We start from the raw sequence: 133,462 nt of genomic DNA, 5'->3' as shown, positions 1-133,462 counted from the left end.
TTCCAGTTCTAAGCCTGCCTCGTGTCCCACTTAAAGTAGATTGCAGCCCATTAAAAAAAACAAAGAGAGTTTTAGCATTCAATACCTATTTGTATTTACTTCCTGATTACACTCTTTAAGTTATACTATTGTGTTGAATTTTTGTTCAAGTTAGCTGCTGTTTACAGTCCAAAGGTCATTCTGGGTTATAGTGAGCCACCCTGACCATTGGAAAAAATGGGTAACTTCTATTGAAGACAAGTACTGGATGGAAAGCAAAAGAATACATGGGCTGGCTGCCGGATGCCTTCTTCCTGTGCATGCTGTTGTTGCAACAATCAGCTGAACTGCCTCTCCATGTGATTGGGGGCCCTTGCTTCTTTCCTTCCACTGCTTTTGTGCTGCAAGCTTTGTACAGGCATTTCTGTTGGAGTGAGAGTAGCATACCCACATGGCAAAGCCAACAAATCAGACAACTATTTCCAGGTTCTCAGCCTAAGGCCAATACTGGGTGCTTTCCCTCATGCTTCCCCCCTCCTTTCAGTCTATGTTTATATCGTGAAACTACTGGAAGACCTTTGTCTCTCATGAAGACTTCCTTCAGTTAAGCAGTTAGGAAATGCCAAATGGTGTGTCACTATTTCAAAATGTCACACATGGTGGTTCTACCATGTGGGGAACTGGTTGTCATCAAGTACTATTACAACCTTCCATTCTTTCACACCATTGTTGACTTAGCCCTCAATTTCCTCTTGGGACAATCCAGGTATAACTCCCCTTTTTTACTACATGTACCCTCCCCGATGCCGTTTGTTGACTTAGCCCTTCATTTCCCCTCAGTTTTCTCTTGGGACAATCCAGCTATAACTCCCCTTTTCACTACATGTACCCCCATTTATCCTTTTGAGGTGCAGTACCAAGGTGGATGTGAAGAATTTTGAGCTTTCCCTAGCTACAGAAATGACTAGCTAAGGCACTTTGAGTACTATTACAAAGGAATTTGTGGGCCTTAATCAACCTGGAGCAAGGCACTTAACAGTTAACCCACCTCCATGCATCATGACTCCATTCCAAATTGTCCCATCCAAGGCTACTATTTAGCAATAAAAATGCACTACAGATCTGGTCACTGGCCTTCAAGTATCTTGTCTACTTTGACCTTGTGTGTCTGAAAACTATAGACCCTTTTCCTCATCAAAGAGCCAGAAAAACCCTGTTATCCTGTAGTTACTTTCTCCCTGACCATTTCCTGAACTGTAATTTTGGCAAACAGTGCTGTTCAGAGGTGAACGACTGCAGTATCTAGAATGCAGACAGTCACCCATGGCAGAGTCTAGTGGACTTGTGGTGTGTCCTTAAACACTGTGTGTGTGAAGTGCCGTCAAGTCGCAGCCGACCCCTTTTGGGGTTTTCATGGCAAGAGACTAACAGAGGTGGTTTGCCAGTGCCTTCCTCTGCACAGCAACCCTGGTATTCCTTGGTGGTCTCCCATCCAAATACTAACCAGGGCTGACCCTGCTTAGCTTCTGAGATCTGACGAGATCAGGCTAGCCTGGGCCATCCAGGTCAGGGCTCTTAAACACTACCCTTATGTAATTCCTGAAATTTGTTGTGGTGGTTAGCCATTTGAAATGAAAATATTACAGTCACTCCCTGAGAGAGACTACTAATGGTGCTTTACTAATGGACAGTTTTTCCTGTCCACCCTTCACATTTTGATCCAAACTACATCATAGAGTAAAGATATGGACATTCTAGTTAGTATTCTTTTGATATTTTGAGTGTGCCATTTTCTTCCCAACAGAAACTTTGTAATTGGGGAGAGGGGGTGGAAATCAACAGGTGTTGCTTCTCCTGGTGCGGAGATACCATAATAAGAAGCAGTATAAATTCAGCTCCTGACTGAAATGCAGCTGTTAAAGGCACAGAATCCCTGTAAAGAAACTGGAGGATGTCCTTTAAAGTCTGACTTTGAAAAATGGTCAAATAAGCATAGTTTAACCCCAAACACTGAACAAACACACAGGAAAATAATTTCCCACTCAGGTTGCTTTTAAGAATTCCTTCATTGTACAAAATGTTTTCTGTCATGGGGAAACAATTTAAGTTTATTCCACCTTTTTAAATGTTCATCCATGTGAGGGAGTGTAATACAGTATGAGCGCAATCGTTATTTTCAGGGAATTCAGTCCATACCCACTGATATCAATAGGAGTTTGGGCAATTGACTTAAGTAAACAGCAGAGTACAGTGCTACCAATTGACAGCAAAACTGTTTTTAAGGAGACAGGTTTCACCCATGCACTTTTTTTTTCTTCGAAAGAGAAACAGGTATCACTTTGCATAACCCATTTCCCCAAACTAATCTACAACCAGTTGGAACAAATTACACAGTCAGGGCCTGATATAAAATCCCTTGGCATTTGATGGAAAGAGTTACAAGTCAGGCTGTTTCTCAGCTATCAAGAGCAGAGGCGAGCCTTTATCAGGTGCTGTTCATTCCCACAATAGTAAGCACTTTGGCATTGTTAATGACATCATTTGGTGCAAAATAGTTTAAGTTGCTGACAACCCTTGTGAGGAGGGAGCCTTACTGCTGTTTTGTAGGAACATAACTTGAATGAGATATATATTTTTGCTTCCCTTTGATAGGTTTTTAACTGACAGGTTTTTTCATTTTATGTCTCTCCCCAGCCTGTTTCCAGACATGAGATACAATAGCCTTTTTTGGATTATTTCTGTTTGTTTTTGGGTTTTTCCCCTTTGTTGTGGGACCGCTTTGATTTGGAGCCTTGGTTTAAAAAAATCCACCAATGCCTGTCTGTACAGTTAAGTCTGCTTCTCTGTGAAAGGGATTGTTGGCCATCTCTACTTTCATTGCTGTTCATCTCTACTTTCATGATGCAAATATCACCCAACCATCTCAATGCCACTATAATCTACATCACTGTTGTACTCAAACCAAGTAAATGAATAAAGTTTTGAACTTTATTCTTACCCTACTGGGTGGATTTTTGCTTCATTTGTTTACTCAGGTAATGTTCACACTTTCAAAATCTTGATTTAATACAGGCTGTGTCGAGGAGCATGTTATTTAGCTTGGACACAGGTATGCTTTTGAAAAAATGTAGTCACCAAAACGGAGGGAATAAATTCATTGGGGTCAGTCCCTGGTTTCATTTACAGAAGTCTCTTTATAGTCACTGCTGTATTCCACTTTGATGCTTCATTTAGGAGGAGCTGAGCTGAACTAAATGACTTTGGCCTACGAGGCCAAGTTCTAGAGCTTGCTGCCTACAATCCAGGTTTCCTTTACTACACTACTCCCCAACTTGGTGATTTACTACACAGGTTTCCTTTACTACACTACTCCCCAACTTGGTACTACACTGCTAAATCGCTGGATTGATCGGTTTCCTCTGTTACAAGATACATAGCTCCTCCTACTGCTGTCTCAGGAGTGGCTCGCTAGGAAGATCTTTCTTGTGCGAACCTCGGAATAATAGGGACTTATTTATTTTAAAAGATTTATATCCTGTTTTTGTCAGCTCAAAGGGTAGGGTTGCCAACCTGCAGGTACTAGCTGGAGATCTCCCACTATTACAACTGGTCTCCAGCCGACAGAGATCAGTTCACCTGGAGATGCAATTGGACTCTATGGCATCGAAGTCCCCCCCCTCCCCAAACCCTGCCCTCCTCAGGCTCCGCCCAAAAAACCTTCTACCAGAGGCGAAGAGGGACCTGGCAACCCTACCAAAGGGCTACTGAGGGGGCTAACAACTAAAAACTGAGCAGTAGAAAAACACATAAAATAAGTTAAAAATCAAAACTAAAGGTCATATATGAAAAAAAACAGAGACTTCAATTAAAAAATATAGGGCAGGGAGGAGAAGTTATTGAGGGAATGCCAGATGAAAAAGTCTTCACCTACTGGTGGAAGACAGAAAGGGACAGACAACTGTCCCCGGGGAGGGAGTGGCCATGGGAATCCATGGTCTAATCGCTGTCACAATCCTGCCCTGGTTCTCACATGTTGTGTTTTGCCTGCATGTAAAAGTGTGTTTCCTCTTTGTTGCCACCCCCCCCCCCAAGATATAGAACCTAGCCTCTCCAGTAACCAGCACCGTGGGGTACCCTACTCAGGCTGCCTCTGAGCAAGAACAAAGGGCAGAGCACCCAACCTGCGCATGTGGAGGTGCATGAATTTTTCCTGCACCCACCGGAGCCTCATTTTCTTTTTAAAGACTTCTCCTTCCCTATCATTTAGCCCCCCTGCCAAATTTATCACACATTCCCGGAGCACATACGTTTGTATTTTACATCAACATTCAGCGTTTTGAAATGTTTTTTAAACAGTATTTCTCATGGGGCTTGCCCAGCCCTACTCCGCCTGGTTACTACAACTCCTCACATGCAGACATAATGTAGCTTGCAAGAATCTGGTATGCCCGAGGAATACCGATGACCCATTCCTGCAAAATGGCCCTTATTGTACCAGCTGAGCTTTCCAGTATTAGGCTTCCATTTCCTGTGCATGGCTTTTTTTTTAGGCATTGTGAAAGTGCACCTCAAACGATCCGAACACTTACAATGAACAGGAAACCCTTCCCCCCTTTAATTACTGAAAAAATGAACCCTACATTTAGTTCTACCAGGAAATCTAAAATTAGAGAGGGCTATGTTATAACGGTTAATACTATATGTCCGCTGTTAGAGGACGTGCACGAATAAGTCAGCACAATGGTCCATAGTAGATGCATGAACGCGTTTAATATGGAAATCCCCCCCTGCAAAATAACTACCTAATCTTTTTTAGAAGAACTGTGCAAGGGCTGTTAGCAAATGAGTGCAGTGGGCTATAGAACAAACAGGAAGTTGTATTATATAACATGAATATAATTTATCGTGCTCTGAATAACTTCCATTCCTGCAAATAATGCCAAGTTATAATGCAAACCAGTTGGTGTGAGCAAGGCTTTCTTATTGTTATCAAACGTTAAGGAAATTAAAGCTATAGAAATGCTTATAATACACTGCCCATTTTCTCAGGACAGTGGGAACGCCCCAGGGACATTTGCACTGAAGCAAAGATCATTCTTCTTCCACTTGTGGGTTTTTTGCACTTGCAGGACTTGCTTGGTCTTTCCATTGCTGTCCCAACTGTGCAGAAATAGGACTGGAGTGGGGTGAATGCTGAGCAGACAAATCTATTGGCCTCTTTCTGCTTTTGATACTGTTTTTGGTTGCTGTTGTAACCTTGGTGTCATCAGCTTGACAGTTGCTACTGCATCATAACCCCTCCTTAGACACAGGGGACAGGTTTCTCAATAGCTCACAGAAAGTATGAATGAGCCAAAGCCCCCGGTCCCCCAGGGACCCAAACCCAATATGGTTTCTGTGGGGATTAATGCTGACCTTAAAGGGTAAATAGCGGACTCCATTCTATGAAAAATGTTGATTCCTTGGGCAGGAGTCATTCAGGAAATGAGAGTGTTGCATTTTCTCTAAAAAGGGATTTAGAATGTTTGTGTTGTAATGGGTTGTTGTGGGTGTAATCTATTAGCAGTGGACAATGTTTATGAAAAGTACTTTTCCATCCCCGGGAAAAGGTGCTGATCATCAAGAAAACACTGTTGCCCCCAAATTTGGACATTTGCATGTTTTGTTAGTACCCACGATCAAACACACAGCTTGTGATGATGGTCTTGGGGTGGGGTAATAGAAGCTCTAAGACATCACACCACCAATAATGCCAGACACAGAAACTGGCTTCTGCAGTAAACTGTTCATGGGCTCTTCGGTCTCTCTTCTCACGTAAAGGTGCCTGCTTCTCATTATACTACATTCAGATGCATTGGTGTCAGTGCTTAAGGTTGTGAGTGTTATCTGTTATACCAGCACAGACGGTATTCAGAGGTCACACGAAAGTCCAGTTCAGTATAGATGTGTGTGTGAAAGTGGCTTGTTGCCCTCTCTTGTGCATTTCTCTTCCTTCCTTAGACCAAAAATGATTAAGATACCTTGAGACTCAAGGGGGATTGCAAAACATAAAATTAAATTTAAACACATAGCAAAATTAAATTCAAACACATAGCATATTAATTTAATAAAATTAAATTCAAACACATAGATTGCAAAACTGGAAAAGAACACAAGCAAACAAAAAAGAAACCTGCCTAAGACATGACATCCCATAAAGAAGACAGTGGTTTGCAGGTAGAAGACAATGCAGTAAAATCAAGGCGATACATACAATAAACACTGCATTAGACTACAATCTTGTACCTTATAAAAGCAACATATTTTGGCTTAATTTGGTCTTGTGATGCTGAATACAGTCCCAGTATCATTAAATAAGAGAAAAGCAGCACAATCACAGATTCCTCAGCTCTTCATGTCAGTCTTCAAAATTTCAAGGAGGTCCAGAAAAAAAAACAATGAAGTGCATCCATAATTAATGTCTCAGTACCAGTCAGGTTTGAAGTTCTAATCCAAAACCCAAATTTGCTTCATATTTGAGAGGCCAAAAATAATGAATTTGATCACTGAGACATTCATTCCAAACAGTGCTTGCCACGTTATAAAAGAGCAGTTTGCTTCAAATGCTTCTCCCTAGGCAGTCTTTAATTTCTTTACTTAGTAACTGGCTTTTCATCCCAAATAGCTTTAAAAATAAAACTCAGAGTCTGGCTTGCTTTCCTGTTTCCCTAAAATAATTCGGAGTTTGTGACCCCTGAGCAATGACTAAGGAATGTACTACATCCCCCAAGATAGCAGGGCAGCTGGTAAAGTGAATCTTCACAGCATCTTAAAAATACAGATAATGGTGCCAAAACTCAAATCTGATTGAAACACACTCAAGTGTCAGCACTAATTAAGTATCTATGGCTCCCCACAACCACTTCCTTTAAGAACTGCAACAAAACTTCAGTGTTTTTCTTGACCATAAAAACGTGGTTTCCTGACGCAAGAACATTAGTTTCCCCCCCCCCCACCTCAATATGTTTGCTTATTCCATTTTGCCTGCACTTCTATTTGAGCGGAGGCGGAAAACAAATGGAACTTCGGTGCTGTCTACAGTTTTCTGTTGTGGAATATCCTTAGGGGCATGGACGTATTGTTATTTCCTGTGGCTTGGATAAAGGGAGAGACTGGGAAATGGTTCTAGGGAGTGCCTATTTCAAAGTATTCTTTTACTGATGTTGGCTTTGACTTTCAAGCGTCTAGGAAGACAAGCAAAATCCAAAGTAAGTGAGTTTCAGGCCACCCCTGTGCCCCTTTGATCGCATCAAGCCAGGGCATGTATCACTGTGAGGAAATAGACCGTGGATCTGAAATTGGCAAGCATGATGATAACGCCAAGAATAGCTGCAGCCTTAATACAAGAATGAACAAGATGGGAATTGTAAAGCATTCTGACCTCTAACTACACTGTGTAAACAATTAACATAAAGTTTGGAGGCAGTAAGCAGAACACTTTATGAACCAAACCATACACAGAGATAGAGATGATGGGTATACATACATTTCTCAAGATCCAGAGTGTCCCTTACATCTTTCCCCAGATTTATAGCTGTCTCTAGACGCCAAAGCAGTTTGCTCAATTGGAAGAACAGATGAAAAACAGAGGCATCTTACTTATGACACGGAAATCATATTTGACTCTCTTATGATATTCATATTGGTAGGTAGAAATTAGAATGGAGGTTTCTTCCCTGGGAAGAAAGGCTGAAGAGTCTGGGACTGTTCCGTTTAGAAAAGAGACGACTAAGGGAGGACATGATAGAAGTTTATAAAATTAGGCATGGGGTGGAGAGAATTGTCAAAGATAACTTTTCCCCCCTCCCCAAATACTGGAACTCAAGAGTATTCAAGGAATCTGATGAGCAGTAGATTCAGGATAGACAAAAGGAAATAATACTTTACACAGCAAGTGATTAAACATGGAATTCACTGCCTGAGGATATAGAGATAGCCACAGAAATAGACAGCTTTAAAAGGGAATTAGACAGATTCATGGAAGATAGGTCCATCAGCACCTACAAGCCATATTGACTAAAGGGAATCTCCATGTTCAGAGGCATTCAGCCTCTGAATCCCAGTGCCAGGAGGAAAAAATCAGGGGAAGGTGTCGGTCTCTGCATTCTAGCTGTATCTGAAGAAGTGAGGCGTGGCTCACGAAAGCACATACCCTGCCAGAAATTTTGTTAGTTTTTAAGGTGCTACTGGACTCTTGCTCTTTTCTACTGCTATTGACAGACTAACACAGCTACCCATTGTGATCTGTCTCTATGCCCTGTTGTTGGACCTCCAGAGGAACTGGTTGGCCATTATGTGAGACAGGATGTTGGATAAGATGGACCACTGGTCTGATCCAGCAGGGCCCACCTTATGTTTTTAAGAGCTGTTTTAAACTGCATGTCTACTTTATTCAAGGTAAGTATTGCATTAAAGTTTCAGGTAAGGAAAATGTGAGTGAAAACAGTTTAAATGTAGCAATTTTCTGTTCAGAGAGAGGGGGGAAATGATGATGAATTAACAGGAGCAAACTATAACTTTGCTTCTGCTTTGCTTTTCTGAAAACACCGCTGCTATTTTTCTAATGTAGTAGTTAAATACTGCAAAGAAACTCTGCCTTGCAGAATTCTTTAGAAGTAACAGTCAATTAATATGAGATAAATGCACAATATGAAATCCAAAGACAGCAGTGTGAAACCACTTTTTTCTCATTTCTTCAATACCAGTGCGGTTGCCGGCATTACCATAATAGCCCAAATATGCCGCATTCAGGGCTCTCCCTGCTCTCAAGAAATGAGGAAAAAGCAAACAGCAACATAAACGACACCAGCAGGATCTTATACAGTTTGGTGACAATGCCTGCACCTTTCCTGCATGGATAGATGGCCGGCTTCATATAATGCAATGTATGGAGACTCATTCCCAAGCATCCAGATCTCTCCTCTAGAGGTTGCTGCAGCACAAACTTTCATATGGGCACAGTGAAAGGAATACAGTTGAGCCTGATGGAAGGAATGCCAGGTATTGACCTGTTTCCCTGACTCTGAAGCTGCAGGATGCTGTTAATCCTAAAGAGCTGTTAAGACAGCCAGTGAATGTATCATGACTAGAAATTACTTCACTGATCATTTTAGTACCCCGGCGAGATGTAGGTGGCTGCCAGGAAAAAATCTCTGTGGAGCTCTAGCAAGTACTTAGTCCCGATAATCACTTTAAGGGAAAGGTGGTTGGAGCCAGTCAAGTAACAGAGAAGCCAGGCATAAAGGTTTTGGGCAGCACAATCATAAGAGCTGCCTGCACTGTGGTGGCCGGGCACTGGTGTACTCATTGAGCCACTAGGGTTCCTAAAGGGTTCCAGCAGAGGCAGGCAAAAGACTGAGTCATGGGGTTGCACAGACTGCAACCATGCCATTGTGTCCTGTACAGGTCAAAAGGGCGTGGCACAGGGCTGTGATGGACAGGGTGTACATAGCCAATCTAATCAGACCCAGCCCTGCACACATCACAGCCAAGGGGCAGGGCCACTGTGGGGCCTTGTCCATGGCATACCCCTCATCCCCATAAAGGAACAGAGCCCTGCCTTGACAGTAAGAGGGCACCTGAATGAGTTGTTAAGGACCCTACCAATCTCTCACTGGTGGTGACCTCAAACAGGTCCACAGTCCTTACAGTCCAAAGGCTACAGTCACCAAGAAAGGAGTACATGGAGATGACAAGGAGGGAGCACTCATCCAAGAGTATCCACTGCTCACCAGTGGGGGCACCTCTTGACAGCCTGGCCACATGCCAAGAACACTCCCACGCCACCCCCACCAGCAGTGAAGCAGCAGGGGAGCCACTAGGCTCTGCTGTGGGGACACACAGTGCCACCAACAAGATCCCCCAGTAGCTTCCTTAGGAGCTTAGGAGGCAGGGCCTGGGTGGTGGAGAGGGAGGTTGTCCACCTCAAGGGAGGGAAGTCATTGGTTGCACCCGTAATTGGCATCCTGTTCTCCTCCGGGCCTTTTGGGCATGGCTGAACTTTTGGGGGGCACTCAATTTTTGGTTTGCATGGGTGCCTGGAGGATACGCCATGTTTCTACCTCGTGTAACTTTCTGCCACTGCTGGGGGACATTCCCAGGCTGAAACAGCTTTGGGAGCCAACTTCCTCCCACCACGGCCTCAGGCCCCTCCTTCCATACTCACACAGAAACCTTCTTCACTGGCCTGCCAACAGGCAGCCACCACGGGGCTACGACAGTGGCTGAGAGTAGCAGGGTGGTACTGGGACGTTGCATCGTTGTAACTCTGACTTATGCTGGCACACCTGTAAGATACACCCGCGTCATGACTAGTTGGCTCCCTGAGCACTTTCACACACCCACACACCCACACCCTTCAGGATTGAGCTGTGAGTTCTTGATGAACTTACACAAAAACACATTCGCCACTTAAGAATCCCCCAACGCTCCCTCAAGATATGGTTTAACATAATGGTTTCTAGCCTAGGTTCTGACTGATATGTTAAGAGTTCAGGGAGCTTTAGATAAAGAAACACCATTCAGACAAGCACTTCCCTCTGTGTGTATTCTAAAGTCCAGGCTTACTAGTTGGAAGCGAACGGTGTCCTGGGAAACAGGATCAGTGCTTCTTCACTGAAAGTGGTAGGGGAGATTTTAGGTTGATGCAGTAGACTTAACCTTCTCCCATGGACATTCCACTCACACACAAACGAATAATTTGATGCAGAAAACACACATCTAGGAACACAAAATAGCTGACATTGAGTAGGAGAATAATAGTAGGCGAGGGGATGGATTGACCATTGCTTACCCATCACTTATCTTTAGGGAACTGCCTTCCACAGATGCATTGCTGCAGACAGATGCTCCCTTTCCCCAAATAACTAATATCAAAGGAACCAGAACACTAGCAGTATTGTATTTTATACCTGACCTGATTTTCTGATCTAACAACTTTATTTCATTCTTAAAAAATGAAAGCTGGGAATCCATAGGGCTTATAACATTATAGGAATCTAGCAATTGCTGATTAACCCCTCCCCCCATGAGATGGTGCCCCTTCCGTGCTCTCCCACCTGCCCTTTTCCACTCTCCACTGTGGCTTCCAGCGAGTCTTCATTGGCCTCAGAATGGGAAGAACAGGAGCAACTGGACTCAGCTCCTTCCCTGGCTGCTAGATTTCACATTTTGGAAAAAACCTGCCAGCCCTTTTTCCTTCCTAGTCTTGACACATCAACAGCTCCCCCCCCTTGCACTCATGCAACTCACCTGTGTTTGCTCCCATAGTTCCGTGGGTAAACCAGCACTGATTCCATCCGCATGCTGACCTCTCCTTCACCTGTGCTCACCCCCTTAGGTGGCCATGATTCCCTCCACCTAGTATTAGCCCCGTTCCTGCGCTCTCTTCCACGGCCTTCTTCGGCTCTGTGTCAGGCGTTTTTTCTTTGCCCAACAATGCCTGCTGCCCTTCAGGGGCTTGCAGGCTGCTGAACCTTGTCTCCAGTTCGCCCCTCTCCAGCATCGCTCAGGTTGGCTGGCTGTTGTGCGAAGGCGTGGGGAATTCCCGGGTGTTCTCCATCTGGACACCTCCTGCCAGCGGCTACTGCCTCTGCTCCCAGGGCTTGTCCGGGAAGGGAGGTGGGCTGGCTGCAGTGTGGGCATGAGGCTCTTTCCCGGTGGGTGAGTGGGGTGAAAGGGGGGGCGAATAAGTCAAGGGTGACATCTTGCTGCCATCTTTGGACCCCCCCCCCAAAAAAAGGTACCAAAAGTATGGACGGGCTGGCCACTGCAAGGGACTGGGCCAGGGGAAATGGTGCTGATGTAGGGGACCAGATCCCCCAGTATGGGGTGAAACCACCTGGAAGTGATGTCACATGTTGGCACAACATTGATACTATTATTCCTACCCCCCCCCAAAAAAAAAACTCTCCTGGTGAGTTGCCAGCTACGCTGATGTGGGTTGAACTGGACAAGATCCAGACTTTCCTGTCTACATGTCAACTACCCCAACTTTGCTGTGGTCTTTCCAAAGCAATCATAGTAAAACAGGTTTTGGAAAATAAGTAGAAAAGCCAGGAATAACCCAGAAGGTTATGCACCATGAAGCTGTGTGGAAACGGGAAAAAAACCTGCTTGCTGTGTTGGAGGAGAGCTGTAGCCTTCAGGGGTAGGCCTCTGGAAAAAGATCTCTGGAAAAAGGTGTCACGGCTTGTGGCGTTAAGGGGTCTACACTCCTAGAATGTACCATTTACTAAGAAATGGAGTTATCTATTCAGCGAGACCTCACAGCCAGAAGTCAATGATAATTCCTACAAGGACTGTAGGCTTTCTATTGAGAAGTGCCAGAAAATTTATGAACAAGGGACTTCCTTTAAATAACATTTATTTCACATAAAATATATATGCATGTGAATACATATTCTCAAAACATGTCATAAAGTACAAACATTATGATTCTTTAACATGTTCAGTTATGTTAACATATGCAAGCAGTTTCATACAATCTTTATAAGCAATTTCTCTATGTAAGGTTTCCTAACCTTAAACCTTTAATACATTTCTCTTTATGAGATTCTAACTAGTATCTCTAGATTCTTTCAGATTACTATAGTTACAGAATCTTGTAAAAACCTGATTAGTTTCACAGAGAGAAGATATGGTTAAATATAATGGGAAAAAGATTTGTTATAGCAAAAAGCTTCTTTATCCAAAGTACCTGAAATATAAACTATAAGTTATAGTAAATTAAGTACAACCTTATATTATTTCTAAAACCTCTCCAGCTCATATGCATAGCTGATATTTAAGATATTGCAAACCTTTTCTGTAAGGACATAGACTTTTCCCATGCTTCTATGTCTTTACCATATCTTTGATTCTCTGGTTCTTAGTTTATTTAAGAATTATAGTCCAAAGCTCATTGAGTATTTCATGCCAGTTCAGGTTCATTGAAATACTGTTCTGAAGTCTATTTATCAGGGAAAGCTGAAATTAGAGCTATTTGAGCTATAGTCAATTATTACAGCTATGTGTAGTATCTTTACCCATTGCAGTGTGCAGAGGATAAGATACTATGATCTTTATATTTAAACCATTCTATGTTTATAGATGTCTGATCACTTTCAAGATCAGGAATGCTTCATACATGCTGATGGTATGTGTATCTCTTAACAGTCAGCAATGCAGAGCTTATATATTATTTATTATGTGCAAGCTTAAGGCTATATTAGTGTTTATATGGAAGACTCAGCTATTCTCTAGCTTGTCAATTTCAGTGAATATGTTTCCTGAACTAAGAGTCTCCATGAATAGGCTTAATAGATTTTGTATATGTTTTATGTAAGCATTTCATATGTGCCTTAAGCTTCATTACAGAGAAAAGAGATTCTCCTTTTTCCCCCAGGAACATCTCTTGCCTCTTATTCTGAGTACAGAAGCCTCCCCTATTATGTTGGGGGAGCCTCTGACTCCTTTCTTCCCTGTTTCTGGTTCTAAGAACTGTATGGACCAGTTCTGTAGTTTGGGTTTCACAACTTCCATGTTGTGAAATGGTATAGTTTCATATCACGCAAGACATGAAATGATAGAATATAATGGAAATGAGTTATGGCCAGACAGACTTGCTGCCCTCTCTGTAACTCACTTCATGTGTCTCACGCAAGAGACAAGTATAGAGAGTGAGGTCGGTCAGCGTCAGCCAACTTCCATCAACTCTCTGCTTTCCTAGTTTAACATCTTAGGAGGATGTCCAGGAGATCTAGCAGCCAGACAGCATTCAGCTGTCCTCTACCAGTCCTCCCGCCTTTTGGCCGTTTGAGGCTTCCTTATATCCTCTCAGATCAGTGGTTATCTGAGCTGAGTCAGGAATCTTCAGGCCTCTGTCATGGATCCAAATCAGGATCCATGGCAGTATCATTTTCACTCATCTATGGGGAAAATATTAAGTCACCAGGTTTACAAGTGCAAAATCCCCAGTACAAGGTTTATTGTACTGCTGCACTGTCTTATCGGACAGCGGCATAATTCCGTCCGACAGTGGCATAATTCCGTCCTTTACACTGTATCTTAGAGCAGAGACGAAAAAACCCCAAAACAGAGATGACCTTCCATTCTATGCCTGGAAAAGCACCTCAGATAAGCAAATGCCGACTTTTCAGACTTAACTATCAAGCAGGCAGCATGAAGTGCCTTTAACCTTGTAGCCGTGTAGTTATTTCAAAACAGCTGTAAGTGGCATAACGTTTACCCCACATTACTGCATTAGGTCCCAAGGAATGCTTTTTATTATTTAGATCCAGAGGAAAACCATATGCTCAAGCCAATTATTGCCACGGGCTGCGACAAAGGTTCTAGTGGACCAATGGCTTGGGTGTGCCCCTCCACAATGGCTACCCCTGTCCAAAGCAAGGGGTGAGAAAGGAGGCAGGCAGCCTGGTCTGGCAAAGGTGTCTGACCATACTGGGCATGGTATGGGGCTGGCTGGACAGGAACTTTCTAGGGTGGGGGTGGCAGAGGGCTGGCTGGGGGCGCAGTCCTTTTCCAGGGCTGTTTTTCCTCCTAGTCCACCCCAGTGGCCTTGCAAAGAGTTCTGTGTTCATATAGCTCACAAAAGCTCACTCTGGCAAGTAAGCTCTTGCACCACTTAACTTGCCCATACCACTGTTTATGAAAGCTCAGTGTTGAAATAAACATTTTGAGATATTGTGAAGAAAAAAATAATCTATATTTCTAAGTAGCATTTAAAAAAAAACAACCAAAAAATCTGCATGTAGCAGATCTGGCTATCTCAAAGGCTAGTGAGAGTAATTTGCATCCAAGGGCTGCAAGCAGCCACAGAGTTCAGTGGAACTTAAGGCCACGGGAACCAACAGGTTGAAGTATGTTTAACTCTGTGTTGAATTGTGACCAATGCTTCCACTCGGCTTCTGCAGAACTAAAATATCCTCAGCAGGATGTTTGGTCAGATACAAATAATTTTTTAAAAAAATCCTACATAAAGTTCTAATTGTGTCAAAGAACAGTCTTTCTTCTCATCCATCTTCCTGTTAAATGAGTGAATTTCATCCCCGTTGGAAGTTTTTCCCCTTCTTCTTTTGAACTTCTATTTATATTCTTTCAGTTGCTTCTGCCAGAAGATCTCATGTGGCTACATTAGGCCCTTTCAAAAAGCAATTTGAATTACAGTGGGTTTTTTTTCCTGTAGGAAAGCAAGGGCCTCAACTTCTCTAAAAGGAAGAAAAAAGTATTAACTTCAATTAGAGATGGGCAGAATGTGACCTATTTCCTTAGAATGCATAATGATGCTAGCCAACAGCAGCGGAAATTGCTAAACTGCCTGGGAAGCTGAGGGTTGAAATCTGGTTGTTTATACCACCAACTTCATCTCTCCTACATTAAAATATTCTAAAGCGGGGGGGGGGGAGGGAAGGGAGGAAACGAGAGAGAACAGACAGTATACAATGGATCTGTTAACCAGAAGTCACTTCCATGCAACATTTTCCTCTACAATGTTAGACTTTGCTACATTTCAGGGTTTTAAAAAAATATGCTGACAAACTTAGTGTCTTGGACATTTTGATATGAAAAGTTCTGAGGTGAGGGGGTTCCTTCTCTTTTTGCTTCATAAGTAGCTGTGGCTTCAAGCACTACAGAAGGTTATTGACTTTGGCTGGACTGGACAGTGTCTAAAGCAAAGCCAAGGCCTAACATTTTTTTCTTTTGGGGATATTCCAGAACCAACACCCTTCTGTGATAATCTCACAGCTGACACCAGTTAGTCCGTAATACAGAGGACAGAGTTCCCAAAGTGGCAGGGACATGGAAGGCTATAGATCCTACATATTTCAGCTTTCCTGTGTGAAAAGTAAAGGGGCCATCCTCTCCAATGTGTATCTTTTATGCGCACAAAGAAAATCATCCTGGAGCCAAACTGATGGTAGAGAGTTGAACCAGCAGCCCCTACTTTGGCGTAGAGTGAGCCTAGACCATGAAACCATGCTTTACTGACTTGTACCTGATGTTGGAACTGACATGGCTAACAGCCGTCTTTCACCTGGTACAATATTATTTGACTCACAAAATATTGAATATGTGGACTAAACAACTGGAATTTCAACATTTTTGCATATGGTACCTTATGCTGTGATCCTGTAGCACTACATGTATCAGCTGCTGGGCTTATAACTTTGTACAAATATTCTACATTAGAAAGATTTAGAATTTACAGAAGGCAGCCTTGTGAAATGGCAGAGCCTTGAAGTTAACATTTTTAAACTTTCTGTTTCTATGGGACACTCCCCTTCTCTTGTTGAAACTAGCCCATAAGAGCACATTACAATTGTGTTACACCTGCTTCATTTCTCACAGGTATCTAAAGGGCTAACTCTTCTTATATGAATGCAGACACCAGCTATGTTCCTCAAACCCCCTGCTGCTTGCAGTTACCTCTCACAAGACCTTATGATCCTCCTTTGCCAGAGCAAAGCATGGTGTAGTGGTTAAGAGCGGTAGTTTGGAGCAGCGGACTTTAATCTGCAGAACCAGGTTTGATTCCCACTTTTCCACATGAGCGGCGGACACTAATCTGATGAACCGGGTTGGTTTCCCCACTCCTACACATGAAGCCTGTTGGGTGAACTTGGGTTAGTCCCAGCTCTCTTAGAGCTCTCTCAGCCCCACCTACCTCACAGGGTGTCTGTTGTGGGCAGGGGAAGGGAAGGTGATTGTAAGTCAGTTTGGTTCTTCCTTAAGTGGTAGAGAAAGTCGGCATATAAAAACCAACTCTTCTTCTTCTTCGCAGTGCCAACTAGGAGCTATCCAGTGGAGTTTTCAATTGTTCCCAATGGAAGATGAGGGCACCCCTTTGGGGACCAATAAAATTGGACTCCTTGACCCAAATGTCACCAAATTTCTAAGGAGAGTCACCTACAGCTATGCTATTTGGTGCCTCTGCCTTGAAAAACAGCCCCCACAGAGCCCCGCAAAAATTTCTCATACACTTTAAAGGGCCAATGTCATACCCAAGCATCTCATGGGGGAAAGTTCCTACCTTTGACTTCAGGGGTGGGGGATGGGAAAATGCTTTGCTCCATTGGCTCTGGAGACTTGTAATAGCCTCGACCTAAGAATAGCTCAAGCTTTAACTCTGGGTAGGGTGGCCTGGCCTGGCCTGGCAAACAGCAGAAGACAGGGAGAGGACATAGGGTAGCAGCTATCAGTGACAGTGTGCTGTCCCTTCTGGGAAAAACTGAAGAATTGCTGAAAATACCATGGTAAAACTCTGTAATTTCACTACAGAGTTTTCAGAAAATCCTAGAGAGGTTTTTTTCCTGGGTTTTTTGCAGGAACTAATGATTCATAGTTACTGAATCGCTATCGAAGCATGCAGAGGGAAACTACTATTACGTTTGTTCTAATAATGAGAACTGCAGCATGACAGCCCACATGTGAAATCTGTATTAGTTCATCTTTTTAGAGCTTCCAGATTACTGATGAATCTTGAACTTCTTTATTTCCGAAAAGTAATTTGGCTATAAAGTCTACAGGTGCAGCCCTGATAGTCTGTTGCAATAAAAACTAACACATTTCCATTCTAGAATACGCTTTCATGGACTAGAGTCTACTTCATCAGATTCATGCGGTGAATCCTCAATTGGCAGGCCTACATACAAGGTACAGAGAAACAAGTTGTGAACAACATGGTTAAAAGAAGAAAAGTGACCATTTGAAATAGCAATAATTGTGATGACAAAATTATCTCTAGAACCCTAATTTTACTATATTGATTAACACCTATAGTTGTTGAGGAATTTGTGGTCTTTGTTCTAGCTATGGAAGATGCATTCAACTTTCTTAATTCTAATCCAGCAGTTTCAAATTCTTTCTTTCTTTCTTTCTTTCTTTCTTTCTTTCTTTCTTTCTTTCTTTCTTTCTTTCTTTCTTTCTTTCTTTTCTTTCTTTCCTTTCTTTCCTTTCTTTCTTTCCTTTCTTTCCTTTCTTTCTTTCCTTTCTTTCTTTCTTTCTTTCTTGAAGAATGTTGAATTTTAGATCAGTAACAGCATGGTGCCTGGGTGACTGAAATGTTCTCCCACTGCTTTCTGAATATTGCCTTTTTAGGCAAGATTTGTGTCCATTTATTTGTGCCCAACAGAATATAGACTGTTGTTCTGTGTAGAGAACAGAAGAGCATTGTGGACACATGTTAAAGGGAGCTGGAGAATGTTCGAGTCCATGGGCCCCTGGTAGTATGGCTAATGTTAGTCAGTCTTATCTTGGCTCTAGTATTCATAATTTCATGAAAACATTAAAGATAGCTTTTCCTGCTAATAACAATGACTGGCAATTTTTGATTATAAAAATAAGAAATTGTCCCCACCTTTATGACCCACGGAAAGAAGTCCCCCCACATACTTGGGGAATGATTCATTGAGTGTGCACACCCTATGTACAGTTACTACAAGAACAGGCTTCTCAGTGTTATATAGCCACTATCTCACCGTTTCCATTTAAGATGAATAATATACAGCAGGAACTTATCTCTCAGCCTCTGGCTTTGAAACGCATGGAGTGTTATCAGATAACCAGCAGGTCTTCAGATAATCACCAGCCGCCAGTTCTTTTAGAACATCACAGAATGCAAATGTCTTCCAAGAGGTTAATCCACATCTAAAACAAGGATTTCCCTTACAGATATATTAAACATGCAATCCAGAACCAAGTTTACCGCAGAGTAAAAACAAAAAGAAATCCTGGGGTACCTAAAGGCCCACTTTTTTTTTCCTGCCACAGATGAATATGGCTATCAGGGAGGAATTTTACATCAGAGCTGTTCTGCTAAACTCCACATGATCACTAAAACAGCATAAGTGCACTGAAACGAATGCCATATATATATATGATAAAATCTGGAGGTGGTAGAATAGGTGGTTCTACTTCAGATTGCATCTAGGAGAGGTCACATTTGTAATGGTCCCCCATGTAAAAGTTCCCTGCCAACCCCCAACTAGCACATCAGTAAGGAAGTTTCTGGCTTAATCATTCATATGCTATATTGTTAATATAGGATAACCTGGAAAAAAATGTAATCCTCAACTGTAGTCCGAAGGGGTACGTTCCATTCCACCACCTCACCTCAGTACTTTGTCACCTCAATCAGCTGCGTGTCTAGACCAGGACTGAGTTAACGTCAATTTATACAAATCCTGAAGTTTTAAGTGGTAAAAGGGAGAGGGGTATATGGTCAACTGCCCTGACCTGGATGGCCCAGGCTAGCCTGATCTCGTCAGATCTCAGAAGCTAAGCAGGGTCAGCCCTGGTTAGTTTTGGATGGGAGACCACCAAGGAAGTCCAGGGTTGCTGTGCAGAGGAAGGCACTGGCAAACCACCTCTGTTAGTCTCTTGCCATGAAAACCCCAAAAGGGGTCGCTATAAGTCAGCTGCGACTTGAAGGCACTTTACACACACACATATGGTCAACTATATAATAGTGGCATAAGCTTTAGTTGTGGTGTGAGAGTACCATGACAAACTATAAACACTAAACATTTTTTTTATTCCCCCCCCCCCAAAAAAAAGTATTGCCAGAACACTGTCATTGAAAACCGGGGTCGTCGTTTTTGTTAAGGGTGGCTGGAAGGAAACCCTCTTCCTCAGTTAAGTGAACGGAGGCTGGCAGCAGGGAAAGATACTCTGTACACGTTCAGAGGTACTTGTTTATACTGCTTGATAACTTATTTTTAAAAAAATGGGAGGGAAGGGTAATTGCTAAAGGGCTTGATTTAAGCAAACTCTACCTACAAGAGACTGCTTATTGCTGCACACTTGGAAAAACTTTAGGGCTAGATGGTTTTCTAATTTACCCCCACGCATCTCCCTGAGGTTAAAACCAAAATGAACATAAAATAGTTCTTTCTTGTCCCCTGTCATGTGCAGAAAGCCTTTTCCTGTTCAATAGTCTCCAGCTGAGGTTGAAACCCTCAGGGATTGTAGTATCCACCTGCTGGGTTGTAAGCTCCTCTACTCCTGCCACTTTTTGTTGGTTTTTGGAAGGACCTGATTCTAGTATGCATTCATAGACAGCATGAGTGGAAAACATCCTGTCTCTTTTTGCATGCATGCTGAGAGGTGCAACAAGACAGTGAGACAAGATCACTGGGAGATAGGGTTGCCAGCCTCCAGGTACTAGCTGGAGATCTCCTGCCATTACAGCTGGTCCAGCCGATAGAGATCAGTTCTCCTGGAGAAAATGGCTGCTTTGGCAACTGGACTCTATGGCATGGAAGTCCCTCCCCTCCCCAAACCCCGCCCTCCTCAGGCTTCGCCCCAAAAACCTCCCACCGGTGGGGAAGAGGGACCTGGCAACCCTCCTGGGAGATGGACTGAGCTCCTCTTTTCAGTGCAGGTGGCTTCAGAGGCTATGAAAGCTCTCACACACCTTCTTGCTCTTCCTTCCTGGCAAAGCCTCTCCGACCACCACCGGTGAGTGATGCAATGCTCCGTGTGTGCTTTCAGCAGGGCACCCTCCACCGAGGTCACAACCTTGGTTTGTCAGGTGAATCTGATGCCACACAACTCCCTGTCATGTGCTTGCAGCTCAGTGGGTCCTGTTCTGTCGCTTGGGTGTCCCACCCAGGCCTGGAAAGACTGAAGACGACTGCCCTAAATCACTGAACACTCTTGATTCAAACTAGTTGGTTTATGTCATTTTGCAAATAAGAACATAAGAAAGAACATAAGAAAAGCCCTGCTGGATCGGACCAAGGCCCATGAAGTCCAGCAGTCTGTTCACACAGTGGCCAACCGGGTCCCCAACCGGGTCCCTCTAGGAAGCCCACAAACAAGATGACTGCAGCATCCTGCCTGTGTTCCAAAGCACCTAATATAATAGGCCTGCTCCTCTGATCCTGGAGAGAATAGGGATGCATCATGACTAGTATCCATTTTAACTAGTAGCCAATGCCATGAATAGCCCTCTCCTCCACGCACATGTCCATTCCCCTCTTAAAGCTTTCCAAGTTGGCAGCCATCCCCACATTTGGGGGCAGGGAGATCCACAATTTAAATCAATGGGGAGGGGTGTGTGGATCCTGTTATCTGTGGCAGAAGCGGATGCCGAGGCGGCCAGGAAAGCCCTTGGCACCAGGCTAATGTCCCGCAGCAGGCACCGACTCGCATCCCGGGCCAGGTTTCCTTGCCGTTCTCTGCCCCTCCCTCTCTTCCCACCGACGCACCTTCAGCCCTAGGAAGAACATCTTCCTTTCCTCTCCCTAGATTGAGCAGCCATTTACCTGCCATTTAGCACTTTTTAAAAAAAATAAAAAATAAAGGGGGGGGGGCAGAGGAATGAAGATCGACACGATCTTGACACTATCTTGAAATCAATCCTCCCTATGATCCCGTAGCAGCTCGTGTTTCCCAGGAGCGTTGCGGTGTGATTCCCTCCTCCTTTCAAAAAAGAAGGGGGGGGGGAGAGAGCGAGCGAGAGAGCGAGCGAGAGCCGGGCTCCCCCGGGGCCGGGAGAGCGGGCGACGCCTTTGCAAAGGGGCGCGCGGCGCAACTTTCCCGCAGGGCCGCCGCGTCCGCCTCGCGCCTCTCGCCTCGCGCCGGCCGCTGGCCCGTGGCCTCGCGCAGGGGCGGGGCGGGGGGTGGGGGAGCGAGGGAGGCGGGGAGCGGAGGGCGGGCTGGCTGGCTGTCTGGCGCGCCCGGGCCGCCCTCCGCGGCAGAGGCAGGAGCCGCGCGCCCCATCCCGAGCTGGCCGCGCGCCTCCAGCCCCCTCCGGCTGCTCCCGGGCCGCGAAGGGCTCCCGGCATGGACAAGTATAAAGGTAAGGGGGGGGGGCCGGCGCGTTTGGCCCGGCCGCGCCGCCGAAACCATTTCTGGGCGCTCCTTTATCAAAGGCCGCCTCTGCAGGGGCGGTTTTGCCTGGGGTGGGCCGCTCTCCGGATGCCCGTTGCCCCCCTCCGGAGTCTCCGATCTCCAAAACCCGTGCAGAGTTTGGAGAACTCGGGTGGGGGGGGGGGGCAAGGGGCGGCTGGAGAGCGGCAAAAGCCCTCCCGGGCGTCACTGGCCCCGAGCGGCGCGGGGGAGCGCTTGTGGCTGGGGACGGCCAGTGGCCTGGGGTGGGCCGCTCTCCGGATGCCCGTTGCCCCGCATCGGAATCCTCCAAACTCTGCAGGGGGGGCTGAGGGTTGAGTTTGGAGACTCCGGAGGGGGGAAACGGGCCGCTCGAGAGCGGCCAAGCCCAGGCCAAACCTCCCGCGCGTCAGTGGCCATCGCAAGTCCCCCAAGACTCGGGTGCGTTGAGCGCTGGATGGATTGGTGGCTTTGGACGGATGGCTGTCCCTCGGAGACGCGCGCCGGCTGGGATGGGGGGCGCGTTTGGGTGGTTGACAGCTGGTGGGAGATTGGAGCGGGGCGCTTTGCCGCTTGCCTGCCACCGAGCCAGTGGGGGGACTGGCTGAGCTGGGGCTCAACTCTGCTTTGAGAATCCAAGCCCTTCTCCCTAAGATGGGGGGGTGCATGTGTGTGCATGTGGACCTTGATGCTATTTTGGGGTGGGTTTTTTTTTTTTTAGTTCTGATCACCAATTAAAGGGGTGGTGGGGATGCGAAAGGGTCCGTCGCCTTCTCACACACATGAACACACACATGAAGCTGCCTTATTCTGAATCAGACCCTTGGTCCATCAAAGTCAGTATTGTCTACTCAGACCGGCAGCGGCTCTCCAAGGTCTCGGGCTGAGGTCCTTCACATCACCTACTTGCCTAGTCCCTTTGAATGGAGATGCCAGGGATTGAACCTGGGACCTTCTGCGTGCCAAGCAGATGCTTGACCGCTGAGCCACGGCCCCTCTCATAGAGGGGGACTGAAGGAGACAGTGACTGTTGGCGGTCCTCCCCTCACCTGGGGGGTGACCTAATCGCCCCTCCCCGAAGCAGGTCTGCTGCCCTAAAAACCTTTCTGTGGCGTTTCAGCAAGGGTCAAAAAGCGAAGTGGCGATGGAAGAGAAAGGTGAGGCTAGAACCAGACTGACAGGAAGCGGCGGGCCCTTACTGGTAGAAGCAATCTGGGCAGAGCCAGGGGCTGCCCCCCACCCTCGTTTCTCCCCTGGGGATCGCCCCACAACAGGATAGCAGGAGGGTTTATTTCGTGCTCGGCCTAAGCAAGCAAAAGTCTTTGCAGACTGCCTGGGTTGAGCCCCGAGTTCCTTCCCCAGTCAGCCACATTGTGCTGAGGAGTCACTGTTAGGAATGGAAAGGAGTGTCTGATGGTATCTGGGAGGCAGGTGGGGTGGGGCTCTGAGTCTGTCCGGTTTATTTTTCTCCTCTTTTTAATGATTTTAATGACCACTTCGGGAAATGATGCTTGGAGCAGGGTTTCACAACAGAGAGGTGCCTGTCTCTGTGTGCTCCGGGAGGGCTGCTTCTTAATGCTGGTGTTTGGGGACACCTGAGGTTATTCTGCACACCTTTTCAGAAGCTGTTATTACTTCTGCCTGTTATTACTTTCCATGTTCAGGAGCTCAGCCCCGCTGTTCAGCTCAGTTCTGAGGTTGAACGCTGCTACATTTTGAGCCCTGGAAGTGTTGCGTTATTATATTGAAGGTAATGAGGTTTCTTCATCACTGACAAGCAAGTCAGTCTTTGTTGTTTTGCCAGGATTGTTAATTTTACCTTTAGGAAGGATTCTACCTGCCTTTGCATTCATATACATGCCAGTGAGGTGACTTTGAATGTTTGCATTCTGCTCATTTATGACATCTGCTGACCAGATTTTGGCAGACTAAAGCAGAAAGTGACTTTTAAATGTGCACCTGTCAGATTTCGTGTCAGAAATTCGACCAGCAACTGCAGTCCTGCACCTTTGCACTTTTACAATCTCCATGTATGATTGCAGCCTTTACCTTGCAGAAGTGTGGAGATGATGGAATGAGATAAGGATTGTATTGTAGTCAGCAGGCAACCCTGAAGCCAGGGTAGGGAAAATGTCTGAATAATACAGAAGTGCTTACCTGCTTTGCTTGTTTAGGGGTTGTTGGACCAGCTGACTATGTGATCCAGTTTGCAGCTGTTCCTGAAAATCTGGATCTACACATTTATAACGTTGTCTTTAAAAATCTTTTAAACGTGTCTCAATTCCCATGTGTCACTGTTTACTTATTTACTTGATTTCTGCCCCGCCTTTCTCCTCAACGAGGACCCAAAGTGGATTCCAACATTCTCCCCTTCTCCATTTTATCCTCACAACAATCTTTTTTAATATAAATTTTGTATAAAAGTTTCAAAAAATACAGAAACACACATTAACAAACTCAGTCATTCCCATGCATGCAATATAATCCAACTTCCAGGGAATTCATTTTAAGTTTACAAGAAAGCTTACAAGAATAAGTCTATTCAAGTTTACAAGAAAGAAAAAACAAAAACAAATGCCTATTCAGCTGTCTGTCAATACGCTAATTAATCTTCAACTTGTACCAATAATATTAGTCAATTCTACCTATTCATTTGATTTTCACTTGGTTTATACTATTACCATTTCGTATTAAGCTATATCATATATCCATTGAATTTGTTATCTATTATTGCTATTCCAATGTTTTTTTATTTAAGTAAGCACAAATATACCACGGCCCCTCTTTACTTAGTTATAATTTCAGTTTTGCATAATCAAAATAAGATGCTCAGTTCTTCTGGAATACTTCCATCATTCTGTCTTTCACCAAATTAGATAATTTTCAGATTAGGTAAAGCTAATCCACCTCTTCTTTTCTCATCCTGCATGACCTTGAAATTAATTCTTGGTTTCTTGATCCTCACAACAACCTTGTGAGGTAGGTTGGGCGGAGAGTATGTGATTGGCCCAAGGTCACCAGCAAGTTTCCATGACGGAGGGAGGATTCAAACCTGGACCTCACAGATCTTAGATCGACACTCCGACCCCTACACAATGCTGGCTGTTTATTACATCCGGCACATAGGCTAGTTTACGCACATTGTCAATTTTACAGCCCTAAGTATGGCTAAATACCCACTTTGATACTGAACATCATTCATATTATTTAGTGATATTATTATTATTAACATCACTGTTCATGTTATGGATTCATATTATTATTACTATTCATATTATTTATTCATGTGCTATTTGAGCTTACATGTCTTCTGAAGAGAGCTGAGATGGGAGTTCCCTTCCTTCCCTGGGCTTCCACTTGCTCAGGCTGTTGGCATTGTACCCAGTAAGTGGGGATGGTGTTAGTGACAATCTTACTTTCCCTTTAAATCTTACATAGAAGGGGGAGGCATCATTAGGGTTGCCAACCTCCAGGTACTAGCTGGCGATCTCTTGCTCATATTGTCTTACAGATGGCCTGGGATAAAGATATACGCCAAAGGTGAGAAACACCCCAGGCAAGCGATGGGATCAAGAGGAGCAGTCTGCCCTACTTCTAGTGGGTGTCAGTTACAGCAAAAAAAGCTTTGTAGCACCTTTTAAAGACAAACAATGTTATGATGGGATTAGCTTTTTTGCTTCATGAAGTGGAGGGCATGAAGTGTGCCCTTCGCTGTAGATTTTATATATGTATGGGGAAAGAGGGAAAGACATAAACAGTGGGATTTAAAGGCAATGAAATGTAAGAGGTACTGTCTAGGTGACAATTCTTTGCAAAGCTCAAATGTACATAAGATAAGCAGTGACCCATTTGCACCAAACAGTAGTTGGAGAGAAATTAGCTCAGCAAGTCTATAAAGACTGTATTATCCATCTGCCATGGGAAACGAAACCATTGTCCTGATGGTGGCCCTAAACAATAGAATCAAATGCCCTGATAACCTCAGTTTCATGCTGAAGTATCCCTTTGAAGTTCTTTTGTTGAATAATGGTGACTTCTAGGTCTGCCTTTAGAGTGTCCCAGGAGGCTGATGTTCACCCACTAGCTTCTGAATGTTGCTGATTTTAAAGTCAGATTTGTGTCCATCTATTATTTCCCATAGAAACTGGCCTGTTTGTCCTATGCAGATAGAAGGAGATACTTGACGTTCATTACTTTGGGCGGATAAGTAACTGAATGATCACCTGATGGTTATGGTTCATCTCATTAGCTCCTATAATAGTGTTGCCTGAGATTGAGGGCTGAGTTCATTGCAGGGTGTTCAGAGTGACTCTGGCGTTCTGCTTTGAAGTAGACTGTTTGCGCTCCTCACCTGGAGAAATTTGTTTCTGCCATGCTTAACTGAGTCAGAAAGCACTGCTTCTCCCCTTTGGTACAGATGCTGTATGAACAGAAAACTGTATTCTTCCCATGCATAACAAACTAGGCTTGAGGAAAGAGCAGCAGCAGAAGCAGCTGGAAATGCAACTAACTAGGGGTCAACAGTGGGAGGAACCTGGTAGGAGGTATGGGTAGTTATGAGATCCTGCATTTACAAGGAACAAGTATACATCTTGCCCTGCATTCTGTAGCCCTTTGACCTTGCTGCTTATATTTTCTTTGTAATCTTTGTGTATGTTTGTGTGTGGATTGTAAAGTGTTTGACTTCTGATCACTGTGGTGAAATATGATAAAAAGAATGGTAATGTCTTGCAAAGACTGTGGATAACCCCTTAATGACTCTAATCAAGAGTTACAGGCACACAGACTCTATGGCTGCCAACTTGGAAGGCTTTAAGAGGGGAGTGGACATGGTCATGGAGGAGAGGGCTATCCATGGCTTACTAGTCAAAATGACTCACCGTGAACTTTCAGGATGGGGCATGCTATGAATTCAAATTCATATATATAAAATTTCCAACTGCTTAAGAATGTTGTATTGTTTAGCTTGCATGTGATGGCTTCAGGGTGGATAAAAATCAATGATTTTAAATAAATAAATGGATTTTAAAAAATTTAAATCAGATTTTTTAAAAAATAAAATGCTTTTTGAGGAAAAGTTTGCTACTTAAGATACATTATAGTCCAAAGGTTATTCATCATGAAATAAGGATTAGTTTTAATTATGTAGCATAGGGCTGTATATTTATGCAATGTTTAAGTTTTTTGGTAAATGAATTCTACTAATCCATTCACAATGTCCAGAGGTTTCTGTAAGATTGTTTTGGGCAATTTTGCAGTTCTCAAAACTGTGAATTGGCATCTGCAGAGATAACATGCATCTTCTTCACAGCACAAATGTTATAAAATAAACATACAGAGTTGAGAAAGACCTTAATCCCATTGTTCCTTTGCAAATCTATGTACACAGAATTAACTCCTTACCTCTTAAGTGCTAAGTTTCAAGTTCAATGAATAGAAGATGGTTTGGAGTGGAATAGATCTGCACAAGGAGTTAAGTGTGAGGAGGGATGGGCAAGCAGTAAAATTAAACCTTTTGAGCAGAATACCCCACAAGTCTTGGGATCTTTGTGTGTATAGCCGTAGGTTTATCATATTATTCTGTCCCTGAAGGAGAAAATCTATAATGACAGCAGGCCATAAAAGAAACCCAGTTTGGGAATATTTTAATTAAGTTTCTGTACCTATGGGTAAGGCAGGCATGCATGCAAAATGCAAACATTGTAACAAAGAAATGCAAGGCCTGGTGGCCTGAATGAAATTGTAATTTCATTCACCTTGCAATAATTTTATAAGTATCTATCTGTGTATTTCTAATAGTATAACCAATATAATTGTAAAACTAATCTGAAAAGTTATTATTCTAAAAATTCTTCTAAAATTCTTCTTAAAATTCTAAAAATTAAAACTTCATCTGGTTGTAAATATTAAGATTATACAAGCAAGAATGAGTCTTTAGGTAGAAAACTATTATTTAAATTGGGTCTTACTGACTAGTGATTTAAATTGATTTGATTTAAATGAACTCTACCTTGGTTGATTCCCGTGGATTGTTATAGTTCTTCATGCAATTTTCTCGCGAGAGTAACCTGTGAATTTTGGCTGAATTTGTGCCTGCTTCACAATTTACAATTCTGGTGAGAAGCTTGCACATTAATGCATGCACCAGAATCTTCTCAAAACTATCTGTCTGCCAAGAATCATCTAGTGGTACCAGCTCATGGGCGTTCTGAGAAGTACTCTTTGCCCTTTGCAAGCTGATGTCATAACCTTCTGTTTCTTACAGTAGAAAACAGGAATTCCTGGTAAGTGTCATTGAGACCTTATGCAATAATAGTGAGCTGCCAGGTTGTTCTTGGGTACATAATGGTCTTGATGATCGTTCTTTCTCTTAACTCTGCCAAGTTTCTGTCAGTCCCAAGGTTTAACAGAAGAAATGCTGGGGGGTTTCTTCTTCTTGCTTGCTTTCTGACAGCTTTTTGGTCTAAGCAGAGAAAGGTATTGATCATTTCTTAGGATGCACTTCCAGAACCAATCCAGTATGGCTCATGTGGGCAGCCCCAGTTGTCATGTTCTAGATTTCTTACGCTAGACATGACTCTTCTATGTTCACTTGCTGTGTCAGGATGCGAGCAAACTTCCAATTAAAGTAAATTAGTGAACATTCTCAGTGTGAGTCTAGACACTCAACAAACATTCCTTCCTAGGAAAATAATGCCTATTATAACCCTTTGGTCTGGATTATAGTTCCAGGTCTATAACAGGTGAGCTAACTTGCAGCCAGCTTCATATTCAGACAGCTACTCACTGACTAGACAAACTCTAAATAATTATCTATACAGGATTTATAGAATGAATGAATGAATGAATGAATGAATAGAATTGTCTGTACAGAATATCTGACCAGATTTGAAGGTATTATGAGCAAAAATTAATTATTTGTGGATGGAATGGAGAACGAAGGACTTCTAATCTGTCAAGTGTTGTTTTTACTGATGTTCCTTAGACTAACCTATTGAAGCCATTAGTAGCTTTGATCCACAGTACCTGAAGAACTATCCATTCACACATTCCTGAGATCAGTAGGGTTGCCAGCCTCCAGGGGGTGGCTGGAGATCTCCCGCTATTACAACTGATCTCCAGGCGACAAAGATCAGTTTCCCTGGAGAAAATAGCCACTTTGGGAATTGGTCTCTATGGCATTGAAGTCCCTCCCCTCTCCAAACTCCGCCCTCCTTAGGCTCCACCCCAAAAATCTCCAGGTATTTCCCAACCCAGAGCTGGCAACCATCAGCAAAGGGGGCTCTTTCTTTATCACAGAAGAGTTTTGAAACCAACCAATCTGGTTTGGGAGGTGATACCGGGTTCAAGCCACTTGTCTCATCCCCTCCCACATGCCACCCTCCTCCAGATTGGCACCCCAAGTGGCAGCTTGAGTGGTGAACTGGTCCTGTGCATATATTGCCATGAATATAACTGTTTTTGTGCCAGATAAACATTACTGTCTTCATGCAGCTGTGCCGATGGAGCTGTTTAGCATGGAGGAATTTCAAGCATCTGAACTGGTCCCAAGTGACTTTGCTATGGATGCGTACCCTAGGCTATGATTCTAAAGGCCATTTATGTGCATGCAAATCCTTTTCGGGTAGGTTCTCCCAGATTAATACAAAGTGACGTTTCAGATAAATGCTCATTATAACTTTCTAAAAGAGCTTTTCCTGTGTTTTGGTGATAGAAACTATGCAATGTAATTTGCAACGCTGGAATCCAAGGGCAGAAGTTTGTGTTGGTTTGATGAGAAGCCACAACCCTGCTCCAGAATGGAGCCGCAATAGATGCTGTCCTCTTCTGGGCCCAGCCAACTATTATCTATTTTTTTTTCCTTTTGTGGTTTTGTCTCATCAGTCATTAAAGGAACCCACAAACTTCAGAATGTTAGAGCTTGTGAATAACTTTGCTACCCTACTGGGAGATTACAGTAGTTGCTTTAAAAGCTCTGGACTGGGGAAGAGCATTAGGGAATGATGTCTACCACCTCTGATCTACTGCAGTCCATTGACCCATCTGCTATCTCACTTAAGGTGAGGCAAAGATGCAATCTTACAAGGCTGAGCAGATAAATTATTAGGTTTATTGTATTTTATATTTGTCCCTATTAGGGGCCTATTGTCATGCCGGAAAATGATATGTATGTACTTGTAGTAGGAAAAGGAAAAGGGGAACTGCTTCAGTACAGAGGCAGAAATCCCATCCTCTGTTGCTGATCTTTTGACCTGTTCACACAGTTCTTCCACTTTACTGATAGGTAAAGATGGAGAAAACTATTGACTTTCCACTACTTATCAATGTCCAGTTTTAGAGAGACCCTCATGCCATCAAAGGCTGTGTGGCTCACCCCCTTCCTTCCCACCTTACTTTGTTAGGGCTTACTCGGCCCCTCTGAGTCCCCTTTGCTTGCCACTTACCGGAAGAGAGAAGGAGAGAGGGGGAAGTTCTTTCAATTAGCCTGCCTGGAGCAGCTCAGCGGTCACCGGCACCGCCATTAATGGCCAGCCTGCACTTTAGCAGAAGAGAGGGAGAATGAGGCTGTTTCCTTCTGTCTGCCTGGCCCAGCTGCTACCTGCCCCACCTTCACCAGCTGCTCTGTAGAAGTGGTGGGGAGAGACTCTGAGGCCTCCTCCGTGGGGCAGCTGTCACACATCTCTATACAGGTTGTTGTTTTTTGTTAGCCACATTAGGCGTTTTTGTTGAAATATGTAATAGGTAATCAATTTATTTATTTACTCCAGTTATATCCCACCTTTCTCCCCAATGGGGGATCCAAAGCAGCTTACACCATTCTCTTTCCTTCATTTTTATTCTCACAATGACCCAGTGAGGAACGTTAGGCTGGCAGCGTGTGTGACTGGCCCAGGGTCACCCAGTGAGTTTCCATGGCAGAGTGGGGATTCAAACCTGGGTGTCCCAGATCCTAGTCCATCACTCTAACCACTATGCCACACTGGCTCATCCCATAGTTGCATAAGTTAGTAGCTGTTTCACAGTCCTTCTGGTTCATTCTGTGGACTATCTAGCACAGCCATTGCTTGGAGTCTCTCATGTCTTCCTATTTTGACCTTTGAGATTCTCCTGCAAACTAGTCATGATGCATACCTATTCTCTCCAGGATCAGATGAGCATGCCTATTATATTAGGTGCTGTGGAACACAGGCAGGATGCTGCTGCAGTCGTCTTGTTTGTGGGCTTTCTGGAGACACCTGGTTGGCCACTGTGTGAACAGACTGCTGGACTTGATGGGCCTTGGTCTGATCCAGCATGACCTTTCTTATGTTGTTATGTTCCTTTTTCCTGTCTTATTTACCCAACATCATGTATAAACTGGACAAGGACTGGAGGGCATCTAGCACTCAGTTACTTTACTCAGTTACGTTATCTAAATGTCCAGTAGTGGGTGCAAATGCAGAATTCTGTCAGTGGATTACATTTTTGTGTGCTTTGACATTCTGAATTTGTTTTATTTTTGTTTTTGGGCTGTATTTTAATCCTTTTTCCACATAATCCTGGCTGCCATAGTGCTGCGATTTACTTACGGGGTGGGGGCGGGGAATAAGGCAAGCAAACTATCAGCAGGCTTCCAATTTTAGTGCCCTACCGCAGGGTAAGTGCCTGTTTGTTTTACCCTGTTTCTTTCCTTGTCACGTGCCTAGACTTGGCAATGGGAATGTGGCTGTGACACCATTCCTGTCTTGCCCCTTCCTTTTTCCCCTTGACCCACTCACAACTAGATTTGTTCATTGACTGTATGGAATTCCTGCTAGAGGAGGGAGATAGTGCGTGAATGGCTTGATTGTCTTGGAGTTTTCACTGATTCCTTTCATGGAAGGCCACAAGCCCTGGAATATATTAAGTCAATGGGCACAGGCATCTTGTTGGAATGATGCTTTCTGTATCATCACTGGAATTCCAGGGCACAAGACAGAATGATGCCTTTATTGTAAATATGAAAGAAGAAGAAAAAAGAGTTGCATTGATTTCAAGAGTTTATAGGCTGGAAATGCAGGAGTATATATGCACGTGTGTGTTTTTGCCTATCAGTTTTGTAGACAGGCTAGAATCCAAGCCTAGACCCACTTGATTATTTCCTCCCTTGAAACCACTTCTGAATTTCCTGAATATACTGGATTCTATTAAAACAACAGCAACAATGCTCTGTGACTGGGTGTAACTTTGAGTATGGTGTTTCACGTTAACTTCTTAAAACTAGGGCTGGATTGGAATTTACAAGATGAATTTGAGCTCAGAATTGCAAACGCCTCAATATAAATCTGGAATAAGGTCTGCAAGAATTAAATTTGCAAATTATATGCCTGTGAAATTTTAAAATGTACCTTGAAATAGCAGGGTGGGGTCAGTGGGGCTGGATGGGTTCCATGCCTTAACATCCAAATTTTGTAACTCTGAAAATAGAGAAATTATTGGCAAGGTTGGGAAAACCGAAGGTTTCTAAGGCATTTTCCATTGGACAGAATGAAGTGTCTGGAAATGCAGCACCGATTTCTGGGAATTTGCTACTCTTTCCCTTGCCTCATGAGCCAGCAGGGTGTAGTGGTTAAGAGCGGTGGTTTGGAGCGGTGGACTCTAATATGGAGAACCGGGTTTGATTCCACCACTCCTCCACAGCGGCGGACGCTAATCTGGTGAACCGGGTTGGTTTCTCCACTCCTACACATGAAGCCAGCTTGGTGACCTTGGGCTTATCACAGCTCTTTAGAGCTCTCTCAGCCCCACCTACCTCACAGAGTGTCTGCTGTGGGCAGGGGAAGTGAAAGGTGATTGTAAGCTGGTTTGATCCTTCCTTAAGTGGTAGAGAAAGTTGGCATATAAAAACCAACTCCTCCTCCTCCTCCTCGTGAATCCCCACTGTAACCCACTGTAACCCCCTCCCCAAATACTTCATTTTATTTGCCAAATAGGAGCAAAAGCTCTGCGTGGAAGCAACCCAGGTTTCATTGCTTAGGATGCCACTTGAGACAAATTGACTTGTCCAAGGCTAAGAGTTGAATATCATGGCTGAGCAGAGACAGGAACCTGAGGGCCAAGCTAGGAAGAAACCAGAAGATCCAAGTTTCTCCCCATTGATGAGTAAGGTGCAAGCTCTGTTGTTTTATTTAAAGTAGAGAAGGGGGGATAGACTCCTTCTCCTGATAGTGCTGTGCTCCATTGCTTTAAACCTTTCTTTTTTAGCTTGGCTGGCTTCCAGTATGCAAACCAGGTGGGAGGAAAGTGCATCCAACAGAGTGCAGTGAGTTGGCTATGTTTTCTGTAACAACATCAACAACCCCCAAACAAACATTTCCCAGCTCCGGGTTTACCTATGAATGGGAGCACACGTGGGTAAATATACATATCTGGCAATTACATCTGTCTTTTAAAGGAGAAAATTGACTTCAAGAAAACCAAAATTCAAAACAGATGATTGAGGACCAACGCACTTCTAGTAATAATAAACACTTCTGATTTTATTTTTCTTGTTCTGGAATTAGAATGCAGATAGAGCTGCACGTCCCATCTAAAAATCAGCACACAGAAGGAGGAAAATGGATGAATCACTCACTGCAATTCAGAAGTGGAGACACTACCCAGTCAGTCAGTCATTTATTGGTACGGCTCATAGCCAGAAATATATATATAAAAAAAATAGTCAGCAATTGTCTAAAATCCCATCAACATTAAAAACCCGAAATTCCAAGTATAACGTACACTGGAGGCTATATGAAATCTGAAGAGGACACTACTATGTACATAAATAATAAGACAGGTCATCCCAACAATTTGCTTATAATTTTGGGCACGGCAGCACAAAATTTAGCAGTGTCAACAGAAACCCTTGGATTTTCTTCTGAGAGCAGCTTCCTTGCCCACTCCGACACCGAGTTATACGAGAGCCTGTTAGTCCAAGGCTGAATAAACTTGCCACGAATCTCTTTATAGTAAGGGCAACAGTTGAGAATATGCTCCATGGTTTCTACATCCCCTATACCACACTGGCATAATCTCTCTGAGATTGGCATTTTTTATATATATATCTATCCTCTAGGAGTGCTGAGGGGGAGGCAGAGCATCTGACTTGCGAGAAGGCCCTTCTATGACTATTTAGGGGACAGTGCCTATTTTTCTGTGTGTGTGTGGTGATTGGCAATTTATAGTTTGGTTTACTTCTCTCACAACCGAAACCAAACTCTTCTCCTCTGCACTGTAAAAGTAATGTTACGCTTTCTGCTGAGCCTCTTTCAGTTTGTGGCAGTTTGTAAACTGAAAGAAGCCGGTGGACTGAAACATGCGTGACAGAGAAAGGGATGAGTTGGGAAATCAGAGAAACACCTCAGATCCTGAAAGTGTGCTGGAAAAGAAAACAAAGCAAGGGTGTGGTCCTACCTAAGGAGAGAGCAAGGCGATTAATTCCAGCGGAGGCTCATGCGAGTGGCATTTAGCCTACCCCGATTCCTGGTGCCCAGACAAGATGGGCCAGTTAAGAAAAGCCGCTGGCTGAGGAATGGCATTGGAACAGTGTGACATGCAAACAAATTGTCTCTGTTGAGTAATTACTTGATGGGTTGCTCATGATCGCTCAAAACATTATTGGGGATACATGGGACACGGGCAGCCCAGCTGGATCAAGGATGATGGAAGGCAAATGGGTAGGATTCAGAGAGAACCTAGGCACCGCAAGGCAAATGAAATGGGAATCTAAGCAGGAGGGGTGAAGGCACAGTCCAGAAACCCAACAGGAGCTGTTGCTTGGTCTGCTGGCATCCTTTCTCTGCTTTGTGCTGGAAAGCTGGAGCCCAAGAAAGTGGGGGGGGGGGGCTCGAGTGCCCGCATGTGGGCTTGTGTGATGTGGCTGATGAGGAAATGCTCCTGACCAAAGCTCTGAGGCCAAAAGAAATCACTCATGCAAATGCAGATTGAACTTTCCCTCTCCCTACATGGACCCGTGACGGGGAACTGTGGAGAACCTTTGAGGCAGGCCTGCAACCTGGTTTCAGGCCAGTGCATGTGTAAGATCCTGAAAACAGACTTCTGGTTAAGTGCCATAGATATGTTGATGTTATAGCAAAACATTTTATAAACAATGTTAATATTATTTATATGCTATGATGAGCTGTGCTTCTTGGGATGCTTTGGAACTGTCCGTTTTGATTTCTGTGCGTGCATTGGCGGTAGTGAAGCCTCTTCAGTATATGAATGCTCATCCCAGTTGCGTGTGAGTGCCTTGCATCATGGGGATGTTCTTCCGCATAGCACAACTGTTATACTCACTGCTTTGAAATGGAGTGATCAGAACAGAACGCAAGAGGGATCTCTTGTTTTGGAGCTCGATTACCTGGCAGTAATCTAACCAATGAACTCACTAATGCTCGTGTCATGAGTCACTGTGGATAAGGCGAAAGTGAATGGCCCAGAAGCGCCTGATGCTGCAATATTGTTAAAGCAGTTTCCCCGGGTGATCCCAGCAATCTTCAGTTCTGTGCCCATTTTGTGTTGATACCACAATTCTGTCACATGCCAGGAAGTGTGTGTTATTGAACACAGTGGAATAAAATCTTTCAGGTGGATACCTGTAATTCTCACGGGGGGGGGGGGTCCCTTCCCGCTCTTAGCTTTAATCCTTCCTACTATCCCTGCCAGCAAGCCATTGTGGCTCCAGCTTTAAAGTAAATTAAAGCTAAGAGGGGGAAGGGTTCCCCCCTGCAAGTATCATTCCTCCCCTCTCAATTGCAGCTGCCATTGGTAAACCCTCTGTGGCTCCCAGCCTTCGCCTTGCAGTGCCTCCCTCCCGCCCACCCCCTACCTACATTGATGCTGATAAGTCCAGTGTTCCTGCCCATCATCTCACCGAATCTCCGCCATCACTGCCTCCACCACCAGGCCCCCTGCGCTCCCGCCCCAACCCCCCCCCACCAATACTGAAGCTGGCAAGGCCAACATGTCTCCCCAAAAACCCCAACCCTTGCAGCTGGCTCCAGCAAGGCCAGCCTGGCTCCCACCTCCCAACCCCCTCGACATGGTGGTGAACCCAGCGCGGCTCCTGGTCTCTGCCACTTGTCCCGCTGTGGCTCCCAAAGCCCCTCTACCATTGCAGCTGCAACCAGCGAGGCACCCAGCCTCCCTTGCCCAGCCCACCGTGGTTCCCGCCCCCAAGTCACCACTGAGTCAGTGTAGGTGCATTGTCTGCCATTTGCAGACAGCTCTTTTGGGGGGAATTTAAACCCCCCAATGTAAATTTTTAACAATTTCAGATTTTTCTGCAAACCTTGGGGTCCCCCAAGTTTGGAGAAAAACCTCATTTCTCAATGTGGGCCTGATCCATGGATTTATATATCCTCAGATAAGACTACACTTGAGAAATAGATATAAAGATTTTGAAGTTTGTGTGTGAATAGGCTGCACATCTTCTAAAGGAAAAGTAGGATATAAGTTGTTATTATTAGAAAGTATCCAAAGTTGTGTATTGTTTCAGAGAGGTATGTACATAAGCCATTGATTATATTTGTGTTTGGAGGTTTAGGTTTGGAAAAGAATGCAGTGAGTGTACCATACCTGCTGCTGACTTGGTTTTCACAATGAATACACATAGGCACATTGAAATTGCCAGTGTATTTAAGAATTGCAGGCCATAGGAACATTGGTTTGTGTACCACAGCCATTTTTACAGCTCAGTATTCTCAGATGCTTACCCCCCTTTGTTTTTGTTTCAAAAGTTTCATTCACTTTTGTTACTGTGTTTTCACTTCCATGAGTTTCAATGGGAAACATTTTGGGCTCTAACATCTTTGTTTTTTTTTCCATCCAGTGCAGAAAAAACTGAAGGGAGCCACTCTGTCAGATTTCGTACACATAGAAGACAGATTCCATTCTCGAGGCAAAACATGCACTTATTAAAAGCAAAACGAGGGAAATGGATGCAACAAACAGGATTTGTTCATTTGTTGTTTTTCCCATTTGCTTTTGTAACCTATTTGTTTTTCGCTAATTTGGAAATTAATGCGAGTCCTCACTAGACACCAGTCATGTGAGCAGCAGGCAGCAGAGGATTTAAAAGCTTCCGACCTGCCTAAAATACCTTTTCCAAACTTTGGATCCAAGAGCTGAGACAATCTAATTTGGGCTGCCCCTTGTCTGTATTATATTGGGATGTCCGGCCCTTGTAATCAAAATGGCACGACTGATTGACCTCTCTTTAGTTCTGTGCTAAAGAAAAGCTGAGCCCAGGCTATCCATGGTGGTTTCTGAGAGCCTGGCTTCCTCTCTAGGATTAAACCTTTGTGATAGTTTATAGTGGAATATCAGCTGTGGAAGGCCCTGGAGAGTATCTGCATTTGTGGCTGTGCTTGAAGTCCCTGAAGGAAAGCATGGGAAAACTCTTGAGTGTTTGGTCTAATGTTCCAAACATGGTCAGTATCTACTAAAATAGCTCTTTTCCCTTTTGACCTTTTGCCATCATGGGCAGGATTCCACTGGAAAGCACATCTGATGATGGTTTGATATATGACCACAAATATAACACTATCCATTACAAACAACTCAGCCTAAAGACAAATATTCCCCTATTATGGGATCAGACTGAGATTCCCATGAAGGAAACATACGAGGCCACTAGCACTTAATCAAGTTATTTTACTGAAGAGAGAGGTCACGTTAAAACATTTGCTGCTTTCTCAAAGTGCTTTTGTCCATTATGTATGTTTTCTCCCGCAGACAGTTTAGCTGTCATCATGCAAAGGTTCGTAAGCTGCTTGACCCTAGGCAGTACTAGAGCAATTAACTTTACCTGTCATGGGGAGAAGTAAAACCTTTTTTTCCTTTTGGTAAGGGAAGGTAATACAAATCCAATATAAGGATGCTTGTGCAAGTCGCAAGGAGGACTGAAACAGGAAGTGTGCGTGAGTCATGTTTCCTCTTCTGCTACCGCCTCCAGTTTTCAAAGAGGGAGCTCGGACATCATTCCTGCAGGAAATGGTGTGAGCTTCTTATGTGGGGACAGCACACACTTTTCTAAATAGGAGGGGATGCGCAAAAGTTCCCTGTTTGAACATTACAGACAAAGCACACAGATATTGTGCTTCCTGTTTCAGCATGTGTTGCAGCGAGTGAAAAGCCTCAGATGTCCGTGTGTGACTCAGGGAAGAATATGTACTTTGAACTGCAATTATTTGAACTTGTAGCCAGAGATGGATTTAATATATGAGAAACTGGACTTCTTGGAGTTCAAACTTAGCATCTGGCCAGAATCCCTTCCTGGCCCTAAGGCCTATTGGAGGATGAGGGGAAATGCTTTCAGTGGAGGAAGCTTAGCCATTCTGTCAGAATATGTGTGGAAAACCTTTGCTCAGTCCTGAAATATAAGAATTTAAGGTGCTCTGAACCTATGCAGCGTGCACTAAGCCACCAAAAGCAACCCTCAGATCTCTGGGGCTGAGGTTTTCTTATAGGGAGACTTCAGCCCAGATCCTCTCCTTACTGGTAAAATTGTTGGTCTTGAGGACATAAAATCTTGAACTCTTGCAGATAACTTGACTGGAATATAGCCCTGGTCCACACATGCAGCAGAATAAGGTGGTACAGGTGGACGAGGGTCTTATTTTGAATGTTCTTTCTTATATTAAAAAAAAACTTCCTATGGATTAACTCATCAGAGTGCTTTCAAGAACCCCAGTTGGCCTAAGGAGGGCGCTAGTGAGAGTGGGAACGTTCTGTGAGAAGGAACGCCTGACTATTAATTATGACAAAAGTAATGGCTTTTGGCAATCGCCCTAATTATAGGAGGTGGAGCATAAATGGCCATAGGTTGGAACAGGTAACCCAATTCAAATATCTTGGAACGACAATCCAGGCATCTGGCTTCAAGCTGGCCCATAATACCTATGTTGCCAATTTAGGAGAAAGATCAACCCGTTCAATAATAAATTTTCTCCGGACCAAAGGGCACACTGTATTCCAGCCGCCCTTAAACTTTTTCAGGCGAAAACCCTAGCACAAATGTTATATGGAACACAACTTGACTCTCCACCCTCATGTCTTATTCCCATGGAACGAGTGCAATCCAAGTTTCTTAGAGCTGCCCTGCGATTGCCAAGATGTGTATCAAATGCTATGATCCGTTTAGAAACTGGCATGATGAAGGTGGAGGCAAGGGTTGTCCTGTCCTCGCTTTATCTATGGCTGAAAATTAATTTCAACCCCAAGGGTCTTCTTCCACTGATTCTTTGTGATACCTTTAGGTCTAAGTGGATAATAGCCATTGAAGACAAACTAAATAACCTGGGTTTTACCCCCCTAGCACTACTTCAGTTAGGGTGGGATCAAGCTAAGTCAACTATAAACCAAAGAGTTAAAGATATTGAGCGACAAGTAGATCTAGCAAGAGTGCCCCTATTTATGGCTCCCCCCACTCCAAATTTATCCTTGCACCGGCAGCCTATCTCTGTTACTTAGAGATAAACAAATATAGGAGGGCTTTTACCTTGGCTAGATGCGCAGCCTTACCCTCTGCTATGTTAGAGGGGAAATTAAAGAAGATACCCAGGGCAGAGAGACTATGCCCCTGCAAGTCCGGGAAAGAGAAAAGATAGAAATCTCCTACAAGGAGATAATCCCTCAATCACCTCTCAGGTAGCAAAATTTTGTACGGCTGCAATGACTATTCATTGCCACAGAGTAGTCTCTTAGTCCAAATGGCAGATGTAACTCGGATGTTATTTATTTTATTATTTTTATTTTTTAAGTGACTTAAGACTTGGACTGTAAACCTTTGTGGTAAGACCATTTTAGTCCATGTATCTTGTTTTATCTGGCCAAGGGCCACAAACAAACTATCTGATCTGAACTCATCAGAGTGAAATATTCTAGCCTAGTTGTCTGAAAGCTGTGCCAGTTTTCTGAATGCCGGGCTACTTTTCCACTTAATGTAAGGGGGGAAATGTAATCCTTTGCCTGCAGTTTGAATTTGTACAATCTGTTCTACCACCTAGGAACTTTTCCTCCTTGTTCTGCGGCATGTTAAAAGCAGGGCATAGATTTATTATATGCATTAGACACAATGGAGGAGTGAACAATTTTCTCAACATGATTTATTGTTTGCTTCAAGATCATGTGCTCTCTGAAACATGTTCAAGCAAATGTTTACGAGGAGCACATAAAGGAGCTTGCTGATTTGTTCTTCTGTTGCTGACAGAGCACATGTAATTGCCTCCTATGTTAATGCATACATTTTTAGAGCATATATTAAAATGGTGATTGCATTGGAACAAATAGTGGTTACCATGTGGCAACCACTATATGTGTCACATACAGGTTGGCTGTATGATGTAGCTACCACAACACCAATGGGACCTTCCTTTTCCATTGCCACAGACACAGATGGACTTCCCTCCACCAATCTGATGGCTCTAAATAAACAAATTAAAAACTCCAAGCAGATTTTGACATCATTATGCAAGTGTGTTAATACTGAGGCCAAAAGCCTTACATGCTCAGAATAAAACAGCTGGCTTTCTGGCTGATAGGGCACAAGACTTTACTATTCATTTGAAACCGCCTGTTTCTCTACAAGCATGCTTACGACTTGGAACTTTTGTTTCCTGGAAGATTTCATGGAGCCATCTGTAGTCTTCCAACTAAATTCCATGTGGGGCATGACTGAGCCATCTTATTAGTATTCATCAGATGTTTGCAAAGCTATAAGAGGCTTTTAGTGCAATGGAATGGTTTGCATTTCTTTGCTTATTGTGGAAATATTTTTACTTAGTGCATGTAATTGATGTATAATAGCTACTTCTTTCTCTGTTATGTGCTTAAAAGCTCAGGATTCTTTTACACAGCCTGCGGATCATAACGACAGGCATGTTGTTAGATTTGTAACAGCCTGTTCATCAGTTCTTTTAGTCAAACTGGAGAACTACTCACCTGCAGCATGAAAGAGAAAAAGAAGTTAAGGGACTTTCTTTCCCAAGAGAATAGTTGTGTGTCCTTTCCCCCTTTCTCTCACAAAGTTACTCATCGGATTGGCAGGGGAGGGTTCTGTTCACTGAGGGTCAAGCAAAACCAGGAGAGAAGATTGTACCCATCAATAGCTGCTCATCATCCTGGTGTGGTGTGACCTTCTACTGTCATACCAAGACCTACGTGGCCTCAGTGTGGAAAGGGTCTCCTCAGAAGGAAAGAATCCTCAAAAGAAGAAGTCCCCCTCATGGTTCCCACTATGCCTCAAGCTCCATGTACCTTAAGAGCTCCATGGGGAGATCTCACAGGCTTCCATTCAAGATCCTATGAAACAGGCCAATCAACCCCCCCCCCCTTGAGTGGACCTATCCATCTCAGGCACTGTCACAGTCTCCTCCAGTAGAAGCAGAAGCCTGGACCAGGAAGGAAGAGTGCACACCTGGTAGGTTGAAATCTCATACATTCCAGTTTTTCTCAGGATAAGAGCACAACACTCTTGGCCTCTACTCTGACTACAGAAAGAGTGGGGCTATCATTCCCTATATAATTCTGCAGTTGGACTCTAACCTTTGCTGATTCAAGATTTGTAGAACATCAGGCTGTTCTTCAGCCTGGACAGCTCCCTACTGAGAGGGAGACCCTTGCTCTCCAGGACCTTGGTGTCTCATGTGAAGATCCCAACTCTCCACCTCCAGATCCTGAATTGGTTCCAAATGGCCTCATTCCATGCTATGTTGCACCTCCTGGTGCTCTGGTTGTGTTTCCTGTCCCCCTTAGGTTACTGCCCATGGACCAGGCCATGACAGTAATGAGGTGATCTGCCCTTTTACTGTCATGTGATTTCCTGTCACATGTTTGCAGCTCAGTGGGTCCCATACTGTTGTAAGGGGGTTAGAAATGGGTCCTAGGTCTGGTAAGGTGGATGACCACTGATCTGGTACATATATTTGTATGTAAGATGGGTCTTTGCTTTTGCATCTTTGTTGGGCTGAGCTTCAGTGTGGCGGAGATGAAAAACAGAGGGGGAGGTGTTAGGTGGCTGTGTAAGTAGAGTGCAGGCTCTACTACTACTATAAGGCCAGTGCCTGGGTGATGTGGGTGAAGAAGAAGAAGAAGAGTTGCTTTTTATATGCCAACATTCTCTACCACTTAAGGCAGAATCAAACCGGCTTACAATCTCCTTCCCTTCCACTCCCCACAACAGACACCCTGTGAGGTAGGTGGAGCTGAGAGTGTTGTGACTAGCCCAAGGTCACCCAGCTGGCTTCATGTATAGCAGTTGGGAAACCAACCCAGTTCACCAGATTAGCGTCTGCCGCTCTTATGGAGGAGTGGGGAATCAAGCCTGGTTCTCCAGATTAGAGTCCCCCACTCCAAACCACCACTCTTAACCACTACACCATGCTGGCTGAAGTTGGCTGCCCTGCAGACAGCTCCCTCCCCATGGCAATGATCCTCAGAGTGTCCTGAGCCTATGGAAGGTAAGAGTGAAAGGATAAGGAGGCAGGGCAACACAAGAGGAATGGAGAAGGGAAGGAATCCTACTGAGCTTCCTCCACCAGTCAGACTGATGGCACATTACTTATTGTAACAACAAGAACGGCTATTCTGCCTCTGCATATTGATTGTACGGAATTGGGCCACTTGTAATTGTTCAAATGCCAAATAAGTTTGAATTCCTGCCATTCTCTGTAAACTGGAAAAAACATAAGTTACTTAGACATAAATTGCGCTGAGTTTAGGATTGCAGTCTAAAGTCACTTCCCAGTCACTTCATCCAGTGAACCGGTGTCAGACTATTTTCAGACTATTTGGTTGTTAGTCCAAATGTAGAATCAGCAGATGTTTGGACTGGTGTGGTGGCTCCGGGATGTGAGGGCGATCTGGCTGCGACATCTGTCACCCCATTGATCGCCAGGGTTGATTCGGCTGATCTGGCTGGCTAGGCGGGTGTCCCCTACCTCCCTCACTGCTCCATGTGCGTCCCTCCCGAAGCCGTGCGCTCGGTGGAAGAGGATGACCATCCCAGATAGACGGAGTGTACCGTGCTTCGGTCAAGGGTATACGATAGCTGCGCTCCCCTGCTAGAACCTCCAAACAAGAACAAGAACAAGGTGTGGTGGCTCCAGCAATCATCTCACAAAACCGGTGTTAATAACCACAGATTCTGGAAAGGGTACCTCTTCCAAATGATATCTCCTACTTCACTTGCGAGTATGCAACTGCTATTGCTGAGGAAGGTGATATATAGAAATGCCCTGAGAATCATTTCACACTTAACAGGGCAAACCTTTTTTTTAAAAAAGCCCCCTAATTTGAATTCTGAGTGGCAAAAACAGTTTTAATAAACAATTGGTTAATTATATTAACACTGCACAAAGTAAGTTAGCTATTGTTAAGTAGCAAACTTGCTAACAGATTGCTGGTTGACATAAGAAAGTTATTAAATCAAAGCTTCCAATAAAATAGAAATATAATGTCTGTTTATTTTTATGAAGTGCTATATATCTTTTTCACTTTGTTTTAAATTTAACTGTTTCCCCAGATGTTTTTACTTTGTTCTCTTCTAGCGCTTCCAGCTGATCTCTGGACTACTGTACAAATCAAAGCACAAATATACTTCTTCTATCTTGTAGCCCAAATCATGGTGTGGCAGATAGTGGAAATTGATGAGTTCAAATTGGTGCATCCTTCATTCATTTTTTTGCGAAGACACTACTGATGATGATAAATATTTTATGTGGTTTACATACAGTTTAAGCACACAACAAAATAGACATGAAAAATCCTGTTATCCTTTTTATTTCTGATCCTAATAGTTTGACTGCCGAAGAGTTCTTTGAAACCTGAAAGATTGTATACCCTCTTTATATATTTTTAAATTTTATTAACAGAAATAAATACAATCACAGTTCACAAACACAGGAACACATAAAACCATAAAGCAAACAAAACAACAACAAAAAGAAAAAAAAACAGCAAAACTATAATTACAGCACTAATGGCCGAGGGTGTAAGCTCTAGTCCTGCGGCCCCATTAAACAGACTTCAGCAGACAACCAATCCACAAAAGCAGTTTTATTGGGTAGAATCGACAGGTTTCAGAAGCCATATTCAAAAGGACACTAGTAAGGGTCAAAGGCAAGGTACACAGCATATATGGAAGAGCAAAAGGAGATAACTGGTTACCCAGGCAACCCCCCCCCTCCAGGAGGCAGGAAGGAGTACTTGGTGATTCCCACAGTATGGGAATCTATGAAGACTAAATACGGGGCATAGACTGGCCTTGGACAGAATAGCACAACAGCACCTGGAAGTAGCACAATCGCACTACCGCATACCATCCTCTAGGCCTGCTACTGACGGCTAAATATTGTCGAAGGCTTTCACGGTCAGAGTTCATTGGTTCTTGTGGGTTATCCGGGCTGTGTGACCATGGTCTTGGTATTTTCTTTCCTGACGTTTCGCCAGCAGCTGTGGCAGGCATCTTCAGAGGAGTAACACGCAGCTGTGGCAGGCATCTTCAGAGGAGTAACACTGAAGGACAGTGTCCTTCAGTGTTACTCCTCTGAAGATGCCTGCCACAGCTGCTGGCGAAACGTCAGGAAAGAAAATACCAAGACCACGGATACACAGCCCGGAATAACCCACAAGAACCAGAGGGCTAAATATTTGTTATAAATTCTTATAGATAAATAAATACACACACACACACACACACACACACACACACACACACACACACATATATATATATATTCGCATGCATGCATACATAAACTTTTTCTTTTCCTTTTGATTACAGGTATAATATTAATTGGTATAATTAGTAATATTTATATCACTATATTGGTAGCCTGAACATATTGGTCTCTAGAACACAGTGTATATCACAATTACTAGATTACCCCGACAAAGCAACCAAGAGTGCTCTGCTCCAATTATAAATAAGATTTTAAGTCAGATTTGCCTACTGAATGATAATGTGTTGCGGGAGACCTAAAATGGCAATTCCACATTGAAGTGATATATCAGGCCTTTAGCCAACCACACATATTTTGCCATCTAATTTCATCCCCATGCTAGCTTTTGTTTTTGTTGGTAGGGTTGCTAACCTCCATGTGGTGGCTGGAGATCTCCTGGGATTACTGCTGATCTCCGGGTGACAGAGATCAGGTCACCTGGAGAAAACGGTTGCTTTTGAAAGTGGGATTTATGACATTAGACCCCACTGAAGTCTCTCCCCTCCCCAAACTCCACCCCCAAATCTCTAGATATTTCCCAACCTGGAGCTGGCAACCCTATTTGGTGGAGAGTTACTCTTTGAGACATATGTTTTTATTTCAGTCTGGGTTCAGGCAGGCACCTCGGGCAACAGGCAGTAAGCATAGTCCAATAAACATAAATGTCTTCTTGGCTAGAATCTATGAGAAACACCAGTAAGAAGAAAACTTGCCCCTTCAGCAAAACCCAGAGGGAAATTTCAGGGATCACTGTGGTCCAAATAAATTGTTACTTTTATTTTTTTGAGGTCTGTCACTTAAATCTCCATTTCATACTCCTGGCTAAATTAAGAAATAGAAGTGGAATGAGGAAAAAAAGTTTTGTTCTAGAGTTAAGGCTGCAGACTGATTACATATCAAAACTAAACTGACCTCAAACTGAATTGTAACGCAGAAACTGAAGACGTCTTTGGAAAAAAAGGGAAAAATGGAAAAAAACCTGTTCCCCCCCAATTTTTCCGGTTTTTTCCCCCCAGACCTTCTCATCTCTAGTCAGAGCCTGAGTGGGCTCTAGGGATGCCAGCTTCCAGGTGAGACCTGGGGATATCCCAAAGTTACAGTTCATCTCCAGACTGCAGAGGTCAGTTTCCCCTGGAGAAAATGGATGCTTTGGAGGGTGGACTCTATGGCATCAGAGGTCCCCCACTGAGGTCCCTGTCCTCCCCAGACTCCATCCCCAAATCTCCAGGAGTTTCCCAACCTGGATATGGCAACTCCCCCCAACCCCAGCTGATGCCCGGGGGGGACCTAGCAACCCTAGTGGGCTCCAAAGTCATGGGCTCAATCAAACAAGCTTTGCTGCAAAACAGGATGGTAGTGAAAGAGTTGCAGTGCACAAAGGAATGGGAAGGAAGGGAGAGAAGGGGAAGGGAGCATGTAAATGTAAGACTTGTTTCATGTAACACCAAACTGTAGTCTGGCACTGTATCTGAACCCAGCCATTGAGTCATTGTAGACTTTGATTATGATACAGCTGGCATACTTAATTCTAGGCAAAAATCCAGCTAACCTTCTGGCACACACCTGAAGTGACATCATCATGTTGCTGGCAACGCAGGATGCTCTGGTATTTGGACAAAAACTGTATGGCAAAAATGCCTAGACTTTCTCCCAAACAGCAGTGCCCCCACAGTGTCGGTGATGCGATGACATCACTTCTGGTATGCATTGGAAGTGACGATGCCGTACCACTGGTGATATCGCTGCAACGCTAGCCTAGGCTTTCCTCTGCTGTCACTAAATGCCCCTGCTGGTTGCCAGGAGGGACTCCAGCTGGCTCTGGGCTCACTTGTGCCCTTATGCTGTGGGAAAAAGTGGGCAGGAATTATGGCGAAACCCAGAAGGGATGCCGCTTCTAGGCAATGCTCTAGTAACCCTCAAAATCTCTATGGCTTGTAGTATAGAAATTATAGGGATTCCAAAAGCTTCTCTCAGAATTAACTTTGGGGTTTCATTGCAATTCCTCCCCATTTTCTCCCACAGACAAATCTCAACCCGCCTGGATGGCCAGTGGCTCAGGCTGAGCCCCGGTGAGCAGGCCTGCCAGTGGGTCAAGGGAGGGTACTCAGCCTGGCTCATCTAGGGAACAGAAATTCCTTGGGCCAGCCCTGTAGGTCAAGAGATGGTGACTTACAAGGTTATCCAGTAAGCTTCATGGTGGACTGATGATGTCAACCCAGGTCTCTCCAGTCATAGTCTGATTGATACTCTAACCACTATGCAATCCAGGCCAGCAATTTTAAGCTTTTTTTTGCATTATCATTTGTAGTGATTGGCTGGGGGTAATAAAGCATGAGGTCATGGCTGCAGGATACTTCAAAGGCCAAAGTGATTAAATAACAATCTCTTCTATGTAGATTACATTTAATAATTTGGTGTAAAATAATGATTTCGCAGAGACAGGGATGACTCAGTTTTAAAAAGTGTTTCTTGATGTATCTGATTTATACATATATACTAATGAGTTATACAGAATGAGAGAGATTTGATCAATTAACAATGTAAAAGTCATACCTCATCTCTAACTATAATTGAATATGCTACTTAGACATAGGGATATTTTTTTGGAACGGAAGTGAACAAAGCCATTACCAACTGAAGTCACAAAGGGGATTTTGACTAGTCAGGATGCACCGTATTTACCTTAGACAGTCATGATGGCATTATAAATAATATCATTGAAATAAGTGTTTTTCATTCACTAAAGGTTATAGACGAATACTGCTGAACTCTTTGATGGCTGATATTTTGGGGAGATTCCAAACCTTGTTCAAACCCAGTGAATCTGCTGCCTTCAATGACTCATGTATATGTTAGTCAGTACTTTCATAGTTAGTCACTTTCATAAAATGTGTGTAACCCTTAGAATTTTGGAGCAAGTATATTCCTAGTCTTTCATTCATAAAGCTGGAACAAGCTGGTATGGAGGGTAAATGATATTTCTGTGGTTGTGGTGGTGGAAAGTGCCGTCAAGTCACAGCTGATTTATGGCGACCCTGTAGGGTTTTCAAGGCAAGAGACGTTCAGAGGTGGTTTGCCATTGCCTGCCTCCGCATGGGCTGAGAGAACTCTTGAGAGAACTGGCCTAAGGTCACCCAGCAGGCTTCATGTGGAGGAGTGAGGAATCGAACCCAGTTCTCCAGATTGGAATAAGCAACCCTTAACCGCTACACCGGTACACCGCTGTCTATTTTTGTGGTCAGGTGTCTCTATTTTGAAAATCTCATGGAAGCAGAAATATTATAATCTAAGACCGGGGTCTAGTGTTCTAGGAACTACCAGCCCAGCTGAAGCTGAAAAGAGGGTTCACGTGCATGGGAAGGCAATACGTTTCTGGTCCCCGCTACCACTTTATGAAGTCTTCAGGGTGACCATGTTTTCAAGACCAGTAAGACATAACAGGACAATGACTCAGCTCAAACCCAACCCCTTTCTGACTATATATTACTCTTCCTACACACTTGACACTGAGAGACACTGTCCTTCAGTGTTACTCCTCTGAAGATGCTTGCCACAGCTGCTGGCGAAACGTCAGGAAAGAAAATACCAAGACCACGGTCACACAGCCCAGATAACCTACAAGAACCAATGAACTCTGACCGTGAAAGCCTTCGACAATATTTTAATAAGACATAATTTAATTTGAGATTTTTCACCATAGCTCAGTAGAAGAGCACAAGCCTTGTGTGCAGAAGGCCCCAGGTCCAATACCTGGCCTACCCTTTAAACTCCCAGGTTCACTGAAAGAACCTCAAGTATTTGGTTCTGGGAAAGACCTGTCTCACTAAGAGTAAGAGTAGGTGATACCAAGCTATATGGACCAATTGTCTGACTTGGTATCAATCAGATCACTTGTACCTCTGTCTGTTGCAACCACATACATTTTAAGTCAGCTGCTGTTTTTGGTTTGGGGATTCCCATCAGAGCCCTATTTTCAGTTACTTATGATGATTAGAACTGATGCATAGCATGTATGATCTTTGAACCATTCTATAACTGTATGGTTAGCCTGATAACTAGTCAGAAATATTTTATATATTTGATATTCTCACTTGTGATGCTTAAGTAGTTAGTGACTTCTGCTTCTGGTGCATTTTGTAAAGATTCTGGTATTACCATTTAACATAAAGTGGCTCAAATAAATAAAAAAATTAAAGTTGAAGCATTGAGGGTCAGGGGAATTGGAAATGGAGACAGCATAAGACCTTTCGCAAATTGTTACCATGGCCATGAAGGCCAGTAATAGATAGGCACTCCCACCATTCAAATTACACAAATGTCCATACTCCAGGAGCACCTTCAGATAGGATTCTTAGAAATACTTAGGGCAACTATTAATCTTTTGTGAAGAATGTGAGAGACAACTGGGTGTTACCCAGAAAAGGAGACTGCATGTACATATGCAGACATAATTCTGAATAATCAGTTTTAATGACATGCCCCTGCTTTTGAGAGTAATTCATAACTTCAGTGGATTTGAAGTAGAATTTGCACCCAAATCAAGGCCCAGTGCTTTGGAGTAAACGTGGCTAGAAGACATTGATTTGTAGTTTCATTGCTAAACTAGCTCATTTCAATCCTAAATGCCCCAAGTAATGTGACTTCTACCTTTTACTTTAAGAGATTACTGTGCTGTCTAATCTCATTAGTCTGCCACATATAGTAGCAGGCACTCATATGTTCAAACAATTATTGGGAACCTATATTGTGAAGTAGCACTTTGTGGTTCCTAAATGCTATTTGTTCCCTTTGAAAATTCTCCTTTTAAAGCATTGGTTAATGACATCCATATATCTGTGCAGTGCAAAAGATTAAAATAATCTCCTTTCTTAGCAGGGTTGAAAAATCCCATTTTCAGATCAAAACCACCATCATATTCTCCAGGGCCCATGAATAGCAAGCACCCTAGTGGGAGAGAATCCAGCAACATAAATCTGTTTGGAAAATATAGTTATCTTCTGTAGCATAGAGTTAGCTAATTAGACCCATGCTGATTGTACCAAGCGGTTTAGCAACCCTAGAAACAGGGGGAGAGAAAATGATGTTTGACTTAAAAAATAGACATTGAATTCATGGTCTTGAAACATCATAGCTGCAGAAGAACGTTTTTTAAAATCCTGGAGGCAATCCACCATGAATTTCTGTACAGGCTTTAGTGAAGTAAATGAGATTTGTGCAAGAATAAAGCCATTCATCAGATTGTGGGGTCAGCACACCAACCCCCAGAGGTTTCCCTCCATATTTGGAAGTTAGATTCCAGAAAGTGGTAGCAGCTCTGGTCCATTTAATTTCCATGAACCTGTTGGCTGAAGCTGTAAGGGGATTAGTAGTGATGTGTTATTAGTGTGCTGATGTGATCCTGCTCTATCCTTTCCATCAGAGTTTGATGGCATCTGAAGGTGTCATGAGGTCAAGTGAAGGTTCAGTTAAATTGAAATGCAGTCAAGACAAGGTTAAGGTAATGCTGGTGGGGAGTGGACCAGACTGGTGGTTTATCACCTGAACTGTTCTGGAAAGAATAGCACTCCCTTGTAAAGGTTAGGCGCAGGATGCCCAGGTGGTTTCTGCGGCTGGAAAAACCTTTTACCTTCTTTGGGAGTCATGCCAGTTGTCTTCCTTTTAGGAAAAGGCTGACTTTGAAATTCTCTTAGGATCTTTGAAATACTGCAGCATGGTTCTGACAAAGACATGCTGCAATCCTTCTTGCCCCACCCCACACCTGCGGCTGTAAGATTTGCATTGGCTTCCAGTTTATTTCTGGGTGCAATTCAAAATACTGGGTTTGACCTAAAAAGCACTAAATGATGTGTGCCCAGGGGGGGACCAAGGACAATGGTTCCATATATAAACTTGTTGATGTGCTGCGATTAGGTTTGCCAATACCAGCAGGGATATTCCTGGAGATTTGGGTGTTGAGTCTGGAGCTGGTGGGGTTTGGGGGAGGGAAGGAACCTCAGACCTCTGGAGTCTGGAGATTAGTTGTAATTCTGCAAGATCATTCTCCTGCTTTGTGATGCTTTCAGAAACTCACATTGTACTTCTAAATAGTAGTAGGAGAATCGTCAATGTATCAGATTCTTAACATTATCCCATCTGCAGACACTTAAGTTGGTGAATTAGAACCATGTAGAGAGAAAAGAGATCTTTATACAAACTTGGGGCGGGGGTTCAATCCACCCCCAAACAAAAGAGTTTTGTCTGTGCTTGTGCAGGCAACACACCTCTGTCAGCCCATCTTCATTAATGGAGGACCACTCCTAACAGACACCACTGCTAGTTGGCAGGGGAGAGAGGAGGAGGAGCACCAGAAACAGCCAACCCCTGCCATGAGCCAGTGGTGCAAGCGGGGGGGGGGAGCAGGAGGTACCACCACCATCACCTCACCATCAACTGAGCTGCAAAGAAGCAGCGGTGCAGGTGAGCAGAGGAGAAGTGGGAGGCACTACCACTATCATCCACTCACTATTGTGTGAATGGCAGGGGCTGACAATGGGTGGATAGAGGACGAGCGGGAGGTGCCACTGCCCCCCGGCTGTGTGAGCCGAGGAGGTTGAGCATGGGGGCAGGCAGGGGAAGGAGAAGCAGAAGGTGCCACTACCACCCCAGCTACAATATGAGCTGCACAGAGGCAGCAATAAAGGCGGGATGAACAGGAGCTAATGAGTGGGGGCCCCAGTGAGCCAATGAGGGGAAAGAGGGGATTTTACTCCCCATGAGTCTCCCAGGTAGTTGCTCGTACTGTATATATTGAAAGAGAAAATGGGTTCTCCTGTGGAACCAGCAAATGACTGCAGACTTTAAGAAAATTTAATTTTGTGGATAATTAAGTCCTACTTGCATAATTGGGGACAACAGAAACATGGTCTTAGACACAGATGGCAAATTGCACAAGAGCATTCAGAACAAGTGGTGAATTTAATTTAAGTCTATTTTCTGTAAACATTGTTTTGTAATGGTGAAGATACGTTTGGTGGGCTAAGTGGGGATTTTCTGTTGATGGAAATTATCCATAGTTCAAGTGCTTGCAGACAAGCAAAAGCCAAATGAATTATTTATTTAGGAGATTGTTTCTCCGTCTTTGGGACTCAGATCAATTAATCTTTTGTTTAAGATGAAATTTGCCTGTTCAAAGAGTCAAGGTGTGTTGACTGTGGCCTGAGGATTTCACCTCACTTGCACATCAGCAGTTAGCCTTTAGAATGCTAGACATGTTTGACGTAAATTAGAACGGAGGAAAAAAATGAATGAATAATGAACTTAGGGCGAAATCCTCACCCTTGAACAGAGTGAGAACAACTGCTCTGCTGTATGGGCATCCGCAGGCACTTTGTTCAAAAGTTCCGTAGTTGCTGCCTGTATCTGTTCTATAGACACTATGTAAGGAGTTCCTCCTGAGAGAAAACAATGGTCCTTCTGAGAAGCCTTCATAATATGAAATTGGTGGCTGTCTTAGAGCTCAGTTGGTAGGCAAGAAAGGATGCTATTGATTCTGGAAATGGGGCATGAATAAATACCCGTCCTTAAACATAATTGGAGGGAACCAACCGTCACATTCTGAAAGGGAATGTTTGAGTGGTTTAGAGGGAGTCGAATGCAGAAGACAGATGGCCCGAAGTATTGTTGGGGTAAATAAGATTACTGGCAAAGTTAACTTTTGCTGTCTCTTCTTATTCTCTGTTTCTAAAAATCCAGCTCTTTATGGTTTGATTTTTCTACATTAATGGAAATCTTTCATAAAAGTGGCCTGAGATATAGCATGAGAATCGGTAAAATAGTATTCTTCATGAGATCAAGGTTTTTTCTAGTGTATGTGCATGCATTCAAATTCTCCCTGACAAACTGTTATTCAAATACATAGAATCTGCTGCACCAATATTGTATCACCTCGTCTGTTGATAACTGTTCATGCAGTGGCATCCCATTCTCAGCATGTTTAAAAATCAGGCATTATAGTAAACAACTCTTTTCATAAATGGTGGTTATTTTCCTGAAGGAAAATTGTAATTTGTGAAGCATCTCTGAGAGTCCTTTTCTTTCAAACACAGAATGGTATGTGCACTGGCTGAGTTAGCATATGTCTTCCTTTAGAAACAGCTGCTGAGAAATCTGGAAGGGAAACTTTTATTTTCTTCCATGCTACAAAGTCTCACTCCAACCCAGCTGTTTGCAAATATTTGCCAGTTTCTAATCTGATGGTCAAAATCTACAGTAACAGCAGGTCACAACCGTTCAGAACTCCAGAGCCAGGGAGCTCGTAATGCCTCTCCAGTTTCAGCTGGAGTTGCTCTGAATACTGGAAAATGGGTGCGTGCTTTCTCAGAGCAAATCAGTCTTGCTTTACTAGATGACAAACTTGCAGATAGAACCATGTCTCCTTCAATTTTTATGTGGGACCTAGTACAGCAATAAATCAGTGGGTTATAGATCAAATCAAGCCTGAACTGACCCTAGAAGCTAAAATGACTAAACTGAGGCTATCATATTTTGGTCACATTATGAGAAGGCAAGAGTCACTAGAAAAGACAGTCATGCTAGGAAAAGCTGAGGGCAGCAAGAAAAGAGGAAGACCCAACAAGAGATGGATTGACTCTATAAAGGAAGCCACAGCCCTCAATTTGCAAGACCTGAGCAAGGCTGTCAAAAGATAGAACATTTTGGAGGACATTGATTCATACGGTCACCATGAGTCGGAAGCGACTTGACGGCACTTAACACACACACAGTACAGCAAGAGTATGATATAAATAACTGTTCCTGTGATTAGCCAGTGATTGTGAGTAGCAACAACTGTGCCAGTAGATAACCATATACCACCGAATCTCTCATACTGGGAGCTCTAGAAGGCAGCCAACTATGGATATTGGTAAAGAGATGAACAAAGCAAACTTATCTTTGTAGGGAAGACAGGAAGCCAAAACTTTGTCCAGCCGCCTTTGACTTCTCTAACTCAGTGAAACAGGTAAAAGTGCATAGTGGAAGACCAAACAGGTTTTGAACCCATAACTTCCAGAAATAGCCCTGACTGTCCCTATGCTACTCAGCTGCTATTCCTCTAAAAATGGTCTTGTGGTAAAGCAGGCCAAATAAATGCACCTGGCTGTTGCCAAGGAACTTTATCTACTCAATTATTATATTTTCGCAACAGCTCTGTGAGGTTGGTTAGGCTGATGGTACTGGGGCCACCAGTGAACTTTAAACCTGAGTGGAAATTTGAATCCAGGACTCCCTGACCCTAGTCTGCCATTATATCCCACTGACACTCAGCATAAGTATCGAAATCCGTGCCGTATGAATACTGATAGTGAGAAACTTGATCAGCACCAAGAGCCATAATACAACCACATCATAAACGGGATGCCCCACAGTGAATCTGCATAGGCTGGTTCTAGATGTCACAATCTATGTAATGTTTGCCTCAATATAATAGGCATAACAATTGGTGTACATATAGAATCATAGAATCATAAAGTTGGAAGGGGCCATATAGTCTATCTAGTCCAACCCCCTGCTCAATGCAGGATCAGCGTAAAACATCCCTGATGAGTGTTCATCCAGCTACTGTTTGAAGACTGCCAGTGAGGAGGGGCTCACCACCTCCCTAGGCAGCCGATTCCACGGCTGATCCACTCTTACTGTGAAAAACTTTCCCCCTAATATCCAGCTGTTACCTTTCCACCCATAATTTAAACCCATTATTGCGAGTCCTATCCTCTGCTGCCAACAGGAACAGCTCCCTGCCCTCCTCTAAGTAACAGCCTTTCAAATACTTAAAGAGAGCAAACAAGTCCCCCCTCAACCTCCTCCTTTCCAGCCTGAACATTCTCAAGTCCCTCAGCCTTTCCTCGTAGGGCTTGGTCTCCAGGCCCCTGATCATTCTCATTACTGTCCTCTGCACCCACTCCTTTTTGAAGTGAGGCCTCCAGAACTGCACACAGTACTCCAGGTGCAGCCTGACCAATGCGGCGAACAACACTCTGTATATATGCTACTGTATATATGTCCTACATGCCATTCTGCTCCAATCAAGATATATGAAAATTTAGGTTGGGTGAGCAGTTGATGTAGGAATGTACTGTTTTACAATGCAGTTCCTTACATCTCCACTTGGAAAGCTACCAGACATGTTGAAAATCCATAGGTCTGTTGCCTTTTCCCTCTAGTTCCTTGTGTGTGAACCACAATGAGTTGATGGTAGGTTAATACTTTGAGCATTTAGTCTTTCTGAATATGTGGTTGTTCACTGGCTGTGCTTTATTTTGGAAGCCTTAGTGTGATCTTTCAGGCCAAAAGATCTGGCAGCAGGAGGTTTCATACAGGCAACATGAAAGTCAGCTGGGCAAATGTGATTCTTAGTATAAGCAAACATCTGTTACTCTTTAAGTGTGTCCACTGTCATGATTTCCATCCCTCCAGCATAGTAATATTGTGCCAAAGGCCCCAACACCTCAGATGTTTGAGCTGGAATGGAGGAAGATTTCTCCTAGAATTAGTTTTTTGTTTAAAAAAAGCTTTAGATGAAGTTGATATAAACTGTTGTAATAGGCTGCAGTTCAAAGTCTGCAACATCAGCAGCTGCATTTGAAGGACCAAGGGGTGGAGGATTGTTTTGGGGAAGAGTCTTGTTTATCTCCAAGGCAGTCGTTTCCGGAAACAAGCACTGTGGAAGAAAATAATATATTGTGCATAAAATTGATTGGTGCGGATCCAGTCTTTCCTTTTCCATCTTTCAGTTTTCCCTTCACAATTGTCTTTGGGAGGTGATGGGATACTGCTCAGCAAAGTAACGTTCGCTGAACAAATACAACACTATAGCATTGAGACTTCACTCTCCCACATCCCCTACAGCTGGTTATTGCAGATTTCAATGGGAAATAATAGGCTGAGTCACTCCAGGGAGAAAACTTTCTGGCTCACCAAGAGGAAAGCTGGGGAAGAAAACCTTCAAAAGGGCATATGGGGGAAAGGGAAACTTCTGTGCAAAAAAACTGTAGGAAGCTAGAAGAATAGCAGCAGTAGTGTTCTTTGCTGTCTCCTGATAGAACAGAGGCATGTACAAAACACTAAGTAATTGAGGGGGGAAAACCCATCCACCCCGATTCAAAAGCCTACGCTAATGTTCTTGCTTTCCCATCATGCAACGAACAGCATGAGAGAAAGAGAACACGAACAAGATCAAATAATAAAGTACCTTTTAGATCCTGTTTGTTCAAAAATCTTCACAAGATTTAAGGAGTATTTTTTTTCCTTCTCTGCTGGATCAGTCGTGCTTGGTACTTGCAGGGAGGGGAGACTGCTAATTATGTTTTGTGTAATTTAAAGATTAGAATGCCCTTTGTTTCATTTTACCTTGTGTGATAAAGGAGTGGGGAATTTAATCTCTAAATTTAAGAAGAAAACCCTGGTACTAACCTCACACTCTTTGTTTCTGACCTTGCATTTTATGTGAATGTTAGGGAAATTAACTTGGGCTTTTGAATGGTGCTACTTTCATGTTTCATGCATGGTCTTGTAGTAGAAACAGTCAACAATGGGATTGAGGGTATTTGCTTTCTAGTTTACTTGTTTATTTGAGGAAAGATCTAGTCCATTAGTTCTAAAATAGGGGATTTGTGGAAACTTTGTGGATGATGCACAGATTTCTATTAGTAGGTCCTGGAATAAATGGAGTATGTCTAAACTGGAAAAGAGTGGCAGTGGACTCTTAAGACTTGTTTATCAAGTGCCTATATATTTATTTTCATATTAATTATATTCACCCTATTATTTTTATATATTGTACCACAGATCATATTGCTGCATGGAGGCTTAGGTGCAAAAAGTAGTGGAAAAAAAATGAGAATTGGTTTTTAGATCATAACAGTCTAACAAGTAAGTCCTTGGCAAGAAATGCTATATATTGAAAAGAAATCACTAATCACAGGGTCGGGAAAATGGTACCCTCAATGATAAGTCCTTGCATTCCACAAATCATTTTACAAAGTCTAAGAGTAAAGACAAGAGCAGGTGATTCTCAGAAAGATGCCTTCAGATCAACCAATTCCAGATGTCTCACATACGCAAGCCACAGCTGAGAGACAGACAACTCCCAGAGTCATGAGAAAGTATTCCTTTCTGATGTTCAATATGATGGTTAGTGAGACCGTGTGTAAGGAAAATCATGTTGTCTATCATGATATTAGGGGGAATTTCACTGCTCTCAACTCCTTGTCTGTCATTGTTGAAGTTCAAATGGAGGATAATGAAAGCAGAAGATCAGGCATAACAGAAGGTAACTTTCTTTCTCTAAACCTAGAGAGGTAGTTTTGCTAGACTGTTGCAGCAGAAATAAACAGGGTGGATTCTAGCTCATGAAAGTTTCTACTGGAATAAAGTTGTGTTAGTCTTTAAGGTACCATTAACAGCCCCGTGGCACAGAGTGGTAAGCTGCAGTACTGCAGTCCAAGCTCTGCTCACGACCTGAGTTCGATCCCAGCGGAAGTTGGTTTCAGGTAGCCGGCTCAAGGTTCAAGCCTTCCATCCTTCCGAGGTCGGTAAAATGAGGACCCAGCTTGCTGGGGGTAAAGGGAAGATGACTGGGGAAGGCACTGGCAAACCACCCCTTAAACAAAGTCTGCCTAGAAAACGTCGGGATGTGACGTCACCCCATGGGTCAGTAATGACCTGGTGCTTGAACAGGGGACTACCCTTACCCTTAAGGTACTATTAGACTCAGCTTCTCAGAGAGCGATGCTTACCTGTATTCCTTTCCTTTTATCCCTTAGAAGTTCCTTGATCAATTGATCTTGAGCAGCATATATCTAGTGTTGGAGGGATATAAGGACTGAAACAAATCTTGCCACTGACAATGTAGCCTTGGGGTCCCTATTGCTTAGTAAAAAAGGCATTATGTCAGTCACAGGGGCATTGGATTTGTATGTTAAAGGGGGGGAAATATAGTGCAATCGAAGTTCCTCATAAAAGTGGCATTCCAAAAGGGCATGAGCTAATGAGTCAATAGAGCCAGAAGAGCAAGGGCAGATCCTGTCTGAGTATGGTACATTCAGAATTCTGCCCTGCATTACCTGTATTCCAAGATTCTGCTTTCTTTTTTAAAAATGGGTTCTTATTGGCCACAAATATAAGACTGAAAGAATGTGTGGGCAATGCCTCTTCAGAAGTTAAACCTTTCTTTGTATTTATCAAGACATTTCTGTCATATATTCAAACTCACCTACCGTATATACTCGTGTATAAGCCGAGTTTTTCAGCCCAAAAAAAGGGCTGAAAAAGCCGGCCTCGGCTTATACACGGGTCAATACAGTAGAAGGGGGAAGGAGGGAGGAGGGAGGAGGGAACTTACCGCCGCCGCCGAGCCACCGCCATTTTCTCCCGCCAGGAGGGGTCTTGGGCAGCCTCTCTGCAGCCGCAGAGAGACTGCCCTGCCCCCCCGGCCCCCGCCGCATTTTCCCCCGCCGGGAGGGGCCCTGGGCAGCCTCTCTGCAGCCACAGGGAAGCTGCCCTGGGCCCCCCCGGCCCCCGCCGCATTTTCCCCCGCCAGGAGGGGCCCTGGGCAGCCTCTCTGCAGTCGCAGGGAAGCTGCCCTGGCCCCCCCGCCCCCCGCCGCATTTTCCCCCCCGGGAGGGGCCATGGGAGGCCCCTGCCCATCGCGCCGCTGCCGCTTCGCCGCCTCTCCAGGTAAGTAGTGGGTTCAGGGGCTTTTCCCCCTCCCCCCCTTGGATGGCACTGGGGTCGGGGTGGGTCGGGAGGGCCCGGGAGGCGGCGGGAGGGCGACCTGGGGCAGGGGCCCTGCGCTCTAAAATGGCGGCCGCCATTTTAGAGCGCAGCATTGCGGGTAAAGGAAATTTCTTATTGCCCCTCGGCTTATACGCGGGTCAATAAGAAATTCCCTTTTCTGGCCTCTAATTTGGGGGGTCGGCTTATACTCGGGTCGGCTTATACCCGAGTATATAAGGTAAGTAAGAAGGGACCACTGGTCTAAGAGCCACTTTGCTTTTTCAAAACTCTTGGCAAGCTACAGTAAACTACACAACTTGAACAGATATATTCAGTTTCCATAATGCAATCAAGTCAAAGAATTAAGCTTTCTTGACAAGAATTTGCTTTTACATTGGTGAGGGTATTTTAAAGCACAGCTTATGCCTTGCATCAGAGCAGAAAAAAACAAGCCGCTACCATCCCATCATAGCCCTCTTTCCCACATCTAATAATTGAAATTACTGGAAGGCTGTTCAATGAGAGAATCCTGGGGGAGGGGAGGTTCTAACCCAGGTCCTATTTAATAGCAGGCTCGTTTTCCAACCATGGAAGTAGATTTCAGATGGTTTTCAAAGAGGGACTTCTGCATCAAAATATATCTTTTCCTCTCTGTTACTTCAAGTGTTGCCCTGAGAAAATGTGTGGTGAGTAGAATGTGCTCTGTCTGCTTTCAGAATTTTTCTCATAGTAGTTTTAGTGGAGGAATGGCCTTCCTGACCCCGTTCTTAGCAGCACTGCCTGTGGGAGCTCCACATTGTTAGGTCACAATATGAAAGGGGAGTAGGATCCCATGCATGTTCCAGCTGTGATTATCTGATCTGTTGCTATTCTGGGAAGGACTGGGTGTTTCCATGTCCCTTGAGCTCTGTGTTTTGCCTTCTTGCCTTTTGTCTAATGTGCTTAGATTATGGAAAGTACTTGGAAGTATGTCAAACTGGTATTATTGTTGCCTTGGTTTATGGGATAAAATTTACAATGAATAGGTTCCTGCCTTCTCTCCTGTAAATATGCTTGTGGGATATTTGTGTACACACATGGCTTCATTTTTGCCTCTCCCAGTTAGTTCCATCACACACACACACCCAACTCTCAAATTAAGGTCTGTTTACTTCAGGACAACTCCTTGGTGGTATTCTCATTTCCACATTATTTAAGAGTCTGAGTTTTAAATCTGCAGAGCAAAGTTTTAAATTGAACCAAAGATTACAAAGAAGAGCATGGAGCAAAGTAGGATTTCAGCACTAGGCTTCAGTCCCCCAGATCTTATAAAGTAGGAAATTAAATGCGTAGGCACTGGTATCTTTTGCTGAAGGAGTGTGCACGACTCAGGCTGTTACATGGGCCAGAATGGACTTTGTCTGGAACTAAGTGAACTGCCCCGTGATGTTGCAAGCCCCACTCCCAAAGTCATGTAAAAAAAATTACAAAACTGGCATTCCCCCCCACATTTCTTCCTTTTTCCTCTGCATGTCTGACTGTGTTGGTCTTTGAAAATAATTTCTCAAATCGGGTATCAGTGGGGTTGCCAGCCTCCAGTGGTGGCTGGAGATCTCCAGGCGACAGAGATCAGTTCTCCTGGAGAAAACGGCCGCTTTTGGAAAATGGATTCTATGGCATTATACCCCTTCAAAGTCCCTCCCCTCCCCGAACCCCACCTTCCTCAGGCTCCACCCCCAAAATCTCCAGATATTTCCCAGCCAGGAGCTGGCAACTCTAAGTATGAGCTAGGAGATGTACCTGGTCATTTTCGTTCCACAAAACATCTGGCTGGAGAGGACAGTGCCATTGAAAATGTATACTGTCACTGCTATGGCTATATTTATACAACATCCACTGACATCTGCCTGACCATAAAAACCCAAATAAGGCTCATGTTTTAATCCTACATTTTCAGCTGTTTGCCATTATGTAACTCTAGTTTTCATCTTTCTCCTGTTTTCCTCATGCATGTTATGTAAAACTCTGCTGAATGCAACTTGGACAATGGGGGCTTTCTGGAAACTAAATGTGTCAAACCAGTAATCTCTGGTCTCAGTATTTTCAAAGAATTATGTAAAAGTGAAGGCAGTTCTGTGTGGTGTTGATCACTTATGCTTCTCTGTTATCCTTACAGAGACACAAATAAAAAGATTTCAGAGAAGTCAAGATTTAAATCCTGGTTCCTTTGACACGTATCATTTATTTATTTGTAAAGACCTGAATATCTGACTACATAAAAAGTACCAAGCTTGCAGACTGACTCTTTAGCTCTAAATTGAACTTACAATAATGGAAGGAAATTAAGCTATTGTATTTTTGTGACCTCTTCTAAATTAATGTCCTCAGTCAGCTTGGAAAGTGCAGCTTTTTAAATGGAAGGGTTCCAAATCTGTAATTATACCTGTGAATATATGACATGTCTTCATGTGCTCAAGGCAGGCTGTGGCAAAGAAGTTAGGGAACTCAAAGATCACTTCCTTCAGTGCACAGAATTAAGCAGCTTAAACTTTTCTCCTCCTGAAATGTGTGTGCTTTTTAATTTTTGCTGAAAGCCCTACATCTCATAAAGTTAATTCCCATTGTTTTTTGTATTTGCTTGTATCATGTACGGTATCTATTCTTTGTCATCGTCCCCAAGCTCTTGAGGGCAGGATTTGCTCTTTTACTTCCCTTGTTTACAGCTTGACCAATATTTTTTTTCAAATTCCTTATCCTTCTCCAACTAAAATTTCAAAATCAATGTTCAGAATCTCAAATAACCAAAAAGGCTAGGCTGGATTACTGTAACTCGCTCGACGTAGGGCTCCCCTTGAGACTGACCTGGTGGCTCCAGCTGGTACAGAATGCAGTGGTGAGGCTCCTTACAGGTGCCTCGCCCCAAGAGCATATACGGCCAGTTCTCCACCAACTGCACTGGCTCCAGCTGGAGTATCGGATCAGGTTCAAGGTGCTGGTTTTGACCTTAAAAGCCTTACACGGTCTGGGACCCTCGCATCTTTGGGACCGCCTCTCCTAGTATACCCCCTGCTAGTCTGGGAGGACACATTTCATTTTGTTAGTGTAGAGACTTATGGGCCAGGGGAAGGTGCTTATTTAGCTGAACCTGATGGAGCTGCAGAGTATTTGGTCTTATTAGGGCTGTTACCCTAATTAAACTGTCTCCACCTTAATTGGGGAAAATAGCTGAAGAGACTGAGCGAGAGGTCGGTAACCAAGATTTTTTAACCAATGCATACCAGGATTGATCCTGGGGGAAACTCTCAATAAAGAATAAAGAGACTGTTGTTAAACCAAAATGTTTTTTTGTTATAAAAGGGATAATTTCAGACTCATGCATTAATCTTATGAAGGGTTATTTCACAAATCAAGTTCTTGAGTCTGCGAGTATTGGTTATATTTTATTTATTCACATTATTTATAGATTGCCTTTCTCACAGGAACTGAAGGCAGATTACACATACAATTGAAAAGTACACATACAATTGAAAAGTGAGTCAGTACAATTGAAAAATGGGACATTCAATAACCAATGCATTTGGATTTTAGAGTACGGAACTACCAGAAAAAACTGAAGCGTCGCATAAGTATTCACATGACAGAAATTTACGTGACAGGTGGTACAGAAATTACATAATAGGGTCCTACTTACAATAAGCTATACACAGCAGTATATACTATATATAAAAACTATAAATGGAGGGGGACAAATGTATATGCTAAAAATGTTCTGAGATAAAACTCATTTGTTAGTCGGCGGAGGATCCATCAAACAGGACTGTTTAAGAAACACTGGCCACTGCAAAATTTCGAATTCAGCCTCTTTATATCTTTAACAAATGCAAGATGTATTCTGCTAGCACATTTCTGGCATATATACAGGCTACAGTAATTTTGGAGCAGATACTAACAAAGAAAATAAAACACAGAAAGATTTCAAACCTAACTTCAAAATGACAGCTCCTTTTCAATTCTGTCCCCCTATGTGAGTAGTAAGGTCCTAACCAAGTTGGGTTCTGCCAGAACTCATCAGCCATCAGAACAATTTCCTATCTACCTCACAGGATGTAAAAACATCTAGCTCCGTGAGAAATGAGAGATTCCCAGCCTCCCTGTTGATACAGACATTGGTCCATCGCCATATAAATGTCAGACCTTCCTTAAATGAAAGGTCTTGTCCTGCTCTCAATCCATGACAGTTCCAATCCTTGCTGGTGAAAGAGGTATTCCACTAAACTCTGGTATTCAGAAGGTGCCAAGGTAGGTTATAGGTGCACTGAAGTTTCCCTGCAGGGACAACAGTAATGTTTTTATTGCTTCCAGACTATTTAAGCTTACTTTGATAGCTAGGAAATAGCAACTTTCCCAAAGATATTTGGTGAACAAATATTTGAATCTGGATATCCCTGTCAGGTTATTGCCACTACTTCCAGGTTTCTGTTCCATTATCACAAAAGTACTCTCAAGTATACCTTCAGAGATATTAGCATAACATTGTAATTATAGTCCAGTGCTAGATACAGAGGTTGATTAAAGAAATTAATTTATTAACATTTATATAATTGCAACTTAAAATTCACTAAGCCAAGAAAAATAATACGAAGAGAAAAATGGAACACTAACTCTGCCTATTATCCCTGTATATATCCTGTTCAGACCTTTCTGTTTCCATTGCATTGTATCTATCTCATAGACTTTCCTTGGCTGCTGTTAACCACGCCTTTCTGGACTTTACAACTTGATCTATGGCCTCCATCTTACCTTTAATTTGGTTTGTGATTTCTGATGAGCCATTACAAAAAACTTCACTGCAGCCCCTTTCCTAAATAGGATAATAATGTTCCCCTTCTTCCAGGTTTTAATTTAGTCACTGGTGTTTCTCAAGCACTTTTAAGATAGGGGTAGGGAGATCTATTGGAGTTCCCTAATATATAATGATTAAGCGTATTTCTTGTTTTATGAAATAATAAGCATATTGTGGGATGAATTAACTTTCAGGCTGAAAGGAAGTAGTACAGATTATGACTAGGAAAGTAAGTGGAATTGGTCTCAGATTGTTACACTTCTTTTCTGCAGTCGAGATTGTAAATCAGAAGTGTGTGAACTTTTGAAAGTGTGCAGTTCTGCTGAAGTAGATTATATTATAACTATAGCTAGATACCTTCGAACTTTCAAGAAATTAATATTTTTACTATGCCAATAAAGGTGTCCGAATCTGAATCTGAATATTTTTTTGCTGAGAGACATTCATATATAATTCAACAAATTTGTTGAGAATGGAGGTATTTTGCATGTAAAATAGTGTACTGTTACCTGCCATCACTTCCTTCCACTTCTGGAAGACTTGTGAGATTAAACATTCAACTCTGTTGAGCTACCATTGTGGTTGGATAACTTCTCTATGATGGATGTCAATATGGAGACTAGGGTTGCCAGGTCCCTCTTCACCACTGGCAGGAGGTTTTTGGGGCAGAGCCTGGGGAGGGCAGGGTTTGGGAAGGGCAGGACATCAATGCCATAGAATCCAATTGCCAAAACGGCCATTTCCTCCAGGTGAACTGATCTCTATCGGCTGGAGATCAGTTGTAATAGCAGGAGGTCTCCAGCTACTACCTGGAGGTTGGCAACCCTAATGGAGACCCTATAAACCATTCCATTAGTGTAATGTGGAGAGTAACTGTGCAATACTGAAGTGGGGGGGTGGAGCTGTTTAGAAGCCAGCATGACCCCTGCACCACCATCCATGCCACTTGCACCATCCAAAGTGGCATGGATGCCGGCGCAGGGCCACCTACGCCAGCTCCAGGGAGCGACGCGGCAACAGAAGGGTCGGGTGCCAGCGCTGCTTTCCCAGCAGCATTTTTTTTAGTGCCTGTGCCAGCATCCAGGTGGGAGCGCCCTGTTTTGCAAGCATTGAGTTAACCCTTCAAAACACCTGGCATAGCCCTGTGAAACCCAATGGAGGAGTTTCACGGGATTTTGTAAACAGAACATTACTTTTATTTTTGGGAAGCCTTTCAGGAGGCTGCACCGTCCTTGGCCATCACCTAAGTATCCCCCCCACTTTCAGGAATGCTATGCCCATTTACATGTCAAGTGATTCTATCTTTTAAGAGCTGCCTTGGTGCACAGGGAATTCACTGGTTTGAGGCACAATGCAGTGTCAAGCTCTGTTATGACAGGGTTGAGGAGGTGGCACTCCATATGAAGAAGACAAAAAGTGACCCAGCCAATTCAGTTAAATCACTGGAAGAATCTGGATATGAGGTCTAGAATTTTCGGCAGCTGCTAGCCTAGGAGATTGCTGTGTAGCCAAGTGGGCTGTGCAGGAATTTCAGTTTTGTAGGATGAGATCAGTCAGCAGCTAGCAATGAGTAATTTGACTGACTTGTTGGTGCCAAATTGGGGGTTTGTAGTTGTGGTTCATTGGCCATAGAGTTTGTTTGGCAGTGCAGAGCAGTGGACAGGGAAGTATTCTAGAGGCTCTGCTGACTGGGGGTTGAACCTGACTGTTCTGACAAGAACCTCAACCCCCATATCCATTGGCCTGTATATGTATTTTTTCTGGATTTCCAGTCCAGTAGGGGGGGGGGGAATCCTAGATGCGCCACTTTCTACGACTTACTTTTTTTTTCAATAAAAGGTTTGACCCTGCTCAATTTAGTTGGATATGCTTAATCCAAACAAGAGTCCAAGCCGATTCAGTGGTCTAGCGGAAGCCAACTAATGAGAACCCATTACCTTCTGAATCTTATAAAGTTGTTCAGCTTGCTTGGTCACAGGTCCAATAGGCTTCAAATATATTAACAAAGGTACAGCCCTTCTAGACCCCAATATTTAACATGCCTAACTGATCCCATTCAAAGAAGAGCCTATATGCTGGCTAGACGAAATGTTCTCCCTTCTGCCGTGCTGCAAGGGAGATATAATAAAGTCCCTTTTGCAGAAAGGGTATGTCCTTGTGGGGACGGTAAAATTGAAACAGTCTCCCACGTTTTAATCAACTGTCCTCTGTATGCTAGAAATCATTTTCAATTAATAGACCCAATCTTCGCGGACAAAGAATGGCTACCTGTAAGCATTAAGGCCGCCATCCTTATGAACACGCAGGATCCATTAATAATTGATGTGGTGGCAAGATTTTTACTGAGGGCAATTAAAGTGCAAGAAAGCTTGTGCAACTTATGAGGTAATTTTAGGGCTGTGAAGTGAGTAACTTCTAATATATTTAAACCTGTTTTAGTGTCAATTTTATGGAGATGATTCTAAATTGTTTTTATCACGTTTATATAAATGTTGTATAACTAATGCCAATAAAGGTTTCGTATTCATATTAACAAAGAAACTGAAGTGGAATTTCAAAGGATACAATGACTTCTGAAATTGTGTCAGACTATGAAAAAACTACAGATTTTTTTTTTAATCACCCCTATACTCATAAGTTCACACCCCCGTCTGTTTGGAAGATGAAGTAATAATTGAATGTTTAAATAAATAATTATTCAAATGTTGAGTAAGACTCACTGTTTGTGTATTCTCCATTTACTAGTCCTATGATATAAACTCCTTGGTGAACATGGGCCAGATATTCCACCTTAGTGGAGAATAATTTTTTTACACTGATTCACCCATCTGAACGGGAAGACTGAAGTTAAGTGAGATGGCTCTTTCAGCCATATATTTCCAGATCTCTGTAGCAATGACCTTTTGGTCACATTCCAGACAATTTGGAACCAAATTCTGCAGACCATGCCAATTTTAAACTATTATTTGGAGGTGAGAAGTGTTTTAGATTCTGTCTGTAGAGGCAACCCTTTAATTACAGTCTATGGTATAAGTAATAATCAAGCAGTGGTGATGGAGAAAAGAGAAATCACTAAATTATAGCTGAGCCTCAATAATCTCTTGAAAGTTTGTTAGTGCAAGAGAGAAATTAAAGAACGAACAGTGAGCTTAAAAAAAATTCTAGGAAGGGCTAAAGTGCTAGAAGAGCACAAATTCATTCATCAGCAGGTTGCTTTGTTAGTGATTTTCTGCTGAAACATTAAATAATAATGACCTAATTTTTAAATCTATGATAGGATTAGTGATACCTTCAGTGTGCTTTATCTAATGGGCTTTAGAGGTTTGTTGCCATTTATCATTCTCCCGTCTGGATAATAGGCTCATGTTTACATAAAACAGAGTCTGGGATGGGCTATGTAACAAAATCTCTTTTATCCGGTAAATGGCTGTTTTGCTAAGTCTGGCACTCCTAAGCAGTTAAAGGCCACCTTTGGTGTTCCCTTTTAAAGGCACACATAAGTATGTGTGTTTCTCATAGAATACACTCTCTTGGTGAACCCTTGAACCTTTCATCCAAATATGTTTTCCTTGAGAAACCAGTATATAGTGTTTTTCTTATGTTTGCACACAACTTGAGTATGTTCCTTCCTGACTCTTTGGTAATGTCAGAAACCAATAAAGCACAAGGCAATTTTTGCTGATTCAGCTTCCATTATTTACAATTTAATAGTGTTCCCATGGTTATCCACCAGTCTTTTTTAGTTGAACTATGGTACATCAACAGCGGAACTAGAAAATATTCTTGAATAGGTAAATTTAGGGACTGCGCTTCCAGAAAAAAAGAGGTGGACAAGTCATTCTGTATCTAAAAGTCTCTTAGGTTTTCCCATCATGAGTAGTTAGGGTTGCCAGGTCCCCCCTCTCCTCCGGCAGGAGGTTTTTGGGGCGGAGGTGAGGCAAAGATCCTGCGCGCGTGGCCGTGCCAACGTGATCGCATCACTTCCGGTTTACACCTGGAAGTGCTGCCTCGCAAGGGGCCTTTTACCACTCAAACTGGGAGTTTGAGTGGTAAAAGGCCCATTGTGATGCAATACTTCTGGATGTAAACGCATTGCAAGGGATCACTTCCGGTTTACACCTGGAAGTGCCGCATTGCAAGGGGCCTTTTACTACTCAAACTGGCAGTGGGCAGGTGCGCGTGCATGCGTTGCCTGCTGACTTTCAGCTGGTCAGTGGGCAGCCAGGTGGATTGGCATGGGTTTCCCCACCACCACCTGGCACTTGGCAACCCTTTGAGTGGACCAAGGGAGAGCACTAGCACTCCACAGGTGGTACCCTCCAGTGATGAAGCTGAAGCTCCAAGAAATGCATTTTTATTGCAGGCTAAATGTTCCCACTTCCATTGTCATTGCTGTTTTGGGTCCCAAGAACAAAGCGGGGAGGGGGAGGGGGAAAGAATTGGTACACTTTACTCAATCCTGAGGGGTTCAGTACCAGGCTCCAAACACAGTTATTAAGACATGGTGTCTTTATGACATTTCAGAAGGAAAATCTTTTGATTTATGGGATTGTATGAATGATGTATGTGGGGGGTTACAAGGTTATACTGGCACAAATTATGCTTGGCTTGATTATTCTTTGTTATAATTGGCAGGTATATGCAAAGTAGCCTTGCTGTCTTAGTGTGATGATAAAGTCGTTCCGCAAGGAGTAGCTATTCAAAGATTGTTGTTTCCATGGTTATCTATACAATTCTGTCAGATGTCATGATGGTAAAATGATTTTTCCAGATTATACTGGATTTTAAAATAGGTGATAGCTTTGTTTATCAATAGATTCCTTGCTAAAATATAGTGCACTCTCAAATTCATTTACTCAGAAGTAAGCCTCGCTCCTTGGTAAGAGTACTTAGGATTTCTGTCTCCTTGACTCAAATAGACTTCAGGTTTTTTATTTGTTTTTTGTTTTTTGAAAGCTGACAAGGGGAAAAACAGCCCAGAATCTGCAGTGGTGGAAGGCAAGACTTAATTTGAATTAATTAATTAATTATTAAAAGGCCGTATCACAGTGTGAAGTATACTGCAAAATGAGTATGTAGTAGCAACTAACTTCCCTTGTGAAATGTTTCTTTCCCCAGCAAAATAATCTTTTTTTATTTAAAAATGTGTTCTGCGATCGGCATTTTAATTGCAAAAAATTGATAATAAGTTCAGTTTTCTGTATTTCTTCTGGCTAGAATTATATCAGATGTTTTGGATGGAATTGCTAATTGTGCGATTATACTGTGGTGCAAAGGAATGAACATGAGATCTCCAAAATTATTTCTTTAAATTTTTTATTCAGAAAATTTCTCTGCTGCCTCTCTAGCAAACCTTCTCAATGTGGCTTACATTCCAATTTTCATAGATCTTTATAATAATTCCTCACCTGCTAGCTCAATCCTCTGGCATTAGGGTTGCCAACTCCCATGTAGTCACTGGAGATCTTCTGCTATTACAACTGATCTCCAGGCGATAGAGATCAGTTCACCTGGAGAAAATGGCTGCTTTGGAAGGTGGACTCTATGGCAGTATACCCCACAGAAGTCCCTCCCCTCCCCAAACTCCACCCTCCTTAGCCTCCACCCCCCAAATCCCCAGGTATTTCCCAACCTGGAGCTGGCAACTCTATCTGGCATCCTACTGATAAATCCTCCTCATATTCCATACCTGATGGAAGCTTCTTTTTCTGTTTCCTCCGGCCTGTCATATTACATATCTGGAAGAGGTAATAGATATCTTAGAATAACACCTATCCTTAGGCATTATAAAAACTTTTTAAAAATCAAAAGCACATTTACTTTGTCAGGAGGTGAGAAGCCTAACGATCTTCACCATATGAATGTTTAACTGCAAATGTCAGGGATTATTTTAGCATTTATAAAAATCTGCCACAAGTACTTTAGGGTTGGATTTGCTGGATCAGAAGTCCAGAGGTCCAGTGGAGACTGTGAGGTCTGTAGGATGTTTTAAAGCTTTGAAAGATCTTTGGGATGGTAGGCCACTTGGCAGACTATGAGCTCAGAAGATGCAGTATTAAATTAAAACTGCAGGCAAAGAGCTTTCTTACAAGTGACCATCCTGTGATTGGAGTAATACCTTAAGTCAAGATTACTAATAGCAATAATAAAATTCATGTACAAAGGTCCTTACTGTATTTGTTTTGAAAGTTCTAAAAAGGCACCAGGAACCGTGTGTTTGTTCAGAGTGGAGGAAAATCTTTACTTCACTGAATCCTCTGAATGCATTTCATACTTTCCAACCTTTCTATGCCTGAATCCTCCCACCACCCTCTTCCAGTGAAGGGGGAAGAGTAACTCCGTCATTTTTTCCGCAAACTGGAGGGCCTTTTATGGTGTTTCTGTTGTCATTGAATTAAAGTTCAGAGTTCCCAGTTTAGGGATGACAGCCCATCAATAGGGCTACTGTCTAGATTTCCAGAATGGCCCATATTGTGCTGGTTGGTTTCAGAAGTTGGGCTGTCCGCACACAAGCAACAAGGCCCATTCTCTGCAGCGTATTCTGCATATTCCATATCTTACAGAAAGAGAAGGCCAAACTGTTCAAACGGTGTTTACAAATCCACACATTTATCCAAGGTGTGATTTGAGTTACTGAAACTACTTTTTATCTTCATTTGTACAATGAAAACATATTCATTTCTCATTTATTCCTGACAGTTTGTATTTCTTCCCCGGTGTTGCACCAACAGTTGTAAAGTTCTCATTTCCAAGTTCCAAAACAACAGTATCATGTACTCTGGTAAATGCTGAGCTTCCTACATGCTCATTGCTGTTGTGATTACTAAGTAGAGTTATTTGGTATTTCTTTGACTGGAAATTCCCTTACCAGAATAGGATTTTTGTATGATAGGGATGCCAGCAACGGGTTGGGAAATACCTGGAGATTTTGGGGGTTAGGGTTGCCAATTGCCCAGTGGTGGTGGGTAAACTGCGGGCAAGCGTGCGGGCACTGTGGGCACGCGCACGCAGACACAGCGCTCGCGCCACTTTTGTTTTAACCCGAAAGTGACGTGGACGCTCTAGCACCCTTGGCTAAAACTCTGTGGAAACCATAGAGTTTTGGCCGGGATCGCTAGAGCGCACAGGTGTGTGAGTGCTCCGTGCCAGGCGCTCGTGTGCATCGTGCGCTAACACCATGGCCCTGCGAAGCGCCTGCCGGTGGAGCTGCGGGGCCTGGCAAGCCTATTGGGGGTGGTGCCTGAGGAGGGCGGGGTTTGGGGAGGGACTTAAATGTCATAGAGTCCAATTGCCAAAGCGGCCGTTTTCTCCAGATGAACTGATTTCTATTGCGTGGAGATCAGTTGTAATATTGGGAGATCTCCAGCCACCACCTGGAGGTTCACAACCCTACCTCAAGGATATGGCCTGCAAATGACTGGTGTTTTCTCCCTAATTTGGCCTGTCTTTTTCTCTTGTTCAGACCTCCATAACTTGTGACTCACAAAGCCAAAAGCAGCCCACCAGCCATGCTTTTTTGTAGCCTGAAAGTGCCTGTTATTTTCTTCCATGTAGGTATCAAAATCAGGTATATCAAACCGTAGTGAGTTGTCATAATATTTAGTAGGCTGCATTTAGCTTAGTGGATCAAAAGATGTGCATTCCTGGCCCAGGCTAGGGCCATTTTAAAATCCTGTAGTTATAAATTCAATGGATTACATATAATTCTGCTTCTAAATGGGGTGCAAAGAGGCCAAGAGATTATCTAAAAGAAAATTTATGCAGCAACACTGTAGAAAATATGCCTGGCTGGATCTAGATAATGCTGGGGTGGGAGGATGTCTGGGAACCCGATGAATGCTGTTGAACACACTCTGGAGGAAAGGTGCTTGTAAGTTTAGTAGATAAACAATGAAAACGAACTAGATTCAGGAGTACACACATAACTGTAGTTCTTATTCCAATTATACGTTGGGGAATGAGCCCAAATTTCAGAACTGCGTTCTGAAAAACCCAAGCTATTTCTAATATTTTGAAAAATAGTTTTATTTGCTGATCCAATTTCGAGTTGAGCTGAGTGAAGTTTGCTCATGACTAATTCTACCACTGTTAGAAATATCTGGTTTATTTAGGGTTGCCAACCTCCAGATTGTAATCCAAAGGAAAAAAATACTCAGTACACAGCCACTGATAATTACAATATACTACTGTAATTGTGACATGTACATCAATGTGTATACAAGTTACCAACTTTTCACATTCAATTAACCTATCTCTGGTTATAAATTCAGTTCATGGTGATCCTGGAATCAGAAAACACTGTTGGTAATAAGTGGGGCGTTCCGGAGAGATGGTTTAATTATGTTTTCAAGCAAATTTAGTCTTGTTGTAATAAGAGGATGCACACAGAGTTGCGATCAGCTGGTTGGTGCTGGCCAATCACGTAGCTGGAATCCCGCTTGCTGGATCAGCTAGTTAGCCTGGATCTCTCATCTGCTGTATCAGCTAGCGTGGACTACCGCCATAAAAGCCTATTGGTAGACCTGGCCTCTGGCTGAGTCCCATTGGGAGGCCAGGTCTACCCATTGGCTTTCTTGGCAGTAGACCTGGCCTCCAGAGGTCCATAGAAGCCAATGGGTAGACCTGGCCTCTGAAGGGGGACTTTTTCCCCTCCTCGGAGTCCAGGTCTACCGCCAAGAAAGCCAGTGGGTAGACATGGCCTCCCAATGGGACTCAGCCGGAGGCCAGGTCTACCAAAGGAAGCCTGCCCAATAGCTGATAGGCGGGCGGGGGGGGCAGGAACCACCGAGCCGCCCGCCCAGCAATCGCACGGCTAGAGGGGAGGAGAGGCTTTAGCCTCCCAACCATTGAGGGCAAGGGAAAGGGGGACCTGGCCATTCTCCACGGCGGGGGGGGGGGAGAGACAGCGCGCCCACTCACCTGCTCTCTCTCTCTCTCTCTCTCTCTCTCTCTCTCTCTCTCTCTGGTGCGCCGGCTCCGCAGCCCGGCTGCCGTCGCGAGCGGGCACAAGAGCAGGGGCTTCGAACCAAGTTCGGAGAGCCGCACTCAACGGGCCAAAGAGCCACATGCGGCTCGGGAGCCGCAGTTTGCAGCCCCCCTTTTGTAGTGGTTAAGAGTGGTGGTTTGGAGTGGTGGGCTCTGATCTGGAGAACCGGGTTTGATTCCCCACTCCTCCACATGAGCGGCGGAGGCTAATCTGGTGAACCGGGTTGGTTTCCCAACTCCTACACATGAAGCCAGCTGGGTGACCTTGGGCTAGTCACAGCTCTCTTAGAGCTCTCTCAGCCTCACCTACCTCACAGGGTGACAGTCGTGGGGAGGGGAAGGGAAGGTGATTGTAAGCTAGTTTGATTCTTCCTTAAGTGGTAGAGAAAGTCAGCCTATAAAAACTAACTCCTCCTCCTCCTTGTGAAATGAACCTCCATGGCAACTGGAAGAGACCAAGAAGGAACCTGCTGTTCTATTGTACATACCCAGCCATGGTTTTAGGTCATTGCTATCGTGAGTGGGCAGCATGGAAGGTCTGCTTGTTCGAATAAGTACATGTTTTGTTCCTTGGGAAGATCAGCCTTCTGTGAAAGCCATCCAGCTGTTTCAGCTGCCACTGTCAACACATCTGTTTCTTTTCACAGTTAGAGAGAATAGCATTCTCCTTCTGTCATCACCATCTACTTTCCCTTTTCCCTACAGCAGCCGACCCTTGTAAGCCCAGGAATGTGCCTGGCAGGATGGGGTGGGAAATCAACCACTGGCCAACAGCACCCACCATTCAGTAACCTGAATGCTTACTCTGAATCAGCACCCAATGATAAAGCTGATCTATGGATTTTTCCATACAAGACACAGAATCAAGTCCCAGCTTGAGTTCCTTCTGCCAAGGCACTCTATCAGGGGGGAAAACATTGCAAGTTTAGAAAGTTTTGGACAGATGTTTGAAAAGAGGGAAAGGGTATAGAAATGTGAAGGCTGAGGAAGGGGAGTCGGGGTGGGGGGGACTCCACTTTCTCCTAAGGAGTTTTGTTTTTCCAACAGAAAAATTGGCAATTTTGGAGAGCAATTGGGGGTGGAAAATACTCCAAAGGTTTTTTTAAATGAGTGGAATGCCTTTTAAGACTTGAGTTTTATGAACTTAAAATATGTAGTATAAAGACTTTTATGGTACAGAGCATTAGAAAATGATAATTCCTTTACCCGGTGTAGATATTTGCACCATATCAAGCATATATTTATTGTTTAAATATGACTAAACAACAATTAATACACTGTGTAATGCATAGGGTTGCCAACCTCCAGGTGCTAGCTGGAAATCTGCTATTATGACTGATCTCCAGCTGAAAGAGATCTGTTCACCTGGAGAAAATGGCCGCTTTGGCAATATGCGCTCAAGGTCTTTGGATGGATGAGCTTGAAATAAAAGGAAAGGAATTGGACTCTATGTCATTTAGGTCCCTCCCCTCCCCAAAACCTGCCCTCCTCAGGCTCTGCCCAAAAAGCCTCCCGCCGGTGGCAAAGAGGGACCTGGCAACCCTAGTGATACACTATTGAAGAGCTCAAAGTTTTCAGTGTTATAAAGTTCAAATCTGTCTGAGTTAAACTGAGTGAGACTGTCTTTGTCTAAATAATATACTTCGGTTTATTACAAAATTTGTGTTTTCTGTTTTATTTTTCCCTCCCACTCTGATAACAAAAACTAAGATACCTGTGCTAAGGGAGCATAGTGTGCTGAAGTTTGCAACTGCCTCTCTGGTGTTGGGTATGTTCACACTTTTCCTTGTAGAAAAATAAGGCATTTATACTTTTAAATGGAATAAGTGTGCCAAACACTGACATTGTATGCTGAGTAATAAATGATGTACTTTATGTTGTAGAAACAGTAAAATAAGGTTAGATACAATAACGGGTTGAAATTAAATCAAAAGAGTTTCCGTCTAGATATTAGGAAGAATTTCTTAACGCTTAGAATGGTTCCTCAGTGGAACAGGCTTCCTCAGAAGGTGGTAAGCTCTCCTTCCCTGGAGGTTTTTAAGAAGAGGTTAGATGGCTATCTGTCAGCAATGCTGATTCTATAACCTTAAGCAAATGATGAGAGGGGAGATATCTTGGTCATCTTCTGGGCATGTAGTGGGGGTCACTGGGGTGTGTGGGGGAAGAGTAGTTGTAAATTTCCTGCATTGTGGAGGGGGTTGGACTAGATGACCCTGGTGGTCCCTTCCAACTCTATGATTCTATGATTCTAAGTATTTCATACATTTCAATCATCCCCCTTCAATTTTGGGGGTGGGGACAACAACCCGGGGGGGCAGGCTTCAACATTTCCAAAAATTTTACATCTTTTGGGGAGTGCAAGGAAGACTGGGGTCTCGTCACCCCTTCAGTAGTTATTCTTCTTCAGAGCTAGCACTCTGAGGCCTGGTTCACGTGTGCAAGAAAATCAGGTGTCAGAGTGCAGAGTGGACTGCTCTACTTCTGAAGGCAGGTGGTTGATCATATTTCTCAGACAAACGTCTAGGTGGTGGCTGGAGAGCTTCCGCTATTACAACTGATCTCCAGGCAACAGAGATCAGTTCACCTGGAGAAAATGGCTGCTTTGGAAGGTGGACTCTATGGCATTACACCCATTGAAGCCCCTCCCCAAACCCCGCTTTCCAGCTCAACAACTATCTTGCCTCAGGCCTGATTTTTTTTTTTAACTGGGTCCATCTTATCCTGGTCCTAGCATTTTGTGACCGTTATCATTCTTAGGGTTGCCAGGTCCCTCTTCGCCACCGGCAGGAGGTTTTTGGGGCGGAGCCTGAGGAGGGTGTTGTTTGGGGAGGGGAGGGGCTTCAATGCCATAGAGTCCAATTGCCAAAGCGGCCATTTTCTCCAGGGGAACTGATCTCTTATAGGCTGGAGATCAGTTGTAATAGCAGGAGATCTCCAGCTAGTACCTGGAGGTTGGCAACCCTATTCATTGCCCACCAGTGCCTGAAATACCGGTGGGAGGAAAGGGGGAGAAATAGAGGCACACAGCAACATTGCGCCAACATCACTTCCAATGAAAAGCGGAAGTGAAATCACAGGATGCTTTAGGATTTGCAGCAACTCTATGGTATCATTTCCGGCTCACTGTATCACTTCCGGTGCACCAATGTAAAGCCTTTGTATCAGTCCCCACCCCCTAAATGTTTCTGGGGGTTACTGGCTGCTGCCTGGCATTCCTACCATATGTGTATCTTCATCCGCAGTGAGCCTAGGGTTTCCAGCTCTGAGTTGGGAAACCCTGGAGGTTGGCAACCCTAATCATTCTGTATTCTGCACGTTGCATCCGCTCTTCTCTGTGCACTGTTACCGGCTATTGGTTCCCCCTATTGGTTGCTCCACTCATATTTATCTATATTCCTTCTTCCATCACTTCACCTATATTGAAGTTTAGATTGTTAGCTCCTAGTGCCAGGGACCAGCCCCTTTGTTGTTGCTGTTATGTAAATCATCATGCAAACTGATGGTATTGTTATAATAATGGCAATGCCTGGCTTCCTGCTGTTGGCTTCTCTTGCTAAATGTGTTGAGGCAGGAGGAGCCTAATATATGCTTTTTGTTGGCAGATGTTTGTGCTCCTAGTGAATCAATGCTGCTTCCTTTTGCAGTGCATAGCATTTAGTGCTTTTCTGAGCGAGTCTACTAAAGGAAAACACAGATTCAAGTGTACCCCTTGGTGTCCAATACTGCCTTCCACCCAGTGATACTCAAAGTCTTTGCTTCTGTTTCTTCACAAAATGTTTTGTTATTCCCTTTCTTTCCTGGGTTATTTGTGTGTGTTTGCCCTCTATTCTGGCTCAGTACAGCAACAGTAGGTTGGGGATAAGGAAGAAGGCAATAATAAGGAAAAGATGACCCCTCCAAAGCACTTTTAGTTAAAACATCCAGGGAAATTCCTCCTACCTTTTAGATGTGGACATAATATGCCCTGGGCCAGTTCTTTGTATGTGTGTCTTCTTCAAATGTTGCTTTGATGCTGTTTGTGAAAAGAGATGTGCAGAAGATTAAATGGTGCCTTTTGGGGGGATTAAATTTTGCTTCAAAGAGGTCTTTTCCAGATGGAGTTGTCCAAAGTGTTCTAGCAAAAAAACCCAGTATTGCTTCCTTTTCCTAGTATCCGTGTTTCATCATAAGGATGATGAAAACTGAAATGAGAAACAAAATCAGATAAATCAGTAGGGGACTTAAGTGCGTCATTTTGAACCAAAGGTTTAAAAGTTACATTGAGCCAAATCGCTATGAGACATTATAAACTAGAACTCGAGGCAAAGCAAAACTTGTACCAAACGTAAGAGAAATATCTTAACTCACATTTCCAATTACTTTGTCACAAATATGCAACTTTTATTGTGTTTCTTAATTTGAAAAGCCCTGTAAATGTTGGCTGAGATTTTAGCATTCCACAGGAAAGTCTGAATTATCTCTTATGACATTCCCACTGTCTAGACACTTGAATCAAAATTGTTCTAGCATGAAATCTTATTTGAGCTGAAATCAGGAAGCTGGATGATGCTAAAAGCATAGATGTTATAAGTTCTGTAAATCCAAAAGGATTAAACAATACAGCAGTGAATGTGAACCTCTTAATTATGTCCAACAAAGTGGGCACAGTATATAAACAATCAAAAACATTTGTTTTGTGTCTGCTTCAGCTCTAGAGCAACTGCTTACAGAACTTGAAGATTTTCTGAAGATATTGGACAAGGAAAACCTCAGCAGCACTGCAATAGTGAAGAAGAGCTTTCTGTCTGATCTCCTTCGGCTCTGCACAAAATCAAGTGGTAAGCATGTTCTTAGAGAGGAGCACTGGTTTCAGCTCAGCTGATTTCAGAAACTAGTTATGTTTCTGATACCCATATTAAGCTGTGTCTCCCATCACTTTGGAAATCTATAGTGTCCTAAACTTTATATAGTAACAGCCAAGGGTAAGATCCCAAGTTGCCCATGCAGAAGCAAAAAGCATTTGCCTGAAATTACTGTGTATTTCCCCCTCGAACTGTATCTGCTCCCTCTCGCAAGCTGTTCTTGACGATCTCCTGACCCTCAGGAGCAGCTCTTTGGGTAGGGTTGCCAACCTCCAGGTACTGGCAAAGAACAAGTTAGCCTGCTGCCAAGTTAGGTAGTGTACAAATAACAACAGAGAAGAAAAAATACCACATATATATGGAAATTAGTGAGAGATATTCTCTCATACCAACATGTGAACTAGCTACATAGCAGACCATGTTGTGTCCTGAGGAAGATTTGTAAATCGAAACAGGAAGAATACCAGATCCCTGTATTGCACTCTTGATACAGGCAAAGGGAACCTTGTACTCTTGATACAGATCAAGAGGAACCATAGTATCCAAGCACGAAAGCCATACAGCACGTCATTACTAACGCCAACAGCTTTCCAGGAAGACCAGCTTTGCCAGCTGATTTGGTCTCCATGTACTTCTCTACACATGGACTTTACACTTTGGGATTCTCTATGTAGTGTTTATTGTACACGCATAGTGTTCTGTATATTTCGTATATTGTGCTTTTGTATATTCCACTGTTCTTAACAACTCTCACTATTTTGCAAATTTACGTAGTATTTGTTCTTCTCTGCTGTTATTTGTACACAACCTCCAGGTGCTAGCTGGAGATCTCCTGCTATTACAACTGATCTCCAGCCAATAGAGATCAGTTCACCTGGAGAAAATGGCCATTTTGGCAATTGGACTCTAGGGCATTGAAGTCCCTCCCCTCCCCAAACCCCGCCCTCCTCAGGCTCCGCCCCAAAAACCTCCTGCCGGTGGCAAAGAGGGGCCTGGCAACCCTATCTTTGGGTGATGCAAGGAGCTGCAGAAAACAAGAGAAGGCAGGAAACTTCAGACTTGACATGGAGATCAGTTTTTTAGATCTAACCAGAAAGTCCTGTGACACCTGAACACTAACACATTCATGAGGATGGAAGCTTTTTGGGGACTGCTTTATAAGGTGCATAAAATAGTGCCCTTAAATGTCAGGTATGTATACGCTATACGTGAGTATAGAGAAGAGAGTTTGTAACCATTGCCCGAAGGCTGTGACATTGAAAGGGTAGCAATGGTTCTGTCACATTTAATCTCGAGCACTGTGTTTATTCATTGAGGTTTCCTGCATCTTGTAATTGGCAATTGTGGCGATAATATTAACTTTGTAACGAGGGGTGTTGATTTAAAAAATAAAAATAACAACGTGCTTAGTTTAGCATACAAAGATTGTTTACAGCTGTGCTGGTCCAAAATCAGAATCCAAAACCAAACTGCAGGCCACACAATTCTTTTTGTTAGGACCAACCAAAATGACACAAAACAGTGAATCAAGCTTACAAGTTCTCCAGAGCACAGGGATGCTGGCAAGCAAAAGGCCTTCAAAATCATGGCATGAAACACCTCTTTTTTCTCCCCCCAACCTTTTTTAAAATTCGGTGATATGAGGAAGAGGTCTGGAGAACTCAAAAGCCGGCATACTATTTTGTGGCATTCTGGTTGGTCCTAATAAACTGTGTTGTGTGGATTCTGTTTTCCCCCTAAGCATATTCTACCATTCCATGGACACGTTCAGCTCCTCTGACAGATAGATTTTGCAAGAGGAGGGTCAGTTAAGATGCTGCTGAGGTGCAAATCAGTCAAGATGAGCTCAGCCCCTTCTCTGATGTTACAGAAGGAAAGAACAACAACAAAAGTATAGATCAAATAACTGATCTAAAAATTCCTCCTACCAGTGCTTTGCTCTACATGTTTGCTGTTTGCCAGAATAAGGAGTTTATTCTTTGCTTTGTAGGCGGCGATGAGGAATACATTTACATGAACAAAGTCACCATCAATAAACAGCAATGTGAACCAGAGAAAGCTGAGAACGGTAGGGATTTAATGCTTTTAGTTTTTGTGATCCCATATCTCAGACAGGCAAAGACAAAGGGACATAAATTTTATCTTTTTATTTGGGTATTTGATAGTAATTTCAGTCAGTGGAGAGCTGAATCAAAAAATGCATCATAGTTGTTGCATGTGCAACACGAGCTAGTTTGACTCTCTCTGTTTATATTTTCAGTGCAGTGCAAAAAGGCTGTGCCTCAGAGCAATTCGGCTTCCTTCCTAGGTGAATACCCAAAGGGGGAATTATGAACATAACACGAAATCTTACAGTAACACATCCTAAATGATACGATGTACTCTCTTGCAATGTAGGGTATTCCAGCAAAGTGTAAGGTAAAAAAAAAAAAAAGTAGTGCTTCTAACACTAAAGCATGGGGAATTGTTACATATTTTAAGTTAATCCAGTGTCACCCGGATGGCACTCCAGTAAATATTAGTGAAATGATGCTTGCTTCCATGCACAGAGCACCATACCGAAAAGTGTATCATGTGCCAAAAAGGGTTAAACACACACGCGCACACACACACAGTCAGCACACTCTGTATACCACGATTTTTCATTGATTAATTCTGCACATTTATCCATTGATGGACAGTTAGCATGGTAAACTCTGACATGTTCACTTACTCATTTCATCTTTCGCAGCAGCCCTTCCTGGCTTTGGCACTTGCATTTTTTTTGTTTGTTTATAGACTGTGGTTCAGGACATGATGCTGTTACCTCATGCCCCTCAATCAGGATGTGAAGTAGCGAAGATCAGGAAATCAGAGAAGCAGCAGATGTCCAGTTTGTTAGACTAATAACATCACTGCATATTCTGGATTCGGCTCTGCTGCTTCTCTTGTTGCACCAGTAGGCCATTACAGGATGTAAGTGCAGGGCTGTTATTGTGGCTTTGCAGACACAGGCTGAAAAGGACCGGTGTGATTCTAACTTTTATTTTTAAACCATAGAAGCATACAGCAAAGGGAACTGTAGATTTCGCCCCCCCAAAGGCACGGTAGCCTATTCAAGCTTCGAATGCCGCGATTTTGAACAGCCGTTTTGCTAGGTATAGAATCCTAGAGCTGGAAGGGGCCACACCGGCCATCTAGTCCAACCCCCTGCTTAATGCAGGATCAGCCTAGAGCAGGGATGTCAAACATAAGGCCCGGGGTCTGGATTCGGCCCCTTGAGCGCTCATATCCGGCCCGCGAGCCAGCCAAGGCAGCCATCCTCCTAGTCCCGATCTGGGCTGGCAAGGCATGGCCTGGCCCGACCAAGTGATATTTATGTCATATCCGGCCCTCGTAACAAATGAGTTCGACATCCCTGGCCTAGAACATCCCTGACAAGTGCTTGTCCAGCCTCTGCTGAAAGGCAATCACAGTACCACTTCAGACATGACATTTTCCCCCCTGTATGAAGATTATTGTTATACGCCACCATGCGCACAGATGGCACAAGTATTTATTTGGCCTATGATTACTTATGTTTAAATGCCCCATCATAGCCATTCAGAAATGTGAATACTGGGCTTACCTCGCGGATGGAAACTGTTGACAAGTGCCTTGATGCATGATTACAGACTCCTATTTGGTAAAACTTTAAACAGCTACCATGTGGTTTTAAGTGGCTGCCGTGTGGTTTGCTGTGTTTCCAGCCTGAGAGAAGGGGCCTTCCATTTGCTGTCAGAATAACTAGAGCCCTGGAGCCCTCTACACCCTCCCTCCCTTAGATTTCTTGTCTAATGTGGTTTCCAGCACTATGATGAAAAAGCCACATTTTGTTTGCAAACTAGATGATGATCGGAATAGAAGGCTTTTCCCACCTGCTGAGCCTCTAGTCTGTTCTATGTGCAGTTTGTGCTTAGTTAAACTGGAAAAGTTTGAATTGCCTGCAAGTTCCAACTGCCATCCCCAGAGGTAATGACAGGGTAAATGCTTAGGGTTGCTCAATATAGACAGCCTGGCCTTGCAAGCAGTTGGATTATTTTTAACATATCTTGGCCTTCTGTAAGTTTTCAGTGTCAAGTGAAAACGGGCCAATAAACACACGAGAACGTGTCCTTAACTGTACTTAAATAAAAAAAATATTGAAGGTGATATCAAATGCCGTTTTTGTGGTCTGTAACACTCTCTCTAATTACCTCCTTGCTTCCTGCAAAACAAAATGTTAGCATCTAAGAATGTTTCAGAGCACACTCTATGCAATGGACAGTTCGCAAGGAAGAACCACATGTTGTTATTGTTTCTGTTTGTGCTGCAGTTCTGGGTCAGAGAGACTCCTTGACCAATGGAGAAGTGGAACAGCATTTGTCTCCTCCTCAGAAGAGCTTGCCTGACCTCCCGCCACCAAAAATAGTACGCCCCTGTTTATTCCTTTGCTGTATAACAAATGTAATGTGCATTCTGCGATGGGGTTGAATGCCCTTCAAAGCAAGCGGCACAGTGTGATGGTTAGATTAGGACCAGGGAGACCTGGGTTCAGATCCCCTTTCTCTCAAGAACCTCATGGGAATGACCTTGGCTTTGTTGCTATGTATTAGAGCTGCCTCACAGGTTTGCTGTGAGGATAAAATGAAAGGGAACCACATACTGTCCCCTGTGCTCCTTGGAAGAAAGATGAACTCTAATAATATTGAGTGAAGGAAAAAATCTCAATGCTTTTTCAATGCATTTAATACTAATAGTATTATTATTATTAATAATAAGTGCATAACTATACCGTAGACACTGGCAACAGTTTTTTTACAAACACCAACTTTTCTACGATTCATTTTGTTCACTCTCTGTTGTGTAATTTGTCCAGATGCCAATATTAAACAATCAGGAATTTGTTTTTTTTGTTTTGGTTCAGCTACATCAAATGGATGTAAAACTTTAATTCAGTTCTGGATATAACCCACCAAGTTCTGGCTGTAGGATGTCGGTGAGTAGTTAACGTAGCATGTATTTTAGAAAACAAAGGTGAAATAACTAGGACAGACATGGAGGTGACCATCACTCATGAATGCAATAGTGTAACACAATAGCTCTGGGAAATGGGGACACCATTTTGTGACTCATGGGATGCTCTAGTCACAACTAACTCTCATCCACTAGTACTCCCCCCCCCCGCCCCACCATGTGTGTCTCTTTTCTTCCTCATTGTTCTGCTTCTTTTCTTTGGTTCAATTGAAATCTTGCTTTCTTCCATTTTCTTTCCAAAAGGCAGTTTCTATTGGATAGGCAATATGCATGGCTATGAACAACCATTTGTGAGAACCCAACACTATGACGTATTCACAGCATGTTTATTCACTTTTAAACCATTGTTTCCACCCATTCCAGATTTTAAAAAAGAATCTAGAAATACCGACAGCCCAAAATTTTTAACGAGGCTGAATTCTTAATAGAATTAATAATCATTCTTAATAAGTGAAGTTTAAAACAGTGGGACTTAATCCTTAGTAAATTTTAGAACAACAATTTTTAGAGAGCAACTTTGTAGGCAGAGGTTGGCTCAGACCTAGCATAAGTGTGACAAAATATTGTACTGTGGGAGACTGTGATTGTGGAAGAAAGAGATCTTGGAGTAGGAGTTCTGTAACTACTGACTTCTTTCCTCCCCACTTCTGGGTTGGGTCCCTTTTAAAAGATCCTCATGCACAAGATGGGTGATTTCACTGGTTCTGGCCACAGCAGCCCTCCAACTCTCCCTTCATGCTGCTCCTGAGGGTCCCCTACCCCCCACCCCACCCCAGGAGCCGCATTAAGAGGCATTTTGGGCTGCAGTGGGAGGGGGAAGGGGAAGTCTGTGTAAGGAAGTTTTAAATGAGATCTAATTTTCTTGTCTTAGATCTTCCTGACAGTGTTCCACCTTTAACGCAGAATGTTAGGAGACTGCCCCAGGACACCCAACTTTGTATAGCAGAGATTTCCTTTCCTTTCTCCCTTAGAAGCTTCTTGATTCATAAATCTTGAGCAGCAAAATTCTAAACATATTGTTTAAGGGATATAGCAGTGATTTCTGCTAATCAAAAGGTTTATTGTGCTTTTAATGCTTTCTTGTGATTTTGAGTAGTCACAAGTCACACTCAGTGGAATTATTACAGATAATGTTTTTAAAAATAAAACCTAGTTATTAGCATTTTGCATTTAATTTAGCTTCCAATTTTTATGAACAGAATCTTTTGTTCTCAAACCACCTTTTTTCCTTTCAAATACGGTAAGATTAGACCTAATCGTTTAGATATTAGACATAGGCATAGGAATCACAACTGTGAGGAACATTGTGCTACATAATTTAAAAGGCTTGAGAGAAGATGTATATGTGTGGGGGCAGCGGAATGCCTGTGGGTGGCCTGCTAAGGAAATGGTTCTGTGAATTACAGTCAAAGGGTGAACGGAGGGATTATTACTGTGAAAAACTTCCTCCCAGACAGTCCTGCAGGGGATTTTAATGGCTGAGTGTCACTACACGGTCATGGGGCAAAGGAAGTCTGAGAGGGACAGAGCCTTTCAGATGTACTGCTCTTGTTCTAATGAATACAGCCCATCATTTGAGGTTTTCTAACTAATCTCTCAGGCTGAGTATAGCAGGCTGTATATTTTGTAGAAGCCTTGTGTTGAGAGAGAGGCCTATTTTCTTTCTATTTAATTTATGTGTTCTTTTGAGAGGTGGGCTATAATGCAGAATATGCTCCAGGATCAGAGGAGCATATTAGGTGCTGTGAAACACAGGCTGGATGGTGCTGCTGCAGTTGTCTTGTTTGGGGGCTTCCTAGAGGCTCCTGGTTGGCCACTGTGTGAACAGACTGATGGGCCTTGGTCTGATCTAGCATGGCTTTTCTTATGTTCTTATGTCCTGTTACCAAAAGGACATCCATGTCAGGGTGTGCACTTTTGAGTGTCTCCACACATGTAGGGTCTAGACACTGATTCCCAGGAGACTTTTTAATTAGAACATAAGAATATAACATTCATTTTAATTCAGCTCCTTGCAAGGTTCGATATGTCTCCAAAGAAGAATGAAAGGAGACAGATGCTTAAACAGAGGGTAACTTTATCATCCTAACCCAGATACAGAGCAGCAAATAAAAGTAATATGATCACTTCCCTATGTAGCAAAAAAAGACAGCAAGTCTATGCCATTCAATGATAAAATACAATAGCCTTTTACTTGTGGCAGTCCAAGTCATTCACTTTGCAAGGACCAAGAGTCCAGTTGTTATTTTATCCCCCAATACTGTATTCATCCCTCATGGCTAGTCCAAGGAAACTAGTCAAGTATAGGGCTGTTCTGACAGGGGTGCCGAAATGTGGAAGGTAGATGCAGGAAGAAATTTGGTTGGCTAGAGGGAGTCCTTAGCTGAGGGCAGAAGAATGAGGAAAAGGCTATGAGGAACCGGTGGGGAGCAACTCCAGCTGGTTGGAGTTCGGGATGGGAACAGGGTAAGACTGCAGCCAAGGAGCATGAGTGGGAGGAAGAACGTGGAATGAAGGTTTAGAGGAAGCAAGTAGAAGAGGGGAAATTAGGTCATACTCTGCCTGTCCTGAAGAAGGGATCCTGTCATCTTGTGTCAGGGGCAAAAGAAACTTTAGGAATGGAAGCCAACACAAAGTGGATGGGGCTTTGGAAGCTCTTGTGATACCGTTTTTCCTTACTCACCTGAAATAAGTGGTTTGGGGAGATGCTAAAATCTTCATGGGATACATGCTGGTAGAATGCCATTGGTTGAGACCTATCATGGGAGACCCTGGGTGGCTGACAATGCAAAGTGCTGAGGTTCTGCTTAGGTAATCAGGTTAGCTCATGTCTGGTGTTATCCTGACGGATTAAGCATTTGATTAGGTTTCCGGAGGTGTAGTCATTGTCAGGGATACTGTTGAATGGTCTGCAGTTTCTAGTTATTTTTCTGCAAATACTGGTCATGGTGTTTGGAACCTTGGAGGTTCACAGAAAATAGTCTTGATTATGATGTGCCACAGTTCCTATGGGAACTGGGATGCTTTCTTGTGCATTGGATGTCTTGGGTGCACATAGCAGGATAGGGATTGGCTGGTTTGGTATCAATATGGATTCTCTCTGTACCTCAGGCTGTGCAAGGCCTGTGAGGGCATAAAAACCCAGCTTCTAGAGGGGGTTGTTTTTTTCTCATGGAGGAAGTGGTTGTGGTACCAATGGAAGCAAGGATCAGTAGGCTGCAAGCTTTGCTAGATACGCATGCCTTTATTTTGTCTATTAAGGAATTTTCCATAGTCTATTGCTAGAAGAGCTACATCTGGATTCACTGAAATATCCACCTAGCATTGGCTTTCGAGTGGGAAAATTTCACAGTTGTCGTCTCTGGGCTTTGCAGTGGAACAAATACCATAATGCATAAATATAGGCATAAATCAGGCATAAATCACAATTCTTCAGCCACTTACAGTTTCTTTTTGTTCTTCTTCCTTACCAAGCACATCTTTGGCTTCTATTTCTTTGGAAACGCAATAATGAGTAATGAACAGTGTGAGTGGCCAACCATTTTGGCACTGGTTACTGTCCCCTTTTTCTGAAATGGAAGATCAGAACTGGAGTTGTTCAGTAGTGAAGTTTCAAGCGCTTGTTAATGGTTTTGAAAGAAGTAGCTCTGTCCATTTCGGTTATCTTTTCTTTGTGCCACAAGGAGGCAAATCCAAGAGCAGAGATATTATGTTTTCTGCCCAACAAATCCATGATGCATGCATGCCTGCCCACCAAGGTCATTATCAAAGGATTGCTGTGTATGCCCCCACGTATTGAATGAAGCTGGGTGGGTGCGCCAGAGGCAGGGGTGTCTCAGTAGTAGCCTCAGTATAGAACTCACTCTTCACTAAGGTGTGCCTGGCCCCAAGCATACTGTCTATGCCTGAGGTTCATGCCTGAGGTCACGGTGAAGGTAGCAGAGTTTTTGGTGGAAGTGGTTAAGGTTAAGATTCAATCCTGAATATTAATTGATTGTAATTTTTATGAAACACCTGTTATCTCTGATCTCATGACCATATCTATCTATCTACCTACCTACCTACCTACCTACCTACCTACCTATTCATACTGTCTATGGTCTTTGGAACTGTCATGCAAAGACCCTTTTGCTCTCCTGTGTACTTCAGACCCTATGGCTGGTTTTAAAAATCATGTCCGCTTGAATGATGCCCTCTGTTGTGGTTTTTTGTGCTGAATTTTAGAACCTTCTGATTTCGTTTTCTTAATCTGATGCTTTTACGCTTAGTTGTTTAGTCTTTTAGTCTGGTGTTAGCGCTGTGATATATTGCTGGCTGTATGATGTGGTAATTCATGAATCTTTTATGAAAGAGAGAATGAATTGACATACAGGGCTGTGTGTATGTATGCAGAAGATTCTTTCATGAGTGGAAATATATTATGTTCAGGGTTCCACAAATATTGCCTTCCTCACTGACTCAGTCTTCCCCTTTCCTGAATTTTGCAATATGTGTAGAGAACATTGGGAAGGGCATTTGCTCTGCCTTCATACTGGATTTTGTATCAGCAAAGGAGTTTTTCTGCCTTCTGCCAAATCCCAGTGAAAGAAGGCAAACAGATCTTCCATCTCCTGAGTTCTTAAGAACTTTTGGAACTGGAGAGATGTTTTCTCTGGCTTTTGCTTAGGCCTTTGCAAAGAGCAGAACACCGCCTTGCTGTCTCCTGCAAAAGCCCAGCAGAAAGACAAAGAAATACTCATTTCTCCAAATCTTGTGTAGCTCATGGGAACCTAAAAGGGAGGGATATCTCGGTGTTAGACATGTGGGACAGGCTCACTGGAGCTACAAGTAACCCTGTGAACGGATTTGTGAAAATCCTGATGATATGAGGAAATATGCAGTATACGTGGAATACATGGATGAAATTGATTGGAAGTAGACGTGTACCTTCCATGGAATCAAAGTGGGGAGGCCTCTTCCTCTCCATGTGGTGCCTTAATCGCCACACTCTGACATTGCCTACCCCAACCAGCATCAGCCAATGATGTGAAGCAGGTGATTTTCCATTAGTGTGGTAGGTGAGAACTCACCATGGGCGTACCATTTTCAGAATTATGCCTGTGCTTCCATGCAAAATGTAAGTGTGTATGGGGAGATGGAAAAAGGGTTAATTCACATGTACATATTCATTAGCTGATGACTGAACATGGGAAGATGACTTGTGTATGGTCTGAAGGATGGTGACACAGCAAGTTTCCTGAATCCAAGAAGGATTATATCTGGTTGGTGCTTGGATAAGAGACTTCCTAAAAAGTCGGTGTATGTTGCCTTCAGTTTCATGTTGGAAGAAAGGCAAGATATAAATAAATTCAGGTGGGTAGCCATGGTGGTCTGCAGTAGAAGAACAAGGCAGTCCCTCAGGGGAGGGGCTGTGGCTTAGTGGTAGAGCATCTGCTTGGCATGCAAAAAGTCCCAGGTTCAATCCCTGGCATCTCCAATTAAAGGGACTAGGCAAGTAGGTGATGTGAAAGATCTCTGCCTGAGACCCTGGAGAGCCGCTGGTGGTTTGAGCAGACATTACTGACTTTGATGGACCAAAGGTCTGATTCAGTATAAGGCAGCTTCATGTGTATTCAAGATTCAAGTTCAGTAGCACCTTAAAGACCAACAGAATTTCTAGGGTATGAGCTTTCAAGAGTAAAAGGATGTAAATAAGCAGCCATCATAGATTAAACACCATGGACAGAGTCATTATATCATTTCACATTGTCTCTAACATAGTACTTTTCAGTGAGGGCAGATTACACATGAATTGCCAGGGCTCGTCACAATGAATTGAAAATATAGTATGTGAATAAGCAAGTATTATAAAATATATATCAAACAACAATATGTATTTTCAAAAAGAACCCCAACCAACTAAAAGATAAAAGGAAAGGCAGTAAGTCCAAAGACAATAAAAGAACAGTGCTAATAAAAAAACAAATATAATTACAATTAGCCAGCAACAGCATACACAGCATGGCATAGTGGTTAAGTGCGGCAGACTCTTATCTGGAGAACCGGGTTCAATTCCCCACTCCTCCACATGAAACCTGCTGGGTGACCTTGGGCCAGTCACAGTTCTCTCAGAGGTCTCTCAGCCCATGCGGAGGCAGGCAATGGCAAACCACCTCTGAACATCTCTTGCCTTGAAAACCCTATGGGGTTGCCATAAGTCACCTGTGACTCTATGGCACTTTACACACACAGCATAAGCAATTTGCAATTTAAAGGTCCTATCAAGGAGGATTGCTTCAAGCTTGTAACTAAAGACCGAAAGAATTGGGGGTCAGGCAGGCTGTTCTTGAAAGGGCATTCCAGAACTGTTGAATGATAAGCCCCTGAAAAATAAGATGTTGTGTACCCTAAGCCACTACACAAGAAAACAGAATACTCCATGCTTACAATTCTTCCTATCACACCAAGGGGGAAAGCTAGGCTACGACTGCCCTCCTTGACACCTATCTCTTTGTATAGTGTAGTGTTCAGTCCTATCTGTAGTTTAAAATGGTAAGGTCAAGATATAGGCTACCACCACCTCTGCAGTTTGTAAGAACTACAACATTTCCTTGCCCATGTATGCAGGAGTCATTGTCTCATGGTAACAAACAAGTAAGAGATAAGAGTTACTGATTCCTGAAATTTTGGCTCAAGCTTGCTTCCTAAATGTAGAAGCAGAATTTCCTAAGGCAGACACCAAAAGAGCAGGAAGTCCAGACTCATACAGAGCAGAACTGTTCAGGAGGGATCCATTTTGTTTAAACTTCCTTCAAAACATATATCGTGGTCACTAAAGCGTTCCATAATTTCTTGTTTTTTCAGCTTCTTTCAGACTTCAAAATGCTTCAGAATGATTTGCTATCTTTGAGGGTCAATGAATGAAATTCTGTATGAAGCTCGAAACACGGCAGTAAAACTGAAGAGATTTTGGCTTTCTGGGAACACTGAAGTCGTAATAAGAGGCTATAATTATATCATAATACTGAGGGAACATTGTTTAAACGGAGAAGGCTTAAAGGGCCGGAAGCGAGAGAATTAAAATTAGAAATAAGGACCCACTAGTTAACCGTATTTATTTACAGTGGTGGGAATCTGTTTTTAAGTAACCAGTTCGATATACACTTTCCCCTCAAAATAGTAACATAAGAATACCATATATATATATATATATATATATATATATACACACACACACACACACACACACACACACACACACTTTCCCATATATATATATATATATTGGGGGGAAAACTGAATAGAACTTCAAAGAAATTAGAGCATGATGCTATTGCACCACCTAGTATCATCTGGTTTCTGTTGTTAGTATGAAACAATGCAAAGAAGCCACCTTCTCTTCTAGTATCTTTGCGCTTGTTTTACAGTGTAGGAGGACAGTACAATATGCTACTACAATATGTTTTATTTCTGTAGACAGACATAGCTACCAAGTTTTTGTTTTTTGTTTTAATCTTTCTAGGAAGTCTTATTGCTTTGATCCAATGCCAGCCATCAATAAATGTACATCAGAGACACTCTCTCTTTCTGAGAAGGTGGCTCCCACTGGAAAGCGTTTTAATGCTTCAGTTTGGTATTTAGACACTTTAAATATTTAACCAGTTTCCTCTTTGCTGTGCATAACAGCTATAGATGCTGACCTATTATTTCTGTGCATTGCTTTCCACCCAACCGTTTTTGCAAAGGTGAGTTAATATTTTGCCAAGGGACCAATTGAGACTAGTTCCTTGAGAGATCTGTGGTTATATCAAATCGAACATCTGCTGCTCTGTACTCAGATTAGCCAGCATCAGTAATATCCCTACCTCATGGCAGTTCTAATGGGGTTTTGACCAGAGGCTTTCATGATATAATGCAATATCGTAATGAGCTGAAATGATTGTGTAATATAAGGTTTATTTTTCATTGGCTAAATGTCATTTAGCCCTGACCTGGATGGCCCAGGCTAGCCTGATCTCATCAGATCTCAGAAGCTAAGCAGGGTCAGCCCTGTTTAGTATTTGGATGGGAGACCACCAAGGAATACCAGGGTTGCTGTGCAGAGGAAGGCACTGGCAAACCACCTCTGTTAGTCTCTTGCCATGAAAACCCCAAAAAGGGGTTGCCATAAGTCGGCTGCGACTTGACGGCACTTTACACCCACACATCATTTAACCTTTGTTAGCTTAAAAATATATTAATGTTGGTAGTATCAAGAGTAGTACACTCAATTTCAAAACCATCAGATGTTTTAGGAGCGTGGCTTCCGATGCTAGTCCATGTTGTTCTATGAAGCCATCATGGATTAGAAAAAGGAGGATGCACAGGCATACCTCGAGGATATTGTGGGTTGCCACAAACTTTCAATTTGTAAAAAGAAGCAATAAAGCGAAGCCAAATAAAATGAGGTATGTTTGTATTTGAATCTGGGGTAGACTCAGATGTGTATTTACTACAACTGCAGTCATAGTTCTTCCACTGGATCTGAGGGCAAATTCCACCCTGACTGAATATACCAGCTCATGTTTTATTTGTGCTCTGTACTAGCATGCCACTGAAAAGATTCCAGCACACCACTACGTGTGGAAGTGATTGAGGTCATCCTTACAGAGAACCCACGGTTATAGACATGGGAATTTTGGGGATCCTTGGATGATTGCTTCAGAGCTTCCTAGTCAGTCAGGAAGTGTGGATATAGTCCTGTTGTCCATTGCGAGAACAGGAAGATTTTTGAATTTCTGTGGAGGAATGGAAAACAGATGTATTTGGATTCCTAGAGAAGAGAGCTTAGAAGTAGTCTTGGCAGTTCCTTGGTTCTTGTATGTGGATCTTTTCAAAGGATTCATGGTGTCTGGTTTTCTCTGCCAACACTTTGACTGTATACTAGGATAATTTGGCAGCCATCCAGGGATTTTCCAGTGCTTGGAATCTTCTGAAAGTTTTGCTGTGATTCAATGCTATCTGCTTCCTTCATTTTTGCTCATATTGACTTTGAAGACGTACAGTGTATTTCCCATATTGTTTTTTTCCTTTTAATGACAATTACTTTTTTAACATAGGAAACTCAAATTGTAATAAAGTCATTGTAGGAAATAAGATATGGCTCTGTTCTGACTATACACAATCCATTAATGTTATTATTAAAATGCTTATTATAAACACTGATTTCTACTGAACAGTCCATTTGTAGGATAGTTCCTAAAGGCTTTCAGGAAAATTTATGCAATTATTTGCTTTAAGGTGCTGCAACGTATGAATTACCTGCCTTTGGAATTAAAACCACTACTAGTATAATCTGTTATGGTTAAACCAAATGAAAAGTGGTTAGCATGAGCATGTATTCCAACTGTCTGTATTTGTAAGATATGTGTAAAAACTTCAACGACTGTTTTCTTTGTACATTGTCTAGATTATGGGTTCTCAATAAGGGGGGAATTCCCCCGGGGGGGATTTTAGGGTTCCGGGGGGGGGGAATTGGGACCACTATTCAGCTAAGTGTGATGTCCTGTAGATTGTGTACAATCTGTAAAATTGTAGTTTGTTTTTAATTTAATCTGTGACATTCAATAAAGTTTATGACTGTCTTGGGAAGGGGGGAATTCTATTCTGAACAATGGTGAAAGGGGAGAATGGAGTAAAAATGTTTGCGAACCACTGGTCTAAATTTACCTTGGGCACTCCTAAGTTCCTTCAGATCCTTGCAGCAAACTAGTTGAAACTGAGGATTCAACTAGATAATATGTATGACATGAGTTGGGTTTGGAGTGGGGGCTGACCCGACTCATGTCACAGTTAACATTGGGGGTCTGTCATTCCCAAGCTCTGAGGAGCTGGATTCGGGTCATGAGTGTGGAGCAGGGGGAGGAGGGGCTTTAGCCTTCCCTCCTGCATAGTTTTCCTGAGCCATGGGGTGGCCGTTTGTCTGTGGAGTGGTTGTTTGCCTTGCTGGGGGCTCCATGTAAACTTACTGCAGCATGTGGGGCAAACAGCCCCCCAGTAGCCATTTTGGTTCAGAAAAATGGCCCAGGAGGAAAGGCCCCTCCCCCATACTGCGTTTACGAGGCAAATATGGCCCTGCAGCACTTGGGAATGTTAGTTTCCTGATGTTATGTCTGACATCAGTTGGGGATCCACAACCCAATTCATGTCACACTTATCTCATGGAGCCCTGAGAATCTGCTCAGTCACATCACAGGAGGTTTTGGCAGTCTCTGCACAGCTGCAATAAAGTAACTGCTGCAGCGCAGCAAGACACAACACACAGTGCCTTAAGCATGTCTGTCCCCACCTGCCATCCCCACATCACTATTAAGGTAAAGGTCCCCTGTGCAAGCACTGGGTCATTTCTGACCCATGGAGTGACATCACTTCCCAACGTTTACTAGGCAAACTTTGTTTACGGGGTGGTTTGCCAGTGCCTTCCCCAGTCATCTTCCCTTTACCCCCAGCAAGCTCCTTATTCATTTGACCGACCTCGGAAGGATGGAAGGCTGAGTCAACCTTGAGCCGGCTACCTGAAACCGACTTCCATCGGGATCGAACTCAGGTTGTGAGCAAAGCTTGGACTGCAGTACTTCAGCTTACCACTCTGTGCCATGGGGCTCTTCGCATCACTATATCTGTCTCATTTTTATCCCATGTTTCCTCTAAAGGCAGCATATGTAGGGGTTCCCTCCCCCCTCCTTGTAATCTTCACCCCCCACTCTGTGCAGCAGGTTAGAATGAGAGCTGGTGACTGGCCCAAGATCACACAGGGATTTGAACCTGGGTCCCTCTACTCTTAAGGGCAGCGCACTAACCATTGTAGCACATTGGTTGGATCTAGAAAGGAAATGTATGGGGGGATGTGTTTAAGTTGTCACTATAGTAAGCACAACCTTATTGTCTGTGAGGTTAAACATCCTGTAACTTTAACTGTAAGAAACCATGGTGGTCAGTTTACTGACACCTCTTTGAAGAATTAATTTCAAGACCGGCTAGTGCAGAGAAAATCAATACCACACACCGATCAGAGCTGCTTTCAGAGCTGCTTTCAGTGTCAAGGATGGTGTGTGTCACACAGTGATCTTCAGAGCGATAATATAGGAAGCAGACGGTATCTATTTTCAGTCTAAAATAGTGGAGGGCAAGTAAATGTCACCTATTATTAGTATCTTGTTTTCTGTCAAAGGTGCTGTGCCTTTAATATGCAGAAATCTACCAATTTCCCATCACCACATCTGCATATCAGAAAAATGGATCTGCACTAAGCCATCCACGGGGCGAGACGGGGGGTGGGGAGTTGCCACAGCTAATTTTCTGTAAGTAGACCTATGATCTGCTCAAAGGGGCTGCATTATTGTTAAATGGAGACACAACCATACGTAGAGTAGCCAGGCGTCAAGTCTGTGAGGATTAGCTTTCAGGAATCTCCATGGACATGGATTCAGAAGTCACATACAATTATGGGTATTCTGTTGCATTGCATCTGGGCTATGCTTTACCTGCCCTTTACATTCAGTCATGATAAAAGATTACAATAATTATGTATACCTTGCCTGTAAAAGGGAATCTTCATTTAACGCAGGAGGAGAAATCTGTAATACAGGCCAATTTCAAAATTTCTCCATGACTTTATCTACAGATATCCTTGTTTTTGTTTATTTGTTTCACAGATTCCAGAAACAAGGCAGCATTCATGCACCAAAACCGAGTCTCCAGAGGGGTACTACGAAGAAGCGGAGCCCTATGGCATCTCTACGAATGGTACAGAATAAATTATTACCTGCTGTTGCTTGCCTGCATGTTACGCACAAACACTGATGTCTGTGAAAAGATGGTTTCAAATACTGAAACAAACCCTCTCAAACGCACAGTTAAAAATGCAGGTATCTGGATTGTATCAGATAATTATCATTGATAAATTGGTAGATGCAAAGTTTCCTTCCTTCAAAGCTGAATGTAACATAACGCAAACATTATCCTATATGTGCAGTCCGATCTTTGTGTGTGTGTGTGTGTGTGTGTGTGTGTGTATGAACACCATAACTGTAGAATGTTTACTATAGAAAGGGAAGAGTATGGTGACTATGTTGCCAAACTAGTATATCTTTGCTGCCATCTCTGCCGTGTTGTCTTCCAAAAGATCACTTTGACATGGCTGTAGGGAGGAGCCTTTGGCCTTGCTCTGCAATTCATGATCCTGTGCAGAGGGGAAAGTGCCTTCGATTCCTTCTCTCTGTTCCTTCCCGTATAGACCCAGGCAATGCTCACTTCCTTCCTGTTCTTTACCTTTCCTTACATAGTAACATGCAGCGCATTTGAATGGAACTCTACAGGGTCATTTGTTGTTGAGGTGATACACCCTGTTCATGGGGACTTGGCCAGCTCATTATAAAGTGGGAGGTCCTGATCTGAAGAACTCCAAAGATTTTAGAGGAAATGCTTGAAAGGTTGTGTTTTCTCCTTAACTTTGTAACTTCCAGGACAGCTGGTCAGCCGCTGTGTGAAACAGGATGCTGGACTAGATGGACCACTGGTCTTATCCAGCAGGGTCTCGTTATGTTCTTACGCTCTGAGTGTTTTGTGTACATTTCTCCTCCCCATGTGATGACATGTGTGAATCGGGCCCAGCTGTGATGACATCACCTGCAGGAGAGTTTGGAGCACATGTGTGACCATCAGCTCCATGTTTCCCCTTTGAAAAGCCTGATCAGATGCAACAGCTGGATCAAAGGAGTGTCTGTTGTTCCACTAGTACATCTAAATTGTTTTCTGACATGTGCTTGCTTGCTTGCTGAGCAAGGCAAGTCTGTGGCATGTTATGGAACAGGCCAGGCAGCTCCTTACAGTGCAGTCCTCATCGGAGTTACACCCTTCTATGTTTATTGAAAGCACTGGGCTTAAAAGGGTGTAACTCTGTTTAGGATTACACTGTTAGATGTATGGGTGTTCACCAGGGCAGTGATGTTACATTATTTTTGGTTTTGCCACACACTTGGAAAGAAATATAACTGCTCAGTTCAGGGGTGCGGCATGTAGAAACATGTGGAAAACTCACTGAGGATTGCTGTTTAACCAAACCATCACTGAGCGCAAAAGATTCGTTTGCCACATTACTCCTGCTATCCTAATTACTAGCTCATTTCCTCCAATGACAGCCTCACTGCTTGGCCAGCTGAATACAGACATTGTTGCAAATGTGTAGCAGGGCATGTCTAGGACATTCCCCCTCCCCAATTAGGATCTAGTTTACTCTCTGTATTAAGATATATTTGGATGTTTGCTGATGTTACTAAATCAGCTTTTTCAAAAAATCTATATGTTACTTGATAACATGCTGCAATGGGCATATGTCTTTGTCCATCATTACATGGTTCTGGTGCACATCCAATATCCTTGAAAACAAAGAAACGGGATAAGATTTTCAGGCTGCACTCCTATGTGTATGTACTTGGGAGTAATTGCCATTGAAATCAGTGGGTCTTACTTGCAAGAAAACATGTTGAGAGTGAGGCTACATGCTTAGCAAAGTCTGCACCATAAACCTATTGCCATAATTATGCCTCCATGGTATGGGGTTCTCCTTGCCCAGATCTCATCTGCTTCAGAGTCATGTGATGGTAGCGGCAGGCAGTGGGCCAGCCAAGAGAAGGAAAGGTTTTTCTTGCCTTCTTGCCTTTTTTCTTTTTTAATCTCCCCCTTCTTCCCCTGGTGCCTCAGACACACTTCATGTGAGATGCTTGGTGTACTCTGGAAAATATAATTCCCATGACTCCTAACACTTAAATTTATCTGCGTATACCAGGCACCTCCGAAGCTTTCTCTCTGAGGCAGGGAAGGGAAAGAAAAGAAGAGAGAAACAGGGAGACTCTTTACTTCTCTTGGCTGGGCCTGTGACCTGTACTTTGTTCCACTACTTTGATTCTGCAGTGGTTGAAGAATTTTGGGAGGAACTGGGTGTGCTTATAGAGTGCTTTGAAGATGAGAATGACAAAGCTCATACAAAAGACTATGAACTTCCATGGCATCTGTAATCACCCTGTGTGCCTTTTGGTGCTTCACTCTGGTATAAATGAATATTCAGTCACAGACCATTCAATCCTACCCTCTAAGAGCAGAACCAAATGGTATAAGAAATGTGACGGAACTGAGTGGTGCTGCAGGGGCTGAATACTAAACAATAGTTCTTCAAACTGAATGTATAGCTTCTGACGATGTTTATCATAACTTGTTCACAGAGGTTGCTAGAATATTTTAGCTGACTGAATTTTCTTCTCATCCTTGTATGTTTTGCTGTAAGTTATCATTCCTCTGCTAGGAGAGTATAATGCATGGTTTAATAATTAGTGAAGATGCATTGTGGTTCATGTGTAGGTCTGTTTCTTTCTCTTTTTTGTTCTTCATGTGTGATTATGCAGGTCTTTACGGTAGGCTTGCACCTACTGGATCCAGGCCAGGTTTGCAGGTTACTGAGGGAGTCATATATGCCACAATAACCTTGGGTATGGCATGCTTTCATAACCTATGACTCTTGCATTGCTTTTTAGTCTTTTGTCTTATGAGTAAAGATGGGAACTCTGTTGAGACAATCCGCTTCATCTCCAGCAAGATATATAGCGATGGTTAAGCCCTCCATCTTCAATAATCATTCTTTCACCCTAAATTCATATACAATATATTGTGCAGAAGTGATAGATAATTAGCATTTTGCTGCATAGTCTCTTTGCAGTTTCGTAGTAAAGTATGAATAAAAGATATGGGTGACACTAGCAGGTCTTACCTGTGGAATACACCTGAGGAAGGCTTAATCCAAAATCCTTCCATGGGAGTCTTTTCAATTAGTACTGGAGGAGAATATTAGTGGCCAATCATTCATGTTTAGCAGGAAGCTGTGTGCTATAAAATTAGGAGAGTAATGAGGACTGTTGTCCTGACCTGGGTAGCCCAGGCTAGGCTGATCTTGTCCAAACTCAGAAGCTAAGCTGGGTCACCCCTGGTTAGTTCTTGGATGGGAGACCAGACCACCAAGGAATACCAGGGTCACTATGCAGAGGAAGACAATAGCAGACCACCTCTGTCAGTCTCTTGCCTTGGAAACCCTACTGGTTTGCCATAAGTCAACTTCGACCTGGCATTTTACACACACACAATGAGGAACATTAATTTTGGCTGCAACTGAGGCTTTGCAAAACCAATACAAGATGCTGGGACAGTTTTAGAAAACCCAAACAAGTGAGGCTGGGACTATGAATCTCATCAGATATTCCCAAGAACCATGCCTTTCACCTGGTACGAAAGATCCCAAAACCTCACAGATCATCAATCTGGAGGGTGAATCATGTTGCCACTGTCTTTACTAAAACCTTTTTTTAATGATCAGGATTTTGTTGAAGCTTTATGCACTTCATTTTACTAGCATCCTAGTACTCTTTTTCTTACAGGGATTCCTTTTCCTCTGCCTATTTTTATAAAGTACTCAGGTTGGCACAGTAGCAAAGCAGTTAGGCAGTCTACCTTAAAACAGAGATCAGTGAACCCAACAACACCACACGTCCAAATTCTGTATCTAAGAGGGAATATAAAATGGATCCAGTTCAGCTAAAGTCAGGAATAGCTAACATAAATCATTTCATGAGCAGCGGACGCTAATCTGGTGAACCGGGTTGGTTTGCCCACTCCTACACATGAAGCCAGCTGGGTGACCTTGTGCTAATCACAGCTCTTTTAGAGCTCTCTCAGCCTCACCTACCTCACAGGGTGTCTGTTGTGGGGAGGGGAAGGGAAGGTGATTGTAAGACGGTTTGATTCTTCCTTAAGTGGTAGAGAAAGTTGGCATATAAAAACCAACTCTTCTTCCTCTTCTTCTTCTACCCATGATTAAAGTGAGCCTTCTGAGTATAAGTATGCATAAGATTGTACTATTAGTCAAAACTGATTTTAGCAGGAACAAATCCAGGAACACATTAGAAAATAAATGCATTCGGCCATAGCTTTGTATACCACTAAATAATCTCTGAGTACCTGTCATGGGAATAAATAATCCAGGATATTTTAGAAGAGTCCCATTGGATTTAATTCATTAGCTACAGTGTAGCTCTGTAAAAGGCTCTCTATGTTGGTGGAATCTTTGCAAAGAGAGATAGAGACAAGGGAGATGTAAGTAGCTTCTAAAGAGACTATCCTAGGAAACCTGAGAATGCCCACAGTTCTAATGATTAGCTGCACCAATACAAGCAACAAATCTAGACACCACAGTTGACAATGGCTTAGAGTATCTTGAACATCTTTCTTGTTGGCAAAAAAAATATATGCAGACCCTCCCGTAGGGTTACTAGCCTGAAGGTGGGGCCTGATGTTCTCCTGGAATTACAACTGATTTCCACACTACAAAGATCAATTTCCCTAGAGTAGATGGCAGCTTCGGAAGAAATCTATGGCATTGCATATCCATGGAGCTCCTTTTCCTCCTCAGACTCTGCCCTCCCCCAAATCTCCAGGAATTTCCCAAGCAAATTGGCAAAATTACCCCTCTGTCATCTCTGTAAGCTTCTTGTGGATCCATAATATTACTGCTGTGTATTACTGGTGACGTTTTTAAATGCTTCGTCTGCTAACATTCTCCTTCTGATTCATGTTTTTAAAAGACTGTTCCCGTGCTTTGTAAACAGATTAGAATGAGATCTTAATACTCTGAGAGAGAGAAGGGAAGCAAACCCTTTGTTAGTAAACCAGGAGTCTCCCACTGTGCTTGCTTGGGCTTGAAAAGCTCTGCACAATTTAGGTAATTGTTGCATATCACTGATTTGTGCAATCCCCAGACTCCTTCATTCTGCCAGTTCAACCAACCCCCTCCTCTTTCTTTAGTTCTCCTCTCTCTTTAGTTATCTACCCCCACGCCAATACCTGGATGCTGCAATGGGGGAAGACCTAGCAGTTTATCCAGAAGGAGAAGAACAGCAAAAGGGTTGCTTAAGACTGATGTTTCCTTGGTTGATTCATGGTTTTAGCAGTTATCATCCTTGCCATTTGACACTCTGGGAACAGAGACTGATTCATGAGTGGCTTTTGGCAGATAACAGCTTGTACTCCCTCTGCAGGTTTTTGCTTTTCTACCCGGCTATCTAAAACCTATAGAAAACATTTGGTATCATCTCAGGAATGTGTTCAAAGCAAGAGACTAATCAGGGTGTGTCTAGAGACTGAAAGTCTTTGATGGTCCTATTCAAAACAACAGTTTGGATAAGAAGTTGAATGACCTCAGGTCTCTTACTGGAGATGAAACAAGCAGATAGTCCCCCAAATTAACAAACATGAATTGTACAATGACCGCACCATGTAGGTTGGCAGTTTTTCCTTTCAAGAATGGCTGATCTTTTAAGGCCATTCCCAGTTTACAAACTTGGATCTTTTAAGAGACTTTGTTGTATGAGAGTGTTATGAGAATGTTATGAACTTGGGGCACAGTAGTTGCCAAGAAGCACATGCATAAGTTTACTCCACAGAGAGAGCTGAACTATCCACCCATCATCCAATTTTTAAAATGTATCTATTTATTTTGCTGTCAGAGTGGTAAGTTGCAGTACTGCAGTCCAAGCTCTGCTCACGACCTGAGTTCGATCCTGACGAAAGTTGGTTTCAGGGAGCCAGCTCAAGGTTGACTCAGCCTTCCATCCTTCCGAGGTCGGTAAAACGAGTACCCAGATTGCTGGGGGTAAATGGAAGATGACTGGGGAAGGCACTGGCAAACCATCCCGTAAACAAAGTCTGCCTAGGAAATGTCGGGATGTGACATCACCCCATGGGTCAGGAATGCTTGCACAGGGGACCTTTACCTTTACCTTTTGCAGATTGCAGCTGACTTATGATGACCCCCATAGGGTTTTCTGATTTCAGTCTGCATTCATGTTCAAAACTTTCCCATGGAGCCTTTTGTGTTGTGCCAATACAGCATCCTTGTTGTGTGAAAGAACCCTTAAAGTGGTTTGGTGGCCATATCCTGTAAGATGCAGTGCCAAGGACAGGAGCTGACTTCACAGGGTATACAGGACCGAGCCAGCACTGAGGCAAAGAGAGGACAACATCTCTTCCTTTGACACAGGCTCTTTATCGCCCCCTGGTGTGATCCACTGTTGCTACACGCTCATGCGTATTGCAACGCTAGTGCTCTCCCACGTCTTCTGTGCAGGGCTTCTTCAGAAAAGTGTAGGTAGGGATGTAAAAAGCTAGGTCTTTTTTGTTTTAGTATACTAGGAATTAGATGAAGGCCTTTCCATGATACAAGCCACATTGTTTATACAGTAATTGCTCGAGCTGATTGCCGGGACCAGGCTGTTTGGCTGCAGTGGGCAGAGAACTTGGAGGCATGTGAAGCAGATGCTGCATGAATGAGTCTTGCTGTCATTTGGGATATGTCTGCACCAGCCCTCCCTGTCACATTTCTTTCTCCTCAGTTGGCCTTGCTATTAATTTCTGTGTTTTGTGTGCTCATGCACGTTTTATGGACTTTTTCCTCTTGGGAGTGTGGGTTCGTATGTTCTGCACAAATCAGACTCCACTCCTTGTAACAGCAAACTTGGTGGCGGGGTGCCTGTCAGTAGGGCACTGAAATGGAGCCATCCACAGACAAGGTAGGGGTTTCTGAATCCTTGGAAAATACCACAAATACAAAGATCTTAATTCATAAATTTAAAAGATGACCGCCCACACACACACACCATGAGATGCACGTATCCTAACCCTGATTCCTTTCTCCCACCATTCAAGGATGCTGCAAGCTTTTAAGAGCTCTGATCACTTTGAACCTAAAATAATTGGGGGAGTGTTCATTAATCCTAATTAATTTTTCCATTAATCGTAAATACTTCCAGGAATTATGCTGCTGCAGGGTAGAGACCCTAACGGTTTAAAATATGCTGGGATAGGGATGATGTTAAGGTTGCGGATGCATGCTGTGAGAGATGAATTCCCCATTCCCAGTATTTCTTCCTCCAAGTCTTTCATTCAGCATGGGGAGTAGAGATGCCAGTCTCCAGGTAGGACCTGGGTATCCCTGGAACTACCACTTATCTCCAGACTACAGAGATCAGTTCCCCTGGAGAAAATTGATGCTTTAGAGAGTGGACTCTATGGCATTGCATCCTGATGAGGTCCCTCCCCTCCCCAGGCTGCATCCCCAAATATCCAGGAGTTTCCCAGCCTGGATCTGTCAACCCTACCCCCCCCCATCCCCTGTTGTTGGCCAGAGGGGACCTGGCAACCCTAATGGGGAGGGAGACATAAAAATAGTCCCACCAAATCCTGAATTGTCCTGGTCAGCTGTGGAATTAGAAATTCAGCTTTGTGCTCACTGCTGTCACCCATCAATGGGGCTTCGCCCCTTGGTTGCAGATGATGGAGAAAGGGAGGAAACAACAGTGCTGTGCCCCCAATCAGGGTTGAGCCCTCGTGGCATTTTTAAACCACTTTAAGAGGGCGGCAGCAGCATCCTTGTGGCAGCCACAAGAATGCCGTCACGACTATTGTGGCCCTTAGTGACAGAGCATCTAAACTACATGAGTTGTTTTCCATGGTATATTGTCCTAAAATAAATGGGTACAAACCCTGCATTTTCATTTGTTATTTTGTTAGCTTTCATTTTTTGTTTGCTTGTTAGGTTTTTATCGTTCCAAATGTGAAAACAAAACCATTAGCTTAACAGAACCTGTTCATTTCACTTTCAGCCATGTTTTACCTGCACCCCCAAATTAAATCAATACATGAATACTATTAACCCTTTGCATTACTGTAAGAGTTTCATTATAGCAGCTAGGATTGGTTTTTATTAATTAGCTGTGCAACACCATTGCAAACAAAGTGTGCAGAACGTAAAGTTGCTTATGTACATTTGCACAGTTTTATCAGGCACTAAAAGCCAAACTCAAAGCTGTCCCCCTTTCAAGAGAAATGATCCTTGACATCAGTTTCACATGTTTGAATAAGCACGTAAAAACATAGCACTTGATATGATAGTTTGTGATCTATGTCTGTCTTGGTGCATGCTGATGAAAGTCATGTGAGCAGTATAAGATAAGTAAAGACAGGCAACCTTTATTGGACCCGCGCTATGTAAAATCTGCAAACTTCCAAGCCATCCTTGTCCTCTGTGCTTCACCAGTCATGCTTGCTGTTGTAATGTCCCCCAGTTTGCCTGGGGGAGTGTGGAAGTCTGCTTTGTCACCCAGCAGTGGGTTTTCCCCCCTTAACTGCAGATGACGGAGAAGTGGTCAGCAGCTCCTATGAATCCTATGACGAGGAAGAGAGCAGTAAGGGCAAGTCAGCTCCGCACCAGTGGCCCTCCACTGAAGCTTCCATTGAACTCATGAAAGATGCCCGGATCTGTGCTTTCCTATGGCGGAAGAAATGGCTGGGGCAGTGGGCCAAGCAGCTGTGCGTCATTAAGGACAACAGGTTGTTGGTATGTAAGTGCTTGATGGGGTGGGGAAGTCTGAAATAAGGTACTTTCTCAAAGCCAAACTCTCTGCTGGAATATCCAAACTCCTGAAAACTCTAGATGTTAACTTGACCAAGTAGAATTTAGCAGCACTATAGAAAAGCTGCTGTGGCTAGAAAGGCTTGCAGTGTCCAAGCACTTGAGCAGAGGAATTCGCACAGTGATAATTGGGTCTTGTGCGGCTATCTGGAGACCTTCAGAATCAATAAGAGGAAGGTGGCATGGGAAGTGGTCGCTCACCCTGTTGCTATTGGATGCATCCTCTGATTGTGCGTGTCTGTGTAAATGAATGAAGATGTGGATGGGTGTTGTGCCTCTATAGGAAAGGCGTGTGTTTGGGGACCACAGATTTGCAAAGTCTGGACACATCTGCCCATTCTCCCATAACTGCTACACAGAGAGTTACTGTCTGTTGGCACACAAAATATCTACATTGTGAAACCTGGTTCTCTTCCCTTGCTGCTGTATGTATTTGGTCATGTGAAAGGAGTCACAGTTCTGGAAATGGCCTACTCCAGGGGTGTCAAACATAAGGCCCGAGGGCCGGATCAAGCCCCTTGAGCGCTTTTATGCAGCCCGCAAGCCAACCCAGGCAGCCACCTCCCCCACTCTCAATCTGGGCTGGCATGGCCCAGCCCAACAAAGTGACATTTATATCATATCAGGCCCTTGAAACATGAGTTCGACACTCCTGGCCTACTCTGTTCAAAGAATTTCACCCAGCAGTTCTTTCAGCAAGCTATAAACTACAGAATCTTTTCTTTTTCTGCACCAGTGCTAATAAATAATGTTTGGTCATCCATATAAACCATCTGGGCACTGAATGTGAAACTGGCTAGTGGTCTCTTCCTTAGCCATGGGTGACTGGTTTTAATTTCCTCTTGCTAGTTCCCAACCACTCTAAATTCTGAACACATTATTTAAAGCATATAAATAATAACTACTGTTCCTTTGGCCATTGCAATAAATATATATATATATATATTTAAAAAGAGGTTTTATTTTCTTTGAATAAAAATATAATACTTGGTTTAAATAGTGAGTTTGCCTCCTTCACGCTCAACCTCCTTTTCAGATTTATGTATATAGTTCTTTTAGAGACATTTAGTCCATGAGCATTGCCAATACTTGGTTCTCAAAGCAGGCTACTGTAAAAACCTTTTAAAACATACCATATACGGCATTTAGAAACCACAATACCAAAATAGCCAGCAAAAAGAATGGAAAAGAACCACCAGCAGTATCAAATAAAATAAGAACTGAAAACTTTATTGGCAGGTTATCTGTTTTGCTATCCAGTGAATGCTTGGTCTCCGTAAAATTACCTCATTCCTTCTTCTCCCAGTGCTACAAGACGTCCAAGGACCACAACCCCCAGCTCGATGTTAGTTTGGTGGGCTGCAGCGTCATCCACAAGGAGAAGAATGTGAGGAAGCAGGAGCACAAGCTGAAGATCATCCCAATGAATGCAGATGTCATTGTGTTGGGCTTGCAGAGTAAGGACCAGGCGGAACAGTGGCTCAGGGTGAGTGGGGAGGTCTAATGGACAGCTTCTGTCATTGTCTTCAGGGCTGTCTGAATGTCATGTGTGCACAATCACTCCGTGTGTGTGTGTGTGTGTGAAGTGCCATCAAGTCGCTTCCGACTCATGGCTACCCTATGAATGAAAGTCCTCCAGAATGTCCTATCTTTGACAGCTTTGCTCAGATCTTGCAAACTGAGCGGTGTGGCTTCCTTTATTGAGTCAATCCATCTCTTGTTGGGTCTTCCTCTTTTTCTGCTGCCCTCAACTTTTTCTAGCATGACCGTCTTTTCCAGTGACTCTTGCCTTCTCATAACATGACTATAAAATACGATAGCCTCAGTTTAGTCATTTTAGCTTCTAGAGTCAGTCCAGGCTTGATTTGATCTATAACCCACAGATTTGTTTTTTGGGCAGTCCACAGTATCCGTAACACTCTCCTCCAACACCACATTTCAAAGGAATCTATTTTCTTCCTATCACCTTTCTTCACTGTCCAGCGTTCACACCCATACATAGTAATAGGAAATACAATGGCATGAATTAATCTAGTCTTGGTGGCCAGTGACACATCCTTACACCTCAAAATCTTTTCTAGCTCCTTCATGGCTGACACTCCATACCAGCACTGAATTTGGTATCTGGCTCTCTATTCAGTCTCCCATTGTTCTGAAATGTTTAATATAAGCATGATTTTTTTAGTCCTTATGGTTGTAAAAAGATATATGGGCTGTTCATGGTAAAACCCGAGAAGCCCAGGGAAAAGTGAACGAGAAGGACTGGGAATGAGCAAGGAATAGAGCCACTGTGCTCTGTTTGGTCCACAGCTCCCCTTTCACAGGAGCAAGCCCTGTAGGAAATGTATACTCTGAATACATACTTTACTTTTCCTACTTGGAAAGTAATGCAAGACGGTGTGCTGGGAGATGTCTCTCAGCCATAGTTTCTCACTCTCTGGCGCTTTCCCTGAGCAGCACCATGAAAGCCTCTTCTTGACCTCCTTCTGGTGGAGCTTTGTGTCACCTTCACAGGTCTTCTACAGCAAATGCTTTCGTGCTCACTTGAATTTTGTGACTAGTACAAAAGCACAACGGCAGTGCTTCTAATTTTAAATTTGCATATTTTGTAGTAAGTTTAAAAGTAAGTCGTTAACGTTATTGGAAGGATGTTCCTAGACAACAGTTGAAGGCCTGTGCTTGGAAACTCTGAAGCAAAGGAGTTCTCTGGGCAAAAACAGGATTGGAGTGGCTAAATCTCCCAGACCACCAACTAGGGTTGCAAACAGCCTGGGGGTGGGGGGAAGTCCTCTCCCTTCAGTAGAGGCTTAATGTGTGGATATGGGCAGTTGAAGCTTTTCATGACTTGGACATCACATAGGATAGCCCAGGATTGCCTGATCTCATCAGATCTCAGAAGCTAAGCTGAGTGGGCCCTGGTTAATACTTGGATGGGAGACCACCAAGGAAGTCTGGGGTTGCTACACAGAGGCAGGCAATGGCAAACCACCTCTGAAAGTCTCTTGCTTTGAAAACCCTACAGGGCCTCCATAAGTCAAGCTGCAACTTGATGGCAAAAAAGCGAGTAAATAACATCCTGTTTTCACAGGAAATTCCAGTCTGAATTTAGAGATGTGAAAAACTTCAGCCTCCACTTTCCTCTTTGTTGGGGTTACAACAAGCAAATCCTTTCTGTCTGCAAACTGATGCCTTTGTTCAGGGTGGGTTGTTTACATGGTCATTCTGAGTCCTTGATCAGGTCTTTTGGCAAACACTCAGCTTCTTTGCATGTCAATTTAAAAGAGGCTTTACAGGCATTGATCTGCATGTCAGTTATCTGCAGTCTTTACAGTGCAGAACAACCTCCCCCCACCCACCCACCCAGTCTCTGCTTACAAGTTAACTCTTTGTTTTCCACGCAGGTTATCCAAGAGACAAGCGGTCTCTATCTTGATGGGCTGTGCGATGGGAACCAATATATTCCAGACTCCCAGCGGCTTAGTTATCCCAAAGTAGGTTTAATCTGTTAAGAGGTGATTTTGAAAGAGTAAGGTTTCTTCTGCAATCTTTTGTTGCCTCACATTATTTTAATTTTTGAAAGCCCATCTGATTATACAAGGAAAGTAACTCCCAGGAAAACAGTAAAATGGTTGGAACTTGCATGTAAAGAGAACCCAACCCTTGCTTGTTGAAAGAAGTACAACTGGAACAGTGACAAGCTGCCTCTGCATTCTTTGTTATCAACACTTCTTTTGGAAGTGCTTATTTTTCCAGACAGTTTGTTTGAAATTAAAATTTGAGTTGTTAGACAAAGCTGGCAGATTTAACCATTAAAACACAAATGGAAGATTTGTATGAAAAAGATTTCTGAAAGGGAAGAGTTTCGGATATCCTTGATGTAAGATCAAAACACATTAACAGGTGAAACAGGTGAAATGAAAGCCTCTTTGTTGACAGATTTTCCCTTGGCTGATTCCTGAGGGAAGAACTAGAATCTGGGTCAGGAGAGGGGATCCACACTTAGGCATGTTCTAAGTAAAGGTAAAGGTCCCCTGTGCAAGCACTGGGTCATTCCTGACCCATGGGGTGACGTCACATCCTGACGTTTCCAAGGCAGACTTTGTTTGCGGGGTGGTCTGCCAGTGCCTTCCCCAATGTTCTAAATACTCAGTTCTTAATAGCTCAATTTTCTAAACCCCAATGTTCTAAATACTCAGTTCTTAATAACTCAAAACATAAATAGTGATAAGGAATATATAATTCTTTCTCTATACACATTGAATCGTTTTTGATCCAGATTAAAACTAGAATGTTGTACGATAAATTTATCTAGACCTCACGTAGAAGTCTGGTATGTCAGAGATTAGGGCCCAATTTGTACATTCCCATTTAGGGTAAACCCTATTCACGTGTTATACATGTACAACCAGTAGGGTTGCCAGGTCTCTCTTCACCACTGGGGGGAGGTTTTTGTGGCGGAGCCTGAGGAGGGCAGGGTTTGGGGAGGGGAGGAACTTCATTGCCATAGAGTCCAATTGCCAAAGCGGCCACTTTCTCCAGGTGAACTGATCTCTATCGGGCGGAGATCAGCTGTAATAGCAGGAGATCTCCAGTTAGTACCTGGAGATTGGCAACCTTAACAACTAACATGTTATTACAAATACACCTATTAGTATGAAAGTGCCAATACATGTTCATTTTACAGATGAAACCAGGGATCAGTAGTTGGATAAATGTGAGGTTTAAATCACTTGTTAAAGAGACGTGAAAATTACTCAACTTGTGTATAAGAAAAAATCAAGTGTACACTGTACATGAATTGTACATATATTCAATGTAACTTGTGAACAGGGCTTATATTAGCAAAGTCACAATGTGAAGACTTTTCCCTGTCAATTTCCTAAGATGAATAAGCTTACTTCAGGAAATCAGGTATCTTTCTGTGCCCACAGAAAAGTAAAAATGCCCTAAACAGAGTAAACGTCACTCATCGCATCAATGAGAAGAAAATTTCACTGGAGAAAAGTGATACAAACCATAATCTTGTTCAGCATCTCTCAGTGTACAACAGTGTGAGATGACATTTTACAAATGTATAGTTGCATTGAGAAAATGCTAGGAACTAATGTTTTAAAAGAAGCAACCACATGTCACATGTCCTCAATGTTTCCTGTAGCCAGAGGCGATGCCAAAGCCTACATTAACAGGTCAAGCACAATTTTCTGTGGAGGAGCCAGAGTTTGCAAATGACTTGGTTCCTCATATCAAGGATATGTGTTCGTTTCCCCCACTTCATTCTTTTCTGCCATCATTCATACAGGCCCCCTTCCAACCTCTCCTGCCCTAATCTTGGCAAATGTAAACGGGGCTTTCCTGTAGCTTACATTATGGAGACCTGTATTTCTGCCAATGCTTTGTTGCTAGTGCATCTTTGGTGCTGTGGATCTTATTCCTGCTTCCTGCCTGCAGGTGGAGTCATCGGAGAGATATTCAGTAACATCAGAAAGTGGAGGCAGCATGGATGGCCATCCAGAACTGCAAGAAACTAAAGATGGTAACAACACACTCACACGGAAGTTGAGTTAGGAGAAGAGAGGGGGGGATTAGAAAAAGTCTTTCTGCAAGCCTTATTTAACTCTGCAGTCTACTTAGATGGTCCTGAGTCAGTTAGTGCTTCTGCACTATGTTCATTGTCTTTTGCAATTATTTGAAATAATGTACAGTGAAACTACATAGCCGCAATATATTATATGGATGTATAACAAGGCTAATGAAATCAGTGGTATGGGAGGGGTGTGTGTAGTCTCATACTGGGGGTGGTAAGCTAGTAAATGACAGGCTTTGAGCTCTGCCTCTGAGTTTAGCTCCTCTAAAGCTATAGGTTAATGTCTTCCTGGTTTGGTCTGTGGAAATTTAGCATCTTAGATCAGTAGCAGCAGGGATTTTCTTTTTTACTGTCCCATTAAACATGTAGGGCAGTAAGTCTGTGGGACTTGTGAGTAACGATGTTCAGGGACAGATCACTGGTCTGACTGAAAATATCACCCTGGATCTCCCTCCCCTGCCCACCACACATTTGATTGCATTCAGATGTGTCACTCACCACTTGGCAGGATTGCAGATGGCTACAGGGTTGCATTTGCACTGTGGTAAATAGTCACATGACAAACTGTTCTATGTATGTATGTATGTATGTATGTATGTATGTATGTAAAATATTTCTGTGCCGCCTTTCCCCCAAACAGGGTACCCAAGGCGGTGAACATCAAACATTACAACATTTCAACACTGTTTTAAACGTTTTTAATGTTGAAAGGTTTTAATGTTTGATGTTTGCCGCCTTGGGTACATGATACAATAATTTAATAAAGACATAAAAACACACATAATGCCAAAAAAAAGAAAAAAAAACCCCAGGAGGAGGAGAAGGAGACCAATAGCAGGTATGGAAAGTATGCCAAAGAGAACAAGGGAAAGCGCAGCAGTCCCCCAGCACCTGGCTCTGAAACCTGCCTTTGAGGTAGGACCAAAATCACCACAAAATGATGCCTCTTAGTCCCAACCCTGAGAGTCAGTCCAGAAGGATGCCATGATCGACGGTACTGAAAGTTGCTGAGAGGTCTGGGAGAATTAACAGGGTCACACTCCCCATGTCCATCTCCCAGGGTATGTCATCTGTGGCTTGGACAACTCACCATGCAAAGTGGGCTCTGACAGATATATCTGGCACAAATAGTGTGTTCTATACTTTATGAAGGTTGTATTGGATGTTCATCAGTATGATTTGGTATATGATTCAGAGTTCTTCTTTATTTTGTTTAGTTAAGAAAAAAGGCACATCTGGATTAAAGCTGAGCAACTTAATGAACCTTGGGAGAAAGAAATCATCCTCATTGGATGGTCCAGAAAGGTCTTTGGATACTTGTAGTAAGTAATCTGGGGAAAATCCTTAAGCAACTATTTGTATTAATCCCTGCAACAAGCAGAAGCAGCTGGCTGAGAGGATGATCTAGGAGGCAGCCAACCATGAAAGTCCAGAGTGGAGGGAAGAAGATAGTTCTGCTTCTGTTTCCTCAGCTTGAAATATTAGAGCCCCTAGCTTTCAGTGGGAAGGGCTCTGATAGGGACAATGAAAAGCTTTAACAAGATCCCAGCATTTTGATATTATAAACTGCTTTATTTCTTTCTCAGAATCTGTTTAGGAGTCAAATTTTATCCAGATAGCTACAATTTATTTTTATGTCTTAAATGGCTATGTAGAATGCTGCTTATGTTACAGAATGGTTTGCTTATGCATTATTAAGCAGTTTGTCAGCTATTACAGCACTCACAATGTACAAAGTACTTTCCATACATTCCCCTGTAATCCTTATAAGAGATTTGTAGGGTAGGCCGGTATTATCTATATACTATTTCCCAGCTGTGCCCCCTGTCTGTGGATATTTAAATCCATAGATCAGGGCCACACTTACCCAAAAGAGATTTTTCTACAAACCTGAGGGAAAGCTTAGTTTGCAGAAAAATCTCAAATGTTACAAAAATGCACTGGGGGTTTAAATTCCTCCCAAATTATTATCTGCATGGGAGGATCCTGGCAGCGGCTATGGCTGCTGCGGTGGCACCCAGAAGCCTGGCAGCTGCTTCCCAATGGGGTAGAAGCCTCAGTGGGGCCAGAGCTGCTCCATGTGAGACTCCAAGAGTGGCAGTGTGTGTGTGGGGGGGGGGGAGCCTTGGCGGGCCTGTCCAGAGCTTCTCTTGGCAAGCCACCGAGAGCGGCAATGTGGGGGGAAGCCTGTGGGGGGGAGGACAGACAAAGAGAGAGTGCTGGGGTAGGGGGGCAGAAAAAGAAAAGGTTGAGTAGACAGAGAGTGATAGATAGGGGCAGAAAGAGAAAGCGTGATAGGGTGGGGGGGAGAAAGGGAGTAATGGGATAGGGGGAAGAAAAAGAAAGAAAGGGTTAGGTAGGCAGAAAGAGAAAGAGTGATAGGGTAGGGGGGCAGAAAGAGAGAGAAAGAGAGTGATGGGGTAGGGGGCAGAGAGAGTGACAGGCAAGGGGAGAGAGTAAGAGAAGAGGGTGGCAGCATGGAGAAAGTGGGAGAGGCAGAGAAGTAAGCATGGAACCATCTTAGCATTAATAATAGCTAGTATAAGTCATTTGCCCCTATGGCTCAAAGAGAAGCGCCATTGTATCAGTGCTCAGGTTCCACCAGGAAGAAAAATGTTATCTAAGCGGACACATACTTCTTTGCAGCATACCTGAATGTACTTGTGAACAGCCAGTGGCGATCTCGGTGGTGTCACATTAAAGACGGGCAGCTGCATTTCTACCAGGACAAGAACAGAAGCAAATCTGCTCAACAGCCTCTGAGCCTGATAGGCTGCGACATTATTCCAGAGCCAAGCCTTGACCATCTCTACTCTTTCCGTATCCTGCATAATGGGGAAGAACTGGCCATGTTAGAGGTTTGGCTTATTTCTCCTTTAAAAAGCAGCATTATGTTTGGTTGTTGCAACAGCATTCCTCAGTGTGCCATACCAGAGCAGAAGAAAACTAGAAGGGTCAATCCTGATATGTAGTGTCTGTAAGCTGTTTGGGTGGCTTTAGACTCCCTTGGGTGCATGATCCCTTCCAAGTCAGTTATCCTACCACGCTCCTCTATGTTACGGTGCGCGAGAAAATAACTACCATCTTAGTGGTTAGGTTAGGTGCTCAGCATAGCCAGAAACAGTTAGTTCTGTTATAATCAGGGTTATGTAAACTGAGGCTTTACTCTCTGATCAGGATCTTGGAAACGGAAGTATTTCCTGAAATAAGCAGGCATCTGGATTAAGGCAGTGCAAGCACAATGCCCCATAATCTGAAAGCTGGCGCACAAATCAGTGTAACTTTGGTTTACAGCAGCTGACCCTGTCAGACTGAGTCATTCATGTCCGTTACTTTCCCTTGCCTTGCCTAGGAGTTGTTTTCTTTCTCTATTTATCTCTAATCTTGGGTCCTCTGCGTAGGAAGAGGAAAATGTGGCAAACTTCCTGAATTTTGTAGTAGGAGGAATTTTTGCAGCCAACAATGGGTTTGCAGTGACGGCCTGGCATTCTGAAGGCTGTTTTGTTTGCTGAGATTGCTGAGGTTTGAAGGAATCAGAGGAGCTGCTTCAAAAAGCACAATTTCCATTCACAAAACAGTATCACTCTGCCATTTTAGGTCAGGCCAACTAGATATCATTAATTATTTTTCTTGCATCTTTCAGGGCACTTATTGGGCGCTTCCTCACCTTTCACTATAACTGTTTTAATAAAAATTACTTGCATGCATAATATAAGAATAGGATGTTAAATTGGCGCCATCTACTGGTGAAAAAAATGAAACCTCACGCCTTTGATTGAAATGTGGAATAACTGAAAGTCAAGGCAGTATACAGCTACTAGGGTTTCTTTTTATGCAACCCAATAGCACCTATTGCTGCAGGATAAATTCAACCTTTAATACAGACATTTTGGCAGAGAGTGGGGTTTTTTAAAGCCTTTTTAAAAGAATGAATTGTTTTTAGATGATTTGTCACATGGGATCTTAAACACTTCTTTGATTACCTTTCCGTGTGGTGTTCTTATCCTGGTAAGCTCTAACAAATCCTAGAACTCGTTTTCTAGATTTGAGGACTTATGGAAGTTTGACCTGTGGCTATAACAATGGGTTTCCACTTTGGTTGCTTCATAGGCCAAGTCTTGCGAAGAAATGGGCCACTGGCTAGGCCTCCTTTTATCAGAATCTGGCTCGAAGACAGATCCTGAAGAACTGACCTATGACTATGTGGATGCTGACAGGGTGTCCTGCATTGTGAGCGCTGCAAAGAATTCATTCCTGTAAGTTGTGGTGGTGGCAAGTTGGACTTTGATTGATCTTGAGTAGATCTGTTGATCCCGCAAATGAGAGGCTTTTATCGGAAACAAGGTGAATGGCAGGATTATAATTGCTAGCAGAAAGAAACAGTGGGATGGCTCTTATATATCAATAGCAGCTCTCCCCACATGATGGGCATGCAAATGAAATGCACCACAAGAAATTGTAGCGATTAAAGTTAACATGATGCTGACCCTCTTGCATTACATTTTGATGTAGGAATTGGGTCCAGCCAATGTATATGTATGTTCTTTTGACCGTTGTAGCCTGGAGAAGAAATATGAAGGCTTGTTTTGTGTTTTGCAGTTTCTTCACTAGTACAATATTTTTTATGGTGAAGCATCTGTTTCAACACCACCTGCCCCAAATTCTCCCCAACATACAAGTGATGTGATTATTACACATTATGCAACGGTATATCCATTTTTGTACATTTTTAAAAAAACCTGTCGGATTTAGGCTGCCTCAAAGTTGATCATAATTTTAGAAACCAATGCACATAATCAACTTAAAGGAATAAACCAATGCACATAATCAACTTAAAGGAATAAAACAATGCCAAATTCCAAGAAATTAGAATGAAAGCTGCCATCAAAATTCAGTTCATTCAGGAATATATGCAATTTCTAGTTTTGATAATCTTCAAGGAGGCAGTCCTACACCATAGGGGACTTTGCTGGTTATGTACCAAATAAAGAGCTCTTCTTCACCATAGGGGAGCCATTCCAAGCATTTCTCTATAAGTGGTTTCACTTTGTTTTAAGCCGAGGGGGAGATCAATAAATACTAAAATAAGCTTGCTGTAAGATCTTATGTGGTTTGGATTGTGGTTTCACGGAATTTTGAATATTTTGGCAAGGATTGTAGGCAGAGCTGGGAGACTCAAGGGGCAGTGATAGGAAGATGCACTGTATCACCTGACCACTATGGACATTTCTCACGCAGCTTCCCTTGGATGGCTAAGCTTTCAACAGATAATATTCTCACAAAAGCTTTCCTGCTAAATCATATCTTTCTTTAAGAATTAAAGGAGGGTATAAGTTGTTTTCAACAGAGTTTGGATTCCTTGCTGTAAGTTCAAAACATAATCAAAGCTTGAGTAACCCTATTCATGGCTGACAAGAGCTAAAGTCCATTTAGCAGTTAATGCCTTGTCTTCTACAGGGGGTGGTTATATGGCAAAGGTAGTATGAATGAATTTATTTGTGGTCAAAGACCAGTAAATATATACTGTATGTGATAACCAACACAATATAATATCGTATAGAATAGAATATAAAACCTGTCAAATTAAAACAAATTACATCATGGTAATTTAACTATAATCTCTTTCTTATAAACAAAACAGCTATCTGGTTCATCCACTTGTAAACTTCAGTAATTCAAGTTTTACCTGCATCTTTGATTTTTATCCTACTTCATGCTTTAATAGCCGTGACACAAAATTTAGCAACTTGTCTTGTGATTAAGGGGTTTTCGTCTGCCAATACTTTTTCCAGGTAATGCTTTCTTCTGTTTGAAGGAGCAGGGTTCACCAGTGTCCCTGTTCCATCACACGGCATAACCTATGGGCGTTTGGTGGATGCGTAACAGGTGCTTCTGTTTTAGGCCAGGGGAGGACAGACTTAATGTTTCTGGGAGTGACTTAATTTTTTCTCAAGAGCCTTCAGCTACCAGTCACAAAATGGTTGCTGGGACAAAAATGACAGTGTTGAGCAGGACCGCAGTGCTCAAGTGGGGAAACCTTTCCACTGCTCTTTTCCTGAAGCAGACAACCACCCCAGATTGTCCTGCCACAGTTACCTGGATGTATTCCCTGGAAGAGGCAAACAGTAGCTTTGATGTGGGGGAAAGACCCAACAGCGCCATTCCTTTGTCATCCAGAGCAAGGTTCACAGGGAGGACGAGAGGCAGACAGGAAAGGGTGCTGGTGTTGTTGTTTTCCAGTCTAGAGCAAAAGTGCGTGGCACCTGCTCCTTCACACGAAAGAGGAAGAAGAGTTGGTTTTTATATGCCGACTTTCTCTACCACTTAAGGGAGACTCAAACTGGCTTACAATCACCTTCCCTTCCCCTCCCCACAACAGTCACCCTGTGAGATAGGTGGAGCTGAGAGATTGTGACTAGCCCAAGTTAATGTGGAGGAGTGGGGAAACAAATCCTGTTAACCGGATTAGCTTCCACTGCTCACGTTGGAGGAGTGGGGAATAAAACCCGGTTCTCCAGATCAGACTCCACCGCTCCAAACCTCTCCGCTCTTAACTGCTACGACACGCTGGCTCTCAGAGAGCCAGCAGTGGTCACTTGAAAGGAAAGGATACGAAAGTGATTACAGCAGCCATGGAAGAGGGGGAGGAGCTACTTTTAATTGTTTGGAGAATGACTGGTCACTACCAGGTGACCATCTGTCCACTCTGCCTTATACCGTCCAATGGTAGAGAGTGTATGTATGCTCTTACAAGGTGTGTGGCTTCAACCTATGCTATCATATTCAGCATCTGGCACCCGCTAAAAGCACATCTGCTGTCATTCTTTCCAGTTTAATGCAGAGGAAGTACTCCGAGCCCAACACCTATATTGATAACCTGCCAAAGGGAAAAGGGGAACAAGAGGAACTCTATGATGATGTGGACGTTCCAGAGGCATCAGTGGTAAGTAGTTGCAATGAAAGGTATTCTGTTATCCAGGGACTGCAAGATATAGTGAGTGTTTCAAAGAAGCGGTACAATGGCCAGGGAAATCCACACTACCCCTTAGACTTTGGATCCAGTGTTAGATGGTCTCCTTCCTTGTGCTGAGGTAAGAAAAGGTGTCTGATCAAACTGCTTTGGGGTAAATTATGGTAAAAAGCATTTTTTACTATAAATACTGAAGGGTGTTGCTATAGTCTGGGCTATGTTTGACTTTAAAAATAGCTGCAAACACACCTCACTTATTTGGGTTATTCCTATTTTGATTGGGTTATTCTATTTTGATAGAATCTGTGATCTTTTGCACACTTACTAAGAAGCGAGTCTCCTTGACTTGGGCAGCTGCCTTCCGGCAGTGGCAGTATCTCCTGCCCACCTCACACTGTGTGAAAACCACCCTAGCTTGGCCCCAATTGGGGGGGGCAGCAGGGGTGGCAGTGATTCTGGGGCTCTATCCTGGACTGTTGCCAGGGCCTCAGAATCACTAAGACTGCCCCTATTTTCAGGAGGACATACTTACGGGTAAATGTGTAAAAATTCGGATGAGAAGCATCATACGTTAGAGTGCCCTGAACAGTGACCCTTTGTAAGGATTTGGTGCTTGTGCTGCCAAGAACCAAGGTACATTGCCACTATCTGAAACATTATCATCCCTGTGGACAAAATGACAAATTACCATAGATGGCATTGCAACAAGGAAGGAGGTGCAAAATAATAGGGGGAGAGGGATCCTTGTGCAAAAGGCTTGTTTGGGCCTGCTGGGAGGAGTTCACGAAGACCCTTAAGATTAACATGGAGTTAGTGTTGGGGAGAGCTAGCTTTCCAGAAGAGCGTTTAAGTGTCAGAAATGTGTTTTATTTCTTTAGAACAGGCAACAATGAAAGAATTTCAATCTATAGTAGGAGCCATCAATTCATCACTAAGCACCTTTGTATAATATTAATACTAATTCCTAATACAGTAGTGCTTTATTTTCACCTGTATGACTGTCAGACGAGGGCCTCTGTCTCCTTCCTGGGTGGAGCAGTTGCTTATAAGAGGATGCCTTTAAACTTACACAGGAGGAAACACCCCCAAATGAAAGCAGAGGTGAAGGGGAACAAGACAGAGTCTACCTAGACCTCACTCCTGTTAAATCCTTCCTTCATTGTGCTGGCAAGAAGCAGGCTCAGATGTCCCCTTCAGATTCTCCTTCTTTACAAAGAGCTTCAACTAAGAATGCAACAGACTCCACCAAAGACTCATCCGCGATGCATAAAGAAGCAGATTTTAGCAGGAGGTCAATGGAAATCCCAGACCAGGTACTGCACAGAAGGATATAAACTACCCTCGAGCCATTTACCCATGTTGCTGAACTGCTAAGCGTTCTTTTCTCTTTCTGTCTCGCCCAACAGAAACATCAAGGCATCGATGAGCTGCTGCCTTCACGGACAACGACGGTAAAAATCCAGACACAACAGCAGCAAACAATTGCCTTTCCTCAGAGTGGCCCTGAGATCAAGGACACCACGACAATTGTGACTGTTGCCAAAGAGAAACTGGACCGGTCCAAGGTCATTAATACAGGTGGGTCTGCTCACTGCAAGAAGATGTATTTATCTAAGGGTTGTATGAGGGTGGCATTTATGGTACAGACTTAGGGTTCCAGGTAGTGGCTGCAGATCTCCTGGTATTACAACTGATCTCCAGGCGACAAAGAACAGTTCACCTGGATAAAATGGCCACTTTTGAAGGTGAACTCTAGGGCATTGTACTCCATTGAAATCTCTTTCCTCCCCAAACTCTGCCCTCCTCAGGCTCCACCCCCAAAATCTCCAGGTATTTCCCAACTCAGAGCTGGCAACCCAGTACAGTCTATGTCTCTTGTCACTACATTTATAACCCACCCTAAAACACAATGGCAGTGTATTTTGGCTGCCAAGTCATGGAAAGAAGCCCCATGCTTGAGGACCATGTTTCAGTCGTGGCGCATACTCAGAAGCCCCTGGTTTAATTCCTTGCATCTCCAGTTAAAGGATCTCAGATTGCAGGTGTTGGGAAATACATTTCTTTGCCTGAGGTTCTCTGGCCATTAGCTGCCAGGCACAGTAGATTAGACTGAGCCAGACAGGCGAATAGACTGGCTCAGTATAAAGCAGCTTGCTGTGTTGAAGGTTCCTGAAATTCTGGTGCATACCTGAGCGAGCTACCACCTTCTGCTTTTGTGACTATTTGTAGCACCTGTAGAAATCAAACTAGGCAAGAACAGGACAGAGGTGGAGGTGAAGCGGTACTCAGAAGAGAAAGAGCGCCTGGAGAAGGAGAAAGAAGATATCCGCTCTCAGCTGGCCCAGCTTCGGAAAGAGAGAAGGGAGCTGAAAGAGATGCTGATAAGCTGTGCAGGTAAATTCATGGCCCCTCATTTCTGCTCAGCATGTTGCTTCAAGGGCCAATGGAGGAAGGATGTTGCTGAGCCTGATGTGCCAATACTGGGTGAGGCCTGAGGTGGCACAGTTGCCTGGGGCAGGCACTAGTGCAGTGCTTTCGCAGTATTACTTAGATGGGAAAAGAGTGACTCTGGGCGCATGCAAACATGACAAATAATGCACTTTGAATCCACGTTCAATGCACTTTGCTGCCGCACTTTACTGTGTGAAATGGCAAAATCCACTTTCAAATGATTGTTAAAGTACATTGAAAATGGATTGAAAGTACATTATTCAGCTTGTGTGAAAGCACCCTCTGTGTCCTACTACTGGCCTGTGAAATGAGGCAGTTTGCTTTGGTTTTGCCTGCTCGTTTCATAGACTAGCTCAGAAACCCTCCCTTGTTTAGTTACCTTCTTTTCAGGAAAAGGAAAGGCTAAGAAATCCACAGTACAGTGGGGGAAGGTACATGACAATAGAAATCTTGCCTTGCTAAAAGAGGAAAATCTCTTATCTAGTCAGCATTCTGTTTTCAAAAGAGAACAGCCTGATGTCCCCTGGGAACTGACAAGCAAGCCATGAAGATGAGGGCCTGACTGTACTCAGAACCTGGTATTTAGAGTTCTATAACCTTGGGAAATCCATCTTGCAACTGAGCTGTCCTCCATGAATTTGTCTTAATTCTTTCAAAACCCACCAAAGCAAATGGTGATCACTAGAGAAACACTGCTTGCGGTAATCAGTTTCTTAAATCACACATTGTACAAAGGGCTTCCTTCCTCGGTTCTGAACCAACTGGCAATCCGTTTTTGAAAGAGAGATTTAAAAACTCCCTCTCTGTGTGTGCAGATGATGCAATCATGACAAATACATGCACCCCAAAAGGGATGGGGGCATTAAAGAGGATCGAACCTGAGGTGGTGTAAGTAGAACTGTACTGGGAACAGCTGTTTAGAAAGATGCAATCTAATGGAGGAAAAGAGAATTAAGTTATTGAATCTCTCTCTCTTTTTCTCATCCCAAGGGATGGCAGGTCTACTCCCTCCCTTACCTGAGAGACAAGAAAGAAGAGGGAAGGGGGAGCTGATCTCTGGCTGTGCCAGGCCCTTACTAGGAAATTGAAAGGGGTGGAACTATAGTTGCTTAATGTATAATACAACCAAAAATAAAGCAACTCAGCCTAATCTATTTAACCTATTAAATCTTATTTGAAGGATCCATATACATCCCGATTAGGAAGCGTGGCTGTCCATGGCATTGCCATGAAGGAGCAGAGCTCGATACTATAACCTTGTTTTGGTACATCGTCCATGAAAATCTTCTGATGAAGATGGAGTGTTGAAACAGGATAACATCTACCGGAAGCCTGTAAAGAAAAATGAAAATAATATCTTACATGGACATATGATATGTTACAAAGCTGGTTGTGTGTGTGTGTAAAGTGCTGTCAAGTCGCAGCCGACTTATGGCGACCCCTTTTGGGGGGTTTTCAAGGCAAGAGACTAACAGAGGTGGTTACTGACCTGTTATTATATGGAATAGGAATCATTCCATTTTGGACATGCTCTAATCCGATGCGTTTGGTGAAGTTTGTATTATTTTGTCACATGTGACCTTGGTTTGTTTGTGTATGAACAACAGTTATTGTAGAGGCTTGTTTGTTATGATTGAAAAATAAGATTTAATAGGTTAAATAGATTAGCCTGAGTTGCTTTATTTTTGGTTGAGGTCCTTACTAGGAGCACAGCTCAATTGCTATCCCTATCTTGTCATCCCCCCACCACACACACACATGCAAATACAGGAGACGACTTGAGAACCGAGGACACCTATGGCCTGTCACTCAACGTCCATTTGTGCTTCTCTTGGCAGATAAGAGCCTTTTGTCTACAAAGGAGCAAAAACTGAAGGAAATAGAGGAGGAGTGCAAAAAGAAGGAAGATCAGCGTGTGGACTTGGAGCTGAGCCTTGTCGAAGTCAAGGAGAACCTCAGGAAAGCAGAATCTGGTCCTGTTACACTAGGCACAGCTGTGGATACTACACATCTGGAAAATGCAAGTCCCAAAGTAGGTGGTAGGCCATATCAAGTAGCACCACAGGGCCCTTTGTAGCAGAGGGAACTGGTACTGATGGTTGTAATTTTCTCTGCAGCTGCTTACACAAAGTTATCTCAAAATTCAACTTTTCGGCTATAGTTTGGATCATGGCCATTCTTAACAAAAATAAGAAGCCAGAGTCTACAGCGTATTCTTAGATTTCATCAAATACCAGAAGTGCAGATTTCTGAACATTTCCAGCTGTATTTAGACTTAATGTTTTAGTCATCTCTGTTACTCAGAAGTGAAACTACCCAACACAACATATGCCAGTATAGGTGGTTTATTGTATCAAGAGAGATTTTTTGTTCCAATGGTGGCCAATCAGATGGTTCAAGAATCATGGCAACAGGGCAGAAAGTCAATAGTCCTTCTTACTGTTTGTCCTGAAGTTCTGGTACTCAGAGTTATACTTCTTCTAAACGTGGAAGTTCCATTCCATTTAGTTGTCATGGCTAATAGCTAATTCACTGGTCCTCCTGGAATTTATTTAATTCCTTTTTATAGCAATATAAGCCAAGTGGTCATCATAACATGCAGTGGCTTTCATAAATCAAATAGGACCACAAAAAGAGAGAGAGAGAGAGACCAAGTACTGTCATCATTTGGATTGGGACTAGCTATTTATCAACAATGAGAGGTCCAGAACTCTGGCCAAGGAATGCTTTTTAATCTCCCAACAGGTGGCTGAGGCAATTTATGGCTGTTGTATAACCACCACTATTACTTTGCCCTGAAAATGCAGGTGAAAGTTGCCAACCCTGTGAATGGCACAGAGAACTCACCAGTGAATTCAGCAATGGCATTGAAAAACCGGCCATTATCTGTTATGGTCACAGGCAAAGGAACAGTTCTACAGAAAGCAAAGGTAAGGCCCACAGTGAGATGACCCACCGTGTTTTACAATGACATGAAATATTATCTGGGTGTGTAATGGTGTTTTGCATTAGCTTTCCAAGAGAGCAGGTCCCAGGAGCATTGGTTAATTATACTGCTCTGAAATGGTCTCCACGGCTGTACATGTGTCACTGTGGCAATACTAATACATAGCATAGTAGTTGGGAAAGGGACAAACCATATGTGCACCATCCACCTTATCCACCTGGGGAATATTTGAATTCAAAGAAACCTACCTGCTTGGGAGAGGCCATAAATCCATTATCATCACCTATATATCTATTTCTCAAGTGTGGCCCCCATCTGCAGATATCTAAATCTGTGGATTGGGGCCACACTTACCCAACACAGATTTTTATGCAAACTTGGGAGAACCCTATGCAGAAAAATCTGAAACGTTAAAAAATACATTGGGGTGTTTAAATTTCCCCAAATTAAATAAAGCGCTGTTTACACATGCACAGAAAATGCGCTTACCATTGGGAAACTGGAAAAGGGCCTGGCAGTAGCGGCGACAGAACTCTGGAGCCTGGCTGCTGCAGCAGTAGCTGAGCCTGGGACTTAATGCTGCAGCACAGCCTAAGAGCCACCGGTAGGCCTGGCCATGATGGAGCCCAGGAGCTACTCCAGGCCTGGCTACAACAGTGGCAGACATCAAGAGCTACTCTGGTTGTGGCTCGAGGCTCAGAGCAACTCTCAGACACCGTCGCCACCGCGGCCAGCCTCCAACATAAATGGTGGGGCTTGGAGTTGTGCTGGATGGAGGGGGGGGAGAGATGGGATTTCCCGCAAGTTTTACAGGGGCCCTGCTTGCATATTCTAATAGTGACATTGGCCAAATTTGAGGATACTTAAATTCAGTGATTGGAGTTATGAATGGAGAAGAAAGATTTTTCTACAAACCTAAAAAATGCCCCAAGCTTGCAGAAAAATCTGAAATCTAAAAAGATTAATTACATTGGGGTGTTTAAAAACCCAAAATGATAAAAGGAACACCTGTAGCTTTAAGAAACGGATGCCCTCAGTGGCAGTTACTAGGCATTCACAACATTCTAGGCTTTATTTTTGTCAATAAAAGGCAGGGCAGGCAGCAGGGCCATTTCAAGAGCTGTTCTGGCCTTTGGGGCCAGGTCTGGCTACAACCACTGAATGACTTGATACCACCTGACTGCATGACTCATCTAGGCCTGGCTCCTCACTACTGTTCAACAGCACCCATCCTATTAAAGCCAGTGTGATGTAGCAGTTAGAGCTTCAGAGTAGGGTCTGGGAGACCTGGGTCTAGTCTGCCATGGAAGCTCACTAGGTGATGTTGGGGCCCATCATATGCTTTTAACCTAACCTACCTCACAAGGTTGTTGTGAGGATAAAAAGGATGAGAGGAGAATGATGTAAGTTGCTGTGGTCCCCACTGTGGTATAAATGAAGTAAATAAATAATCAATATAGCTGAAGATGGGAACCAGATAAAAGACAGGTTGGTGAAAGGCTGAGAAGAAGAGAATGAGGCAGGGAAAGGGAAAAGGATATAGAGTTGCCAGAAGGAGAGAAAGGAGGAACGTGGGGAGGAAGATATGGAAATTGATGTGCCCCCCACAAGTCCTTGAGTCTTCTCTACCATTCAAGAGGGTCTCAAGGGCCTCAGTTTTCCTAGATAGAGGCTGATGGGAGGAGGGAGGGAAAGATAACAGTAGATAACAGTATTGCCAAACTCCGGATGGGAGCTGCAGACCATCCAGAATTACAACCAATCTCCAAATGACAGAGATTAGTTCCCCTGGAGAAAATGCTGCATTAAATCAGGTACACAACAGTTGCATCTACCTTTACCAACAATTGCACTTCATCAGCTTACTAAACCATTTCTCAAACTTTATCCAGCACTCAAATCTTATTCTTCTGACCTATCTCCCATCCAGGATCATACTGTCTCGTTTTTGAGGCAGGCCTAAAATGCAAATATGAATAAAACAAGGAATTTGTTCTCAGTTGTGGCTGGGCATCACTTCCAGGAAAAGGTGGCTGCAGGAACACAAAAGATCCAAGAGCAGTATCTTAAATACATGACAACAGGGTGGTGCTCACTGTTGTTTTTGGTCCGTTATGTGTTGCTGTCTGCCGTCCAGGCCCGAGGGGGTATCTTTCTGATACAGAACATTGATGGGCAACATTATTCTTATCTAAAGAAAAGCTCTTTTGTTTGTCTGAATCTCAAATGCTTTGAAGTCCAAATGTTTGCTGCAGCAAAAACAAATAGGAGATCTGAGGCTCCTTTTGAAGACCAACAGAATCCTATTGTGGCGTTAACTTTCTTGGGCTAGAGCCCATTTCATGAGATGCGAGAGGATATGTAAAGTATTTGGAGCAATAGGATTAAAAAAAAATAGATTTGGAAATGTTGGAATATAAAAGTAGTACCTAATGTACTTGAACCATTATCACATCAAATAACGATTAATGCTATGAGCAGCCTTTCTTTTTTTCTTTTAAAGGAAGGCTTTTTGCCTTTTTCGATTAGTGGCCATTATTTGTTTGAGTGGCAAACCAGAAATCTTTCTCTCGACAGCCTCTTTTTTCCTTGATTGAGTTTGTTTTTATTGTGTGGGGTTTTTAAACAATTTATATGCAAGCTCCTTTGAGTCAGCGTATGGAAAGGCAGCCGATACCCGTTTTACATAAATACTGGATTCCTTTTGAAATCCCAAGTCAAGCTTTTGTGTGTTCTTTTGCAGGAATGGGAGAAAAAAGGTGCTAGTTAGGAAATCACAGCATCCAGAATGGACTTAAGACTAGAACTGGCCCTGCATAGACTAAAGGACTTTATTGCCAGTAGGTAAAAAGGTCCAGATCAGACAAAGCACGGCTGGCAGCATTCTGTGTCATCTGTCTAGAAGAAATGATGGACCTGGGACTTATATCAACACGGTCTTCTTCAGAATAAGGATTTTTCTCCTTTTAGCAGAGTTGTGCTGTGTAGCTAAGAGAGTTAACACAAATGAAAACATTGCTTCTAACCCTATTGATGTCTTTAAAATGTTGCTGTACATAAGGATGCTTTTGTGTATTTCTACGTTGGTGTTTTATCATTGTACAATCCAAGATTTGTCATTAATAACAGAGCATGGAGTTATGACTTCAAACCGGATCTGTTTAATGCTCTTTTGTTTTATTTTGTTACACCTGGGCCATAGGATAGGTGAGGAAGGTAAATACAGCTGAGAAGCTAGCTACCAATTCATATGTCCATATGTTCCTTTGCGTGAGGCTTTCTAAGCAATGAAGAAAATTTGAGAGAAGCTCATGGGAAAATGCAGTAACACAGCTGAGAATTAGGAGCTGTGGACAGCATTTCCCATTTTAAAAATCTGGAATTCGAAGCATGTAGGTTTCGAAATATAGTGTTGTTACACAGAAAACTTCTCTGCTGGGCCTTTGGAGTTTGCAGTGATGCATCCTGATTTGGTGAGCTCCAAGGAACTCCATGCACACAGAGAACTCATGCATGTTAGGGCCAGGACCGGTGCTGTGCAGCATCCCACGATGCGAGGAACTTTCCTTAACACTGAAGTGTATGGTATGAATGGGAGTTCAGCTGGATGACGGGGAAACAAAAGTTCATTGAAAATTAAATGACAAAGGGGATGAGGATTTCATTCCCACCTTTCAAAACATGTTTAAGGCACTGATGAAAAATTCTAATGCACTTTAGCAGCTCAGGAATGCTTCATATACATGCAGTGCTAGATTATAAACTCTTGTGAGCAGATACCCCATCACTTCTGTATTGTGTACATTAGGCAATAGAGAGATTAGATGGTGTAAATGATAAGTGGATGTAAAAGCAATTTTAAATATTACAGTTGAATCTGGAGCAAAATCACATCCAAATGATTGTGAAAAATGGAACCCTGGGTATTATTTTTCTTTGGAAGATAAAGAAGACATCCTGATGTAGGTAGGGTTACCAGCCTCAAGGTGGGGCCTGAAGTTCTCCTGGAATTACAACTGATCTCCAACCTACTGAGATCAGTTTCCTTGGTAGAAATGGCAGCTTTGGAGGCATCCTCTCTGAGCTCTACACCCAGGCACCAGCCCCAGGAATTCCCCCAGCCATAGCTGGCAAGCCTAGACACTGAAGGTCCATCCTATCAGACCACGAAGGCAGAGTGAAGGTTTTGTGCAGTTCTTGTCTACTCCACAAGGAGAAACTGCAACAAACTAGAGAGTGAGTGTCACTGTTTTTATCTGTCCCTTTGCCACAATGCCTGCGTGGCATGAATGACAGGATTGCCAATTGAATGACCCACAGATTTAGCCAACTGTTGTCATGTTGTAATTTCATCTTGGACCAGAGCCCCTGCAAAGACTTCCCAGGCAAATGCTAAAGAAAATATGACTCTCAGAAGAAAGACTAGGCTGCCTCCTCGCTGCAGTGAGTAGGGCCCAACCTACCCCCGTGACTAATTCTGAGCTATTGTGTCTTTAACAGAAGAAAAGAAAAAGAAGGAAACAAAGCAGAAATAGATCCACAATTGCACAACCTCAAAGACACCCAGCACTATTTCTAGCCAGAATAGGCTCCCTTGGCCCTTCCTCCACAGTAGGCAAGACTACAAGAAGTTTAGAACTCTCTCAATGGTCTGATGGGCAAAACCATCCCACAGCAGGATGTTTTTCTCCTTTGAAGGAGAACTGGAAATTTCCTCCTTTGAATGGACCCTTCTGCACCTGTGTCCCTGTAATCAGAAGTGTAATTAGAGCAAGGTGGGATTAGACCAATCTTTCTTCAGGGGAAGAGGGTAAAATCAGCATATGGGACTGAGTTAGGTGTAGGCTCAACATCAAAAATTCCAAATTTTAAATGTTTGTTTAGAACCAACAAAATGCTCACTGCTTTGAAGACTGCAGCTGAGAACTTAGCAAGTTCGCTATCCAATGACCTTTCCAAACTATCATTCTACTGAGCAATAAGTGTACATTTGTGTTCATCAGTTGTTCCAGAAAATTCAAACCTCTCATGATTAGCAATTCAGTTGTGTGGGAATTAGATTTTCTCATTGTTTTGTCAGTGAGGAAATGCAATTTCTCCAGGTAATGCCTATTTTGTAATTTACAGTGACTTGTGTACTGTAACTGCACGAATATCACAAGCACCTATTGACTAGTGCCTGTGACAACGGTAGTTATCATACGTGTACCATTTTAGAACATTTTAAAGTACATGAGCCATTCCCCTGCTACATTGTAACCCAGCAAACCCATAAGAGTACAAAGCACTCATGCAATAGTTGCATGTGCCTAATGATATACCTAGGGGATTCATGGTGATCTCCTAGATGTTTTAGACAATGAATGCCTCTGCTCCACTAATAATGCCCTGTAGCCTTTAAGTTTAAAGGGGGGAAATCCTGACTAAATTGCAAAGCTGTTGGGTTGGAACCAGCATAAAATTCCAGTTGTGCAGAAATGCAAGGAAACGGCCATGATAGCCACTTGGATGAAGGTCTTTTATGCATGGCTTTTACTCTCATGGTCACCTCTTTCCCCCCCCCCCCGACTACTTCAGGGTTTTGTTTTGATTATGTCTTGCTCTCCCTGTGTGTTTTGCCCACATTTTCTGGATACTGGCTAAACAGCATCCAGAAAATACGCGGGGAGAGCAAGGCGACCTCTGAAAATGCATGCATAATCAAAACAAAGCCCCAAAGTTGTCCAGGGGGAGTGTCCGCGAGGGAAACAGCCAAGTATAAAAGGCCCAAGTCAAAGTGACTGTATTCCCACTTGTATTGCCCCTTGCTCAATTTCTGGCCACTATAATATCTAGGGAGAAAAGAGTTCAGTGTTGTACAAGATCTTGCACAATTGGAACTGCACTAAGGCTGTTTGTTTCCACTTGGGCATCACTGAATCCAAGCCATTGCATCCCACTACTATGTAGCATTTTTTGAAACCGGTTTTTTCCCCTTTTATAAGGAAAACAAGGTCAAAGGTAGTAGCTTCTAAGTGTTACTGATTTCCTGGGGGATAGTAAAGTATATGCTTAAAACACTTTGCTGAAAATTGGACACCTGACCTGAAGCTGGTTTATTCCCTTGATCTAAAGTACTGTTGAGCAGTGTTTAACTCTGACTGGATCATGCCCCAAAATGGCAGAGTTTTAGAACTCTAGAAAGACCATAGGTATGAACACGTCCAGAGCATTCCTTGATATTTTTAAGGGGTGATGATATCACCTCTAAAGTTTTGCTCGTACAGTGTTGAAAATTCTCTTATGTTTCAGGGCAGGAGGTTCTCTAAATTATGTTAATTATTAGCTTGTTGAACAGACTTTTGTAAACCAAAAAAGCATTCATCCGCATACACACCAAGTCCACAGGTTCTAGGCTCATGTGAAAGAGGTACGTTGTACTACTGTTTGGAGAGCGGCTGGCAGTTTGCCTTCTCTGTTTAAAGTTTGACAATGTAGCATTGCCCTCAGTTGTGTTTGAAGTATGAGGTTTACAGGCCCATCCTCAGATCCTAAACGTTTTGTACCAGTGTATATGTCTTCAATGCCATTGTAAGATGTTTTATGGTGTCTATATTCCGTTATCATTATTTGCTATTAATTGCTAGCAGTGCAAGTCGTAAGCTGGGGGCATTAGAGCAGGTTATGATACTCAGGTTATGATACAGGTTATGATACTCAGCTGCCTGTCAACTGGAAGCATGGTGAAGGGTACCTTTGGTGTAGCAGTGACCTCTTTTACACCATGTTCTCTGCCAAATGTGTTTTCCTGCCACACAATTCTGTATCTCTACCTACTGAAAATAACCATCAGAACCCATAAACTCAATATATGAGATGATTGCAAATCCAAAGTGTTAATTTTTAGCAACAGCATGCTTCTATGACCATTGCATTCCCACTATAAAATTATTTTCTTTTGTAGAAGTGTCCTTCATCAATCCATTGTCATTTTAGAGGGTTTTTTTTTTTTAATTAAAATTAAAATGTTGGCTGTATTTTAAATGCCTTATTCAAAATCATTTACACAGTCAAAATAGGGAAGTGTTTCTTTGTCTTTAACTTGCAGGACAAGACTTTTTACTTTGTGCAATGAAAAATTATTACCATAATCAAAAACTCCTTCTGTAATGAATTCTCTTTCTATTTACAGTGGATTAAGGAATAATGCTCCTTTTGTGTTCACTAGAGGGCACTCTTGTAACATATCACATGCACTAGCCATAATGTATGCATGTCCAGAATAGCCATTTTTAAAATCCCCTCTTTTCTCCAAGAAAGCCAGAGTGGCATACATAGTTATCCCCTCCTGATTTTGTTCTCAGAACAACCCTATGAAGAGTGTGAGTAGTTCTGAAACTGGTTTAATTGATTACTGATCCTATTTTCAACACGACCAGACCTTGACTTGCACATGCATCACTCGAACTATCATTGCTGGATGATTCTTGGTTGACTGTAACTGCATCTTTAGATAAGTATCATAGCTTAGGTGATACTGGGGCCCATCAGAGACTGAGCTGGGCTGGGTTTTGGATTTTTTTTTCTTTGAGTCATCAAGCAATGACCGTGCCTGAAATCAGCTTTATTTTAAGGAATCCACTAGGTAGGTAGGTAAAAATATGTATTGTGTGAGGCCAAAGGCCATAACAATATAACAAAAATAACTGCCCAGGCAATAATAAATATTTTAAGGGCTCCAGTACCTTTTATTTAATAAAATGTTTATATCCTGCCTTTCCTTGTTGCTCAAAGCTCAACTTCTTCTGAAACCTTAATAACCTTTCAAGGAAACTGAGGATACATCAGAGCCTGGGTTAAAAACCACCTATTTAATGGTTTTAACAAAACGAGACAGGGAATCACATACACCCGGACAAAGATTTGTGGGGAGGGAAAATCCTGTCCACACAACTTCCTTTTCCACACTTCCTTTCTCCTCTCACAATCTGTCATCATCTTCTCTCCTCATTCTCACCTCTTCCTCTTTCCTTCCCGGTAGCCCTTCCACTATCTTCCCATTTTAAAAAGTTTGGGATTTTTCTGGAAACGTGGGGTTTCACACAGATCTGTAGAAGCCCCCCTCATTCTGTACCTGGCCCCATGCACATATTCTTTGATCCATGCTCTGGGTGGCAGGATCATAACTGCATATACAAGATACACAATTCAGGTCCATGTTTACCATATGTTCCAAGGAAAAGATTAATTGTTGCTGTCAATCATTCCTTGGACCATCGTTAGAACCTGCCTGGTAGATAAGTCTGCAATATGTATTATTCATGGAAATTAAGTAGAAGCTGTGGGCCTGATGTGTCACCTTCCTAAGTGATTTTTATCTGTCGTAGGAATTCCCACATAATAAAACAATTCTCATCCATTTTACATTAAATGGTTGATTAAATCAGGGCTGGGAGACAGTTTGGTCTTGAGCAACAGAAAATTATGCACACATGATTCCTTCTGGCTATAAATGCAAATTTTAATGTCCACTAGTGGAGATAGAAAGATATCCTGTTTATACCGAGGGTGAATGGAACATATGTTGAACAATGAAATATTCTAAATAAAGACATAGAAGGACTGTTGAAACTTGGACCATATCCAAATGGGCCAAGCCGCCTCAGATGTATGTATTTAATTTAATGGTCCAGAAGCATGCCATGGTTGATGACACTGAATGTCACTGAGGGCCAGCAGAACAAGGGATGCACCTTCTGTCCCATTTTCTAGCATAAGTCATCTATTAGGGCAGCTAAGGTGGTTAGCTTATAAAATACTCAAAACCATCTTGAAATGGATCTCGCCTATAACTATTAATCCTCAGCATCTAGCATGAACTTATTCAAAGAGGCTGAATCATTGCTTGATTAGGTACTATAGACAGCACGCCCCCTATGCAGAAGGCATTGGTCACTTCAGTGATCCATCAAGCCATACCTCCCCTGCCCCAGCACAAACCAAGAATGGCAACGATTGAGCAACATTGTGAAATGCACTAACTGAAAATCATCCCACAAAATTGATCACACTGTGTTCCAGAAGCATAGAAAGTGAGCTGTCACAACTTCATTGTCTAGGGCAACACACACTCACACACACGAAGCTGCCTTATACTAAAGCCTCTGGTTCATCACGGTCAATAACTAACAGCAGTTCTCCAGGGTGTCAGATAGAGATCTTTCACATCACCTGATATCTATTTCTATATGCCAAATAGATGCTCTACTACTGAGCCAATTCCCTAGATGCAAGTGATCTGCAAAATCCTTTGCACATTTGTCAGCGAGCTGCTAAACATCCCAGGAAATGTCATGAGGGGCCACATCCCAAAAAAACCAAACAAAAACCCTCACTACCTGGAACAGCTTAGCTGAATGGCTACCTGTACACCCAGTGGTAGCAGAGAAACAACGCTCATTGCTATTATGGCCACTGATTAAAGTACTGATTAAAGTACTCTAGCCTGGGTTGGGTTGGATTCATCTTGCGTTTGCCTCCACTGTGTTCCAGATGTCGCCTGACCTGCTTCTCATCCCCAACTCCTCAATATACCAAGGAGCCAAATGGGTTCTATGGAAGAGTATGCCTGGGAGCAATTGTGTCAACAGTCACATTTCTTCATTCTGTAGGTTGACTTGGGCTCTAATGGGAACACGAACCATAACTGCCAGAAACTCCCTGTGAGGTGCTCTGAATCTATCAGCCTACATAGATGGGCCACACAGGTCCCCAACCCTGCTGAGGTTACAACTTTCTATTACCTCCAAACCCCACAAGTCATGATCTGACCATGATGACGGGATAGGTCAAAGTTCCCCTTCTCCCGGCTCATCTCAAATTGGATGAGAATGTACCACCACATTGAGGCGATGTCCTGCTTAATATGTGTGCATCTCCAAGATATGCTGAGTCAGAACTGTTTCAGTCTCAAACTTTTGGGTATCTGATTTTCAATCATTTGAAAGAAAGTCAGTAGTCAAGAAAGCACTCGCATAAATTGCACCGATTTCTGAACAAAAATAATACATCGTGCTATTGTCTGATCTTGTGCTTTTACTTTAGATACTGTGATCCAAACAGCTGTCCTTACTCTTTAAGATGCCACTGAATTCCTGTTGGATTTTTACAGGCTAACAGAGGCTAATAACATGTAACAAGAACATAAGGGATACTGGATTACTGTTTAATTTTGCATTAGCAGGCTAACATGACTCTGGGATTAGCCCATCAAAACTCCCAACTTCCTCAACTTTCATCATACACCTTTCCTTCTTGCCCATGAGTGCAATAAAACTCCAACCCAGCCAGTAATTTCTAGTCTGCTATAAGTCATAATTACTCGAGAGCCACAAATATTTTTAACAGCCATTTTTTCCTTGTAGGGTGATGGGCCACGGGCCCTGGGCCAAAGTCACCTGCTTTTACCCCATTCTTGTCTTTTGTATTGTGGATCTAATCTTTCAAGTCAATTCAGTGTCTTGTGTATATGTGTGACAAGGGTTGCTGAACCTCCCCCACCCCATGCTGTGGAGCAGCTAGGGCTGAGTTCAATGCTGCCCAGCACCAAGGGAGCCCCCTCCCCCTGCCCCGCTCCCCATCCCCACAGCTGGCTTAGGGGAACCCCCTTCACCAATAGATGCCTCATGGTACCCGCCTAGTTTTCTTCCATATCTCATATTTCAAAAAAAGTATTTCTTTTAAAACTTTTAAGAAGTAACCAGAGACCCAAGTTTGTATTTGTTTATTTTCAAACAACCAACCCTAATTCTGGTGTGAGCTGCCACCATAAAATATGCAAGGTTGAGCCACCAAAGCAAAATCCAATTTGAGAGCATTAGTTGTGTTTACTATCCATATCTCACAACAACTTTTGAGGAAGCATCACAGGTGGGCTGAACCATATAGCAGAGCTGCCAATTACGCCTGGCAACCCAACCCTGAATTCTTATCATCAGGGTTTGATTTGTACCAGGACACACATTACAGCTCAATCCTAGCTTCTATTTTAAATTCTAGAGTCCAGCCTTGGACACTCAAAGTGCTATGGGGTTGTGTGAATAGCCAAAAAAACACATTTATATTTAACTAAAGAGCTATCTAGGAATGCCACCAGGCCAGTCCAGAGGCCAAGCTCCTCCTTTATATAATAAGCAGCAGGTGGCTACCTTTGGTAACATGGCCTCTCTTGTTGACTACAACGTGCAGCAACACTGTTGTAAGAAGGCTATGCAACACGCTTCTGGAAAAGGTTGTGAGACAACAGATGCAGAACACACGTTGCTCACTATTAATTAACTACAGAAATTAACCACACCAGGGGTTATTGGACCAAGGCTGGGGCTCCCACATCAGAGATCGCTGTTTCCAAAGAAGCCAACTCATAGAATCCAAAGAAATTGACTTAGCTTCTCCACTTATCCAACCATACGCCTTTACGGGTTATTCACTCTTCAGACTTTCTGAAATGAACTAAACAAGTCTGCAGAAGGGTTTTCAATAAAGCTTTAACATTCCTAAATTACCAATTTCTCTGTATCCGACATACAGGCACGTAAAAATGGATTTATGCTTGCCAATAAAAAACATACTGCTTTCCCCAAAATGTATGCGAGTGAGTTCTTTTGAGCTTGGTATTTCAGTGAAGACTGCAGGTGTAAATGACACATTTTGCAGATGTTAGATAAATTACACAGGAGAGTCCAGAAGAGCTGTAAATAGCAGCGGGTCTTTGTTATAACAAGGATGACATGCAGGCCACAAGGAAGAAGAGAAGAATGACTACAGGCAGGTTTGGCTGGGAGCTGAATTCATGCCACAAACATTTCATACACAAACTGGGCTATGGGAATAACATAGCCCATTCTGCCCTAAACAGCAGGCCTTAAACATGAGAAAAATGAACACCCAGCATAGCTCCAACTGATATACCTATACTTTTAGTATTAAAATCTGGCCAGGGAATATCTTTGTTTTGCAAGCTTTTCTGACTTCATACACTTCCACATAATTGGTTTATTACACACACTTGATCTTAGCCAAAAGGCTGAGAAGCAATATAATTGGTTTATTGTGTACTTCTGATGGAAGAATATCACATCTCAAAGCAATTGAAACACACTCATACACCTGGAAAACAGGATACTTCCCCATGTAGCCCTCCCCCCAAGTTTTGGTGCTAGTTACATGGAATGTAGTTTCACAGCTGTCAAAAACATCTTCTGGATAATCTGTTGATGTTATTAGTATAGAATATTACTAGCATCCACTTCCACGTTATTTCCTTTACTGTACTTTCTTCTTCAGTTTTATTTTGTCCTTTTATTTGTAATTGTATAAAACAGACCTTTCCCTATGTTCTTCCTGTGCAAGCCCAGCAATGGAGTACTTTTTAAAAGGATTAAACACACCAAGGCCTGTCTGCCCGTCTTTTCATTTTGAATCTCTGCTCTGCTCGCTCTTGCATTGTACTGCATTGCAAATGCCAGTTCTCCCCTCATCCTCTGTTGCTTGTGGACATTAATACCATTGTTAGAGTGTTAAGCTGCAGTACTGCAGTCCAAGCTCTGCTCACGACCTGAGTTCGATCCTGACGGAAGCCGGTTTCTAGTAGCCGGCTCGAGGTTGACTCAGCCTTCCATCCTTCCGAGGTCGGTGAAATGAGTACCCAGCTTGCTGGGGGTAAAGGGAAGATGACTGGGGAAGGCACTGGCAAACCACCCCGTAAACATAGTCTGCTTTGGAAACGTTGGGATGTGACGTCACCCCATGGGTCAGGAATGACCCAGTGCTTGCACAGAGGACTGTTACCTTTTATTGAATTGAAGCTCGAGTAAGTGCCACGCAGAAAATAAAACCAGCCTTGTATGTGTGAGTCTATTTGTACCATAAGTATATCTCAATGCAAGATAGCAACTCTGTCAACCACACTTTATTTCCAATAGTAGCAGAAGGGCCA

The 133,462-nt window shown here is 43.1% G+C and overlaps 1 protein-coding gene across 1 annotated transcript; it reads left to right on the top strand.

Annotated features, from left to right (window-relative positions):
- The first annotated feature begins 56,630 nt into the window (after positions 1-56,630).
- AFAP1L2 (actin filament associated protein 1 like 2) lies at positions 56,631-123,692 on the top strand. Its single transcript, XM_056850459.1, has 19 exons — positions 56,631-56,880; positions 76,821-76,949; positions 78,964-79,041; positions 81,307-81,401; positions 93,680-93,770; positions 102,254-102,459; positions 103,841-104,020; positions 105,936-106,025; positions 107,983-108,067; positions 109,336-109,440; positions 110,765-110,976; positions 112,229-112,374; positions 114,950-115,061; positions 116,162-116,401; positions 116,495-116,666; positions 117,318-117,482; positions 119,378-119,571; positions 120,347-120,469; positions 123,230-123,692. Exons 1-19 carry the CDS (start codon positions 56,631-56,633, stop codon positions 123,254-123,256), a joined length of 2,700 nt encoding a protein of 899 aa, XP_056706437.1. The 3' UTR covers positions 123,257-123,692.
- The last annotated feature ends 9,770 nt before the right edge of the window (positions 123,693-133,462 follow it).

This window comes from Euleptes europaea, chromosome 5 (genome assembly GCF_029931775.1).
Source record: "Euleptes europaea isolate rEulEur1 chromosome 5, rEulEur1.hap1, whole genome shotgun sequence".
Taxonomy (NCBI): Eukaryota; Metazoa; Chordata; class Lepidosauria; order Squamata; family Sphaerodactylidae; genus Euleptes; species Euleptes europaea.
Note: the sequence above shows the minus strand (reverse complement) of the source record. Positions and strands in the feature narration are given on the sequence as shown.

Coding starts and splice junctions, on each gene's coding strand:
- AFAP1L2 (XM_056850459.1), top strand. CDS start 56,631: ATGCCTTCAGATCAACCAATTCCAGATGTCTCACATACGCAAGCCACA. Junction 79,042..81,306: donor ACCAGAGAAAGCTGAGAACG/GTAGGGATTTAA, acceptor TTTGTGCTGCAG/TTCTGGGTCAGAGAGACTCC. Junction 108,068..109,335: donor ACTGCAAGAAACTAAAGATG/GTAACAACACAC, acceptor TATTTTGTTTAG/TTAAGAAAAAAGGCACATCT.